The sequence below is a fragment of the Natrix helvetica genome, assembly GCF_964273705.1.
Source record: "Natrix helvetica genome assembly, chromosome: 4".
Taxonomy (NCBI): Eukaryota; Metazoa; Chordata; class Lepidosauria; order Squamata; family Natricidae; genus Natrix; species Natrix helvetica.
In genome coordinates, this window is record NC_138550.1 from 146,248,728 (window position 1) to 146,392,906 (window position 144,179).

At 39.3% G+C, this 144,179-nt stretch overlaps 3 protein-coding genes across 10 annotated transcripts; 1 reads left to right on the plus strand and 2 right to left on the minus strand.

Moving 5' to 3' along the window:
• Positions 1 to 3,900: 3,900 nt before the first annotated feature.
• RRM2B (ribonucleotide reductase regulatory TP53 inducible subunit M2B) lies at positions 3,901 to 20,768 on the minus strand. 2 transcript variants are annotated; one of them, XR_014175288.1, is made up of 10 exons: positions 20,016 to 20,768; positions 17,603 to 17,758; positions 15,579 to 15,695; positions 15,093 to 15,226; positions 13,433 to 13,527; positions 10,411 to 10,544; positions 8,958 to 9,062; positions 7,682 to 7,795; positions 4,662 to 4,892; positions 3,901 to 4,357 (listed from the first exon to the last, which is right to left on the minus strand). XR_014175288.1 is itself a non-coding variant. In XM_081951938.1 (9 exons), exons 1-9 carry the CDS (start codon positions 20,475 to 20,477, stop codon positions 4,740 to 4,742), a joined length of 1,470 nt encoding a protein of 489 aa, XP_081808064.1. In that variant the 5' UTR covers positions 20,478 to 20,767; the 3' UTR covers positions 3,901 to 4,739. The 2 variants fall into 2 exon arrangements, 1 of the variants encoding a protein (XP_081808064.1); XM_081951938.1 differs by having other exon boundaries at positions 3,901 to 4,892; positions 20,016 to 20,767.
• Positions 20,769 to 25,830: 5,062 nt separating this feature from the next.
• Positions 25,831 to 117,074, minus strand: UBR5 (ubiquitin protein ligase E3 component n-recognin 5). 7 transcript variants are annotated; one of them, XM_081950163.1, is made up of 60 exons: positions 116,706 to 117,074; positions 101,174 to 101,218; positions 100,350 to 100,431; positions 100,126 to 100,202; positions 99,151 to 99,270; positions 97,407 to 97,596; positions 96,945 to 97,104; positions 88,956 to 89,105; positions 86,525 to 86,718; positions 84,686 to 84,802; positions 82,639 to 82,749; positions 81,886 to 82,040; positions 80,044 to 80,161; positions 79,490 to 79,674; positions 78,796 to 78,905; positions 77,654 to 77,766; positions 76,143 to 76,286; positions 75,260 to 75,371; positions 74,646 to 74,800; positions 69,819 to 70,016; positions 68,936 to 69,146; positions 63,309 to 63,435; positions 62,468 to 62,619; positions 61,433 to 61,528; positions 60,990 to 61,113; positions 60,602 to 60,699; positions 59,728 to 59,876; positions 58,408 to 58,499; positions 56,838 to 56,984; positions 56,628 to 56,746; positions 55,343 to 55,469; positions 55,107 to 55,236; positions 54,821 to 54,981; positions 53,230 to 53,469; positions 51,243 to 51,366; positions 50,498 to 50,609; positions 49,183 to 49,314; positions 48,157 to 48,414; positions 47,623 to 47,891; positions 46,278 to 46,489; positions 45,825 to 46,055; positions 45,307 to 45,380; positions 43,979 to 44,151; positions 42,750 to 42,863; positions 41,668 to 41,885; positions 40,622 to 40,742; positions 40,439 to 40,537; positions 37,695 to 37,938; positions 37,427 to 37,486; positions 36,369 to 36,483; positions 35,944 to 36,088; positions 34,770 to 34,900; positions 34,127 to 34,187; positions 32,900 to 33,075; positions 32,621 to 32,705; positions 31,897 to 32,052; positions 31,599 to 31,712; positions 30,778 to 30,922; positions 30,213 to 30,298; positions 25,831 to 28,327 (listed from the first exon to the last, which is right to left on the minus strand). In XM_081950163.1, exons 1-60 carry the CDS (start codon positions 116,765 to 116,767, stop codon positions 28,115 to 28,117), a joined length of 8,439 nt encoding a protein of 2,812 aa, XP_081806289.1. In that variant the 5' UTR covers positions 116,768 to 117,074; the 3' UTR covers positions 25,831 to 28,114. The 7 variants fall into 7 exon arrangements, with proteins under 7 accessions (XP_081806289.1, XP_081806286.1, XP_081806287.1 ...); XM_081950160.1 differs by having other exon boundaries at positions 63,309 to 63,432; positions 86,525 to 86,736; XM_081950161.1 differs by having other exon boundaries at positions 59,728 to 59,873; positions 86,525 to 86,736.
• Positions 117,075 to 128,834: 11,760 nt separating this feature from the next.
• ODF1 (outer dense fiber of sperm tails 1) lies at positions 128,835 to 132,384 on the plus strand (the record flags this gene model as incomplete). The annotated part of the gene is made up of 2 exons (XM_081953227.1): positions 128,835 to 129,130; positions 131,982 to 132,384. The coding sequence occupies 2 exons, from the start codon at positions 128,835 to 128,837 to the stop codon at positions 132,382 to 132,384; spliced, it is 699 nt and encodes a 232-aa protein (XP_081809353.1).
• Between the last annotated feature and the right edge of the window lie 11,795 nt (positions 132,385 to 144,179).

The following is a 144,179-nucleotide window of genomic DNA, read 5'->3' on the forward strand; positions in this document are numbered from 1 at the left end:
GGCACGGTAGATTTGTGGAACCTCTTCTATAGAAGAGGTTAGAACTGGCAGGAACCCACCCCTGCTCTGGATGGACATTTGTTTGTTTTAGTCAAATTCGGGATCAAGGTTTGGAGAGAGTTATCTGTGTGCTGTTGCAGATTGTGTAGAAATTAGGTGTTCCTTCGGCTGTCTAAAGCAGTGTTTCTCAACTTCCGCAATTTTAAGATGTCTGAACTTCAACTCCCAGAATTCCTCAGTCAGCCTGCTGGGTAAGGATTCTTGGAATTGAAATACACACACATCTTAAAAAGTTGCCAAGATTGGGGAAGCCTGCTGAAGCCCCTACAGTATTTAATCTATTTTACTTGCAATTGTTTCTCTTTTTTACTTCTAGCACTAAGGTAAAGGTAAAGGTTTCTCCCCCCCCCACGCACACACACACACGTATGCTAGTCGTTTCTGGCTCTAGGGGGAGGTGCTCATCTCAGTTTCTAAGCCGAAGAGCCAGTGCTGTACAAAGACGTCTCTGTGGTCATGTGGCCGGCATAACTAAACAACGAAGGTGCACGGAACGCTGTTACTTTCCCACCAAAGGTGGTTCCTATTTTTCTATTTGTACTTTTACATGCTTTCAAACTGCTAGGTTGGCAGAAGCTGGGACAAGTAACAGGAGATCACTCCATTACACGGCACTAGGGATTCGAACCACTGAATGCTGACCTTCTGATCAACAAGCTCAGCGTCTTAGCCACTGAGCCACCGCGTCCCTCCCTAGCATTACTGCCTCCTAACCTAGTAGGAAAAGGAATCACATCTTTTTACACATTATTAGGGTCTCTAGAATTAGATGTCTGAGACAAATTGTCTTCATTGTAATATGAAGCAAAGGTGATGCAGTGGTTAGAGTGCAGTAGTGTAGGCTACATCAGCTGATTGCAAGCTACAATTCGGCAGTTCAAATCTCACCAGGCTCAAGGTTGATTCAGCCTTCCATCTTTCCGAGGTCAGTAAAATGAGGGGGCAATAGGCTAACTCTGTAAAACCGCTTAGTGTGTGCTGTAAATGCACTATGAATAGAATAGAATAGAACGTATTATGAAGCGGTATATAAGTCTAAGTGCTATTGCTATGTCTAGTCAATTGTTAAAATAAGTCCTTTGATACATCCCACTAAATACTGTCAACTTCCAGCCCCCCTACAAATTAACTTCCTACATAGCTGTGCTGGATCTGAAATCTGAATCTCTGTCCTGACCTTAGAAAGGTAACTAATAACTTTAAAGCATATGTTGACGATCATTCTAGCCCAGTGATGGCTAACCTTTTTGTCATCGCATGCCGAAAGTACACACGATAGTGAGCGCATGACCACCTGCGCCCATAATGCAATGCATGCGTGACCCCCCATGTACCCTTGCAACCCCCATGCATGCACATGCAAACCCCCCCCCCGCACTCCCCTGTGCATGTACCCCACCCCCTAAGAATTGATAGGACAGGTGTGCTCTGGGTCCTGTCCACAACCCACCATCTTGTGGGACTTCACTACCACTGCTTCTGCTTTCTGCAAAGTTCAACCTGATAGTTTCTTTGTTGTTGTTGTTGTTGGTTGTTAAGTTGTGTCCGACCCATCGCAACCCCATGGTCAATGTTCCTCTAGGCCCTCCTGTCCTCTACCATCCTCTGGAGTCCATTTAAGCTCACACCTACTGCTTCGATGACTCCATCCAGCCACCTCATTCTCTGCCGTCCCCTTCTTCTTTTGCCCTCAGTCTTTCCCAGCATTAGGCTCTTCTCCAGGGAGTCCTTCAAGGTGTTAGTTTTTAGGAAATCACTAATAGTTAGTTTTCCTATCAGACCCTGGATCAGACAATTTGTGACCTCACTTGAAAGATTGTTACGGTAATTGACGTTTGAGTGAATTTACCAATGTGCTATCCCCATATTTGATGCTGCCCTGTTTTTGAGACATATGCTGCAGGAACTAACCAATTATATTTTAGGCTTCAGGCTACTTAAACTCAGGCAGCATAGTTAGACTGTGTTTAGAACATTGTGTGTTAGTTAGCATGCTTACTAAACTAACCTGGTTGCTTGGCAAAATAAATAAATAAATGATTGGCTAATTTCTACCCCAGGGTTAATAGGGTGTGCAAATAATTCCAAATGCATGTTCAAATTGCCCATTTTGAGTGCAAAACAGCTATTCTGGGCACCACTTGGACTCTCCCAATCACTTTGGAAATATCTTGTACATCAACAGCTGTTCCATATTCAAAATCCTGGAATACTTCCAAAATGATTAAACCAGCCCCCTCTGACGCAAAACAGCTGTTTCCTTTTCGCAAACGTGAAAAAGAACATTGCAAGGTCAACATGAATTTGAAACATTTTGCGTATCCCTAACTTCTACTGTCTCTGGCATCTTAGGGGTTGAATTTGGGTTCAGAGCATATGTTTCCACACCCAGCTTTTCCGTCTGGTTAAGAGCTTTGTGTAAATTGTGACGTGTTACCCTCAATGGGTCCAAACGGAACACTCATAAAAGGAAAACAATAATTTGTTCTCACAATTTTTATTGAAATCATTTTGTATTTTTTTCCCCCAAAACGTATGAATGACAAAATAAGGAGCATTCTTTACATTGTCCATTCTAATGTCATGTATGTCATCCATTTATGACATTTTACTGGTGAAAAAAATAAACTCAATTTGAAAGATTTTACAAGACTTAATGCACGTTTTATGTCATTAATAAAATGACTTAATTGGAGTCTTATACATGAAACAGGAATATTAGAAAAAGCTTTAAAATACATCCAACAAAATATCTCATTTACTTCTGTAAAGTGGATCAGAAGGTCTGTTTCCTTAACTAAGGCTGAATCCAAAACCAAACAAATTTTCACGCACCGAAACAGAGAAAGCTTTATAAACTTCAAATCTTTCAGGATTTACACTGATAATACAAGTATAGACATATTTACTCATTATTTATTCATCAGCCAGACCTTTTTCTTTTTCATATTACAGTTCCTGAAAAAGCCATTTTTGCAAGTACTTCAGCCTCAAAGCTATGGTGGGCTCAAATAAGACACCAGGTTTGTAATCTGTAACCCACAATCTGATTACACATCACAAACCTTACAATGGCTTAGCATAATGTGTCAAACCCTTGTCAATTCCTGACAAGATTAGGGAGTGATTTATTTCATCCCTATGATATATTTCATCCTTAAACTGTACTTCTATTTGGACTGGACCAGTTATGAATAAAACTGTTTCATAACCCAGAGATTATGAGGGTTGAAATCCAAGATATCTGGAAATTACTAGTGCAAACTTCCAGAAGGAAAAACAATGCTATCCGGAAAATTGTTGAATTATCTCTGCCTCTGCCTTGCTCAGCCTTCCTTACTGGATGCTCATAGAGAAAGCTTGACAAAACTGCTTCTCCCACATAAACGTTAGCTCTGATGTTTCACAAAAGCAGCTTCAGTTTTGTCAATTACCTCTATATTGTTTTTCTCTTTTTAAAATATACTTTGGTAGCCAAGTTATCTGTTCTTCACCGTTCACATTTTAAATAAGGTCCCACAACATACATCAAAGCTAAGTTCATATGATATCATTATGCATAAATTATTAAATTACCCCAATTTTCTAAGTTTGCATGACAAAACCTAATAATACAGTCTGGATTCAGGCAATACACTAACTTAAAATGCCTTGAATAATTTTTGGATCAGTATGTCACATAAACACATTACTTTAAACCAGTGTTTCTCAAACTTGGCGACTTTAAGTCCTGTGGACTTCAACTCCCAGAATTCCCCAGCCAGCTATGCTGGCTGGGGGATTCTGGGAGTTGAAATCCACAGGACTTAAAGTCGCCAAGTTTGAGAAACACTGCTTTAAACACTGATTTGTTGAGAAACAGCTATGTTTGGCATAACAAGGACAAGCTATCTTGGTTCATCATGCTGAATCAGCCAAAGCTTTATGCAAGGTGATCAATGTTATGTTATGTGGGTTCCTCCAATCAGGTTTACAGCCAAAATGAAGTTTTGGGGCCAAATGAAAAATCCTTCCCAAACACGACTTCAGATATTGTGCTGATTTGGCTAACCAAAATGAACGATAAAAGATTATAAAGTGCTTGTGTCGTTCTCTTCATTTTCCCAAGTACAGTTTTCTCTTACATAAAAGCAAAGTCTCCACCGAGTCCATTTTGATACCTGGCTATGTCCATATTGTGGTCCTTGAAACAATGCAGAGGTGGTTTTCCATTGCCCTAGAATGTTTTTCGAATCTAGTTTGCCGTCTTAAGTTTCTCTGATAATCTCCTATCCAAGACTTTTATGCTAGAACATCCCTTTAAGACAAAAGAGTAAGTCTTTCATCTCAGCTCAAGAACAGAGGTAGGAAGGAATGTTTTATAGTGTAATCATTCTCATCATCATAAAAGCTTTCCACTCTAATGATAGGATTGGATTGGATCAAAAGGATCAGCAGCTAAACTTCGACCTGACTGTCACAATATAGTTTTAGAAAAGTTGCATGATGTTACAGAATGAATTGTTGTTAAGAGTGTATATATTCACACCACTTGTAACCTGTTTGTAGAAACTTTTCTATCAACTATTAATAGTTAATAAAATATTCCAAGAATACCCTACTTGGATTGTAAGAGGTTTCTTGTTGTCATTGAGGGTGAATACATACTTTGGCTTTGTCGATCTTCCAAGTAGGCAGCATCAAAAATCAGCATCTAACGTAAATACTTTATTATTTGCTTGGGACATAACTGCAAAATGTTGATATTCTGAAACCCTCCTCTCAAAGAAATTGGTTTTCCCTTCCAGGGAAATGTTCTCCATGAAGTCAAAAGGGTTTTCTGCTTGAAAGACCTGAGAAAACCAAAGGTATTATTAAAACATAGGAACTGAATGAGGCACTGCAAGAACAAATCTATATTTCGTGATTGCTAGGGAGCATTTCCATTTAGCCCCCACCCCCACCCCCACATTTGGTTTCTTCCTCTTTGACTGATAAGAATGACCAGGAGAAGGCCAAGATATTTCAATTTTCTAAAAGCCTTCACTTCTGTAAAGATCGACAGATCGTTCCACTTTGCTGTCTACATTCATCTTTTTCCAAACATCACCTGTTCTATCACATTTCCTTACCACTTTGCATGTTTAAACAACACACGAAAATTCACAATCTCTTCAAATACACTAATATGTGTGTCCTGTTTATCTCTAAGCATTGGGGGCTACAGCTTGTTTATCTGCCCATCGGCAGAATATTTCTCCAAAAACTGAACAGAATAGATTTAAATCTGCTGATAAAGAGATGCAACATGTTTCTTCATTACGGAACAAAGGATAAACCAGATGCCTCTTATAGCCGTAAATGGAGATGTTGCAGAAAATCAGGAGATTCGGACTGCAAGATCAAGAAAAGCTTTATTTTGGCCAAAAGGCTCAGACCGTGTAAACCCATATCTGACGTCTGAGCGAGGTTCTTAGGGAGAAGTGTGTTCTTATAACTTCCTCAAAATAGCTAACACGGAAATGTGCTAAATCATTTCTATTGGCTAGGCTCCTTATTGCTAGGCAGAGAAGCATGCAGGAAACACTAGTTTCATTCTGACATACGTGGTTAAGCCCAATGACTCGCAAGCGAGACCTCCAACTGACTTTACCTACGTACAGCAGCTGTTTGCTTTTGCGGCTTGACATTCAAGTTTCCTGAGCTCAAGCTTCCTGTCTCAAAGATGCTTTTTGTACCTTACAAAGCACAAAGATAAAAATGACTAAAGATCATCTAACCTGACCCCGACCCATCTCACTCCAAATCTCACTTTATGTCCTGCCTTAGGGCTGAACTACAAAAGCTGTGCTTTGCACTATTTCCCAACCTTGATAAAAACTGTTTTTAATTACTTAGGCCAGTCTTCACAATAAAAGATACCTTTCACGTGCCTTTCAGAATTCCCATGAAATTCCCATGAAAAGTCATGGTGGCTGGGATTCCAAGCTGGTATCTCAGATACCTTGAGATGCCAAGTTTGCCAATAAGCTATTGTGAAGTCTGGCTTTTCCATGTGTAGGAAATTGGGGTGTAAGTAGCTATTGACATTAAGCTTAAAAGTATGCAGTGAATTGCAAGAAAACATGACTGATAAAAGAATAACTAGCAGCTTCACTTATAGATACATACCGTATTTTTCGGAGTATAAGATGCACCCAGCTTTTGGGGAGGAAAAAAAGAGAGAGAAAATCTGCCTCTGCCTCCCAGCAATTTGCCTCCTTGCCCCAAACAGCAAACAGTACAGGTGATATACACTGTTTGTGGTGTTACATTTCAGATTATACTTGTACAGATGCTGTTAAAAGTGTGGTTTTCTGGAAGTATACATTATTCTCTGCTGTTTAAAAGAAGATACAATAGCACTGGGCCTCTTCAGATCAAGCATTTATTTTAAAAAGCTTCTTCATTTTGTTAAATTGTCCAGAACAATAATAAAGCAGTCTCTATAAAAATAAGTCTAACAATTTGAACATTCTATAGGCATTTATAGTTATTGACTTACCTCCTTGCTGCAAACAGCCTGTTTCAGTTTAGCCTGCTTAGAAGGAAAAAAAAATGTGCCTCTGCCTCCCAGCAATTTTCCTCCTGGCAGCAAACAGCAAGTTTCACTTTCAATTTCAGTTTAAGCGATGATCAACTCTTTCAGGGATTGCCATAGCCCAGTGATGGCGAACCTTTTTTGGCTCGTGTGCCATAAGGGAGGGAGCGCAGGGGGATCGTACGTGGGTGTGCCGCACCCATAATGCAACGCGTGACCCCCCCAGTGCACATGCGTGCATGAGACGCACAACCCCCCCATTTTTTGCATGTTTTTTTCACCCTCCCCAGGCTCCAGAGGCTTTATAGGAGCCTGGGGAGGGCGAAAACAGCCACCCCCGCCCCCAGAAGCGCTCTAGAGGCTTCAGGGACCTTCAGGAGGCTTCCCTGAAGCCTCCGGAGGACTAAAAATGACTCTACGAGCAAATCAAAAGTCCACTCCTGAACTTCCGGTTTGCCCATAGGGCCGTTTTTTTTGTGCTCCGGAGGCTTCAGGGAAGCTCCTGAAGCCTCCAGAGAACCTCCGGGGGGAGCGGGGGGGGGCTCTTTTCACCCTCCTATAAAGCCTCTGGAGCCTGGGGAGGGCAAAAAATGGCTTTAAAAAAGGCTGAACTCAGCTGGCCAGAGCGTGCATACGTGCTGGCCAGCTGACGGGCCAACGCCTCGCGTGCCCTGACAAATGGCTCTACGTGCCACCTGTGGCACGCATGCCATAGGTTCACCATCCCGGCCATAGCCTATTGCCTTTGCAAGTCCAATTTTCTCCGTTTGCTGAAAGGAGGTAAATTGCTGGGAGGCAGAGGTCAAAGGGTGGGTGCCGGTCGGTGGGTGGGGCTACATCCAGTGTATAAGACGCACCCAATTTTTCACCCTCTTTGGGGGGGGAGGGGAAAGGTGCGTCTTATACTCCAAAAATACGGTATGCCACTCATACACAAATACAGAACAAACCCCATTCTCCTTGCAAAATAAGAGTTGAGACACTATTTTGAAATAGATTTAGGAAAAGTTCTCCTCACAGGGCCAAAGTTCCCTGCAAATACTTTAAGGTAAATTACTTTACCTTAGGAAAGCCCAGTTCCAGGAGTAGCCTATCAGCCACAAATTCAATATACTGTTTCATCAGAATACAATTCATTCCAATCAATCCCACAGGTAAGGCCTCTGTCAAAAACTCCTGCAATAGTAAAAAAGATATATGAAATTATTTCAGAGTATTTTCCAGGAGTATTTCCCCAGTTTGATTCACATGTGTAGCAATAGAAGCTCTTACACCATAATAATTCTGGAAGTGTGAGTCACTGCGATATAGTGGTTCATATTGAATAAGGATCAGTGAGATCTGGGTTCCCAATTCACAAAGCCCCAAAGGTTTTTGGCCATTTTGAAGTTTTTCTGCAGGGACTATCCCCTGAAATCTATATATATATTAGAAATTTCAATTTGTGGCAGCTTTTGAAGTTTCACAGCTGCTCCTAAAACTTTGGTAGGATATTGGGGGGGGGGGAGAGAGAAATCTCCCCCACCTTAGTAGCAGCTATATATAGTAATAATTACTTACTTCAAACATTAACCAATTTATTTGCGGTTTGTGAACCATGCTTATGGTTTAGAACTGGGGTGTCAAGCTCGATTTCATTGAGGGCCACATCAGGGCTGTATTTGACCTTGGAGGTGTGGGTGTGGCCAGGGAGGGGGTGGCCAGCTAGACATCACTTGTCAAGGCTTCGTTTATGGCTGCGATGGCCTCCTGCAGCCCTGTGCCAGAAAAAAACAGAGGTCAGTGAGGCCGTCGTGGCCTCCCCGGACTCCATTTTCACTGACAGAGGGCTGTAGGAGGCTGTCATGGCTGAAAACAGAGCCCGGGAGGGCTGTGCCCAAGCTCCATTTTCGCTGGCAGAGACACCACAGGCCAGTCCCTCACTGTTTTGAGGGTGGCTTCATGGGCCAGATCTAAGCGCCCCATGAACCGGATTCAGCCCACGGGCCTTGAGTTTGACATTCCTGGTTTAGAATATTGTGTGAGCTCAGCCAATTGTGCTTCATTCAGCAAGTAAGTGACCTGACCTTCATGCAATGCGTTGAGCAATCCCAGGAGCAAATCACAAGGGTATAAACCTTGGGCAGCGTGGTTGTTTGCATAAACACACTAAATCACATCTACTCCGCCACATTTTAACCTAGAGGATTTATTAAACCAATCCAGATGCAAATTCAGAAAATTACAACTGAATCCCTCATATTAAAGTTCGTAGGCCAAAATGGTCTTATAAACACAGCCTATATTATTTTGAGGTTGATCACAACTATGTCCAAGCAAAGGGGTTTCATCTCCTCACCTTTTCAATTTCAACCGCATTGACAATGATCTCTTTCACCCTTCCCTCCAAAGGTTTATTCACTAAATGCTGAAAAATCAGGCAAGCAAAGTCACAGTGGAGCCCCTTAAAGAAATAAAATAGGACAGAAACATTAGACATTCAACTTTTTTTAAAAAAAAAAGCTGAAGACATTTTTTAAATGTAAGAACTACTTTAAGCCTTTGCAGCTTATTTTTAAAAGTTAAAATAATCAACTAGCAATGCACGTTAATGGCAACGATTTAAAATGTGCTTTAAAACTTAACATAAAATAAGATGTGCATTAATGATTTTTGGCTACATCGAAGATGTCTCCCAACATCTCTTGACTAATTTACAAACGTGCTTTGCATACCCCTATTCCTTGCAAGTACTGTTTATGACATTTCTAATTCAGAAATCGTATTTGTTCCCCACTCAATATCTTAAATACAAGAGTAGTATGTTGTGGACTGGGAAAACACACAACTCCTAAAAATATTGGTAGAATGGGGAAATGTGTTTTCTCAAACTATAACATATTGCTGTACTAAAAAAAATGGTCGCATTAACAATATTCTTGTTAAACAGCATTCTGTGGATTTTATTTCACATTTTAATGATGTATGAATCATCATCATTTTCAAAATAGTAATAATCCCCATCAGTCAATTGCAAAAGGCAGCTTTACTTGGAACAGCTTACATCCTGCAAACACCATTGAAAACATCTCCTTGTTCTACAGATGGCATCTCCCTCCAGCACGGCTTTCCAAAATGTTCAAAAATCTGGCCCCATATTGTTGGAAGTGTAAAAAAAACACCAGGCACTTTCTATCATATGTGGTGGACGTGCAATGAGGCAAAAAAAAATTGGAAAATGATTCAATCATGGTTAGAACAAATGGTGGGAGAACAAATTATGTTTAAACCAGAAACTTTTCTCCTAGGCATAATACCGGAGGCGTTTAAGAAAGATACACTTTATTTAATTATACATATACTAACTGCAGCGCGCATAACCTATGCACAGTATTGGGAAAAAGAAAATACACCATCAGAACTAGATACAATCAGAAAAGTGTTGGCCTGTGCAGAAGCAGATAGGCACACTCTTGAACTTAAAAATAAAGGGGAATCAGAATATTTTGAAGTATGGAACAGATTTTATGATTGGTATAAGACAAGATGACAAGACTGGAACAAATGTATATATTGTGATTGGACAGAAGGATAGACAATGTATTAAGTAGATTAATTGTTAATGGTTGAAACTAGCTGTACATAATGTGAACGTATGACCACTCGGTATTGCATTGTTTTAAGTGCAAATATATATATATTTGTAGACTGTGCAACTCTCCCCAAATAAGAGAGTCTACAAGTAATGCTGCTTCTCTGAAAGCATCATACAGTATTTAACCTTATTTAAATATTTTTGCCCCACTCCTTACTTCATCTCTGCTAATAAGTTCGTTGGAGAAAGTAAGGCCTGGCATTAACCCTCTCTTCTTGAGCCAAAATATGGCTGCAAAAGCACCAGAAAAGAAGATTCCTTCGACAGCAGCAAACGCAATCACTCTTTCACCTGTTTCAACAAAATTAAAATTTGTTATCAGACAATTAATGACACTTCTTCAAATTGTAAAAAAAGAGAATAAAACAATTTTCTCCTATTTTACTCAGCCAGTGTGTGAAGTAAATGCATTTGGAGTGTAGAAGATGGAAAGCACTGAAAAAAACCCACGACCCTTCCAAATCTTAATTAAGGTGAAACCTCACTAACTACTGCATCTTGTATAAATACCCTGGACATTGTCTCATTTGGCTTGCTCTATTAATTCCAAAGAAATATTTCAGAAAACCTGTTAATTGCTTCATTTCCCCAGAGGAATAGCTTTAACGCAGAGACTTCAGAATCTGCATGTTCTTAAAAGGCTGATGTCAACTTCTGGGATGTAGAGTAGATCAAAGAAATGTATGTAAATATAGAATTTATTGGAATGGCAAAGGTTTATTTCACTGTCATTCGCGTGGGAAAATTATTTATCTGCAAAGTGGGACAGGTTCAGAAGGTGAGAAGCCATCTGCTGGACTTAATTGTTTGACTGACTGACTGACTGACTGACTGTCTATCTATCTATCTATCCATCACTATATATAGTTTGACAAGACAGACAGACAGACAGACAGACCTGTCTGTCTGTCTATCTGTCTATCTATCTATCTCTACCTATCTACCTACCTACCTACCTACCTACTAGTGGTGGGTTTCAAATTTTTTTAGAACCTCTTCTGTTGGTGTGGCCTGCTTTGTGGGAGTGGCTTGCCGGCCATGTGACCGGGTGGGAGTGGCTTGCCAGCCATGTGACCAGGTGGGAGAGGCTTGCCAACCATGAGACTGGGTGGGCGTGGCCAACTTGTAAAATGTGGTGAAACTCACTTAACAACGCTCTTAAATGTTGACTCAGAAATTCTGGCATTTGAAGCACACAAGTCTTAAAGCTGTCAAGTTACAAGACCCTTGCACCGCTAACCCTTTAGAAAAAAAACCCCAGGGGTGCTCAAACTTAACAGCTTTAAGACTTGTGGACTTCAACTCCCAGAATTCCTTCTCTTGCTCTTCATCTTGATGATGTGCGGACTGGCGGGTGGAGGGAGCTGGAACCGGTTCTAAGCGGCATTGTAGATTTGTGGAACCTCTTCTATAGAAGATTAGAATTGGCAGGAACCCACCCCTGCTATTTATCTATCTATCTATCTATCTATCTATCTATCTATCTATCTATCTATCTATCTATCATCTACCTACCTATCTACCTACCTACCTACCTACATCCATCCATCCATCCATCCATCCATCTACGTTCCCTCTAAGGTGCGCGGCTGCGCGGCCGCGCAGGTGGCAAGAAAACACCACACAGCAGTTTTCAACTGCCGCGCAGTGATTTCTATTGCCACAGGCTCCAGAAGCTGGGGAGGTCCTTTGCAGGCAGCTAGAACGGCCCCCCCACAAAGGACTTCCCCAGACTTGCTTTGAGGAGCACGGGGCGACTGAGGCTAGTTGTGAAGCCCCAAAGCCCCCACCGCCACCGGAAGAACTGCTGCCACCTCCTCCTCCTCCTCTAACAGGCAGCCCTGTCGGATTTGCCGCCCGGCGCTGCGGCTGAGATGAAGCCGCCAAAGCTCCAGCCGGCATCTCCACACGTGGCAGTGGCGCCTCCCCTCCGCTCGGAGCACCTGAGCTCAGCGCTGGGTTACCCCTGCCCCCTCCTCCTCCGCCGCCGTGCTTTTGAGGAGCCATGAGGCTGCAGGAGACAGTAGGAAGGCAGGGGGGAGCAGGGGGGAAAAAAGCCTCATGGCTCCTCAAAAGCACGAAGGAGGAGGAGCGGGCAGGGGTAACCCAGCGCTGAGCTCAGGAGCAAATCTGGTGGTGCTGTTGGAAGAGGAGGAGGTAGCAGCAGTTATTCTGGTGGCAACTTGTCGGCATCTTCAGCAGCAGCCCTGCCCACAATGAAGAAAGCAAAGATGGAGCAGATCCACGCAGATGACGTCGCTGCAACATGACTGGAGGAGGAATTCTGGGAGTTGAAGTCCACAAGTCTTAAAGCTGTCAGGTTTGAAGACCCCTGGGTTTTTTTTCCTAAAGGGTTAGGGGTGCAAGAGTCTTGTAACTTGACAGCTTTAAGAGTTGCATGCTTCAAATGCCAGAGTTTCTGAGCCAACATTTTGGTTGCTAAGCAGGAGCGTTGTTAAGTGATACTGATATTATATAACACTTTGAATTAAGCATGTACCTTGAAGAAACATAACTTTGAGTTTCAAATAATACTGATTTCGTTGTTGTCTTAGGTGACATCTGTGAAAAAAATTCGGGTGCTCAGGCATGAAAATGTGCTGCTCAAACACTATACTTTTCTGCTCACATCGAAAAAAAATTAGAGGGAACATTGCCATCCATCCATGCATCCATGCATCCATCCATCTATCTATAGTTTGGATAGATAGATAGATAGATAGATAGATAGATAGATAGATAGATAGATAGATAGATAGATGATAGATAGATAGATAGATAGATAGATAGATAGATAGATAGATAGATAGATAGATGATAGATAGATGATAGATGATAGATAGATAGATAGATAGATAGATAGATAGATAGATAGATGATAGATAGATGATAGATAGATAGATAGATAGATAGATAGATAGATAGATAGATAGATAGATAGATATCAGGGAGTCAAACAATTAAGTCCAGCAGCTGGCTTCTCACCTTCTGAACCTGGCCCACTTTACAGATTAAAAGAGTAAGATCCTTCCAGTTATTTGGGCATCTTAAGACTTTTCAACGACGACAGCAAAGGGAGAAATTAAACGTCTGTTCACACAACACACTTACCCATGAATAATTGAACTACTATTTATTCAATTAACCCAATGAATAACACATACAATGGAGGCACCTACCAAAAGTGGCTTCTCTGTCTGTTATCCACCTCATTGCCCAATCTGCTTTCTTCCTGACACATGGCATTGTTTCAATAGCATTAAATAAAAAGTTCCTGAGAGGATGGGGAAGGAGGGAAGAGGAATGGAGGAAAAGCAAGACTGTAAATCTGAGTAGCAAGACTGACACAAAAGGATAGATTAATTGCTGTGACAAATTAGCTTCCTTCCAAAGATGCTTTTAACATTGCACCTTCATTTCTCACTGATCTAGGATCTTCTGAAACTACACTAGCATAAGCTAGAAATCTCTTCTGCAGTTTGAAAAAATGGTTTCATTTGTTAAGTGAATCACCGCAACTGTTATATTAGTAACACGGTTGTTAAGTGAATCTGGTTGCCTCATTGACTTTGCTTGTCAGAAAGTCACAAAAAGGGAGCACATGACTCCAGGACACTGCAACCATCATGAGTCAGTTGTCAAGCATCCCAATGTAAATCATATGACCACGGGGATGCCACAACTGAGAAAAGTGTGAAAAATAGTCATAAGTCTTTTTTCACTGCTGTTGTAACTTTGAATGGTCACTAAGTCAAATGTTGTAAGTCGAGGACTAGCCATGTAAACATAATCGAACTTAGACTTAGCAATAGCACTTAGACTTATATACCGCTCACAAGTGCTTTACAGCCCTCTCTAAGCGGTTTACAAAGTCAGCATATTTTCCCCAACAATTTGGGTCCTCATTTTACCCACCTCGGAAGGATGGAAGGCTGAGTCAACCTTGAGCCAATGAGACTCGAACTGCCAAACTGAAGGCAGCCAGCAGCCAGCAGAAGTAACCTGCAGGACTGCATTCTAACCACTGAGCCATCTCGCCTCTTTTAAAGGTAGGACAGAAATAAAACAAAAAAGTTACAGCAAATACTGATTTTCCCAAGATCAAGCAAAAACTCTTCCTCTCCCCCCTTATAAGCATAAAAAAATACAAACATCCATGGATATGTTAAATCACCGTGTTGTGGCCCGTCAGCAGGGCTGGCAGCAGATTCGGATAGTGAGGAGGTTGGGGAGGAAGATGGGCCAGTCTTGGAGTCTGGGGAAGGCTCTGACGAGGGCTCTGTGTCGGAGGCAGAGAGGGGGCCAGAGCCGTATGCCAGCTATCAGCTGCCTTCAGAGTCAGACATCAGTGAGGCAGACAAACAGCTGGAGCCTATTCCCAGTGTGCACATGCGCAACGTTGTCAGACGAAGGGAACAGCTAAAGAACAGCGGTCGACTTGGGAGTAAGGCCAGACGATGAATGGCCCCTCTCAGAGGAAATAAAAGAGGAGCAAAAGGGGAGTGGAGTTTACAGGAGACACTTCATTCGCTAACTGGTTGTGACTCTCAAAGACTCCTTGCCAAGTTCTGCAGATATCAGCCTGTCAGCTCTCCAAGCCAGATAAGGTCTGTGACTGTAAATCCTCCCCTGAAAGACTTTGCCACTTGTGAATGAGCAGAATTCACAGGTAATCAATAAAAGGGTTTTCCGTTGAGACAAGGACTTTGTTTCATGCTCTTGGGAAGCCTCGGTCAGAACACACGGTCTCCCATTACACCTGGACTAGACTATACATGAAAATTACAAACAAAGAAATCTGTAAGTCCTCTACATAGTGGTCATACTTACACTAATTACCTTTTCTCGGGATCTTTGATGTAAGTGTCTATTAACAAACTGTACATCTCAGAATGAACGTTTTCTATTGATATCTGGAAGCCATAGAAACAGCGAGCTTCTGGGATCTGCACTTCTTGGCTAAAACGTTCTACCTGTCAACGAAAGAAGTCAGATATCTAAATGTTCATGTAAAACCAGGTTCACAGACTGCACTAGGCCACAATGTCTTATGTAAACGACTATTTTCTTCCAAAAGAGCATCTCTGGGGATAGCGAATATGATATACACATATAGGATTTCCCAAGAAAAAGCAGTTGAAAGTCAGCGTGATTAGTACAAACTTCATTAAAAGTAGGTACTTAATAGGGAAATATCCACAATGCTCCTTACGATGGACAACAAATACATGCAAAGTACAATGACAAATAGATGTTTGATTGCATGCAATGAAAAAGAAACACAGCATCAAAGTATTACAGGCTACATCACAGGAAGCATCTTACCAAGTTTTCATTGACAATTCCATCACTGGCAGCAAAAAAAGCTAGGATATGCGAAATAAAATATTTCTCTTCTGGTTTTAGGTTGTTCCAATGAGTAAAATCCTTTGACAAGTCAACCTATACAAAAAGAAATATAGATTTACACACTTGAAATCCTCATTGTTTACTGAAAATTCTGAAAAGCAAAGAAAAGTCTGAGAATATACCCTATAACTTCAAAGAGGAGCATTCAGGGGAGGGGGGCATTTTTGATAAAGTTGGTAGCTGCAACCTCACCAAAGTCCCATTCTTTTTCCATATTTTGTAATATACATTAAAAAGGGTGGGGCTTCTATCATACAGCTCTTCTCAATCTTGACTTTCTTTTAATTGCCTTTGCAGATTCTCCTAATAGCCCTCTAACCATATTCTCCCTGGTGGTGTCTTGCAATGAAATGTGTTATTAAATGTAAAGGATTATTATTACCCTCACCATCTTCTGCCAGGATGAGTCTGTGAATAATTAGGAGTTGTATTGTAATCATCTGGTTACCTAGTGAGTAGACACTAGTTTACTAGAAATTATCTGCCTAAGTTTACACATAACTTGCCACTAATGGACAGGGAAAGACAATGAAAACACATACAGCTCATTGTATGATTTATTACAGAAATCCTTCTATCCCTGAACGATGCCAGAAAACAAAAACAAATAAGCCCCTCATTGCCTACTTGCATTGCTAATGCAAGTAGGCACTGCATTTGTTGTTTTGTTTGCAATGGTGACTGCCTTTTTATAAGAGGAACTGACTCTTTCTTAAAAGCAACTTAAGCTAAATGTAAGGAAAGTATGTAAATTAGAATACCAGATTAGTGAACAGAATTTCTTCTGCACCTTTGCTTCTCTCTCTTGGCTGTCTTATGGTCTAAATATATCAAGGACTTTTCAGTTGTTAGATCTTGAAGGATCTACTGCAGGGTTTGAGTTTCACAGTATGGCCCAAGGTACAAAGTCACTTTTTTGCCAAGATGGAAATAAAAGGATTACCTATGCTCTGGGTAGAAATCTGTGATCACTACTAGAAGCTGATCATATTGTTTCCACAAAAAACCTCTTTCACTCTGGTATTCACGCATTTTTGTGTTGCTAACACTGTTGTTAGTGTTAGGCTAGGGGTGAATAATCCATATGTAGCTTCCCAAATCCCGTCTGCAATGCCCAGAAAAGTAAGAGTTGAGCACTTCAAGCCTTTATTTTGAAGGCTAAAGTTTAAGAGGCAGAATGTATGTTTAAGTCCTGCAGAAATCATGGTGTTATTTGTCATACCCTTATGGTCCCAAAATAGGACAGAAAAATAAAATACAGGCAGTCCTTGACTTACAACACAACAGCTTGTTTAGTGGCTGTTCAAAGTTACAATATCAGTGAAAAAAGTTACTTATGACCATTTTTTAGAGTTATGACAACTGAAGTAAATCCCTTGGTCATGGGATTTAAATTCAGATGCTGATAACTGGTTCATATTTATGAGGGTTGCAATGTCCCAAGGTCATGTGATCACCTGTTCTGACCTTCTGACAAGCAAATGTCAATGGGAAAGCCAGCTTCACTTAACAATGTTACTAATTTATCAACTGCAGTGATTCACTTAACATATGTGGCAAGAAAAGTCGTAAAATGGGGCAAAACCAGTGGTGCAATTTAGCCAGTTCTATCGGTTCGGGCGAACTGGTAGCGGTGGAGATGGGAGGCTCCGCCCACCTACCCGGATGTCATCACATCCCATTTTTGACGCTCTGTGCATGCTCGGAAAGGTCCTGCGTATGCATGGAGGTGGCACTCACACATTTGCGAACCGGTAGCGAAAGTAAGTTGATTTCACCCTTGGGCAAAACTCACTAAATTTCTCATTTAGCAACATAAATTTTAGACTCAATTGTGGTTGTAAGTCGAGGACTACCTGTATAGTCCCTAGGCTGAAATTGCAGCCCACCCTTGGGTTAGGGCCGGTCACCTGTTGCAACCTGCTTTCTGCGCATCTCACCTCTTCTACTGTCCAGAAAGAAGCCTGAGCCTGCTTGTACATTTTCCATATATCAGGGTATTGGATTGGAAAGATGACAAATCGATGGGGATTTTTCCTTAAGAGAGGTTCCTCCTTTGATTTTAAGTCATTTTCAAGTCCATCTGTGGGCAACTCCTAAAGAAAAAAGCAATAAATCATGCAGGTGCTATTTTCAACAATACTCCTGATTTTCCTGAGCTTTCTTCTAAGAAAAACAAGGCGGATCCTATTAATCTAAACATCAATTACATTAATCTAGTCTTTCTCAATCCAGAATCTATCCTTGATTCACTGAAAGACTGTCTTGATGGGGACAATTTACACAGCGAGTCCAAGAACGCAACTTTCAGTTCACCGAAATGTATGCAATGCGGAGAAGGATAGCAATAACAACACCACAACTCTGATGTTCACTTTTAGCCCGAGCTTTCTTGTAGCACATTTGAGGAGACTTGCTTTATGCTGCAATGATAAGCCAAGCTTTTCAATCACAACTCCCAGATCTTAAAGCATTTGGGAAAACCAAGTCAAACCCAGGCATTTTCGATGTCTACTGTCCCATCTAAAAACTGGAAGCCAGTACTGTAGAAACACAGCAGCAGCTAGCTCTTCTCAATCATCAACCTTAGACCCATGTTAACAATTTAAAGCCTAAATAAGCCTCATCGAGGGAAACTCCTAGAGATCATTTCCTTACTAAGGTTTTTCTACATTCCCCCAATTATTGTTGGGCCAAAATAACATAACATGGAGCTTTTTATTACTTCAGTGAAGACAGGGTGATGCCCTGAACACATGGAAAGTTACTACTGCGTATTGACCTTAGACAGCTTACACTGTACACAGTACTTAAACTGAATTGTGCTTTACTTGCAGGCTTACAGATTGCAACCAGAATCAGAATCTAAGATCCAGATACCTAGCTTTGAAGGCTGGTTGGAGCCCTTTTGGGGTATATGATGTTTGTTGCAGGATGGATTTGCCATCTTTCTTATTGTAAGATATTCTGTTTTTTTATTGTGTTGTTTTGCTTTCATGAAGTGAGTCAGGCAGCATCTAAATAAATCTCTCTGCTGCCCATTGTAAGTAAAATATGGGACAAAGGGATAATCAATCTCTGAAAACACGGGTATCAGACAGAATACTAAAAGACATTTAAAAAAAAAACCAACTTGGGAAGAATTTAACTGCCTTGAATTGGTTAATATTTTCATAATTTTTATACCACCTTTGTAACTATGAAAGTATACAGGTAGTGCTCGACTTACGACCACAACTGAGCCCAAATGTTCTGTTGTTAAGTGAGACATTTGTTAAATGAGTTTTGCCCCATTTTATGACATTTTTTGCTACAGTTGTTCAGTGAGTCCCTGCAGTTGATAAAATAGTAACCTGGTTGTTAAGTGAATCTGCTTCCCCCATTGAGTTTCCTTGTCAGAAGGTGGCAAAAGGTGGACCATGTGACCCCGGGACACTGGAATGGTCAGAAGTATGAACCAGTTACCAAGCATCTGATCACATGTTCCAGGAGATGCTGCAAAGGCTGAAACTCTGAAAAACGGTTGTAAGTTCTTTCAGTGCCGTTGTAACCTTTGAATGGTCACTAAATGAACTGTTGTAAGTCGAGGACTACCTGTACCGAACTTGAGCAAGCACCTGTGCAATTATGATGCCCATCAAAACAAGATCAACAGCCACTAAGTGCTTTAAAAGCTATAAAATGACAACTTTTCCAAAACCCAGCCCAAGAAAGCCTATTGGACCGTGCACAGGGATCTCTAAGAAGGAGCGGAAACCCCAGAAACGCAGATCCAAACTCCTGGCAACAGGGGTCTCCAACCGTGGCAACTTTAAGACTTGTGGATTTCAACTCCCAGAATTCCTCAGCCAGCTTTGCTCTGGCAAAAGAGGCGCCCTCCAAAACAGGGGTTTCCAAGCTTGGCAACTTTAAGACTTGTGGATTTCAACTCCCAGAATTCCTCAGCCAGCTTTGCTCTGGCAAAAGAGGCGCCCTCCAAAACAGGGGTTTCCAAGCTTGGCAACTTTAAGACTTGTGGACTTCAACTCCCAGAATTCCTCAGCCAGCTTTGCTCTGGCAAAAGAGGCGCCCTCCAAAACAGGGGTTTCCAAGCTTGGCAACTTTAAGACTTGTGGACTTCAACTCCCAGAATTCCTCAGCCAGCTTTGCTCTGGCAAAAGAGGCGTCCTCCAAAACAGGGGTTTCCAAGCTTGGCAACTTTAAGACTTTGTGGACTTCAACTCCCAAAATTCCTCAAGCTGAGGAATTCTGGGAGTTGAAGTCCACAAAGTCGTTGCCAAGCTTGGAGACCCCTGCTCCAAAAGACCTCCGCCGCCTTCTGTTAGGCCCGACGCCGTCTCTCCGCCCGCTTACCTCGCTGCTTTCCGGCCTAGCCGGCCCGTACGATCCAGGGCAACAGCCGCGAGGCTCGCTCATGGCGGCCGGCACAGCTCCTCCCGGCGCCCTGCAAGCCACCAAGGGAGAAGAGAGCCCGCGGAAGGCCCGCCTGACCTTGGTCTCCTTCTCCGCCTCTACCCGGGGCGGGACTGCGGGCGGCTGCGAAGGGCAAGGCGGGAACAGCGCCGAAGATCCGATTCCGAAGTCGTAGAGTCGAACGAGGCTTATTCGCCAGTCACTTTCCTCGCTTCGGTCTGCGGATATCGTCGCCGCGCGGGGCACCTTCAAGTGTTTTGGCGCGCAGCGCCTCGGGCTGATGTCCTGCGGCCGGGAGGAAGCACGCGGGTGTCTGCTGTGCTGGGGATTGTTGTTAATGTAGTAGTGGGGGCGTCCTTGCAAAATGGCTGGAGGTTGGGGGGGGGGGGGCTGCCTCTTCATAAAATGGCTGCCAGAAGCCCGTAAGCAGATTCAAAATAATGCCTTATCAGCATCCTGCTTGATTCTCCTTGCGCCTTGCAAAGACACCATTCCAAAAACCACCTTTTTAAAGAAGGGGTATTGGGACCACTGGTGGCCCAGACCTGTTCTTGCAAATCAAGATGATGCTGGAAACTTTGCTTGCACTTGGCCACCGTTGCATTTGTTTGATTTGGAACGTTTTCAATGTAAAAAGGTGGGGCAGGGACCTAGAAGGAAGCAGCAATACTCGCGTGGGTGTCCAGAAGCATTGCACTGGAGGAGGGCTTCACTCGCAGCAACAAAAGAGACATGGAGTCACCAGTCCCATTGCAAAGTCTTAAAATCTTCATGTCAAACAGCAGACAGTCTTGGCTTGACATGAGCTGGTTTACGATTTTGAAAAAGGATATAAAATGTTTCTATACTATTGTGTTTTTCTTGCCAGAGAGTATCTCCGCTTCAACTATACAATAAGTAAGATACAAATGTGCCTCCAAATCCTATTTGCTAGGAAACATCAGGCTTACTTATATAGGCTTTCTAGTGGGTTATTCAGTTTATCAACTACTGGAAAAGGCAGATGATGTCTGTTAGGAAATTTCCCATTGGATCTAGAATGCTCTGAATTCTTGGGTCATGAATCATAAACTCAGTATACAAGATGTAAGCGGTATTTGCAAACATTTAAGAATCAGCCAAAAATTTCACTAAAATTCAAATTATTTATTTAAACAGATTACTTTTGCTATGCACTCTGTATACAATACAATACAATAGCAGAGTTAGAAGGGACCTTGGAGGTCTTCTAGTCCAACCCCCTGCCTAGGCAGGAAACCCTATACCATTCCAGACAGATGGCTATCCAACATCTTCTTAAAGACTTCCAGTGTTGGGGCATTCACAACTTCCGGAGGCAAGCTGTTCCACTGATTAATTGTTCAAACTGTCAGGAGATTTCTCCTCAGTTTTAAGTTGCTTCTCTCCTTGATTAGTTTCCACCCATTGCTTCTTGTTCTATCCTCAGGTGCCTTGGAGAATAGTTTGAGTCCCTCTTCTTTGTGGCAACCCCCGAGATATTGGAACACTGCTATCATGTCTTCCCTAGTCCTTCTTTTCATTAAAATAGACATACCCAGTTCCTGCAACCATTCTTCATGTTTTAGCCTCTAGTCCCCTAATCATCTTTGTTGCTCTTCTCTGCACTCTTTCTAGAGTCTCCACATCTTTTCTACATCGTGGTGACCAAAACTGAATGCAGTATTCCAAGTGTGGCCTTACCAAAGCAATATAAAGTGGTATTAACACTTCACGTGATCTTGATTCTATCCCTCTGTTTATGCATGTCTGTCTTGTATGCCTTGAAATGTATGTCTTGAAATGTCTAGTGGTATACTTTTGCAGTGACAATTTGTAGTCTGTTCCTTCTCTGGAGTTCAATATGTACAGCTGGGACTAATCCAACACAACTATATTATTGTGCATGGAAAGTAGGGTCTGCCACTGCATTAATTTCCTTCCCTATCATTTACCTAATAATGTCTTATTTTTTACAGAAAGTAGACAAAGGTGAAGGACTGGAGAAAGAGCCACTGCTGAGGCAAAAATGAGATAATTGTGGCATAATACAATTCCAATAAATAAATAAATAAAATTATAAATGTATTTGAACAAACGTCTCAAATGGAACTCTAAATGATGGGAAGATAAAAGTGAGGGATGAGGGAAGCACATTTGGACTTGAAAGATTATGATACTTATTATAAGGGTTACAATAAAGATAATTGGCTGTATGGCATTGGTTTCTTTGTCTGATCTACCTTATAAGTAGCTCATCATAAAATCATCAGATCATAAAACAAATGCAAATTATATAAAATTTTAATATACCCTTAAAACAGCAATTAAAAATAAATTGCAACAAATAAAATCAGTTTTATAAAGCATGTTGTTGTTTCTTTAAAATGTAGATAGTAAGAGGGTAGCTTCGAAAGAGAGAGGTAAGTTATTTCTTACCAAAGCAGAAGTAAAAAGGCTTAAGCCTAAACAAAGTAGAAAATGTGAAAATGTCTTGGGGCAGGTTTCATGCTCTAATATCTTGGTCTGTGATAAGCAAAGAATATGCACCTGAATCTATTTCAAATGAAGGTCTGGGAAGGAAAGAATTTTCAAAGGAAGTTTACCAAGATGTGCAGATCTTTTTTTCTCCTTTTTATGTATGGCAGTTTGTCTGATGGGGGTTGAGAATGAGCCATTTGATATGGGAAATGCACCAGGCTAGAAACCTGGAGTTGGTAGTTCTTGTTTCACATTAAGCCTAAAGCAGGATAGCCTTGGGTCAGTCCTAAGAAGCAGGCAATGACAAGCCACTTCTGAAATTTTGCCAAAAATACTGCAGGGACTAGGCTAGAAAGCCATCAGGAGTCAAGAGAAGGCACCAAAAATGTTTAGATGTTACTTCTCAAATAGAGGTTTTAGTGCAATTCTATGAGTATTTACTCTGGTCATTTTCTGCTGTATTTGCTAAGTCTTGCGTCCTAAAAGTATATCTGGAATTTGCTCCTGAGAGTGATACTCAGATGGTGTTAAAAGGGAATTGGAAAAGTTAAGGAACAACTAGACTATCAGCTGCCATTAATCTTGATATTTTAACTGCCTGGTCTCAAAAGGCCTTTAAATACATCTATCAGAGAGAAATAATAGGAAAAATAGATCTTATTTGCTTCTGAGTTTCCTGAATACATTTGTTGACTATTGGATATGACAGTAGTCCCCAACCCCTTATCCACGGCCCACCAGGAATCCTGCTGCACAAAGGAGTGAAGCCCCATCTGTGCACATGCAGAATTTAGGAAGCATGAAACTATGCTCTCTCTCTCCCCCTCTCCCTCTCTCTCACACACACACACACACACACACACACACACACACACACGGTTTGTGGGGAAACCACCAGAAGTATCAAACAATCTGGGGCCCATTCTGCAAACTTTGCAATGGTTACTTCTGGATTTCATTGGCAATCTCTTTTATGTAAGTCTGCCTCAATATTGGTCTCCCACACTTTTCTCTATGGAAAGGATATCCTTTTAATTTTTTAAGAGGTGTATTGACATTTGAACATATTCTATGGTGCTCAGTCATCACGACATGGGGCAGGGCTGAATTGATAAGGCTTTTTTAGAGTTGGAATTCTTCTCATGCAAATCGGTATTTATCCCAATTTACCTTAAAAGGCAACTGGATTTTAAATTAAATTTTTAAAAATCCTGTGCAATTGTCCTGTACCTTCCATAATTTTGTGGCTCAACTAACCTTGGAGATTTCTCTTCCTCCCAACATGTATGCATGTGAAACAGTATATGTGTGCCAGAAGTCCCAAAACATTAAAAAGATTAAAAAGTAGTATCGAGTAATTGCAGATTGAATTGTAAAGTAATGTTCACCTATAAAATGTATTGATCCCTGGCTCAAAGTCAATTGGGGCCTCCATGATTTTTTTTTGGGGGGGGGGGAGTAGAAGCTCAATCTTTCTGCTCAAGTCCAACATCTTCCACATTGTACCACAGGGGCTCACATAGTCTTATAATAAATACATAATATTGTCAAAAGCTTTTACGGTGCTAAATAGTTAGGTTATTAGTTCACCAGCACTCAGCTACTGATAACTTGCCTGAAAGACACCCTGTGAATTGGAGACCTACTGAAGATTAGATAGGGAGGTTTTAAAAAATTGAAAAGGTACTGCCAAACCATTTCTGAATTGTTAAGTAAACAACAATTTTGTTGGGTGTGTCCATAAAGTTAACCAGAAGTCAAATTTGATTTGAAAGAAACTTAATTCAACATTTGTGTCAGATGTTGTATGAAAAACTTCTCCAAGGATACAATACTGACCCTAATGTTTTTTCAGCTTTTTTTTCCCAAATATCTAAACAGAGTAAATAGATTTTGTCAGAAATTTAAGTATTGTAAGAAATTTTTAATTGAAGGTAGCTACATTTTAGGATATGCAGTGTCTTACAATATTAAAATATTTCTCAGCTACCAACAGGTACAAAAAAGGTTAAAACATTAAGCCTTCAATGTACAACTTGCATCTCCCAAATCCATTTCATCATCTTTATCTCCTCTTCCTCTGAGTAGATGTTCTGTATGATTTTTGTTAATCTTGCCTTTCAAGGCAGCTTGCATAATTATCTCCATTTTAACCCAATTAAAATCATCCTGTAAGAGTGGTTGAGCTGAGCAAGAGTAACTCTCCCAGTTATTCAGTAAATTTCCATAAAGGATTTATGCCTAGATGTCTCCAATCTTAGTCTGAAGAGCTTCAATCTCTACACCACACTGAATGAGAGCCCAGACATAGGCAAGTCTTCAAACAACATCCTGGCATACTTAGAGAAGAGAAAAAAGAGCTTTCCCTATTATCCAGAAGAGAAGACAGCTCTGTAAAGCAGTTGTAGCCTTACAGACAAAAATACTTTTCTTATTGTAATGAAACATAGCATGCAAAAACCTATAACTGTAAAACGTATGTCTTTATTGCTACAATTAAGTCCTTTCAGGGGCTTAAATACCTCATTTTGCTTGTCAGTTTACTTATAAAGCATACCAAAATTTAGGATATAGTGTCTAAAGGATTACCCACAATACTAGCTTGACAGCTAGATTTTCAGCCGCTTCCACCTTCTGAAATTTTAACTAGAACAAGTGGCAACACTCATGCTATCTCTGACAAATAGTAGTATTGACATGTATGCCATGTTAAACGTATAGTGCTAACAACCAGATTAAATAAGATTTTTAATTGTTTATAAATCTTCATAGGTTTCACCATTTCATGTTTTATCTGTTTCTTGCAAAACTAAAAAGCTGGCCTGATCAATAGACAATGGTGCTAACAGATGTACAGAATAACCTTGCTTTGCCTCAAATTAACATTAATCCAAAAGGCTAAATTGTGGGCAACATGAAATAAGAAATTCTGAAGGTACCATAATTTGTTGGGGCACATATCATTTCTTATTTGGGTTGATTTCATAGTTGGTGACTGGATATTCAATTACCAAAATACCATACATCGTTACAGAACTGAGGTTCCATGGATCACGAAAGTCCCAAAAGACTTTAGAGGGCTACCATAGCAACTCAATTGTCACGATTTCAAGCCCATTCAGCTCAGTAGCTTCTGAGGGAAAAAAGTAACCAAAATCCAGCTTTTAAAAGAATATGATTATCAAAAGTTAGATAAAATTCAAGACACTATTGGAAAACTTTCCTATGATTTTTCTTGCTATATATTTAAAAGAAACTAATTTAAGCCACACAGTAATGCGGTGTACAATTTTAATAAGCATTTCTTATTAAAAGCTTGATAATGTTCAAATATACAGAGAAAAGCTATTTATATAGCTACATACACATTTTGAGTCAATGACTACAACATTAATCATTCTAGCTTTCCCCTTGGCATTAGAGTAACAACGAAGTATTGTTTGTGTACATGTGTGTGTGTACACACACACACGCTACTGTATAGGCTTATGAATTTTTGTAATGTATTTTGCTGTGACTGTTGTAAAACAATTGTGTTATATACAGAGCTATACATATAACATAGGGATATGCTAGATATACACAGGTTATATATAACAATATTTTACAATATACACAGCCTTTCCTAAAAGGGCTTCGGAGAATATTAACTTTATGCCTCAACACTTCTGTGAGGTAGGTAGCATTTTTTTAAATTACAGAATGCAAGAGGCTCAGACATTATGAAACTTGCTATAAGCCAAGTAGCAAATTCAAAAACAGAACCTGAATTCTATACCAAACATAAAAAACTCCATCCTTATCCTTAAAAGGGCTGTCATTCAGAAAGAATGATTTCATCAAAATGTGCAAGGGGAATAAATGAAGCACCTGCTATTTAATTTTAAAAAAAACTGAGTAAGCCTGGCACAGTCAGCTTTTAAGAGAACAGTCTTCAGTCTTTATTTAAAAGAGGTTACAGTTAGGATTTACACTGCTAGAGTGCCTGCCAAAACAATAGATACTCTACAGAAGCAGGATGCTATTTTCAAGCTAAGGCAGAAAGAGGCGTGAAAGTTGTTGGCATAGAGAAAGAGAAGAGGTGGTCCATTTTGGCAGAAATTCAGGCAAGTTCTTAATGATGTGCAATTCCCCCCACCCCCTGCCAAATCCACACAGAAAAAAAGAGTTAACAAATATTAAGGAATTCCTGACTATGAGATGGTAAGGATAAAATTAAAAAAGAATCTTCCTCTTTCCTACAATATGTTAGTGTTCAACTAAGTAGGATCTTAATATACTGAAATGTTATGCACTAAAATGCTTTAATAAAAATAGCATTTTGTATGGGCACCACATTGCATTTGGCAAACATTTTTGTGCTGAGTAAGCTATGTATGATGAAACGATTATATACTTTGTTGGATCAGGCCATCTTTAACTTTTCTGCTAACTGTAAAATGCAAACTGAACTGATTCTATTTTAACTGAAGAGGAAGAGTAGTTTTATTCACTTACAAATAACTTAATAGATAACTGTGGTGTGCAGTAGCAACTAAAATATACAGTTCACATAAATAAAAACTATTTTTTTCAGTATGACTGTAATTTATTAAAAACTGTAACAAGATACTTAAAAAAGGCTAGATACAAAAGTAGTTAAGCTGCTCACGAACATTAAATTTTTTTTCCAAAATGTACCTTCAAATAATCATGATCTTATAAACATTTTACAGTTACCAGGTAGTGCCCAGGCTGAAAATTTAACCAGCTTGAGACACAGCAGAACTAGTGTCTGGATTTGAGCTGGAGGTATAAGCCTCCTAACTGACTGCTCAAAGAAAAGAGGGATACAAAATGTTGATTGTAAACGATTAAATACTGTGCATTGGCTTCCTTCTTACGTACAAAAAGAATCTCACTAAGGTTATACAGACTACATGCAAAACATTAATGGTGGTATTTATTGTGCCAGAGTCCAGTGCAAGCAGACAAAATTGCAATGGCAGTGGTTTTTGTAAGCAAACGTGAATGATTTCAACTCTTAGCTCTAACTGGCAAGAACTTTTTACAAGTTCAATATACATGATGCACAACTGCAGCCAACCACAAACTTAAACACCATTTTTCTTTTTTTTTAAAAAAAAGTTAAAATAAACCACAGGACATACTTCATCTTTTATTTTGAAATTTCCTATTCCCTCTATACAAGCACCTTTGCTGAAACACTTTCCAGAAAGGCAGCAGTGAATTTTTTTTTTTGAAGAACATTTGACATATTTCCACCCCTTTTGCAAAAAGTTAAATCACAGTGTAATTTATATTGTTCTGCTGTCATCTTTGGCTGGATTTGGCCAAGAAGTTAATGACTAGCAAATGATCACAATCTAACATCGCCAGTGCTTCTTCAGCCCTTAGGTTGCCAACTTTGTTTGGGAATGTTGCATTTTATCTTTGCGGTACCAGCAGCAGGAGGGGGCATGACAGCATTAACTTTCATAAACTTTTATGGACAAATGGAAACTCTACAAAAAATCTAGCTAGTAATAATTATACAGCAATACACACTTTTTTTTAATAGTCTACACAAAACCAAAATTTTTGGTCTTAATGGCGAGTAGTAACTTCTGTTTAAGAATCTGTTTAGAAGAATAAAGTGGAACATAAAGGCGTGATATACATGTGTTTGCTGTAGGAAGGTGTTGATCATCTGGTGGTCTTATTGTGATGGATGGCATAGGCTGAAATCCTTCTTCACTAGCAGGTAATGAGGGGCTAGATGTCCAAAAGTAGACCTAAGGGCCGTTAAAAAAAACATGTTAATCCTTCACTAAATAAATTCATACCCAATTTTGATATTAATCATTCCATATCCAGTAACAAATATATATGGATAGTATCTTGCAAACAACACATATTTTTATATTAACATTTTTCATCTATCTCACTTTTTGTTAATATTTCTGTCCTAACCGCAAGAGCTGTATAAAGTGACATTAAAATGAACACCTACCAATTTCTTAACATATTTAATTTTAAGAAAGATTTATGTAAAATCTCTCGTCTTAAAAACTTTTACTGGTAAATATTCAAGTAATGCGGGTAATATTCAGGTGAAAACGCCACAGATGGACTGAATGTCCTTTTCCACCTGTTGTACTTTTTAATGTTGATTAGAGGTTTGCATTTAAGTTAAATATATTTACCTGGAACTATAGGAACTATACAGTCTTAGGCAGTGACGTGTGGTGAGGTTTATGACTGGTGAGGCACTGACACAGTGCTGGGTTTCAAATATTTTTAGACTTGTGGACTCCAACTCCCAGAATTCCACAGCCAGGCATGCTCAGTTCCAATTTAAAGCGACAACATTTGTTTTTCTCCTTTGCTCCTTCTTTCTTTTTCTTTTTCTTCTCCTTCCCCTCCTTCCTCCCTCTCTCCCTTCCTCCCCCTCTCTCAAACACACACACGCACACACACACACAAGTTGGATTGGACTATCTCTCCTACCCCTTCCCTCTCTTACTCACTCTCAAACAAACCCCCACACACACAAAAGTTGGATTGGATATCTTTTCCAGTGGCTTGAAAGCAGCTCCTCTGCCGCCCCCCCCCCCCAATTCCCCTGCTGCCTTTCCCAAACACCTCCACCATTGCAAATGCAGCCTGCTGTCTGGGTGGGAAATGCCTGGAACACAATAAAGCCCACCCACCACCTCCTGCTGGCAGGCTGGGGTGAGAGGAGAGGCAGAGAAGCCGGAGGGGAGCCGAGCCTTCCAAAAGAAAGAGGCTGGGGGGGAAGTATGTGTACTACAGCATGGCTCTTTGCCTGGCTTCCTGCCTCCTCCTGTGGTCTCCTCAGTGCTCGCTTGTGCTCTCCCTCCCCAAGTGTAGTTTGATTGCAGGTGGAGCCACGTTGCCTTTTCAAACTTGTAATCAGTGAAGCTGGGCTAGATTTTTATATAGTTTTATCCAGCTGTGTGTGTGTGAGAGAGAAATGAATGGGGGCCTGGGGAGGAAGTCACTACACTTGGGGAGGGAGAGCACCAGTGACGTTAAGCAGAGTCATCCACGGTGAGGCAGCAACTAGCTCAGCTTTTTCCTTTTACTTTTTTTTTTCATGATGAGAGTGGTGAGGCTGTGCCTCACTTGCCTCACCTGACTGCACGTCACTGGTCTTAGGAATGAGACACATCATTTCATTAATGTTCCTTAGAATCTGATTCTTTTGACTTCCACAAATAAGGGAATTTGTAGAATGCATAACATTCTAGCAAATTTATTGCTACACTGTACTATTATTTTTTGTGAGCAACTAATCCCAACTCTAGAGACCTGCACTGGACAAAAGACAAAAATGGAAAGAAAAACATCTATCTTCTAAGTATTTCTAAAGACTAGATATTTGTCATTTACATTTTTTCACTTTCCATGGAAAATTCCATGTCATATCTCAAATAGCTATTCAAAATCCCTCACTTTCAAAAGTTTGCAATGTTATCTCAGGATTTCATATTAAAGAAATTCTAAACCCGAAGTATATGGGATATAAGCCAACATGAGAAAAAAACTGGTTAATAATATGTAAGTGAGAATAATATTTTTTAAACTTTTCGAAGCATTAAAGGAATTTAACAATTACTCAAAAGGTATGGTCCAAGGAAAAGAAATAATACTTACTAAATCTTGCCTTTCAGTCATACTCATCTTCTCTACTATGGACCAAAACCATCGTTTAAACTGCAGAAGTTTCTCAGCATTTTCTCCTATTCAAAATGAAATGAAAGAATATCAAAATCATGTATTAAATGCTACTGAAATAGTATGATTAACAGCACTACTCTTTAGTTGGTCAGTAATACAATGTTCGATATAAATTACATTTTGCATTAAGCAAGTGATCTCAAATTTTCAAAAATTCCAAAAATTGTATCTGAAAGACATAATTATCATTTTTAATTTGTGAAGAGGTTCCCCAGTGGGCACAGGATAACTACAATCCAGAAGCACTAGTATGTATGGATTACACACAACTGTTTCCATCCACCAGAAGAATGGATACAAGTGACTGAACATATTCCCACTAGATCCCTTTCACATCTTCTCTAGAGGAATGGAATAGGCCAGCTTATACAACATTGGATAACCCTATATCACTTGTAAAACATTTTATTTTTTAATCAATATGCAAAGAAGCTGATCAGAATTTTATTGTGGTGCAACTTATAATCAAAATATATTATACCTGACTCATCATTGAAAGAAGTAAAGCTGATTAGCATCTGCACATTAACTTCACCACATCCATTGACTAGAAGCCTGAAATCTTCTGCTGTCAAGTCTTCTAATGAATTCTTTGGGAGTACATCCAACAGACCCTTCCTCATTGCCTGAAAAAGCCACCAGAAACAGAATCTTAGCACTCAACTGTACACTGCTGGGTTACAATGCAATTCAAGATTCCTTGCTGTGATACACAAGTTCTTGTCACAAACTGCAGCAACACTTTCCCAGAATAATCCTTTGCTTCACGTCATCCAGACCCAGAGGTAAAGTACAGAGGGATGTGTGTGATGTCCTCTGCGTATTTACCTGAAGTTAACTATTTTATGTTCTGGAATCAAGAGATCAGCTGGAATTGTTCTCAGCCTCAAGAGAGCTACTCTGGGAAACTGGGCTCACAGAGAAGCAGAATATTATTTACAACAAGTTTTGGTTCAGCTACCAAGGCCAATCCAAATTTAGCTGAGAATAAGTACATTTTTTTTCCAGAAACAGAATAGCAGAAAAATTAAGAATCAAATGGGAAATTGGCAGATTTGTTCACCTTTATTCATAATGGATCAGGAGGAAGAACAGTATTTACTATGCTAATTCTAAATTTCACACAGATATACTGCTGATACTAAGAGAAGTATTTCTGCGACAGATTTTCTGAATGTTTTATGAAATGTGATATTTCATGGATGGCTTAAAAGTTTGTATCTATCCGTTCAACAATATTTCTTTACAGAACAATACTAAGAAAAAGTGCATCAAATTCCAAGAAGATTTCACATCACTTACATGTAGAGGTTGTTCTGCAACTACTAACATTCTATGTTCTGCATATTTACGGACATATTCATATACATTTTGAGGAGTGACTGGTATATTTACACCGTTGGAAATAAGTTCAACCTAGAAAAATAATGCAACACAGAATTATTTTTAAAATATTATTAAAGGCTTCGTAACCATCACTTATTCACAACTCATCTTAGTCTTGCTTACATTTGTCACTAAAATTACTGAAGTATCTACTGACGTTAACATTAAAAGAGATTCTGAGGAAGTAACATTAACCACAGTAGTTCGGGCCTACCTGTCCTCCACCTTCCTCTTTGCACAGGTCTATCGCAAAAGCTAAGTCCATTGCTGCAAAAACTGCATCAGCATCTGTGCTTTGGGAAGCGAGGATGAGTTGCCGTAAACTCTCATACATAACCGGATCAAAAAAGGCAAAATCATGCCAGTTAACCTGCAAATAAAAAGTAATCATCAAACATTTAATCATGTTCCATTGTACAGGTAAGCTTATCGCTGGGACTTTTGCAAGGTTTTACAACTAATATTCTCATACCTGATCAAAAAGTTAAATAAATCACAATATAAGCATAAAAGGTGAACAGTATATGGGCATAGATTAGTTCTCAAACTGATTGTTACATCTAATTTGGGCTTATGACCAACTGACCTTGTGACCTCCATCAGGCTAAAATTGGAATTCTACTTTGTTTTAAAAATAATGGCTTATTTTAGTTGTTTGATGAAATTTCTGCTTAGAAGATTATGAATGAAAGAATTAGGAGACAAACTATAACGATCTACCAAAAAAAATCACCTGATATCTTATGTGTAGTTCTGCATTATACCCAGAATGGAGGTTTTTGAAATGTTATTACCTTTATCCAGAAAAGTATCTGATAGTAAGGAAGGGAACAAACATTTTAAACAGAAGGATGGATGTCATGGGAGCAATGCCCTACATTTTTAGCTGAAGACAAATTTCATCACATAATGCAGCAGCTCTATGCTGAGGTGCTTACCTTTCTGCCAAGAAGAACTTTTATTACATGTCGATTTAATGTAATCGGACATAGTTCATTTTGCAGCAAGCACAACCCTAGAATTCTGAAAATCAGTAGAAAGCAATTAATATTTTAACAGAAACTGCTAATAATATCAACATAGAAGTATTAAGAAACAAGAGTCATTATTTTCAAATTTGGGTTGAAAATCCCAATCTTATTACACTTACTGTCATATATACATTTCGTATTGTTTTTCTGTCTGAAAGCAATTCACTCATCTAGAGGATATTTTACCTGCCAATATTTCTGAAGCAATTCAGTCTGGCTTCTGTATTTTTGCCTGGCCTCGGTGTATAAAAACCTCGTTTTCCAGGTTGATAAAACAGTGGTGCATTATCATCACCATCATCTGTATCATCTAATTCCATGTCCACAACGCTACGACTAGAACCATGTCGTTTTCTATTTTCCTTTTTAAAAGAAACACACAATAGAAATAAAAACTGACTTCTTTAGTACTGAACTGTATATTCAAAATATGCCATTCAAAAAGGTGATTTAAACAAATGCTAATGCTAATTTAATAATATACCAGTAAATCTATGTAGTTATTTAGCAGTTTCTAAAATATGGACTCTGCTTTAGTTTTGTACATATCATCTCTTCAAGCAAATAAAAACTAAAAGGAATAGTCGAATTTCTTTCTAATAACTAGTTTTCCGATATGCAAAAAAAAAAAAAAAAAAGGTTTAGGCTTGTATGCTCTCATCAATTCAACATAAGGAAAGAACAAATGAACAATAATTTGTAAAGAAGTAGCATGCAAAGTATTGTGAAATGAAACTAAAAAAAGTGTTGTCTGAATGAGTTTACTATGCATTCAATCCAGATACAATTTTTCATCTTAAAAGGAAAACAGCTAATCTTATGCCATCTGTTTCCCTGGTATAAGACTAAGATGAGTAAATGAAACCATTGCTGGGCATAGAAACTTGTTACAGATACTCCTCATTTAATACCATGAATGGGACAAGAAACTTGATCATTAAGTGGCGACTACGTGAAATGTCAATTGTGCTTATAATTTTATTTCAGTTTTCCTGTTTTATAGATCTACAAGGTTGTAAATGTCACGACTGATCATAAAGTTACTTTTTCATCACTGCCCAAAATGTGAATGGTCCCTATTCAATGGTACAGCAATCACTAAATGAGGACAAGCTGTATGATCAATTTCCATGACAAAATTGAGGCTGTAAGTATTGCAAGAGCAAGTTGTGATAATATGCGGCATGTAGTCTCTCTTGTTCAGAACTTCAACTGCCGTGGCTTCATGGAATTTGAGAGATTCTTTTATAGTTGTTATTTAATTTGATGACTCTGGGAATTCATATGATTTCTGGTCTCATGAATGTGAATTTTAAAAAAAATCATCTGGGTAAATGAATTTCTCTATTTTAGATATTTCAGACATCTTTAAACAGTAAATTAATAAAGGCATTGTCTACAGATGTTTCTTACTTGTACTTTATCAGAAGAATCCAACAAGCCAAGGTCTAGAATGCTGTCAGCTCCATTTTCCCTTTGAAAAGAATAAAAATCAATTACATCGAGCCACTATAATGTTTACAGATAGAGGACAGCCAAGCAGCAATTAGCAGAAACGGCACTATTCATATACTTATCACACCTACATGCATTCTCCATTTCTTGCAGAAATTTCAAAGACCCACTTGGAATCTCTAAACATAGCCACAACACAAACTAGTAGACACAGATGCTAGGGGGGAAGGCAAGAGGACGATAAAACAGATCGTGAACAAATGTTGCCCTTTCTGCACTTGTGTTACACACTGCACATAACAAGTTCTTGTACATAACAAGAAGAGTTGTGTCACAGTGTCACAATACATATTTCATCATTTTTGCATGCTGTGGATGCGCCTTATGATAGGATAAAAGAGACCCTTCCACTATCAAAAAGATCCAAAATTTTGTGTAATAGTAAATAATGTGTCCAAAATTTGGGATGAATTTTCAGCCATTTGTTTATAAATATGGAGGAGGTAAACTAGATACCTTGGCTTCTTAAGGAACTTTTAGCTAATCATTACCATAGTTGAAATTCACGTGCGTATTTTAATTCTCATGAATAATAAATTACCTCCCATGTGCAATGATGAGCTCCATAGCCTCATCCACTCTTGCTCGAAGGGAATCTTCACTTGCTAATAACAAGAGCAGCTGTGCAGGTGACAATTCCAATAGCATGCCTGTAATCTTGCTTGCAAATGCCTGAAAAGATGTAATTTATATTTATTTTCCAATGCTTACACTTTTCCCCTCCACCTAATTATTATTCTAGTTATGCAGAAAAAAAATCTGCTATCTGTCTGCTTCCCAATATGTTAAAATTATTGGTAGAGAACCACAGGATAAATGGGATGGGATTTGGCCCCAGGAAATTTCTATTCCAGACATAGGAAGAGCAAATCCAGATAGTAAAATATAATTTATTCTGAATTCAAATAATATGGAAAATGTGGAAGAATTATTTTTCTGGGGTTTATCCCAATCACAAAAAAGAGCCCAATAAGCAAATTATTATCTAACACATTCAGACTCAGAACAAATTCTGTTCCAGCCTTGGATTTTTTCTAGTTATCTACCAATGCTTCTATATTTAGGTTTGCTTGTTTCCAGTTCTATCTTACAGCCATCCTTCTCAATCCTTCTGATTTTTTGTGCAGCAATAATGATACATGTCACAAACAGCCACAATGCTAATTAAAATCTACCAGTCTATTCTGTTCTTAGATATAGCAATATTCACAAGATCCATGCTAACCCAGAAATTTATTTTAATGTGAAGATTTTTCAAATAGCCATTAACCTGGCATTCAGAAAAAAGGATGGCAGGTAGGTTGGTATGGGAATGATCTTGGGTCTTGCCCAGAGGAGGCATGTTATCTACATGTTACTCATAAGATAACACAAATCCTTGCATTGAATGCTGACCTAATTATTAAAAGATGAGGCTCGTCCAAATGTGGATCTTTTTTTTTATACACGCACAATTGTTTTATTTATATTGTCCAAGGTCTAGGATTATTTATATTGTAGCTATATACATTCATTAAATAAATATATTCTACTACAGATTGTGGCATATTAAGCTAAGTCTTATTATAATAGCATGTTCAACACCAATTATGAAACGTCCAAGGACAAATTAAGGCAAAGACTATAAAACCCTCAAATAAAACAGGTTAGAATATTTTCTAAAAAAAAAGAAAAAAAATAATGCCCTCCCCAAGTAGAGAGAGACACAAGCTCACAGGTTGCATTGCTTGTACACGGGGATAAAGTCTTTCACCCAGGGCCTGTCGATGTGCTGGAAGAGGATCAGGGTCATCACTAGGATTTCCTTCAGATGCAGGTCGAAAAGGTCTGGTGTCAATGGACAGCTGCCTCCTGAAATCCCTTTAAAACACACACACAAACGTTCTTTATCCGAAATTATTGTTGTTCCCCATATGACCAAGATACTGAATTGTGGGACTGTGTTAAGAAAATAAAAATGGGGTTTCTGTTCTGTTAAAGGGACAGGACATCAGTCTCTTATTTATGTTTGAATCCTTGATTCTGTAAGACGTTTTAGAGAGTTATACCCTGCTCTTAAGTCCTATCCTGCTCCCTATTACTAGAAATTAACATCAGAAAATTCTCTGAGCCAAATTTATATGTTAGGGGGACACCTTACCTGTCTCTGTCTCTTCGAGAACCAGTTCGCAACCCACTACTGTTTCTCCTCATTTCTCTCTCCCGCTCCCTTTCTCGATCTCTCTCCCCTCTGTTCCGTAATCTCTGCATTAGACCTGAGGAGACAGTCAAGTTTGTACAGAGTTTTTCTTATAAGAACCATAACTAATACAAAGAATCATGAACTGTGAGAGGAAGAAGAATACAAAATTTAAGTTTGGAAGCTTTCTACAAAAGGTTTAAAAACTGATGCAATAACACTTTTTCATCTAATTTTACCTCCCCATTCTAAGCAACATTTTAGAAGACTTTTATCCTAGTTCAAAAAATACAATATACTGCAGGAGAATTTGTGAATCCTTCCTTGCTTCAAAGTATTATTAATTCTCAAGGCCTTTACAATATAATTAGTCCTCAACTTATGACCACAACTGGGACCGGAATTTCTGTTGCTAAGCAAAGCAGTTGTTAAGTTAATCGTGCCCAATTTTACAATCTTTTTTGCCATGGTTGTTAACCAATCATTGCAATTGTTAAGTAAATCGTGTTTTTGTTATAGAAAGCTGACTTTTCCCGTTAACTTTGTGTTTTGGAAGCTAGCTGGGAAATTCACAAATGGCAATCACACGGCACTGGGATGCTGCAATTGTTGCAACTACATGCCAGTTGCCAAGCACCCAAAATTTTATTATGTGGTTGTGATGATGCTGTGACAGTTAATATGTGAGGACTGGACATATGTCAGTCCTCATATTTTTTCCAATGCCACTCTAACTTCAAACAATTTCTAAATGGATGATAGGCCCAAATACATGTAACTGAAATAGGATACGTATATTTCTCTACATAACATTGTTTCTTTTTCCTTATTCTTCCTTTGGTATTTCTTCTATGCTGAATGTTATTAATAAATCTCTTAGTAGCAGAGGGTGTGATGATCCGGGGCATGGCACAAAGGCAACACAACCAGAGAACCAGTATGAGTCACTTTATTAACACCAACTGTGCCCCCAACGTCCCTTTCAATTCTCGGACCTGGAAAAAAGGTCTTCCACAAACCTGTAACTGCCTTTGGCTCAAAATACTCCAGTCCAAACGTTGTAAGCAGAAAACTTCCAACTATAAATCCAACAAGGCAAGATAAGGTAATTAATCCCATAGGGCAAGCAAGATAAGGAGTTCCAAAAGTGAAGTAGCTACACAATTTAGACCCTTAATTTTGATCATTAAAACATCTTACTAGACTACAGCATAACCTTTTGCCCTTCTCTTTGGCAAATGCATACATGTTAAATAACATATAAAACATATTCTTTGAGATACCTACTTGTATGTGTCCCCTTGTTGGCATTTTGAATACAATCCAGATTTGGCAGTTTCTCATTTGACAAAAAGGCTTGTGCAATAGCAGTATAAAAGCTTCGTGCCACACCGCTGCCTTCTCCTGGTTCATCCTTAAATGTAACCTTTACCCTATGGACAGCCATTGGAGTGGTAGCACATCTTCGACCAAAGTGATTGTTGAGCTGCCTCATTGTTTGTTGAATCAGAAGGTCTCTATCCCGATCAACCTAGCAGACATATCAGAATAAGAGTTTAAACCTCTGAAGAAAAAGGAAGAACAAACACTAGTGTTATATGACTACACACTCTCTCAAAGTCTGCCCAATAACATCTCTTAGGAGCAGCATTTCACCAATTATTCAGAAAGTTGTTATGACTGTAGTAAGAATGATCAGCTGTCCATGAGCTGTTTCAGTAAAAGAATCAGAGGAATATGAGTTAGAAGATCACTACGGTGATATCAGATTCAAATGATATTAAAACTACCATTAGTACTGTTTCAGTATTTTTCTTTAACATAAAAAGTCATGTAGTGTAATAATATATATCATGTCAGGAAATTATATTTTAAAATATTAGAAATCAGTGCTATTAAGGATGAACAACAAATTTCCTTAGCTTAGGATCTCCCGAGATACCATTTAGCAAATTCAATGAAGGAAATATAAAAAAACCTCCATTTTGAAATACCCCAAATCCATCTAACTTTTTCTCAACTGAGACTGTCACATATTGATTCAATTATTCTGAGTTACTATGTACATGTAGTTTGAACTTTTTGGTTTGCTTGATCCTTCCAAAATCTATAACTGAGAATCAAATCCAACACACTTTCCTCCTATTTTTCCCACAACAACAATCCTTTGAGGTGAATTGGGCTGAGAGAGAGTGACTAATCCAAGGCCATCCATCAGGCTTTCACGGCTAAGGGAAGGAATAGAGTTCGTACTCTCCCACTTTCCAGCCTGCTGCCTTAACTGGCTCTCTATTCTCAGCAGATCTGAAATCTGGAAGTAGCACAAAAGTGGCTCAGCTACTATAGAGAATACTATACATGAACCACGTTACATCAATTTTATCTAAACTATTCTGGTTTCCAATTGGATACGGGTCCATTACAAGGTATTAGCAATGATATTTAAAGCTCTAAATAAGTTGGGGTTTTGATATTCAAGACAGCAATTCTCTCTATATATACCATATTTTTCAGAGTATAAGACACACCGGAGTATAAGACGCATCTAGGTTTTGAAGAAGCAATTTTTTTAAAAAAAAAGTTTTTGCACTCTTTGCAGACCTCCCCAAAACGGCCCGTTTTTTGCAAAAACAGGCCCGTTTTCCCCCCAAAAAAGAACATGAATAGCCTTTAGGAGATTTGTAGAGTGTTCCTGGGGGGTGCCCCCCCAAAACAAGCAAAAATGGGTCGTTTTTGGTCAAAAAAAAGAGTATGCATAGCCTTTAGGCGGCTTATAGGTTTAGGAGCGTTGCAGAGTGCTCCTGGGGGCTGGAGGAGGGGCAAAATTGAGCCAAAAACGGCCCATTTTTCGCTCATTTCTGCCTTCCCCAGCCCCCAGGAGCACTCTGCAAGGCTCCTAAAGTCTATGCACTGCCATTTTGGTGAAGGGGGCATGGTTTCAGGAGGCAAAAATGCTGTATTCATTGTATAAGACGCAGCCAGATTTTCAGCCTTTTTTTTTTAAGGGAAAAAGGTGCGTCTTATATTCCGAAAAATATGATACATGACTCAATAGCTCGCCAAATAAGCTCTTCTTTGCTTCTCATTATTGAGAGCAATATGTATTATATGGAAATGGGAGAAATGGACTTCTTGACTGTAGCATTCTTGTTCAAGAAGGTTCAGCCAAGTCCTAATATTGGCTGTTATATACCACCTGGCAACTTAGCTAATCTTTGGGTTTTCTGATAGTAACTAAATGGTCTTTTGATATTGTAAACTGGTACTTCTTGATGAACTGAAAAATATGGCTTGAGAGGTTTATGCTGATTTGTTTTATTCATTGTCCACCTTCCTCAGAGTTTCTAATTTAATTAGCATCCTAACCAATTTTTAGTACTGTGAAAAATACACACACACAACCCTACAAAACCAGATTTCGTGTAGTTGATCGTAGCATTACGATCAACCGTCTATCATCTCACTGACTTAAACTGGCTTTCAGCTATGTTCTGGATGACTAGATAACTGTTTTACTGTCCTTTAATATAGAACATCATTTTAGTGTATCAAGTTTTTATTTAAAAAAATTAATAATTTTACAACTTTTATTGGTATTTTTTTTCTGACATACAGAACTTTTGTATACATGTGTAGTTTGTGATATAAATCCCCCCAAATTCTTTTTCTAACACATCTTTTCTTTCGCTAAATTGTTTTAATGCTATGTATGTGCATACGCAGATTACTTACTTCAAAAAACCAAAAAAAAAAAAAAACCACAGAAGTTTGTGACTCCATTCAATACCACTTTCCACAATATGGCGGAATCCATTATGGCAGGTGTTGCTAATTAACTCACGCAGAAATCTGGCAGATTTCTTGGACCTTCCTAGCGCCTGCCTATTCTGAAATCTATTCTATCACTTTCTCTGAAACAATTTTGGATGTTAGATCAATTTTATACCCTAAATGCTGAAATGAAAAACAGGATATTCCACTACATGCCATCTTTTAAATCAAACTAAAATAAGAAAGATCAATTTCATTACCTCTAATGTTAAATCCCTAGACTGCTGATTTCTCAGCTTTTCCATTTCTCTGCGGAATTTTGATTCTTTCACTTCAAAACCACCTAATTCAGTCAAGATCTACAAAGATAATGTATGCATTAATAGGAGAAAAATCCCACAATACCACCAAGCGGCCCTTTGATTGACAAAACAAAAACCTACCGATCCAGGTTCTGCTCCTACATCTTCCATGAATACTCTTCCAAATAACTCTAGAGAAAGACGCCAACGTCCAAGCAGCATATCATGAGAAATTACCATTCCCATGAAGCTACATTGTGGCCTGTGAAACAAATATACAAACAACTAATCAAGAAGGCAGTCACTTTTATATATCTTGCTTTTCTATCTAGCAAGATTAAGGAAACATTCATCCTACAAGTGAGATCAAGGAGTGTTTTAACGCAGGCAAGAAAATGAATAATATTTAAAATAAAATTACTATTCCTGCCACCCAATTCAATGGCAAGCTAAGCCACAATTCAAAATTGCTTGCCTTATCAAATCTGAACTGTGGAGAGTCTCTTGTTGAAAATTCAATAAGTTCTTTTAACTTTTGCTTCCAAAGCCCATTCTAAAAATTGTGTCCTTAGCATTATTATTTTAAAAAAGCAAGAAAACCAATTAATCATGTAGACAGGAAGGAGAACAAACTGGGCAGGGAGCTGTTTTATATTGATGATTATCTGTTGGCACCTAATAATAAAGCATGTTTCTTCTCCTCCTCAGACATAATCTTTCCCTTTCTTTTCATACTCCCCACAGATTCACAAGATTCATCCGGTGATTTTCAGAATCTCAGGATTCCTCTATCCACATACCTGCTTTTTCTCTGCCCTAAGTCTTGAATTATCTGATACTGGGATAAGTCTATTTTGCTTTTAGAAATGCCTCACTTCAGCTTACCTATTTCAATTCCTCCCAAGCCCAAACTGTGTGTTGCTGCAGGAAGATGCAGACCTTTTCTCTACACTGGAAAGATAGTAGGATCTATAACGCCTTAACAGGCAGAGAGAGAAGTCTCTATTATCATCCTGAAACTACCCACTAGGCTGCATAGGGACACCCAGGAGGAGTAGATACCACTTGTTCTTTCTCTCTCTTTTTGCCATCTAACTCAGACTTCAACTCCCAGAATTCCCCCAGCCAGACAACTTCCGTAACCCCACTGAAAGTTACATCTTTACTTCTTCTTTAAACAATGCTACCTGAAGGATGTTAGAGGAGGTCCTTCACTTTCAGTTAGCCCAATCTCTGCCAGTAAACTGCTTTTCAGTTGTGCTGCAAGATCGTGTGCTGATGGCCCCGGCTTTGAACCTTCTGATTCTTCTGATGGCACATTTTGTTCTTCTTCTTTCTTCTGTCTATACTGCATGCTCATCACATTTTTTAAATTGGCTGCATAGGACATCTTGGTTGGAAGAACCTAATTGAAAAGGATATTAAAATGCTTTTGAAATAATGTCATACACTTTCAAGACATATTCCTCAATATGGTTCTGAAAAATCCAACTTAAGTGTGCTGAGTTTCCAAAGAAATCTGTGGGATCAGAAATTTCAGTTGCCTAAAGTCCTCATGGGGCCAACAATTTTATCATTAAGTGACATAATCATTAAATAAAGTGTCAGGTGACCGTGCCCAGTTTGGTTAAGTCACTTCAGCACTACTGGCAGTGTTTGTTAAGTGCAATGTTCTGCAATAACTTTGGATTTACTAATGGTTGCTAGCAAGAAGCCTGCTTGTAAAGATCACAAATGGCAACTGTGTGACTTCAGGACACCTCAATGTAAATATATGTCAGAAATTGCTTATTTACTAATTTAAAGTTATTAGAATCCTTTGGATAAGCAGGGAATAGTTCTTTGATCCAGATTAAAAATTATATATTATTATTTCTGACAAATCTTAACAGACTTTTTATGACACCAGGACTCAAATGTTGATGCTTTTGGTTTTTTTTTTAATAGATAAAAGAGTTGGAACATGGTATGACAAAGGTTGCAATTATAATCTTAAATAAAATTATTTTAAAAAAAGAATCAAAACCAACAAGGTAAAAACGTGGCAGCACCTTCTTAAGAGTAGCAATTATAAAGAAGAAAGAAAACTGTCTTCTAATTTTCTAAGCCAAGGCAGGGGTCTCACAAGGGCAGGAAGTTCACTGAAAGTGGAGGAGGATAACATCCACATGCTACACTGATTTTTTCGACAGAATAGCAATGGCAAGAAGAAACAGAAGAAAGGGGAAAAGGCTGTACGAATTATTTAATACTCATAACAAATTCATACCTCAAGACAGTTTCTATCCATGGTCACTTCTAATAAACACTTCCCACTATTGGCAGACGATGAATAGAGACCTTGACTTGGCCGACCAAACAAATCTTCTTTTCTAGCATTTGGCTGAAAAACAATTTGTCCATGAATAACAATATTAGTACGAACACTGAGATAAATATAACACCCTGATCATTTAACCAGAAGGTGGTGTAGTGGTACTGATATATCTATCTTATTTCTATTAAAATTTTCTCCTATGCTATTTGTTCTGTGTCACTCCACGATTGAGTCATACATCAGAATCAACATTAAGGATAAATTCAAGCAGATTTACAGTTTAAAGCCAACTTCACAAGCCCTAGTTAATGATAGATGACATTAATTAGCCACAAATGAAATATACAATTGTAATCTGGATTCACCTATATCTGCATGCCTCCGAGAAAGTAGGGCAATAAATTAGATGGAAGATGGAACACCCAACTCAATAAAATTCATTCTGGAAGATACTCCACATTGGTTTGGCCAATCCAGTATCATTTGAATTGCAATGGGATTCTCTTATGACATTCCTCACCACCACTCTCCCTCAATCATACCACCACAGCTTAATTATCTTCAAATAGAACCAGTAACAAGATTGCTGAGTCCCCCTAGGTCTTAACCAATCTGGATTAAACAGGATGCGTTAGCTCTGAACTGCGGGCACACACTGCACGTAAACATTTTGTGTTGAATTTATCCTCAGGCAAGACACAGATCACAAAGCCCAGAAACAAGGAAAAAGGATCAATCTTCTCCATTCAGGTCCTATTGCCTAACTGCCTGGAAGATACTGTAAGCTGCTAACATTTCTTTTAAAGACATTTGCCTTTGTGCAGATGGATTAATAAGTATGGTCTGCAAAAAGAAAGCAGATAGAATGTTGGAGATAGCATCAAAAATGCTATAACTAGCATGCATACAAAAGTGATGTAAATGTAAAAAAAAACAACCCACTAATATATGTTGGTTTGTCTGACCTGCTGCTGAGGTATCTTGTGTATGCTTGATTTCTACTGCTGTTAAGAATATCAGAATGGTGTTCCACATTTCAACAAAAGTACTAGTGAAATGACAGATCTCTACTTGGAGGGGGGTGGGTCATTTTACGTCATCCAATATGTTCCTGAGCTCTCAACCTGAAAAGGCCAGAACAGCAGTATACACACCAAATAAATGTTCTTGTTGAAGGCTACCTGTAACAGATGAGGCTGGTCTGCCAGAGGGATGGCCTCCGCTAGAGGAACTTCAAAAGGATTAGGTGGAATACAGCCCAAGAATGTCATAGAATCTGATCGCCGGAAGAATGGATGATTTTGGCCTGTTTCAGCTGGAAGGGAGTCCTCATCCTTATCATTAAGTGTAGTACCTGGCAAGCAGAAATGTGAAGGAGGGAAACAACTCAATTTTGGAGCACTTGGAAATAGATAATTTTGTAATCATCAGTCACTGATACTACATGACTATTTTGATACAAAGTTCTCTTTCTTCTTGCATTTCTTTACCACTTCCATGCAAAAAAGTTCTGTTAGGCATAAATTTCTTCAAGATAATTTCCTTCCCTTTTTCAAACACGAAGGGTGGTTTGAACAGACAGCAGCATCACCTACAGGCACAGCTATCAAGACCTTATTTCTTTTCTTACTGAACACGTATCTCTCAAGTGACAAATTGATATTATTATTTCTAGCATATTACTTCTAACTGATACTCAACTGAACTCTTCAAATTCTAAAAGGTGAGAGGCTCAATTAAGAATATGGATGCTGATCCCATAGGAAAACCTTGGAATACAGAAAAAACTATGAACATTGGAGTCTAGGAAATTGAATTTCCAAAGTTCTGGCTTAATCCCCCAGAAATTCCAATTTCCTGTATTTTAAGTGAACACTCTGCATGAACAAACAGAACTTAAGCCTAAAGTTATTCCCACCATGTTCTGCAAAATTAATTTTGTTTTTGAAAGAGAGATTAGTCAAGGAGCATATTAAGATGCTCATCCATGCATATTAATATTATTCTTTCCAAAAGGAAAAAAATCCAAACCAGTAAATGAGGATGTAGGAGACAACAATCTTCCATTACTACTTGAAAGCCAGATACCTGGAAATTACCTTTGGTTGCTGAATGATAATGTGTCAATCTGTATTTGCGCAAAACATCCCATATAGAAATACTTCATATATTTTTTCTACTAAAAAGTGTTTTTTTTTCCTTTAGTGAAACAACAAAATTTGCTTCACTACGTTAATATGTCTCAACACTTATGCAAAAATGACAATACATTATGAGATGACTGTTTTGGTTTTTGAAATGTAATTCTACTATGCTAAATGGAATAATTAAAGTATTTTCAAAAACAATTTATTTCTAATTTATTTATTTATTTTATTTGCTTCTAAAAAAATAATGCATTAATTTTAATAATAAGATTCTTCAGCCTCAAAACAAATCCTTAAGGCATGTGAGGCATAATTAAGCCTCCATTCATTTTCTCTTCTCCCCAAGCCATATTAATACTAACTTTGATTCGTATCATCATCATTTTCATGTTCGGAATCTTCATTGTCCAGGCCAAGTTCCAAAAGCTCTCGAGTCCTAAAAAAAAAAGATTCCATTTTAGCTAGCCAAGAGTAAAATTAAGCAAGCTCTACCAGATCTCTCTCTTGTAGCAACTTAGAACAATAAAACCAAAAATCAGTATTCAAAGCAGATTGGCCATAGTTATTAGAAAGTGGATTACAACTGTAACCTAAGAATTCCAGGAAATGTTCTACTTTCAAATGAAAAACCTATGTATAAGCAATTTAAAGGTGGTACAATTATGATAGTTTCTCAAAAATCTTTCAATATAATGGGAAAGATTCTTGCCTTATTTGTGAATTAACTGCACCTGTTAATCTTATAAAATTATAATTATGTACATCTGCCACAAATGCATAATATATCCTAAAATATATATTTAATCTCAAGGAAAGATAGAGGAAGAAATACAACTTGCTGCTCAGCTAGCTAGTTGTCTATTATTGATCTGGTTTCTACCTCTTCCGTTCCAGCTGAGGTGTATCCAAAGTGGTTTGTTGGTTCATTGCTTTAATCCAATAAATGAGAGCTTGAAAGACATAGGCTACATGTTTCAGTGAGCAGACATCTAAGACTGGAAGAACATCAGAATGCTCATCATTGTGGGAACGCATCAAGGAGAGGGCGTAATTCAAGAAATCTCCCCTTGCAGACATCATCCCCTGTCGAGCACTGAGCAATGTTGCACGCCTGCAATTATAAGAAGTATTACAATTCTACAGTTCTACAATTGCTGGTTTTTTAAAAAAAAAATCATGGTTAAATCCAAAATATTATCACTTAATTTACACAAATATGACCACACTATAAATAAAAGTTATACGTCCGAATATAAATTGCTGCTCTGAATTTTTTGGCACAAGCATATTACTTAGAAATTTTTTTAAAAAAAACATACAATTGTTAACATACCGTCTACCCTCCAAAGTCCTTAGGCTAGCTTCTTCACGTGCTGTCATTCTCTCTCTCCGGGTTGAGTTCTGTGATGCATGAAGAGGATGGTTTGGATGGCCGGGATCTCCAGCAGAGGAAAGTGCAGATCCGTAACGCAGCTGAGCTTCAGTGGAATCCATAATGCTCACCATCCAATTCCAAGTGGGAATCAGTTTGTCTTCAACGTAATTCTAAAAACATTATTATTGCCCATTTGTTACATACAAATAATACAGGTAGATAATTTTCCTAATAGTATTTATTTTTACGTTTCTGAATCGCTTCTCAAATTTTCCTTTTATTAACTTCCTGATTTACAAGCAGACATTTATCATGTTTTTGGCCAACCAAGAAACCAGAGATTGGAAAGAAGTATAAGGAATCTCTAACTGTAGTTTAAATCTGGACCAGAAAACCAGTCTGAAATCCATGCCAGGTTTTCAGTTCCCCTCTTGCACCCCAGGCACACACAAGTGTAAGCCTCCTGCTAGGATTTTACTTTTGAAATGCATCAGTGAGTGCAAAGTAGCAAAAGAACAACAATGGCTGGAAATGTTTATCCAGTGGTCTTTGTTATTCAATCATTCTGACTGAAAGATCTTAAGGCTTAAGCTTCCAGAAGTTTTCAAAATAGGTTTGCAAAACTGGCTGGAGAATTGGGGAAGACTGAAATAAACTAAGTAAATTGCAGGCACTAGAGAGCAGAGCCTAGTGCAAGGAATGTCCCTTGTTAATAATGAGTAGCATCTTTAGCAGACTGCCTAATTGTCTCGCTATCAGCATGTGTATTTTCCTTTACACAAATGCAGACCATGGAGTCCTGTAATCATCAGCCTGCCTTTGATTTCCTTCCTTCTGTGCCATTCTGCAGAGCTGAAAAGTAGGAGAGAGAGAGGGAGGGAAGGAGGGAGGGAGAACTTCTAGTTATTTGAATGGGCCAAATGAATAGGCATGTGGGAAGGCTTAGGTTCATGCATTGTGTGCATGCTTGTATTTGGGCGTATCCATTGCTGGTATGTACAGATCCAACCTATTTTGGCAGAGCTTGAGAGCATCTGGAAGAACTATAGGAATTTCTCTGCTATGATGCAAGGAGAAAATTCTGCCCAGCATTCAAAACAAGGCAAGATGCATATAGAGCAAATTTTTAAAAAAGTAATAATAGGCAAGTAAATAGATTCTGGCTAAATGAGTAACTATTTATTGAGAGAAAAGGAGTTATGAGTTGGAATGAGAAAAGGACAGATTTTTATGTTCCTTTAAGTGCGTGTGTGCGCGCGCGCGCACATGTGTGTGTATAGCAAGAAAGCACACTGCATTGTACCTGTAAATTCACAGCATCTTGGTATGTCAGCTTCACTGCAGCTGGGATCTGGGAGTATACCAAATGATTGTATTTGGGAATTAGTCCCATAAGATCTGATATTTGTCGTATCACAATACTGTACGCCCTTGCCAAACTGCTTGCAGATGTTAGGTAGCTGCTAGCATTGCTCGCCTCAAGAGCCGCGGCTGCGGCTGCTGCACTGGTACTGATGGTTCCGCTCCGACGCAGGTTGGATGGATCAATATAAATTAAGCCTGCTGAACTAGCTAAAGGGAGGGAAAACAAAGAGCATTGTGGGAGGAAGGAATAGACAAAAGCAAAACCCAAGTATTTATACCAAAGCAGAACCTCCATCTTATCCTGCTTGTAAGTGGCTCTTAAACAACAGAAGCACCACATGACAGGTAAAAAGACAATTCTGCAGGATCACACCATGTAAAAAATTGCATCTACATTAATAACAATAACACAAATTAGTGAATCAGGAAATGTCAGACTAGGAATTTAAAAAAACAACCACTTCTGAAATACCTGCTGGAGTAGAGGTACTAGATGGTGCGGTGCTAGTGGTCCTCTGATTCTGGGTGTTGCGTACGGCCCACTGCATGGAGCGGGGGGCCTGGGCGGCACCATTGGCATGAGAGCTGCTGGTTGTTCGCTCCAGTGGCTCATCCAGCATAAAGGTTTCTTGCTCTATATCATCGCTCTGACTGCTGCTGCTGTCTGAATCACTAGTATCATTTGATTGAGAGTCATCCTCAGAAAAAAAAGCTGGCACGCTACTAGCGCCTATGAAAAAAGCATATACTCAAAAGTTGATCGTTTCACATTTTTATGAAGGAGCAAATCTTCTAAGGGCAATTTAATGGCTCTTTAAAGCAAATGCAAGCAATTCAATTGAACAATTGAACCTCAATCTCACTAGCCTTGGTATTTTCAGTGATATGAGATGGCCGGAGTTATAGTCCAACATCAGGAGAATGCACACTGCCCAACCTGATTTCAACTGACCTAGCCTCATTTGCTTCAATTAGACCGGCCTTGTTTGGAAAACTGGAAATCCCTGTTTCCAGCATGTATAATAATAGTCTTTATTTTAAAAATTGTAACAAATAGACACAACTCTGTTTTTGCATACCGTACCATGTACATCACTCACAAGATTTATTTTTGCATTTATATTCCATTTTCTAGCATAAGGAATATACTAGAGGCATCACAGTATCTTTACACCCAAGATAATATGCAGACAAAATATCTCTCCACTTTTCAAAACATATAACCTTTTTAAAGCAACTCTTATTCAGAGTCTTCAGGGCATCTTTTTATCCTAGATAATATGCAGACAAAACATCATTCCACTTTTCAAAGCAATCTAATTTAAAGCAACTCTCTTATTTGGAGTCTTTGGGGCATATATTTACCCTTGATCATATGCAGACAAAATATCTCTCCACTTTTCAAACAATCAAACTTAAAGCAACTCTTATCTCATTTTTTTCCAATGTGCTGTATTGGGGCATCCCAGGAAAATGAAGCTGACCCAAAGCACATTACCTGCTTCTGATCCTGCCGTGGCTGCGGTGACAACACTTCTGCGCCCACTAGCATTATCCTGGTTGCTATGATTACTCTCGCTGTCACTCTCCGTTTCTGCTGCTGCCAGTAAATCCAACTCCATATCGCTTCCTAATGGTAAGTATAATGAAATGTAGACAACAATTACAAAATGATTACAAGATAATTCAGATTCTTTAAAAAAAAACTAGTTTAAATCACACCCACTATTTACCATCATATTGTAAATTTGCATATTTCTTCCACCATGTTCCTGCTTGTAACAGAAAGTAGTTCTCTTAACCCTAGCTGAACAGGCTGGGGATGTGCTATTTAGTAAATATGATCCAGTGGTGGGTTTCAAATTTTTTTAGAACCTATTCTGTGAGAACCTTGGGAGATCGGAGAAGGCAGGACAGCGAAGAATCCAGTAGAAAGCTATCACACGCTGGGGAAAGAACCTTGGGAGATCGGAGGAGGCAAGACTGAGGGGAATCCAGTAGAAAGCTATCGCACGCTGGGGAAAGAACCTTGGGAGATCGGAGGAGGCAAGACTGAGGGGAATCCAGTAGAAAGCTATCACACGTTGGGAAAAGAACCTTGGAAGATCGGAGGAGGCAAGACTGAGGGGAATCCAGTAGAAAGCTATCACACGTTGGGGAAAGTACTTTGGGAGATCGGAGGACAGAGGGGAATCCAGGAGAAAACTCCTGAGCTTGCCGCTGCTGTCTGGGTGGATTGTTCCGCTGGACCTCTCCATGCTTCTCAGTTCACCACCTCCACTCCCAGGTATTGGAGTTGATACTGAATTGGGCTAGGATAGTGCGGACAGGCGAGTGGGCGGGGGGGGAGCGAGCGAGCGAGCGACAGGGCCAGGGCAGGCTTCTGGAAGTTACTTCCGGTCCACCAGTCGAACCTCCTCTCACCGGATCGGTAACTTTCACCATCCGGTTCTCCCGAGCCGGTGCAAATCGGCAGAAAGCCACCACTGATATGATCCTTTTCAATGCTTTTGATAGATATACAAGTTACATTATTATTTGTACCACTTTTGTGGCAAAGTAAAATGAATTGTGGACTTTGTGTTAGAATAAAAGATATACACTCTGCCATATTTTATTGAAGAGCTGAAATCAATATGAAAGGTCAGTTCTTATTAACTTATAATAGTACTAAAGCAAGGATAATTTATGCTGCACTTTAACAGACTTGCTAGAAAGTAAACCTCAATGAAAATGTTATGGCATTCTTTGAGCAACCATGAACAAGGCCATAGCTATGCCTAGTCTCAACCAAAGGCAGAGATAAAGCATACCATCTTCATCGTGTTCATCATGCTGGCCTTCTGCTTCTGCATTTTCCTCACCATGTTCTTCTTGTTCATCATGGTGATCTTCTTCTCCTGCAACTCCTTCAACTACTTCAACCTGGCATGAAAGGGCATTATATCAAGTCACACATATAATGACCTACAACTTATTGTACATACCGTTTCCCTGAAAATAAGACCTCCCTGGTTAATAAGCCCAATCAGGCTTTTGAGCGCATGTGCTGAAATAAGCCCTCCCCCGAAAATAAGCCCTCCCTGAAACTATTGCAGCACAGCAGCAGCCATGTGGTGACCACACTCGCCGCCTCATGCACCTCAAAAAATAAGACTTCCCCGAAAATAAAGTCAAGTGCTTATTTCAGGGGTCAAAAGAAAATAGGATCCTGTCTTATTTTCGGGGAAACACGGTATAAATATGACCTTTATGGATATTTTATGCATGTGCTTTTTATTATGTTCAAGAACTGCCACACAGAATCCCCCAAAGCAAAGAGAAATGAAAAACACACAATAGGTTATACTGCTCTTTTCAGAGTCCAGGATACTTAGAAGTCAACAGGGCAGTGTTTCTAGTATTTTATATTGCTGTCTACAAAGTTAGATAATTGTTCATGAAGTTTTAACTTTACAGGCAAAAGTGCACATACTTACAAAATTCACATTATTCTAAACCAGTATTTATTTTGAAGTACATACAACATTGTGTATTGAAAACAATTACAATAATGACCTCTTCCACATCTGCTGACACAATATCATCTTGTTCTTCATCTCTGCCACGAACTGGCTGAGACTGACTGATCCGCCTTTGCTGTGGATTCCTAATGATATACGAGGATTGTGACTGACTGGAACTGAAAAGAGAAGGGAGAAGAAAGCCTTTTAAAAAAAATACAAACATAAAGCAATACTCATAAAAATACTTTTGTTATCAAAAAATAGCTCAATGGAGAGAATGTTTTCTATGACTGTTTTTGTTACCTAACTGATTTTATACGCCTGTCCAAACTCTGGGGAGTTAACAAACTGGAAAACGCATTTTAGAAAATTAAAATCAACCAAGCACTGTTGGGAGTCACTTAGCAAACTTCTGATCAAAAACAAGATGGGCTTGCTCCCCAACTTCACTCTATGCCCAGGGGAAGCACCAGGTCTTGAGTGCCTTAGTAAAGGCCAGAGAGTTTGGAGGCTAGAAAGTCAGAGTCATCCAAATCAAAGAGGGGTATAATCATTTAATCTCCAAAGAATATGCTTCAGATTACAAAAATTCACGGTTTCTCAAACTAGATTGGGAACCGTGAGCAACTTTGATGGTGACAGAGCTGCAAATCATTTTTGATAATCTGACAGGTTCCAGTTATACAATACAATAGTAGAGTTGGAAGGGACCTTGGAGGTCTTCTAGTCCAACCCTCTGCCTAGGCAGGAAACCCTATACCGTTTCAGACAAATAGCTATCCAACATCTTCTTAAAGACTTCCAGTGTTGGGGCATTCACAACTTCTGGAGGCAAGCTGTTCCACTGATTAATTGTTCTCACTGTCAGGAAATTTCTCCTCAATTCTAAGTTGCTTCTCTCCTTGATTAGTTTCCACCCATTGCTTCTTGTTCTACCCTCAGGTGCTTTGGAGAATAGTTTGACTCCCTCTTCTTTGTGGCAACCTCTGAGATATTGGAATAATGCTATCATGTCTCCCCTAGTCCTTCTTTCTCTTAAGCTAAATGTTCAATCTGATTACGCCACCCTGTTTCCCAAAATTAGTGCCTGCTGAATCCTCCCTCCAGTGCTCTCATTGTGAACCAACAATAAGAGAACCAGAGCTGGAGGACCATCTCCCAGTCTTGGGATGGAAGTTGCGCATCCTAGCTTATGTTAAACATGTCACCCAAACTGCATGTTTCTGTTTGGTCCTCCTTTCCAAATAAGAACAAGGAAGCAGAAACAAAAGAATGCTGCTCTTTGGTTTTCTCTCCTTTGCACACTTGGAGTGTGGGAAAACAAAGCCATGTTCTTCTTTCTCAAAAGACAATAAAAAAGAACACATAGAGAAGAAAACTTGTGGCACTTTTCCAAGCACTGGGTCTCTGGATGAGTATCTTGATTAAATGAACCCCAAAGTAGCTAGGAAGAGTGTCAAGGGTCAATTAGGTTGGCAGGATGTCCTACCAAGTTCTGAAAAGCCTTTTAGGATCCAGTTTTGGAGCTAAGGAAGCAGCACAAGCAGAACGCAAAAACCACAGCCTGGGTTTCTTTTCTGCAGCAGTCATTAAGCAAACCAATGGTTCACTATGCGTTCACTACATGACTGCAGGAGGCTGCGAATAAATGTGTGCCAGCTGCCGAGTGCCCCACATGCATTCATGTGACCGGGGGGAGCATTGGACTTAAGCACCCCAGGGAAGCCCATCGTAATTTCAAGCAGTCACTAAGTGACAGGTCAAAAGTTGAGGATTATTTGTGGGATCCTCAACTATATCTAAAATATATAAAGAAATATATAGAGAAAGAATCATTTTGGATTCTTTTTATTTATATCACACTGGTGAACCAACTCTTTTCCTGTTTGCTCGTATGTGTTTATGCATGGGGGTGGGGTGGGGGTTTGCCATTTGTTACTTTAAAGTAAACTCACCTGCACCAAAGACAACCTGACAAAGAGCATATGGTATTGCATTTAGAAGAATGTAATCATAATAAGCTACGTGCTGGACATTACCTGCTGGACTGGTCAGAAGATGGCCGTGGAGGAAGAGGTTCTACTGAGAACAGCTCTTCACTGCCTTGCATGGCATCTATACTTGTGCTTGCCAATGTAAAAGGTGCTGTAGGACGTGCAATACCCATCCTAACTGGGATAATGAGGGACTCTGCTACATTGCATAATTCCTCTACAGCATAAGGTAATAAAGCTTGGAATACACGCTTACATTTTCCAATCGGCTGCGGAATAAAGTTGCTGGAAAAGAGTTGGGAAAGGGAAAAATGAAGGAATCTATTAATTCCAAAGGGACCAAAATATAAAAGACATATAACTCAGGACTATTCTTATTTAATGCCTTTGCTACCCATGTAATTATAGCAATTTCTCCTTACATTCAGTCCATGGTCAAACTGTAACTCCTCCCACAATGCTGCAAAAAAAAAATCCTTTCTTAGAAAAAAATGTGTCAAAGCCCTGATCAGGTCTCAGAACTACTGAACTGTTCTCACATTATCCAGAATTAATTACTATCAAGCCTTCTGTTTCCCAAATTAGTTACTTCTCTCCTTCTAATTAAATAAACCTCCTTTCTTAAAATTCTGGCTTCCTGCTTTGTCCAGTGTGATTCCCCATCCCTATTTAAATCCCTTTATGACTTTGTTCCATCTCCTTTTCTGCACTGCTGTATCTTGAAAGATCACTCAATTATGTCTTTTACGCCTCCAAAGCAACGATTCTTCCTCACAACAACCCTCAATTACTCCCTTGCTGCACCCAATATGCCAGCATGATTATCTTGCTGTCATCTTTCAAACTCTTGCAAAATCCACTTCTGACATATTTTGCAAAATTATTGTTGTTATTTTGTTCGTAGATAAATCTAGGAATATAGAACTAAACTAATTCCTTAATTTTTTACCCAATTACCCTTGTCTGCTTTTCTTCAATAGTAAACTTGTTCCCAGGAATCCAACTATGTAAACGCCATGCAGAATGAAAAGCAGCAAAAACAGCAAAATATTTAAATAAAATATGTCTTCCTGTCTTAATTCAACCCTGTGGAGGCGTTTGTTCAGTTCTTGTTAAGAAGATGCATAGTTTCTCCAATGCACCTACCCACAGATCTGACAGGTGTAAAAGCACCACTAGATTGTTTAAACAATAAACAAACAAATAAATAAAAGTAGAAACCATGTGGCAACATACGTCATTAGACATGATGCCAAATTATTTCTGCCAATAAACACTTCAATACACGGTCTTTAAAATAGTAATGATCAGAGGCATAATATGCTACATTTCCATCTAATTTATACAACCAAAACAGCTGCCAATCAGATAGCTTAAAGCTAATGGAAATGATTATTATATTTTCTTAATTGCTCTTATTTTGACAAACGCTAGTGACTCACAAGTTTTCCATATGAAAGGCACATTTATTTATAAAGCGCAGGTGGCCGTTCTCTGTTTTTCTTTTATACTGAACTGAAGCTTGAGGTTCATATTTTAAAAAAAACTACATGTATGTATACATAATTTAAAAATACAGTGGCAGTTTTCACCCCAATGTTAATTTAAGTAAAGATTTTTTAAAAAAACAACTTACTTTTTCTTTTTTGAGGAAGCCATTTCCACACTAAGAATTACAAAAACTCTAGCTACAGAACGCAGAAACCGCATTGTAACAGAAATTGCTTCTTCTCTGCGACCTGGAGTGTACTTGTTTTGCAATTCTTTGACAAGTGTCCCCAGCAAAGTATCTAAAAGCTAAAGAAAACAACTGTCACATCACAGCTTAGATTTGCAAATTATTATATGAGCTTTTAATTGAAAAAGAAAACTGGCACCATGTATGCCAAAAACGAAAAAAGAAAAAGAAACACACGCCTTACCAAAATATCTGCTGTACATTTCACAATGAGACAATGTGTAAAACAATCCAGCCGAATAGTACCACTCTGCTGATTAAGGTAAACTTGTTCTTCGGGCAAAAGGTGACCAATCCTACTGCTTGCACTAAGACTTGGAAAAAAGCAAAAAAAGAGAGAAAAAGAGAATAAAATGTAGTTGCACGTCTACAACACAAAGCAAAATTTCAAAGTAACCGAAACATGCTGTCTATACACACGGGTCTTTGTTCTCTTGTGAGCCAAACATGATCATAGACTTCAAGGCATTCCAGTCTTGTAAAACACGTTCCAAGGCAAGCTGAGCAAATCGTGGCGGTTCTAAATCATGATCAGGCATATCTGAATCTAAGATACAAATAAAAGAAGACTTCAATCGTTTTTTCCACAATGGAATATTCTTTTCCATAATTAGATATGGCTATGCCAACAGGTTTTGGGATATTAGGGAAATGGAAACTTATTGAGATGGCCACATTGTTAAATATTGCTACTTTTATTATAGTTTTTTTAACTCTTTGTTTTTATTGTAAGCCATTCAGAGTCACATTTGTGAGATAGTCAGCTAGATAAATGGGAGTCCTTCCAGTTTGGTAACCTTGCAAATATGAATTGAACTGCTCAGAAAATCAAGAAAGTTACATAGTTAAATCTGCTGCTACGTTTTGTCACAAACTTCCCTTCCATTTTTATCTACTGTTTGGTTGGAAGAGAGTCTGGAGAAGCCACTATAATATAATTGGAGAAACAATACCAAATATAATCCACTATTTTCTATAAGAGGGTGGCAAAAACATTAAATTAGTAGAAATAATACTTATTTTGATGGCTCTCTGCCTCAAAGCAGAAAGAGCTTTCCAAATAAGTGACCGGCATTCTGTTATGTTTGTGACTTAGAGACATCTACAAATAGGATACATATTTTCTTATTCATGTAGAATTTCTTTTGCATTTTGAGGCTTGGTGAATTACATAACAAAATGGATGCCTTAAGTATTGCAGATGGTGAAGGCTTTCCATTTCACATCTTAAAATGCCTTTGACCTCTCCAAATTAGAGGATGATTTTATCACTTTAGAGTGGACCCTCAAAAAATGAGGTTCATTTGTATACCTCTAAACTGGAAAGATGATGGGAAAAGTAAATATTAAGATCAGAAAGTCAGAAGACAACTGTGGAAATATAACATAAAAATAGCTGCTAATTTCATCTTAAATCAGGTAGGAAAATAATAAATATAAATAATAAATAAATATTTATTTCTTAGCCGCACCCTCTCCCGAAGGACTCGGGGCGGCGTACAATGAAACATATGAAATAAATATGGACAAAACAAACATATAACAGAGACATATACCGAGATATACACACATAATGGAAAGAGAAGCCTGGGATAGCTAATATATTAGTATTTATATTATATATTATTCCTCCTTTTATGTGTGCTGGGAGATCTTAATAGGTACGACTGTAGCAGAAAGTTTTGTAAGTCATTGAATGGCCTACCTTCAGGGTTTGCAGTTTTACGATTACGATCTTCTCTAATTCTTGGCGGACGGTATTGGCAGTGCTCTACAGTTTGCCGCGCAACTGTCTGTACTAAGAACAGTAGAAGATGTTCCCCCCTAGAACACAGAGGGAAGTGTTTTTTTAAAAAAAAGACGGCTCTGAATTTCCCAGACCACATTCTCCCATTTGGAATAAACAGGCACTTGCCTACTATTTGGCATGGTGACAAGATTTGTAGTAGTAAGCAGCCGGAAAAGCAGATCAAGACGGGCAGACTTTTGTCCTGCAATTAATGTTTTGCACTTGCACTTCTCCCAACAATCACAGTATGCTGTAGGTGATGTGCGTTTAAGCCTGAAAGAGAGGAAATTTTAATTATGTTACGATAGAATCATGTTATGATAGAATCAAGATCACGTGAAGTGTTAATACCACTTTATAATGCCTTGGTAAGGCCACACTTGGAATACTGCATTCAGTTTTGGTCAACACAATGTAGAAAATCAAGTCATACCATGCTATATATTTGATTGGGAAGTAGGAAAACATTTCAGAAAGTGGCCATGGCAAGCTACCAAATGTTGCAAAGAAAAGAAAACGGCATAGGTCATATGGTGATTTAGAGTTACCGTATTTTTCGGAGTATAAGACGCACCGGAGTATAAGACGCACCAAGATTTTGAAGAGGATTTTTTTTTTTAAAAAAAGTTTTTTCACTCCCCAAAAACAGGCTTGGTTTCCCCCCCCCCCCCCCAAAAAAGGGGATAAATAGCCCTTAGGAGGTTTGTATAGTGCTCCTGAGGGGGAGAGGGGGCAAAAACGAGCAAAATTGGGCCATTTTTCACAAAAACAAGTCCCTTTTTTGTCAAATAAAGGGCATGGATAGCCTTTAGGAAGCTTATAGAGTGCTGCTGGGGGGGAGCATTTTTCGCTCATTTCTGCCCTCCCCAGCCCCCCCCCCCCAGCTCTCTGAAAGCCTTCTAAAAGCTATGCATGGCCATTTTGGCGAAGGGCGCGGAGTTTCGGGAGGCAAAAAATGCTGTATTCAATGTATAAGACGCACCCAGATTTTCAGCCTCTTTTCTGAAGGGAAAAAGGTGCATCTTATACTCCGAAAAATATGGTAATCTTGACTTGAGGGAATCTTCACCTTCTCACCCCAACAGAAATGGGCTCATGTTGAATTTCAACTTAGGTGTCCTATGTTTCCATACATTAACAACAGAAAAACATAACAACAATTTTAAATCTCATTGTGAGAGAGCAGGCTGCCCAGAAAAGGGCCACTCCTTGTGTTACTATTGTCCCGTCTCTTTCAGCCGTCTCCCCAGCCAGCACAACATCACTGGATAGGAAACCTTATTGAGAGACAGCTGGGTGTGGAGGGTTTGTGTTCATGTGTGGAAGTAAAGCAGCGTGAAGTAGCCTAGGCCAGTGTTTGTCAACCTTGGCAACTTGAAGATGTCCGGACTTCAACTCCCAAAATTCCCCAGCCAGCATTCACTGGCTGGGGAATTCTGGGAGTTGAAGTCCGGACATCTTCAAGTTGCCAAGGTTGACAAACACTGGCCTAGAACACCTAGAAAGAGGCAATTTTCTCTAGCAAAACTCACCAGTAGTAGTGGTTGGAATAGCAGGAGTAGGAGTAGAAATGGAATGGTCGTGAGTAGTAGCTTGTGAATACCTGCGTTGTGATGGCTCTTTTGTGTTTAGAGCCCACTAAAATGGGTGTAGTTAAAAGAATTTATGATATTCATTATAATAAACATAAACATACTTGCAATCATGGCCTTTATGGCACACTCGGGCACATTCTGTGCAACAGCACAGAGATTCCAATAAACCACATGTTCGGCATTCAAATATATCCTGAAATGGGAGGAAAACAACATTTTAGAAAAAGTCAAATTAACACCCTTCTCCTCCCTCTCCCTCTACATATGGATATTGGAAGTACACTGGATGTTTGGCATAAACTATGACTTCCTTTCTCATTCTGGAGAATAGACAAACACTGGAAAAAGTGCATTTGCAGCAGTAACTATTTTAAGAATATTAGGACATTTTTTTAAAAAAAATGGGCTAATTTTCAGCTCTGCTCACTTTTTTTTTTGCAATAATTTTATTAAGCATTAGAATTAAAAAGGTATAAGTTAATACAAACTAGAAAAGCAAAAAAAAACTGTAGAAAAGAATAGAAAAACCCAGGAAAAAAAGGAAAAAAAAGAAAAATAGAAAATAAGGAAAGAATAAGAATACAATAAAGAAAAAGAAATATATAAAGTAACTTCCCCTTCGTCATAGCAAGTATAAAACAATTTTATTAACATATCACTTAAATTTCACCTAAAATACAACAAAAGAATCCTTCTTCTCATGTCTCATTTCTTATTTATAAACAAAACTATGAGGTCTTGTCATTCTGGTCAGCAAAATTCCATTAAGGGTTACCAGAGATAGCAACCTATCTATTTTAACCTTGATGAAGTAACCAACTTTACGTTACTTCCCTTTACTTTTTAACAATCTGGATTTTTAATCTGTTTAAATATATCCTAGAATTAGATTTCTTCTTCTTCTTTGTCTCTTTCAAAACTTTAATAGAATTCTCTTTTGTAAATGCATTTAGAAATGTTTTCCAAGTCACTCTTCTGGCTTATTATTTATATGTCCCTTTTCATTATTAAACATCAGCTGAGCACTGTTTCCTTTCCCAATGTTACTCAAGATTAGATTTTTCATTTAGCATACAAGTATTAAGGCAAGGTAACATCTAAGTAAACACTTCTCGCTTATCAATGGCTGAATACCAAATTAGTCATAGTTTTAACATTAAGGAAATAAATTAAACATAAGTTAATGAGTTTATTGCAAGAATAATTACAACTGGATTTAAATACTGAGATTTCAAAACTGTTTTAGTCTGGAAGGAAGGAAGGAAGGAAGGAAGGAAGGAAGGAAGGAAGGAAGGAAGGAAGGAAGGAAGGAAGGAAGAAAGATTTTTTAAAATAAATTGTAAACTTGGGGAAATAAAGATGTTTAACCTAGCAACAAAAAACAAAGGACAAAAATGCCAACCAAGACTCCCTAAATTTACCTGATTTATATGTTCTGCACCAGTCCATGTAAAACTACAAGTATCATTGCAACACAAAACATACAAAGGAGAATCATCTGGATTTGTGCCAGTTGGGCAAACCATTCCCATAAAGACATCTTCTTCTTTTTCACTTGACATTGCCTCTGCTTTAAAAAGGAGAAGAAAGAGGAGGGGAGGTTCCAAATTAAACATCAGAACTAGGGGTTTAAAAACCATAATTCTCAGAAGCTTCACAACAGTGAAAAGGAAACACTGCTTTACTTCAGTTACATATTATGCGATACATACGCTAAATTCTTCCTAGAAGTAGGTTGTCCTGTGACTATTTGACTTTATTGAGAGGAACTGCTATACACTCTCTTTTAATAAACTGAAACTGTTTTAAGTCAACAAGATAAAATGGCAATAAATAATGAACATAGTTTTTTTCTTCATTCAATCATGTCCGATTCTCAGAGGTTGTCTGGACGAATCCTTGAAGTTTTCTTGACAAGTTTTTTGGAAGTGGTTTGCCATTGCCTCCTTCTTAGGGCTGAGAGAGACTGACTGACTCAAGGTCACCTTCCTGACTTCATGCCCAAGGCAGGGCTAGAACTCAGTCTCCCAGTTGCTAGCCCGGTGCCTTAACCACTCCACAACCTAGGTCAAATATTAAAATATAATCCACTACATAAAGAGTAAAGAAATACATTTTCTAAGAAAATTCCTTCAACTGAATTAATCCAACCACAGAGAAGGGAATAATCCACGTAATATAGACAAGTAGCAAGGAAACTGCAATTTTCTATTCATTCTATATTATAAAATGTGTCAAACTCCCAAAAGAAAAAATCCTAAATCATTAGCAATTTTTTAAAAAAAATGTCCATACCTTTTGCAACTTTCTGTGCAGTTTCTAAAATAGTAATTGCAGCAGGATATGCTCTGCCACTGACTGCAGACATAAATGGTGTCATGCCCCTTGCATCCCTAGAAGTAAAAATATATCCATGTCATTTTCCAATTAAAATATCTTCAGGGAAGTGGTTTTTTTTAAATAATCATCATAAAGACATTTTAAAAAACAGCATACATTTTACTTCAGTCCTTCTTTTCAAATATACATAGGGGAATAGGAGGACAGTTAATTTCAACTTAAGATGCTTGACTGAAAAAGCAGGAATAAAGCCAAATACTGACTGTTTTGAAGAGGCAATTTGTTCTACCTGCTTCTCAAGAGTATGAAGCCAATGCATGAAATTTAACCAGAGGACCCTTACTTGGCTGACAGGAGTTCCCGGAGATATGGCTGTAAAACAACACTGTCACACAACAATTTCAGTATGAAATGTGCATTGGCCTTCCTGTCTTTTGATTCCACTACAGAAGGTTCTGTGGAAGGACCTACAAATGAGAGAGCATGGATGAAAAACAAAATTTAAAAGCTGCTTTGTTGCTGTGACAATTATGACTGATATTGCAACTATATTTGAAGTGTGATATGACAACATTATTAATCTTAGTGGAAATAGAAGGACTGGACATTTTATATTCTAAAGAAACATTTTAACTAACAACATATTTTAATGCATGCAAATTATTATGGAATATACTTGTAAGACTTACAGAAATACTTGCAAACAGTAGTTAGTACACCGGTAGAGTGTTTTTTAGGTAAATGCACCTACATAATATTTAAGCATATCAAATAATGTTCTCTCACCTGGTATGGTAGAAGTGCTTGGTCCTTGGCCAGTACCAGTTGTTGCTGTGGTAAGAGATCCCACAGCAGGAGCCAGGATAAAATCAATGTCACCATCTTTAGCAAACAGAATAGCAGGATGTACATCAATAAATAAAACACATCCCAACATGAAATGCCCCCTTAACTAAAAAAAAATATAACTGCTTGAAGTTTTCCTCTAGCGAAAGGTTATTCAAAAAAATCAGAAGTAACTAGCAAACAGCAAGCAACAAGCTTAATATGAGCAACAATTGCTACAAACATCCATTTGTTTGATAATTTAATTTCATTAAATACTGCATGCAGTCAAATAGGTTATATTATATACCGTATTTTTTGGAGTATAAGACGCACGGAGTATAAGACGTACCAAGGTTTTGAAGAAGCAAATAAAAAAAGACGTTTTTGCACTCTGCAAACCTCCCAAAAACGGTCCATTTTTCACGAAAATGGGCCTGCTTTTTCCCCCCAAAAAAGGCATGAATAGCCTTTAGGGGGCTTGCAGAGTGCTCCTGTGGGGGTAGGGGGCCCAAAAATGAGCAAAAAACAGCCAGCTTTTTGCAAAAACATGCCCTTTTTTGTAAAAAGGGGGGGGGGCATGGATATCATCTATGAAGCTTATAGAGTGCTCCTGGGGGCTGGGAGTAAAATTGAGCAAAAAACAGGCCATTTTTTGCTTATTTCTGCCCTTCCCAGTCCCAGGAGCTCTCTAAAAGCTTCCTAGAGGCTCTGCTTGGCCATTTTGGTGAAGGGGGTGGGGTTTTTGGAGGCAAAAAAATGTTGTATTCAGTCTATAAGATGCACCACGATTTTCAGCCTCTTTTTTGAGGGAAAAGGTGCATCTTATATTCTAAAAATACAGTACCTATTATAGGTATTTAATGCTAGGTATATATGTCTTTCATTTATATTTATATTTACATTTACATGACTCTTGCTACGGGGTTCCTCTGACATAGCATTAACATTTGTTTGGAATCTGCAATTATGCAGAGGAACATCTCAGGATCTTACCGGGATCCATTGCTGGAGGATCAGGGACCCAGCTTGGAGGAGCTATGGGAGGAGAAACAGGATCCTGATGATCACTTGATGAAGCTCCAGCTTCATGTCTGCCCAAACCCGCTGCTCTCAAAGATCGTCTCATCATTTCTCTCAGTCGCAAACTAACAATAACAAGGAAATCATAATTAATGGTGCATTTTTAGAAATATAGATATATAATGTTACCAAAATTGCCTGCCAAGCTGGTCAATCCTTCTAAGTTTATACTTCTGTAATCAAGTAAAAGTATCCAGCCATCTTGCCTTTCATTAGCCTCTCCTTCCAATTGCTTTTGATATTTCTAAGTGTCAGCTCTCTCCACTGAATCCTACCTTTGTATTACATGTCCAAAATATATGTGTTATTTTCATTATGGCTTCCATTAAGCAACCAAGCCTAATTTCACCTCATCTGAAATGATGCAGTTTTCTTGTGATCCACATTACATTACTCGATAATAATATTAATTATTAAAAACAATTTTCTCCAGCATCACAATTCAAAGGCCCCAAATGTGCTTTTTTTCCAATAGGCAACTGAACTTTCTTGGTGTCTTCTTTGAAAACATTCACTTCTCGTCCAAGAAGCTTATTCAATGGAGAAAGCAATTGTGTTTGGAAGAGTCGGCGGTAAGAGTCAGGAAAACGAGGCCATCAAAGAACATGGTGGCTGGAGAGCATCAAAGCTGACACCAGCCAGAACATTACAAAATTCAAAGAAGTAGTGGAAGATAAGGAGTGACCTGGCCCATAGAATCACTAAAAGTCAGACTCGACTGAAAGGATAACATCATCATTCACCACTAACTTACCTTCTACTGCTGGAGGAACCTGCCCGATTTCCTGGTCCATTACTTGACACCACTGAAATAGCATTTGCAATAGCTTCAACAGCAGATAATCTTTCAGCAAACGTATTCCTTTCTGAGCGCTCTGCTTCTGAAACATAAATAAGAACCTTGAAAAAAACTGTTGCTATCATGGCTGAAACAATTTATCTTTCACATGCATTTGTCATTTTTGTATAAATGTCCTAATTCGAAATCAATAGCATATTAATATCAAATATTTACTCAAATTCAAAATAATGAGAGGGATAAAAGTTTATTTAATAAAGTTTCAAGGGATCAGAAGGTTAGGGTAATTTAACTCACAGAAGGTACCATATTTTTTGGACTTATAAGACGCACCAAGGTTTTGAAGAGGAGATTTTTTTTTAAAAAAAAAAGTTTTTGCACTCTGCAAACCTCCCCAAAACAGCCTGTTTTTCGTGAAAACGGGCGTTTTTTCCCCCCCCAAAAAAGGGCATGAATAGCCCTGAGGAGGCTTGTAGAGTGTTCCAGGTGGGGAAGGGGAACAAAAACAAGCATAAAACGGCCCGTTTTTTGTCAAAAAAAGGGCATTAGGAAGCTTATAGAATGCTCCTGGGGACTGGGGGGGGGAAGGGCGGAATTGAGCAAAAAATGGCCCAATTCTTGCTCATTTCTGCCCTCCCCAGCCTCCAGGAGCTCTCTGAAAGCCTCCTACAAGCTATGCATGGCCATTTTGGTGAAGGGGGCGGAGTTTCAGGCGGCAAAAAAAAAATGCTGTATTCAGTGTATAAGACGCACCCAGATTTTCAGCCTCTTTTTTTTTGAGGGAAAAAGGTGCGTCTTATACTCTGAAAAATATGGTATCTGCATGTTGATCAACTGATAGTCAACTAATGGTCAGCAAGGCAACTTAAGCTCTTTACTATAACATTCAGTAAATGTGGATGTCAATCTCTTAGCAATGTAATGATGCTTTTGGAGAACACAATGTTCACAGGCTCAAAAATAGCTTATAGGGCATTTAAAGCAGCGCTGGGTAACACAGAAAGTAGCTGACATTGACTATGATAGCTTGGGGGAAAACCTTTGGGCATGGGATAAATTTAGAGAAATGGCAGAAATTGTGGTCTCAAAATTATAAAATGACAATGTCAACTGCATATAGAGAAAATGTGTATAAGATGTTTTACAGGTGGCATCTACCCCCAACGAGAATTGCAAGAATGTCCAAGAATAAATCGGAAAAGTGCTGGAAATGTCATCAGATACAGGGTTCATACTACCACATGTGGTGGACTTGTATTGAAGCTAAAAGATACTGGACTAAAATCCACGTGTGGTTGGAGAAAATGATACACAAACACATAGACCTTAAACCAGAGATTTTTCTACTGGGAATCATACCAGAAATCTATAACAAAGACTTAAAATATTTGATTATAAACGTTTTAACAGCAGCTAGAATTGTATTTGCAAAAAACTGGAAAAATGAAATGATACCAAAACAGAAGAAGTTATTCGAAAGATAATGGAGTGTGCGGAAATGAGCAAATTGACATTTGAAATTAGAGAACAAGAAGACGAGCAATTTTATAAGATATGGATTTGTTTTATCAGTGGCTGGAAAAAAAACACCTGGAAATGAAAAATGTTTTACTTAGGTTTTAATTGAAGGAGAAAAGTGAGAATACAATAATGTTGTTAAATAGAATAATAACGATACAATGAAAGACTGACATAAATATGAATTGAATAATTTAGAATTATTTTTTTGGTTATAAAATGAAGGACAAGGATAATAATGAATTTATATACATTTGATAGAGGAATGGTGATATAATGTATAACTCTAAGTGCATACTATAAAGATATCCTGTTGAAAATAGTGATAGATATACAAATATAAACACTTGGTAAATTATTTATACTGTAAAAATACTTAGAATGAGATAATGACTACATAAAGGTATGTTGTTATTAAGCAGACAATCAAGAATGTAAGAAAATTAGGTTTATTGAAAAGAAAGAAATATTAATCATAACTGAATATATGTTGTACAATGAAAGTGTGGTATTTAGTTATATTAGATGGAAAATCTGTGATTGTATATGTAATTGAAAATATAGATGCAAAAACGCTTGTAACCAAATGACATGCTGTATGTAATTGATGAAAAAAATTTAATGTTCTTTTTTATGTTTAAAAATAAAAGGGGGGGGAGAAAGTAACTGACATTGTTGTTGTTATATTTTGCCTCCAAGTAATGTTACCAGAAAGTATGTAAATAAATATATTTGAGTCTGTTTTTACATGAAAGTTTAAGGAATAAAAGTGCAAATAATCTCCCAGCAGCCTAAGGCAGCTGTTCCCCAAAAAAAAAAAAAACAACCCCCAACCCACAGATGATACCGTGTTTCCCCGAAAATACGTCAGGGGCTTATTTTATTTTGACCCACGAAATATGGCCTTGGGTTTATTATCGGGGTGGGGGGGGTGGGGGTCTTATTTGCGCCAGCCGAGCGAGTGGCCGGCACTGCTCTGATGTGTCCTGTTACCGCCCTGCGTCGGGCTGGGCTTTCTTTGCGAGGGGGACAATCTGGGGAGTGAGAGAGTTAGGAAGCCGGGGCTGGTGTGGGGCCGTTTCTCCAGTCAAGCGTCTGATTCATCCCCAGGGGTGAGCGTTTTGCCTCCTCTCTGCCCCGGCTTGGAAGCTGCAGAGGAAGCCTGCCATGCCCGGCGAGGGGGGGAGAAGAGACGACAAGAGAAGGCAGGTCTCGCTCCACACCTCTCACTTCTCCTCCACCCCACCTGCCACCCCTCTCGCTAAAGAGACGGTGGGGAAGGGAAGCAGCCTGGATTCTGTTAGCATTGGGGCGGGGTGGGAGGAGTTGGGCTGCGACATACGCGTCCTACCCAAGACTTGCAGCTCCGTCGTGTTTCTCGCTGTTTTGTCCAGGGAAGCACCCTGTAAAAAAAAATCTCGCGAGTTCAACTTCCCTGGACAAAACAGCAAGGAACACGACGGAGTTGCAAGTCTCGGGCAGGACACATGTCTCGCAGCCCAACTCCTCCCACCCCGCCCCAATGCTAACAGAATCTAGGCTGCTTCCTTTCCCCACCATCTTTTTAGCGAGACGGGTGGCAGGTGGGGTGGGGGAGAAGCGAGAGGTGTGGAGCGAGATGTGCTCCTCTTGCTGTCACTTCTCCCTCCCCTCCCCGGGCATAGCAGGCTTCCTCTGCAGCTTCCAAGCCAGGGCAGAGAGATGACGAAGGGTGAAACGTTCACCCCTGGGGATGAATCATATGCTTCACTGGAGAAACGGACACACGCCAGCCCAGGCTTCCTAAATCTCTTGCTCCCCAGATTGTCCGCCTTGCAAAGAAAGCCCAACCCGATGCAAACGCCGCCTCCAGCCACCTCTTCATCCTGGGGAAACTACGTTTTTAAAGGATGATCTGCGGGGGGGGGGGGATTTCCTGCACATTGGCAGTGGCGTCTCCTCACAGGGCTTCTCCCGATGTCCCAGGGGCGAAGCAACATCCCATAAAGGAAGGCATGGAAATCCATACAACTGGGGATGTCAGAAGAAGCCTTGTGAGAAGACGCTGCTGCCAACGTGCAGGAAATCTCCTCCCCCTTCCCCTTCAGATAGTGTTGTGGGCTGGCCGGAGAAGTCTTCAATGAAATTCGCTCTGTCTGTGCCTCTGCAGGCAGCAGAATCTCCTTGCAGGTCTCATTCTTCCTTCTCTTTGGCCGATTCTCATATATTTTCAAGCAAAACACTGCCAAGAGAGGGAAATATCTCTTCTCCCTTCCTTGCCAAACTTTGAGTGTAGACGTAACGTTTCACAAAGCTCCTTAATCCGCGGCTGTTGGCTCCCTCGCTTTGTGTTTTTTATACACATACCGACATACCCACCCTTCCTGGGAATGCCGTTTCCCACTCCCAAGATTCCGTTTCCAAGGAAAGAAGAGCGCTGGGGCCGCACTGGACTTTCCCCCCTGCCCTGACTCCTGTCAGCCTCAACTTTGCTCCTGAAACCCTGCGGGCCACTTCTCTGCTTGAGCTCAGCCGAAGGGGGGGTTGAGGGCAAGGGCGAGATGAAGCTGATTGCTTCCCCTTTGCCTCCTCTCCCAAAAGCAGTCTCGGGCGGAGCCACTTTTGCAGCAGGAGACTCAAGCCGGCCTTCTGAAGGGTACTGTAGCAGCAGCTATCCACAATTTTTTTACCCTTATTTTGTCCCGATCCACGTGGCTCACTGGGCCACGTGGGTCGGGATGAAATAATGATTTAAAAATTGTGGATAGCTGCTGCTACAGTACCCTTCGGAAGGCCGGGGCGAGGAGCGTCGGGTGCATTATTGGCCTCCTGCTGCTTTTGTGGCCGTAATCGATGGCAAAGGCAGCCGCACCTGCCGGAGGCCACGGCCTGAGCAGCACCCGCAAATCAGCTGTTTTTTGAATGGAAGCCGGATCAGCTCAACTGATCCGATTAAGGAGCCGAGAAGCGCTGAGGTGACTAGGGAAGGGAAGGGCTTCCTTCTGTACTTGCCATGGCACCCTTTCACTTGGGCTTATTTTCGGGGAAGGGCGTATATTTACACCCACCTCAAAAACCAGGCAAAAACCAGGCGTGGGCTTATTAGCAGGACATGTCGTATTTTCGGGGAAACACGGTAATATCATTGGAAATCGGAAGTTTCGCTACTAAATTTTGGTGATGCAGTTAGAGGTCACAAACAACTTATAATTTGCCTATGTCGGGGGGCGGCGCCTAGGAGCAGAGCCTTCTCTGTGGCGGGCCCAACCCTGTGGAATGACCTCCCCCCTGATATCAGGATTACCTCTGATCTCCGCTCCTTCCGTGTAAAGCTCAAGACCCACCTCTTCCAATTAGCTGGCCTGGCTCAACCATAGTTTTATCCTATTGCTCCTGACGGGTTTTTTAAATTTTGTAATTTTAACTGAGGGTGTTTTAAATAGTTATTTTAATTTTATTTTTATATATATTTATGAGTGTTACCTCCTCCAGGTACATGTATGTGTATATGTTTATTTGTATTTGTATATGTATTGTATATATATGTATATTGTATGTGTTTTATTGTACGCCGCCCCGAGTCCTTTTGGAGAGGGTGCGGCTAACAAATTAAATTTCATTCATTCATTTCATATCAGTGATTTAGAGAATGGAGACCAAAATTAACTTCCTTTCCCCTTTACTCTACAGCTGTCAAGTGCCAGGAATATCAGGCGGTCCAGACAGTTCAAATGGGTATAAAGATTTATCCTCTATTTCCAGGAAATTATATGCTTGTGTTAAGGAGGTGTTGACAGCATTCCCATGACTGCTCTAAAGGACTCTGTTGGTCCAGGAATGCAGGTCCATCCTACTCTGAAAAGTATTTTTGGATTTGAAAATGAAATGCTTCATATCATTGTGCTCACTTTTACGTCTCCAGGTAGCTATGCTGGCCATGGGTATAATGTTTGAATCTCAAAGACTCTCAAAGTGACTAATTTGTCTATATATGTACAAAGCTATTTCAAAATTGATTTCTGAATAACAGTGGACCCTTCTTTCAACAATGTGCAGAAGAATTTGCATCAGATGGTTCAGCTTACCTTCTTCCTCTTTCGTTTCTTTATTACTGGTTGGAAAGCACACAGACACACAAGCATGCAGAATATTTCTATTTCCGTCACATCGATGCCCAAGGAACGTCTGTAGCATTTGTGGATTCTGATCCAAGACAACAGCTTGTTCGAGGTTCATAAGATACTGTCTGCAGGACTCATAGTCACATCGCAGAATATGTTGCATTAAAGTTTGCTTCTGCACCCAGAAAATAAAACAGGCACCGTTACCCAGTATATGCTACTGTATGCAGTTTATTTTTTAAAACTATGTTGCTGCTCTGATTTTCATGAAAAGGGGTGAGACAGAAATACAATCAATAAAAATGTGATAATAAAAGATCAATGTTGCATTTTATACATTAATTAATTTTACCAGTAGGTTTCAGTCAAAAGTGCATGATCTATGAAGCTAGTAAATTTTGGCCCTTTGAAATCGACCTGCCTGAAGTGGCAAGCAATATAATTTAAAATACATTTAAAATCTCTGACTGTAGCCAAATGCTTGCTGATAAGAAAGGAGATAAAATGTCTGTTTTAATTTTCAGTATATTTAACACCAAAGCAGAACAATCTGCAATTACCGGACTATATTTTTAAAGATTCTAGCTTTAACTTTATACGGCAATGGGTGCTTAAATTGCACAACTCTTCAGAAATCAACTATGTACCTTTGAAAAAGATCTTTGATTTAGTCAAAGTATTTGTAATAAAGCAGAAATCTATATAAAATCACTCTTTAGGAATATCTACAAACACTGAATGCAAACCAGGAGAGAAAATTACTAAAAGATACAATGCCTCTAACTTTGCTTAATATATTTATTTAATTATTTATTTAGCATATGGCATGTTCAATACATTTAATTACCTCAACAGCCATTATGATGATAGCAGCTTTCTTTTTAATGGTTGAATTAGCAGGAATATTTGTTAAGGAATGTACTCCCATTCCCAGACTGCTGATAGGAGGGAGATCAAGCCAATCAGGATCTCTAATTCCACCCATACAATCTTTTGCCATTGGATATATAGTGCCATTTCCATCTCTAAGAATGATTGGTGATTCCTATTTAAAAAGCAAAATGTCATGAAATACAAAATTCTAGTTATTTTTCCCTCATTGTTTCAGTTAATACTTCACAAAGAAGTTTACATTCCTCATCTACCAGCTATTTTTCTTGGTTGAATATTTTTGCCTTCTTGCCTATTTTAACAACAAGATAAATATGGCCTCCAGCAGTGCATCATCTCCTGAAGTAAACCCAGCTCAACTCATCTTAATCACAACCTCTTTGTCTTCAAAGCAATCACAAACTAAGAGCAATTATTATAAATATGCAAAAAATTTCAAATGAAAAATTGTTTTGAACTTGCAATACTCTTAAATTTGAAATATATCATTCAAGTAAGTGAATAATCCAATTTGTATAAAAGATTATATGCACACTGGTGGTGGGGTTCCGGCCCAGTGTCCTCCACATGAACGTGCGCGGCATGCACGCACGTGCACCGCGTGCGTCTTATCATCCAATGATGCCTCAGCGATGCTCAAGCTGCTCAGTGGAGTGTCGCACAGGTGCTGTATGCACCATGCACGTAAGCGCCGCACTTTTTAAAGACAGGTAAGAAGGGCGGGCGGGCAGGTGAGCCCTCCAGAGAACCGTACCGGAACGGTATCCAGTGTTCCAGGCAGGCTCCAGTACGCCCATACTGGAGCGCACCGCCTGCAACCCACCACTGATGCACACATTTTATCATTTCATCCAGTAACACAGATATCACAATATCACAAATTTTAGGGATGATGGGAATTGACCATTCCTATTTTGTGTAGGGATTGTATATTCACCAATGAAATAGTTCCAAATATTACAGAAAATGACCGTTGGCTTACCTGAATGGTCGATCTCTGGGCGCTGCAGGAGGGTCCAAGCATGGGTTAACACAGCCTATCTGCCCTAGGACTGAATAGATTTTTCTTTGGTCATGCCTCCTTTGCCCCCTTGAGATCAGTTAAAAACCAAGTCTTGTCCGCTGTAGGACGCTCTTCAGGAATCTTAATCATAATGCCGAACCCTGGACCTTTCAAGAAACCCTGGGTGGGTTTGGACGCTTCTGAAGCATGTTCAGGTAAGCCAACGGTCATTCTCCTGTGCACTGCTTGGAGAGTCCAAGCATGGGACATACCCAAGCTATTTTGTCCCAGGGAGGGCCGAAGTCATGTCCAGATTGTCCGGAGCCGAAGCAACTTGCTGCAAAACACGTCTTCCAAAGGAGGCTTCAGCTGAGGCAAAGGTGTCAATTTTATAATTTCTGATGAAAGCTCTGGGGGACGCCCACATAGCAGCTCTGCAAATGTCAATGATGGACGCTTGGTCGTTCAGACCGCTGCAGTGGCGGCACTCCTTGTGGAGTGTGCAGTCTCACGACCTGGCACGGTCCTGCCCTGATGTTCATAAACCATTTTGATGCAGGCCCACAGCCAACGTCCAATGGTTGAAGATGAGACCTTACGACCCAGGTTGAAACGACATAAAGAATGACTCTGAATGTCTGAAGTCCTTAGTCCTTTTCATATATATGCGGACCGCTCGTCGAACGTCCAGCTTGTGCCAGGCACGTTCCTTGGGGTGCTGAGGCCTGGGACAAAAGTTCGGGAGGATCACCTCCTGAGATCTGTGAAAGTGAGAGTTCACCTTTGGTAGGAAGGAGGGATCGAGATGCAAGATGACCCGATCATGATGGACGATACACAGTTCCTCCCTGACAGAGAACGCTGCAATCTCTGACACTCTCCTAGCAGAAGTAATTGCTACTAAGAAGGCAGTTAAGAGTCAAGTGGCGAAGACTGGCAGTTCTCAACGGTTCGAATGGTGCGGTGGTTAAGGCTCGCAGAACATACGGTAAGTTCCAGGATGGGTACCTGTGTATCGCCTGAGGTCGAAGATTGGTCGCTCCCTTCAAGAAACTTTTGATCTGAGGGTGTTGGCTCAAGGACTGATGAGAGTCTCTAGCCAGAATAGTTGACAAGGCCACAACCTGGCGATGGAGGGTGTTGGGCAGCAAGCCTTTGTCCAACCCCTCCTGAAGGAAGTCCAGAAGTTGAGATATGGAAGCTGCAACATCTACAATGTCACGCCGCTTGAACCAAGTGGAGAACGGGGTCCAGGTCGCATCGTAGATGCGTGTTGTAGATGCTCTTCTGTACACTTGAATGGTCTGGATGACCTTGTCAGATAGGTTTTGTTTCCTCAAGAGGTCCCCCTCAAGTGCCATACAGCTAGTTGGAGCCACTGGGGCTCTGGATGACTGATGGCTCCCTGGCTGAGGGAGATCTGCTCCTGAGGAATTCTCCACGGCTTCCTTACGGACAGATCGATCAAATCCGCGTACCAGGACCTCCGGGGCCAATGTGGAGCTATCAGTATGAGGGAAGGCATACAGGAGACGTGGGGGCCACCTGGACCTCAGCGCATCCGTCCCCTCCGCCTGTGGCGAGTGGTAGTGTGAGAAGAATCTCGGGAGCTGCATGTTGATGGCAGTTGCGAACAGATTGACTTGTGGCTGCCCAAACCATCGCACTATCTGTCGGAGTTGTCGATTGTCTGTCGGCTCAGCCAGTCTGCCCTGACATTGCTGGTGCCGGATATGTGATCCGCTCTTATTGATGCTCAATGTCGTTCCGCCCAACGGCCCAGGGCCTCCACCTCTGCCATGAGTCTCCTGGAGTGGGTGCCGCCCTGCCGATTTACATGGGCCTTCTTTGCAATGTTGTCTGTGAGTAACAGAACATGACGACCCACCAGTTGGGCTGAGAACCGTCTTAGGGCGAGCCTGACTGCTCTCAGCTCCAGCCAATTGATGCTTTGAGCTGCCTCTGTCCATGACCATCTGCTTTGCACCAGTTGACCTTGGCAATGTGCCCCCCAGCCGTAGAGACTGGCATCTGAGGTGACCACGACCCTGTCGGGTTCCTTGAATAGACAACCCTTCTCTACTGCTGTCAACTGCCACCACCTCAGGGAGCAAATCACCTTCAACATGAGCCGAACCTTCCTGGGAGAGTTGCTGCCCTTCGATCTCTGCATCAGAGTAAGAACCACTGTAGTTCCCTGGCATGCAGCCGAGCCCAGGGAACTACATTTAGACAAGATATCATGATGCTGAGAAGCTGCGAGAGTTGGACAATCGGCAAGGAGGTGACCCAGCGGCACTGACAAATTCTGTTCCTGAGGCTGCATAGCCGGTCTGGTGACAGAAACAGCTGGCATGAAACAGAGTCTATTATGGTGCCCAGGTGCTGGATGCGAGTCCCCGGGTTGAGGTGGCTTTATTTCCAATTCACCGAAAACCCATGGTTCTGTAGGGTGCGTATGATGATTTGCACGTCTCTTAGAGCCTGGCGACGACTCGTTGAATGAATGGTGATGTCGTCTAGGTAACATTCCTTCCTCCCCTTCCTCCCTTGGTATGGGGGATCTGCCCTGCTGCGCTTCGCAGAGGGCCCCGCCAGCTCCTCTCGCGACAAACCTTCATCTGCTATTCTGACTATGGAGATCGGTTGATTGTCGGCGTGGAGGGTGAAGCTGCAGCAAGGAAGGGCACCAGACTCTGACCAGCCGGCTCCGAAGCGTCTACCTATCTGCTTAATAGCTGGAGGCTGGTTGGATTACCAGAGCACTCCAATACCACCTTCCTGAGACAGGAATTCTTCTGGAGGGGGAGGGAGGCCCTGCCAGCGCCCCAGACAGGACCAAGCAATCCCCGGCGGCGATCTGCGCTGAAGTGGTGAAGCATATAGTGTAGATATCCTCAATGGCTCTGGCGACTTTCGATCTGGACGCTGAAAATGGCCGCCGCGGCTTCGCATTATCTATAAAGAGTTCTCCGATGCCTGCCAGCGCCTGAATTAGCGGCCGTCAGAAAGCGCGTGAAAAGTCACTTCCAAAATGGCCACCGCACTAGCCGAGCTTTCAGAAACGCCGCCGTGGAAACCAGGACTCTCTAAAGCCCCTAACTCTGACAAGCGGCCAGTGACGCGCAGAAACGCCGCTGCCATCCCCGCACTCACCAGCAGCCGCCGGACAAGTGGTCTCTGCGACCCCAACCACTGCGTGCGGCCAACAGCAGGTCAGAACCCGACAGTCACCTCAGCAATCCGAAAAGGAAGAATTCTTTGTAACAGTACATATCTCTACACCAAAACTCTACACTAGAAAAAAAATTAAAAGAAAAATCCGAATTCTAAAATCTACTATTATTTGCCTGGAGAGTCCAGTCTATCTGTCAAAGGACTGAAGAGCTCCCCAAAACTAGTCCTATCGGGCGGACTGAGTTTTTAAACTGACCTCAAGGGGGCAAAGGAGGCATGACCAAAGAAAAATCTACTCAGTCCTAGGGCAGATAGGCTGGGTTAACCCATGCTTGGACTCTCCAAGCAGCGCACAGGAGAAGACTTCCCAACATTTTCTTCCCCTCAACTGAACTGTGCCATAGGCTTGGACAAACCCTCTTAATAGTATTAAATATTTGTAACTTTCTTTCCTTTCCTATTCCTTGCATTTCAAATATAGAGAAAAAAATATGCACCCTGTATATGGATCAAGAATATTGATAGGTTTCCTATAAAGACATAGTTCAAAATAATTCAAGTTTGCATTAAAGCGCATTTCTAAATATTCAGAATAAAACAAACCTGTCCAGCAGTGAAAATAGCAACACTTCTTTCATTCTGCCCAAGGAAAGCAAGGCTGCTAGTGGGGAAATTATTTTCCTGTTCTGCTTTTCCAGTTGCTAGATCAAAAATGCAATATCTAACCCAATTTCCAGTCTTGAGAACAGCATGGACTCCTAAAAAGTGGCGAGAAAAATGCTAATGTAACATATTTATATACTAAAAGTTTTGTTCCTGTAACCTTTAGCTGGGCAAAACAGTTCATCATAGCAACAGTTTTTGAACCAAAGTACCTCAAATGGCCTAATTTACAGACTGAATTCAAAATCCAAGACCTATAACTCCTATGGAATTGAAACTTGGCAAAATTTATAAAACATGTTATGACATAAAATTATCATAAAGCAGTTTATGGAATAATATAAAACATCATAAAGAATTTCCTCTGCTGATGGCAGATACATCTCTGAATGCATCATAACTTATCTAGTGAAGGTATTAGAAATTCTGTCTTTTTTTTTTAATGGTATTGAGGGTAAGGAAATGTCTCTGAAAGGATGATCCAAAGGGTCACAGGTTGTCTATTAAACTATAGATAAGCCAAGAAAGTGGGGAAGAAAAAAGTTCACACCTACCTTTCGAATCTACATTAACTGCCAGAATTTCTGTTTTTTCTGGAATACATAGTTTTTTAGGAGTTCTCTGAAAACAATCTGGAACTTTTGGTGTCCCACCAGTTTTTACCACCTGTAACAAATAAGACTCTAATTCAATTAACTTGTGTATCTAATCATTTCTCTCATTAAGAATGTAATGAGATACTTTTGGAGTCTCAGCCAAGCTATTTTTACTTGCATGGTGACAAATAGGTCATCATGATGCTAGAAATCAATTCCTTCCCTCCATTCATTGTCCCTGACATTTACTCAACATACTGATGGATTGTTTGAAGTTGTTCTGGCTAAAAATATTGATTAATTTGTCATTCATCATTAGACACATTCTTTTTAATGTAATCTAACAAAATATCCATCATTGTATCCTATATATCACAGGTGTCGAACTTGCGACATCACGTTGCCATCATGTGTTGTTTCTTGACGGTTTTCCCCTTTGCGGAACTGGGGTGGTCGTGGCCTGCGTGTGATGCATCCAGTCTGCAGGCTGCCAGTTTGACACCCCTGAGATGGATGGATAGATAGCTAGACATATAAACTAAAAGCAAGTTATACTTTTTTACTTATTCTGAATTTACTGTTTTAGAAATGTCTGAGGTTTTTGTTAGAATTTGGGTAATTCTAAAATCTCATTTAAAATCTCATTTAAGAAAAAAAATCAAGGTTCATGAAATTTAAGATTTCACATTATCAGTTCTCTAGTCCCTTCTATTAGCTGCTCATTGCTGCATCTTCTATAGCTGACGTCTTTTTAAAGATGATTAGCAAATGGTAACTTGTAGTCCTTAGCAGCAAACTGCTAACCATTTACACTGTCATGTTTTCTCATTACTACACATACTTGTAGTTCATCTATTCGGAGCAATCGGCAATCTTGAAGAAGCGAAGAGGGATCAGGATCTAAACCAGTGCTGCTTGCACAATTTGCAGTAGTAGATGTCCCTGGAAATTTTACAGCAACATAAGCACCATCCACTTTTAACACCTAGAACAAAAGTATGTAAATAGAATAAAATGAAAGACGTAATTAAGTTGAAAACTTAAGTTTTAAAATATACTAAAATTTTTGAAGTTTTAAGAAATACCTTTAGAGTCAGATATGCTGCCTACCTACCTTATTTTTAAAGTGGAAGGTCCCAGACATAGTTCTTCTACCACATGCATACCACAATATTAAAATAAAATAATTTTGTTGTGCTAAAGAACATGTACTCGAGATAGCAACACAGCACAGTAGTATCATAAACTATTTTTGCGGAAGATGCCTATACTCAATTTCAACAAATCTTCCAGCCTCACTAAAAGCTTCTGTGCTCCCAGGATTGCTCTGGGCCACCATTTTGGTATTTTATCAGAAGGAAAAAAAATCTAGTATCTTACTTCACACAAAGAATCTTTTTTTCTTAATTTGTAACATAGCAGGTTATCCAGTATATCACTTAAAGGTAAAGGTTCCCCTTGCACATACGTGCTAGTTGTTCCCAACTCTAGGGGGCAGTGCTCATCTCTGTTTCTAAGTTGAAGAACCAGCGCTGTCTGATAACAATTCCGTGGTCATGTGGCCGGCATGACTAAATGCCGAAGGCACACGTAACGCTGTTACCTTCCCACCAAGGTGGTCCTTATTTTTCTACTTGCCTTTGTACATGCTTTTGGACTGCTAGGTTGGCAGAAGCTGGGGAAAGTAACGGGAGCTCACTCCGTTACACGGCACTAGGGATTCGAAGCGCCAAACTGCCGACCTTTCTGCTCAACAAGTTCAGCGTCTTAGCCACTGAGCCACCATGTCCCCATTAATATATCACTTACAGAATACTAACGAGCTTTGAAAGTTGTCAAATAATTGCCTAGAAGCTGTAGTTTAAATGTATTTTATTTTTATGCTGCCTTTAAAGAAGTACAAAACTAAAAAGTATTCCCCACTCCCAACACATTAAAACTGTAATTACCTAACTAAAACTGTTATGTTGGAATATTATATACTCAAAATGCATCTGCTATTTTGAAGTGATATATTCTAATTAAGTGACTTATGATAGCTACATCACTTATAATCTCAGACTGCATATGAGAATATCTATTTAACACTAATCAACAGCTCCAGTTTAGCAGAGTAAGTACAGAGAAAAAATATTCATCTATTTGAGATAATATCCTGCAGCAGAGAAGCAGCTTGTAATGTATCTTGTTTTGATTACGGCCATTCAAAATAGGCAGCATCTAGTTCAAAAATATTTGTACACATCTCTGTTTCAGAGTAAAATATTTACTGTGACAAGTTTTGATGTAATTAAAAAAAGGAGAAAATCAATACCCAAAAGTAAACAAAAATGGAATTTGGTTTATACAAACCTTCCCAACAGGAACATTTTTAACATCTTCCACAAATACAACTTCTCTAAGAGACCACTGTTCCTCATTCACCTTCTCTTCTTCTTTGGGAGCTGGGGTAGATCTTCGCCGTTCTTAGATAAGTACAAAGAATTGGGGGGAGGGGAGTGTTTTAAAATGCGTTTGATCATAGAAAATCTGCATATGGCTGCAATGCAACTTATTTATATACAATATAATTATATTATAACTGAGTGAGATAGATGATTTAAGAAATATGAAGGATAAATAAAAATAAACTTTCTCATTAAAACACTTTCATCTATTAAATATTTTATTGATCTCTGAATCTATTCTTAAAAGGTTGGCTGCATTTGGACATAATGATAAAGCAGGACTGCTGAGAATTCTAGCTTGTTGTTTACAAGCTGCATAAACCTGGATCTTAATATTTACAGGAGTTCCATTTCAGGTTAACAACCACATATAAAGAAATCACAGATGAAAAAAAGTACTTTATACATGTGTAAAAGCCCACACAACATTCTGCCATGTGTGAAATACTTCCCCCTCCACAATGTCTTCTAAGTCGAACAGTATGGCAGCAACTTTTATTGCAGATAAGGAGGTCTTCTCTATATTTAACCCACCACAGCCATTAATATTGGAAGAACAAGTAAGTAGGCCATTTGTAGATGTGTTACTCAACTGCCACTGTTCAAAATTTCCCACCAGCGGCAACAATTAAAGTAACCAGAAACAGCTGAGGAACAAAAATTTCCTGCAGAGCTAAATCGATCGGACAATATCCTAATAATGTATTCTATATGTCTGATGTGGAATTCACACTGCTAGGATGAATTAGTGACTCCCACTGGCTGGAGAATGCAACAGGAGCAATTGGGCCTTGTACTACCTACAAGCAACAGGCAGAATTCAGAGCAACTGCGTCTTGATACAATATTCAAACATAGTCAATGTGATGAAGAAAATATGAAAACATCAGTGATTAAAAGGAATAAAATATATATATAAATTGATCAAAAAATTGGCATTTTCCAAATAACTGTATTAAGATTTTAAATATTTAGACATTAATTATGGATAAATCACTACAATTAGTGACAATGCAATTACGAACTATTTCCTTCCATGTAACTTACTATATGGCATTGATGCACTGCTTGCTATTGAAGACGCATCACTGCAGGTAGAGGCTGGAGAAGGGGGTGGGCCCATTTCAGTTTTCACTGGTTCCTGCTTACTTTCAGGCCTAAGATTTCAAAGAAAGAAGTAATTCATGTACTTTGAGTCAGTCAGGCTTAGAATTCGTATTTTTATTCTGGAATTGCCATTTCATTGTTTCTTATCCCATTTACACGTTTTCTAATTTTGTTAATTTATATCTAAACTGGTTTCAAGTTAATTTATTGTAAGAAATCTCTCATATTTGGGACAGCACGCAAAAGTCATAAATAAGTAAGTCTGCTTTCTCACAAATTCATTATAAAGACTGGTCAAAGCTCTATTCATTTTTCTGATATCTTTAGGTAAGCAAGCCTTGTTAATATAACTTTTAAAAGACTGTTTAAAATGTACAAATTAAAGAATTGTCCTTAGTGAAAACTGGAACTGAAATAAAAACTCAAAAATCCTGAAAATTATGCTTTTTTCAAGGCTACCTACCTAATTGCTTCTCTCCATTACTTGCTATAGTCCTTAGAGAAATAATCAGCAGAATTCCATTTAGGTGAAAAATGTTAGCAGGCAGAGATCCATAATTCAATGCTTCTCAAAGATTTCCATCTATGAGCAGGTGTATTAAAGAAGTTCCTCACAATATTTTAGAGCACTTACTTTGTTTCTGTAGTTTTATTAGCTTTCTCCATGTTCTTTAAACTTTCTGGTGACCGAAGCTGAAATCTACAGCTATCATTCATATTCCAAACAGACTCCATTAACACACCAACTTTAGGAATTCCAGCACTAATTGAAAAGGCCACTGCACCAGCATGATAGAGAGGATTATTCCTCAAGCACACCTGAAATAAAGAAATAATGAACTAATTATAGTAAATTAAACATCAAAAAATCAGAAGGAAAAACTGTATTTTATAGATTAAAATGTGATGCTGAAATACACATGAATGTTTGAATGTAAAATACCCAGGACACAGTTTCCTAACAGTAAGACCCTCAGTGTGATTAAAACTATAGCTCAGTGATAAAAGAGAAAACAAAGAGGAGAATATATTTATGAGGCACGGTACATACTATGAACATCTGAAATTTCATCAGTTCAGAAAACAAGGTGCTTCGACTTCAGAATTCCATTTACAGATACTGTGACATTCTATAACTCATTTGTAGTTCAATTTGTTCATTTTTTAAAAAAATAAGCATGTACATACCTGAGTACCAACAGTGATATTTGGCATTGAAGATATACCAGCACTAGACTTGGGCTTTTTATTTTTGGCTCTAGCCTTTTCCAGCATCTTCTTTCTTTGGCTAAAAGGAACTACACCCCTAGGGAAAAAAATACTAGCGTTAAATATGAAATGGGTATAATAAAGTAGAGTAAGAAATTAAAACAAGAGACAATAAAACACAAATACATCTAGCCAATAAAAGAGTTTTAAGACTTGAGAAGGTAAGATTATATATCAGGCAGTTCCTAAAATTGTGGTTCTAATAGTTAACTGTTCACACTGAGTTAAGAATATGTACTTTGAAGTCTATGGAAAATATGTCAGTGGAGGCCAAGATTAGAAAACTAGACATTTCATATATAAAAAGAATATAGAATGTTTTCCCCAGCATGTTTCATCCACCACTCTGTAGTACGCACTCATGATTGTGTTGCTTAAATAGACACGTATTTTTCCCAGTCTTCTTCTATCTGACTATACTCCAAGTTAGTACATATTTCTTCTTGCCTACCACTGAAAGCTTCCATTAAGATCTTTAATTTTTTAAGATCCTCTCTGGCTTTTATGGTTTTCTTTCCTTAACTATTTCTATGGCTTGATTTAATAGCCAGTCTGCCCTTTGATTTTTGCTGCCTTTCTCTTTTGCAATTATTTTTTATTTATTATTACCTTTCTCGGGCTCTCTCTGTACAAAGTTAATGTCTTTGAATCTGTTTGTGACCTTATACTCTTCAGGAATGTTTTTGATGTTTATCTTATTGGAATCTGATCCTTTCTAGTCTTTTTTAGATTGATGTGAACCTCAGTGAGCATCTGACAGCATTTTGCAGTTCAGCAGACAACTGTTCCATCTGTGGCTATGTAAGATGCAATTATGTTTGATTACGATGCTGTTTATTTAGACATTTTGGATACCACCATCTTCAGTAGCCACCAGCTACTGCAATAAGTTAGCAACATACAGCCCAAATTTACTTCCAGAAATCTATTAGCCATTGTTGAGCATACTGGGGTTCCTTGTCTTGGGTTTCCAAAAAATTTTAATACAAGTGTCCAACTTTTGCATTAAAATCTCAATAATTATTAAAGCATATTTGGTGTTTGATCTATTACCTGCTATAATCTTTAATGGAATTAAGCAAGCACTTCTCTCTCTCACACACACTTTCTCTCTCGCACACAATAAATCTGCTATCTTTTAGAGAAGTTTATATGACTATAAACTTCTAACATTCCATCTTCTTGACCAATAAAAATTAGCAACTTGCTGTAGGGGAAAGATTTTGGTTCCCAAACTGAAGGCAGCATTGATCTTTTCTTATTGTTTGTTACAATCGTGTTTTATTTGATTAATAGATACAAACTTTTTATTTTTAAATTCAAGGACTGAAAGGCAGAGTAATATAATCTCAATCAAGCAAATATAGGTTGTAGTATCACATACCATTTTAAGCATTCAGCCAGAAATCCAGTATTTCAAATTAATATTTCTTAATGACAAAAGCATCATTTCTCTCTCTTTCTCAAGATAGCCTGACTCTCAAGCAGTACGGTCCATATGAATACAGCAAATAAAATTATGTTTTCTTCTATTTGATTAAATAAATGGAGAGGTAGGTTGCTTTGAATTGGGCAGCCTTACAATTGTAATAAATCAGATTAAACCCAAACAAGGTTGGCATATTTTTTTATCACGTATTCACCTATTACTTTTCCAACAAAAAAAACCCTCTTTAAAAATAAATAAGCTGATCAGCAGAATTTTTTTGTTCTCTGCAAACATGAGTATATTTAAAACTTTGAATAGAAATATACACTTACCACCAATATAAATTATTCTCCAACTGAGCACATGTATACAGGGCACAACAATGCAGTGAAACTATCCGCTCTCCTTGAAGTTCTGAGTAGATCTGTGCAGTATGTTCTAATTTAGAAGCTACAGAACTCAAAGTTTCATCTACCCAAGTAGCCACCTGAAAGGGGAAAAATAGTGATCATACAGTTTCAGTTCAGAATATTATTTTAACCAATAATTACTGGCAGGTCTTTATACACAACATAAACAATCTGTTACCACCACGTTTGAGATGAAAATTTAACACACACACGGAAAAAAAAAAAACCTAAAGATTTTGTTTTGAATAATTTTAAGAAGCAAGAGTTTTGGGGGCCATATTCAAGGCAGAAAAAGCCGACTGTGCTTTTTATTAACTTTCCAGAGCTGCTTTTTCTCCATCTTTTTTTGTTAAAGACGTTTCCCTTTTACTTTAACTTTTGTGATGTGTGTTTTTAATGTTGTACGCCGCCCTGAGTCCTTTTGGAGAAGGGCGGCATATAAATCCAAATAAACCTAAACCTAAACCTTAATTATTTCTATACCAATTATACAGCTTTGCTTAGTTGACAACAATTAAAACAATTAAAATACTTATGTTGCAATAAAGTGAAAAAATGAATATAATTGAAATTTAACAGCAATTTTATAAAAATTACTACTAGAATGATAAAAAAAGCTAATACAAACTAGAAAAAGAAAATGTTTTCCCAAATGTTTACTCAAATGTTTAATACCTTATTGTTTTCAGTAGCAACAGTTGCTCTAATGCTATTTGCAGAAAGAAGAATTATCTTCTCATTTGTCAATCCCAATGATCCTGCACGTGGATGATGTATTGATGGATTCTTTGGAAACAAAACCATCAGATAGTATGTTATGAACTCATCAATGAACTCTTGGCATTACTTTCCTGCCAAGGGTCAATTAAAAGGCAGGTTTTGTCCCATTTCAATTTTATCTTCAAGAACAGCAACACACTTTTTGCCATGAAAGTGATTTTTTTTCTATTCAAGTAAGACAGAGCATTACAAGTCAGAAAAGGCCAAGCAGCACAACTCCTGTTAAAAATTCATTGCTATCACTGCTACTTCTAACTATGCTGGATGCCAAATCATTCCACTTATTGCACAGCACTAGTTAGATTTTGGTCACACTCTGATGTAATCATAGAACATTAGTTTTTATTAAATATATATTTGATAGCATTAAACAGAGTTGTTTGCCAAGAAAATAAATGAATGGATCACTGAACAAATTACTCTAGGCACAAATGACCAGACTAAAATCATTATACTGGGGACACCTTATATAAGGATCTAACTTTCTGGAGACTATAAAGCTGAAAAGAGGAGGGAAAGAAAAGAAGAGCTCAATCAACAGCAAGATGGATGGATTTAATTACAGTGGCAATCGGTACACCACCGGAGCATCTGAAAAACCAAGTTGAGACAGAACATCATGGAGAAAATCTATGTCAGGGGTGTCAACAGTTGGTGGTGGCGCAGCAGTTTCCACGACACCTGGACGAATCCGACTATCTAGACCCACGCCAGTCCGGCTTCCGACCCGGGCACAGCACTGAGACAGCCTTGGTCGCGTTGGTTGATGATCTCTGGAGGGCCAGAGATAGGGGTTGTTCCTCTATCCTGGTCCTATTAGACCTCTCGGCGGCTTTTGATACCATCGACCATGGTATCCTATTGCGCCGGTTGGAGGGGATGGGAGTCGGAGGCACCGTTCTGCGGTGGTTCGGCTCCTACCTCTCCGACCAGAAGCAATGTGTGTTGACAGGGGGGCAGAGGTCGTCCCTGAGGCCACTCACTTGTGGGGTGCCGCAGGGGTCGGTCCTCTCGCCTCTCCTGTTCAACGCATATGTGAAGCCACTGGGTGAGATCATCCGTGGCTTTGGGGTTGAGTACCACCTGTACGCTGATGACACTCAGCTGTACATTTCAACCCCAAACCACCCCAACGAGGCTGTCGAAGTGATGTCCCGGTGTTTGGAAGCCGTCGGGGTCTGGATGGGGGACAACAGACTCAAACTCAACCCCTCCAAGACCGAGTGGCTATGGGTACCGGCACCTCGGTTCAGCCAGCTGACACCATCGCTGGCCATAGGGGGCGAACAACTGTCCCCTGTGGAGCGGGCGCGCAATTTGGGCGTCCTCCTTGATGCCCAGCTGTCACTGGAGGACCATGTGGCAGCCGTGGCAAGGGGGGCGTTCCACCAGGTTCGCCTGGTGCGCCAATTGCGCCCCCTACTGGACCGGAGTGCCCTGCGCACGGTCACTCATGCGCTGGTGACGTCTCGCCTGGACTACTGCAATGCCCTCTACATGGGGCTTCCCTTGGGACGCATCCGGAGACTGCAGCTAGTTCAGAACGCAGCCGCGCCGGTTATCATGGGGAGTACACGTTACTCCCACGTAACACCGCTCCTACGCGAGCTGCACTGGCTCCTCCATCCAAATGCATTTAATTGTTTTATGATTGTATTTTTATCTGCATTGACTGTACACCGCCCCGAGTCCCTTTTTGGGAGAGGGGGCGGTCTAGAAATCCAAGAAATAAAAATAAATAATAAATCATCATGGAGGCATCACGTGACATATCTGGACTTTTCCCCCTTCGCTAAACCGGGTGGGGGCAGGGCCATTACCTGACTCATCCGGCCCATGGGCCACGAGTTTGACACCCTTGATCTATGTGATCCCCAAGAGCCAATACTAACTTGATGGCAAATAATGAATCAATCAAACAAACAAATATAATTGTATGTACCTGTGTGTTTCTATATGGTTCAGATTCACTCCACTTCCACTGATAGAGCTCCCCTTTACTGCTCACTGCGACCAGTTCAGAATACAGAGCACCAATAGAAATAAATTTCATTCCATCCTACAAAATCAGATAAGTTTAAATGTTCAACATTGTAATAATTATATATTTAATGCACACCTTGATGTTATCGCACAGGAATACCAAGAAATGTGTGCCTGAATAAATAAAATATTGTTTATCTGCAAAGATTGAAGGTGACTGATAAAAATGATATTTTGTAAAATCAGGAAAGATTTTTTTTTCTGCACAGCTTTTTATTTAGTCAGTTGATTGCTCATATGCACCATCCATATCAGAGTGGACTGAGGAAGTTTATAAATCTCATTAATTACTATTTAATACAATTTTACCAAATTGCCACCTTCCTGATAAGGTTAAATTACATTAGGTAAATAAAAATGATGAAATGTAAAACGAAGGCAAAGGATTTTTGTCTTCGCTCTCAGTCTCAGGGAAAAACAATCCCATGCTGCCAAGGAAAAAAGACATATAGAAAAACTGAAAAATTGTTAAGAGAGATAATTAGTTAAGTTTCTCAGAAGACATAGTATACCAGATGCCAAAATTAATGGTCTAGCCCAGGGGCTGGCAACCCAGGGCTCTGGTCGCATGTGGCTTTTTCATTCCTCTGCTGTGGGGCTCCCTGTCGCCGGTCGGCTCCACCATTGATAGGGCTTTTGGTTAGGACAGATAGAGGAAAAAAGACACGCCGCTAGAAGGAGACTCTATGGTGGGGGAACCAGAATTCTGGTCGGCTCCAGAATTGAATGGGGGGGGAGGGGGGGCTTCCAGATAGGATTTTTGTGGTTCTTTGAGTGTTTAAGGTTGCCGACCCATGGTCTAGCAAAAACCAGTAGCATGTTACATTTAACCTGTTTAAGGCAGTAGAGGCAGTCCTCAACTTCAACCACAACTGAAATATGAGACCTCAATTAAGTGGATGGAGCAAAAGAGCTGCCTGTAGAATTCAGCTCCCCAGTGTGCTGAAAGTAAATGCTTTGGTAGGCTACAGGAATGGAGCTGTGATCTTCAGGGTCTAAGCTCTGTTTTTGGATCCTACTAGAGGAATTAATCTGTTCTCCGTGCATAGAAGAAAATTGCTTTGCTGGGCTGCAGAAATGGAGCTCAGATCTTTCAAATCTGACCTCCATTTCTGCAGCCCTTTGGAGGAATTCTCCCCACCTTGGCAGGCAGCTCTTTCTCTCTAGAATGGCTGCCTGTGGATCTCAGCTCCACAGAATTGAGATCTTTTCCCTACTAGCAGCCCTTTCACTCTCAAAAAGTGGAGAGGGAATCTCAACTCCATAGTAGCTTGCAACCTTCCCTGCTGGTTTCCCCACCGATTTTCTGGGGCCAGTGACAGAGAAGATTACACATGGTGTTTACATACATGATCACTGGTGCTTGATATCTAGTTGTAAGCGCAAACAGGTTGCAAAGCAGCCGACTGTGATCACCTGACCCTCGGGGGGGGGGTGTCTTACAATTGTTGGAAGTACTTTATAGGCTATAATGCACCCTTTCTGTTGAAGTTGGAACTTTAAATGGCTGTTAAACCATGGTTTTAAATTGAGGACTATCTGTATGTGAATTGTCCTGTCATTGAAGTCAATATTTAAAGTATGTATGTATGTATAGACCATTAACTAAAGATTAAGCAAAGCCAACCACATAGAGGTAACACAAACAAACAACGTATTTTCAGACTGTTGGAAAGAGAAGAAATGTAAATATATAGATTATACATCTTATATATTAATGTAAAAAAAAAATCAGTACCTTATCTGGCCACCACTGCAAATCTTCTCCTAATGAGACTGGGCTTTGGACAGGTGTATTCTTCTTGTCAAGGTTTGGCTCTCCTTCTTTGCTTGTAGAGCCTCTTTCATTATCAAATGAGGCTCCATCAAGCCACCTTCGTTCACGCAAACGTAAAACGGACTCACGTTCACGCAACAGCTCAGAGTCTCTCTCTAAGGGAAGAAGGAGAACTGGTATGCAATTGGGTCACACCAGTGGGATAAAAGTAAGCCACTCTCTAGTAAAGACCCTTCAGGATGCAACTAACAGCAATTACAATCTATTATAAAATATAAACATCAAAAAGGCATGCAACACTCAAAATATTAACCCTTTCAAGCATATGTACTGTTATTGCCAAAATCATTCAAAATGTTAGAATGATACTCAAAATCTATTTCAGGCCGAGGAAGCTTCAAGCTACTCAAAATGAATTTTTTAAAAAATTATATCATTGGATATATAGAACAAGAAAAGTGTTTTTCAAAATTTGTAGTACCATATGCAAAGAGTATATTATGGGTGATGTATCAAACGGTACAAACAAAACAAAACCTAGTTTCATCTAACAAGGATTTGAAGAGACTTTTAATCTAGCAAAAAAGGAGTGTTTATTAGAGAGTCTCAGCAGTTCCCCCACCACCACTTGAAAAAGTTAACACACAATCCTACAGTGCTGTAAATTTGATAATCCAACCCTTTAAACAAAATATATAGCACTTGATGTGATTTTTTTTTTAAATTCAAGAGTAAAGTTGATTAAAGGAAAATTTTGAAATCAGAAAAGTTCTAGAAAGATTTTTTTAAGGAAAATGTTCCTTACCAAAATGCTTTCCCTTCAATTGGCCTACAAATTGTCTAAAGCCAGTACGCCAGTTCTCTCATACAATTAAAATGTTAAGTCAGGTAATCAAACTAAATATCCAAGAGAATATATACATGGAAAATAAGGATTTTTCATCTTAACATAGAAATAACCTTAGAAAGGAAAAGGGAAGGGATTTAAGAAAAATCAGAGGATGAATATTTATACATGCACATAATGCATTTAAACTATATTACTCCTTATTTAATACCATTCTTAATCAAAACATGCCTCTTTTCTTTTGCCTTTCTTCTTTGCTGTCTTCTATCACTGTCATCTTATTCTCCACTTCCTTCAACAATTGGTTTAAAAATGAATGTCCATCTAGCTTTCTCATAACTTCTCTATTACTAATGTTTTGACAATTTTCCCCCCTCTCAATCTGACCTCATAGTTTAGTTGACTTCTAATGAGACTATAATGAGGAGGGTTAGGAGTATGTGCATTAAAAAGAGGTAGTGGCATGTATATAATTCTAAGATTGTCCCCAAGACCTATACATATATAGATAAGGCCTTTGGTTTTAATCTTCACTGGCATGAGTAAGCAACCCATTTCCCTTCAACTGTGATCTTCATAATTTCTGACATTTTGCCCTATTGGCTAGATTTTATGGGAATTAAAGCAAAGTAAACAGATTTTAAGATGTCTACCATTTTAGAAGCTTCATAAATAGCACAATGAAGCCATATATGATAATTTGGAAAATCACCTTATATTCACAATGTACAGCAACCATAATAAATGTTTAACTAACTGAACATAATGCACTAAATATTTATGCATGTGAATACTAAGAAAAATATTAAATGGGTAGAATGAAATTCAAGAATGATTTGTAGAAGAGGTTGGATTAACAACTGATAAAATGCTCTGGACAAAGTACTAGTTCTTTTGAAGGAAGCACCAGATCCAGTATTGGATTTCATTATTTTCAAATCTTACTTATAATTTGATTTTACGCAAAATATTTTGTAGCTGCTATTTCTAAATCTATATGCAAAAATAATAATTACTAGGCTTAATATATTTTAGTGTCACTGATACTATATTTTGCAAAGAAATTATTAACTATCTGAGTGATACATAACTTTCACTGCTACCCATCTGAGCACAGGTAGGTTTTCTAGATTTGCTATAAAATTATGCCTCCATATCAGAGAAGGCAGAAAATTCCCTATGTACCAACTAATTTTAACTTATTCTAAAGTAAACAAGTGATCTTCTGGGATGTTTCAGAAGAGAATAGGTTTTTAGGCCAATCCTCCATAAGTCTTTGTTTTTAAAAAAAACTGGCTTCGGGCAGACAATTTTAAAAGCCTCATGCACATTTCATCTTTCAAGACATTTCAAACATAGTACTAGTAATTATTTTGTAACTTACTAGAATATTTTTGAAATGTTACAACTTAAAAGTTTTTAATTGTCTATATTTAGAATAGAAATTGCACACACAAATCTAAGACAGAAATCACCAGCATGTGCTATAACTAGTACTGCACAGCAATACTACTTATTTACAAAGAAAAAAAGGTGCAAAATTACCTCGGGACGAGCTTAGCCTGGAAAGTGATGAGCGCCGAAAGGATGGATAACCAAAGTAACTAATATCTTCTGAAAACATAGCATCAGCATCAATAATGACACTTGGGTGAGCAGAATGTATGTCAGCATCCAGAAGAGACATAAGATCCTCTATAAGAGGAGACAAGGATCTGAGGTAAATTATCAGCTACTTGAAAATAATCTAGAAAGACCATCACCAAACAAGACAAATCCACCAACAAAACTAATCTTTGCTTCCAATTCCCTAACATATAAATATTTTCCTACTGCTCACATTTCAATCAAACAAAATATCCTAGAATGCTAATCCAATGTTATCTAATGTATATCAACTGCTTGCTTGCTGCTTCAAGCCATTAAGTCTAACCTCATCCTAAGAACTCAAATGTTAGACAAAGCTATGAACAGTTAAGCAATATAAAGAGACTAAATCGTTCCAGAAAACAGCATGTGAAATGCTTCCTTCAAAAGAAAAGAAAAAAGGAAGAACGAACCTCTAATTTTATCTGAAACTAAAACAATTGTTACCTAAACTGAAAAATGTCATTTTAATGGAGTCTACAGATGACTATGCAAAAATACATACACATATCTCCTGAAGAAAATATTTTATGAGACTATGTTTATGGTATCAAGTTAACTGAAGCGTTGATAGGGTAGGAGTGTCCCACTTTTGAATCACAATCTTGGCATAAAATCTCAGCTGTTGATAGAACAAACAAATGCTCTCCCAGGGATAGCTTTTTTTTCTGCCACTTTTCTATTAAATTTAATTTCCAACAGGGTAAGAAATGATGCCTAAACTCTCAGCAGGTGCAGTTAAGTTTATCCAGAAAAATCTCAAGCTTTATAAATTCAACACCTTGCATTTTAATAGACTCCTAACCAACAACTTGCCACACATAATCCAGCCACAACAGACACTATATTATCCTTACTCACCTGTCACTTTAATTCCATAACCTCACTATGATGTCATGTGCAATTCTTTTATTTCCCATTTCTTTTCTACCATAAGATAACTGAATTCTTAGCTGTCAAGTAGTATCTGTCTGATTCCTGATACAAATAATCCCAGTGTGATCATAATTCAATTCAAATAACCTGACCTTGATTTTTACAGATCAATATTCAATATAAATATTTATGTTTTCTATTTTCCCATGTCCATCATTACTGTATTTCTTCCCAGAAACCATATCCTATTGCCCTATTTTAAGAAAACACTGGTTTATGCAATCCTTTCAGCGTCCATCCAAGAATTACACCACAATGGAGCAGTACCTCAATAACTTTCCACTTCTCCACCTATGGTATCCTATAGGAAATGTATTGTGTTTCTGAATTACAAACTACAATTAGCAACCAAGAGCAGGAAGATTTGATTTTAAATGCATCTTAGCTACTTTTCCACATCTTATTAATGAAAAAAAATCATTACTTTTTTTAAAAACAGGTTAGAAGTATGTGAAGTTTCACAAAAGAAGCTCTAACCATTAGCATTTAATTCAAAAAATTCCCACATATCAACTAAATGAAAAAAATTGGATAATTTCCAGCACCTTAGTTCCTTTCTTCCTAATTTAAGCTTCTCATTGGAATACTGAATAATATATAATTCAATCCCCCTTCATACTAACCCTCCAAAGTATTGGTTCTTGCTTTCCAGTAACTATTTAAAATGCTCAGTGAATCATCTTAGAACATCGTATTTCTTATACATTCATGCTCAGAGTGATATATCCATTATGAAACTGCAAAGCAAAATACTACAGCAATACAGTAACTCTATCAACTGCTAAGCAGGATCAGATTTAGTTAGCTAATGAGTGGGTACCTCGAAATATCAGAGTTGTAAGCTAGACTAAGAAGCTGGGGCAGAAAAATGGTAGAAGGCAGCAATAACAAATCACTCTGTGATGTTGCCAAGACAATTATATGATCATTTCCACGCAGTCACAAGTAATCAAATGTGAGTTGGAGCTTTTGCTTTTACATGCATACGGAAAGGCAACTCACCAAATGTTTGCCCTCAATACTGTTAATAATGTGGATAAATTATAATTATAATGTATATAATCATAATGTTCCTTTTTTATGAACTCAGTGCTAAACATCTTCACAACTGTTGTGGATCTCCAGGCTGTAAAGCACTGGATATAGTGTAGCAGAATAAGGTGGTAACTCTGACAAGATGGTGTTACATTGATTCTGTAGGCTGGATTCAGGATCAAGATTGTGTTCTTTCACAGGCCTATATATTCCTCCTTAAGTAACACATTTTCAGACCAGGGGTGCTTTTAAATCCAACTCAGATGATAGACAGCCATGTAACAACAATGGCAATTAGGTTTCTCATTAACTTCAGCTGATAAATCCTGAAGAAGAAAACCTAGATTTGGTTATTTGTGGGATGATAAGCTTAAGGCAAGATTATAGTACACTCATATAGAATTCTTGGGGTGATGCAGAAATTTCAGCTAGACTGGAATATAGAACCAAATATGCTAAAGGCTATCTGTTTATGTTTCCACCTTACTCTTAAGACTGAAACTGCTTTACTCTTTGCTAATTGCTTTGGGGTACACAACCTAGAATAACATTGTTTAGTTTTCAAATTTTCTTTTTATGTTAGTCTACTAGCATTACAATTTGTTCAAAATTCCACATGGTACTTTTTTCCTGACCTTGTCAGTCTTGTGGAGTGTGACATGACCAAAGAATGCATACATGGCCCTGTGGAAATAGGCATTCTCTCATACAATTTATACATAGTATAATTAAGGCAAAGTTACTCCTAGTCTCTTTTTCATACTTCCCCATTCCTTTTCCCTAATGGCCTTGTTTCTTCCCTTAACTGTCTTGCTCTTCTATCTGTTAGATATTCCATTAAAGATATCAACCCCGCCACACACAGTTGAAAATTCAAATCAATTTGTTTTGCCCACTGCAGACCTATATTATAGAACTGACAAACAGTACAACACCCCCCCCCCCCATTATTACATTTTTTGGTGGTGTTTAAAATGTAGTTAGACATTTCTATATTTTATTTTTAATATAGTGCAATGTATATATTTACAATACAATACAATAGTAGAGTTGGAAGGGACCTTGGAGGTCTTCTAGTCCAACCCCCTGCCTAGGCAGGAAACCCTATACCGTTTCAGACAAATAGCTATCCAACATCTTCTTAAAGACTTCCAGTGTTGGGGCATTCACAACTTCTGGAGGCAAGCTGTTCCACTGATTAATTGTTCTAACTGTCAGGAAGTTTCTCCTCAGTTCTAAGTTGCTTCTCTCCTTGATTAGTTTCCACCCATTGCTTCTTGTTCTGTCCTCAGGTGCCTTGGAGAATAGCTTGACTCCATCGTCTTTGTGGCAACCCCTGAGATATTGGAACACTGCTATCGTGTCTCCCCTAGTCCTTCTTTCTCTTAAGCTAGACATACCTAGTTCCTGCAACCATTCTTCATATTTACCGTGTCTTTGTGCCCAGAGCTATTAAGGAGGTAATTACCATATAAGTTTTTTAAATATGTAAATGGAATTCATATTATTCACTCTAATAAAAACTAGACTATCGTTCATATAATATATAAATTCATATAATCTAAAAATGTTTATTACAATTTAACAAATAAACCCAACCTTTTACTGCTTTCCTTTGAAATCTTACATATCTGGGCAAGACATTTCACTCTATAAAAAGGTTGTTCAAATTCATGTTGAGAACTAATTAGTGATCCTATATTCTTATAAAATTTTAAGAAGTATGTATTCTTATACAATTTCCTTAAACGGTTGGCAACTTGGACTCTTACCAAGAACCTGAATAATACATATACTGTATTTTTTCTTTACATTCATCCAAAATTTAAAGTTTTTCTTTCAATAGGTATATATCTACCTTTCAAATACAGTATTGTTAAGAATCCAGATCATTTTCCCATTTCAATAGAAGAGAAATATGTAGCTGTGGAGTTCTTGGTATTCTCTGAGCTTCATTACCTGATTAGGCAACATCATCAATGCTAGTGAGTATGGGGATTGCCCCCTACAGTTTATACAGTAGTTGTCCTAGTAACATTGGTGGCGGTATAATTTTCTCCTTGGCAATTCCTTGATCGAGATATTGCTTTCTGCTTGACTGTTTGTCTGATGTGAACCTCTGGTTTATCTGGGTCGCTGGCTGAAGGAGATGGTGTGTTCTGATCTCTTTGTTTATTTATTTATACCTTTATATTTGGCGTTACTATTTAAAAAAAAAATTGCAGAAATGTATGATAGCATAGCTTCTCAGCTACCCTTGTGTTTTTAGGATTTCAGAAATAGTTTTTATTACATTTAGGCTGAAGGGGAGTCATTAGCAAAGGGACTCAGACAAGTAATGTTCTTTTCCAAATCTGTAACTAGGAGCAATTCTAAATCTAATAAAACATATTGAAAACAAAACTTTCTTCATGATCTATCTGAGAGGTATGTCTTCCGAATTTTACTTAGTGAAAACTAAATAAGAAAGTACTTTAGGATAATATTAACTCTGCTTATGCATTATTTAACTTTCTATTTAAGTGAAAATCATATTAATATCTCTCTAGTAAAATTGTTACAGTGGTATGATTTTGAAAGCCATTTGGTAACAAATAGAGCTATACTGTAGTATTGATTGTAAGTATAAAATGTTCTGGAAAAGAAAATTGGTCAATTCAGCAGGAACAGAATTATAATACTGTATAAGATTAATGATAGATTAGACCAGTGTTTCTCAAACTTGGCGACTTTAAGTCCTGTGGACTTCAACTCCCAGAATCCCCCAGCCAGCATAGCTGGCTGGGGAATTCTGGGAGTTGAAGTCCACAGGACTTAAAGTCGCCAAGTTTGAGAAACACTGGATTAGACTATAAATTGCCCATAAATTTGATCCTCAAGAGGGAGTCAAACACAAGTATCCAACAATCAAATAACTACTGCCTTAGAATTTAAATGGGCTTTTAAATGATAATAAAATAGCTACTACCAAGTTTTTTCTTAAATTACTACTTTGCCCCAGACGTCATACACATTTGCTACTAAATACTGCACTCAGAATTCAAAAGTTTTGTATAAGCAAAACAAAATTACAGCTTGCCATAACCACGAAGCAGAACTGTAGAAATGTTTATGGGAATCAGGAGAACCTTAGCAATCAACCAGCAAGGCTTTTAACATCTGCTTTTAAATGAGCAATTTATCTCATACAGCTTTATAGATTTTTTTTCATACGAATATTCTCTGACATTGACACAGCTTTGGCAATGCTCTTATAGCTGGAAAGCTTTTAAACTGCAAAAATACTCGTTCTCACTGTACTTATCGTAATACTCCATTGTAAATGTCGTATTTTGCTTTACTACTATAAAGTGTCATATATTAAGCAGAAAAGAAGGGTATAAATGTAATCATCATCATTTTCACTGACAACATCTTGTCAGTTAGGCTGACTTAGCTGCCGATTCCTCTGTGAGTGAATATCTCTAGGAAACTGCCTGTCACTAGCTTAGCCAAGTTTAGTGTGATATGTAAATGTATATGTTTTCATCTACAAAGAAAAATTACAGAAAGAAGATATGGGCTGATTTTAGTTTGCTAATAGCTTCATTCTCTGGCTTCTCCCAAAACCAGAATCCAATGCTGCCATGTCATGCTATCCCTGACTAACGAGGCACAGATACTTCTTTCCCCACATAGTTTCCAGACGGTATCATCAGGTACTCAAGGATGTGTTTATCACTACACCAGCTATATTTATTTGTATAAAGATTTTATTCCAATCTTCTAATTTTACACACTTATAGCTTAGAACCAGAAGTGGGCAACTATGGCCTTTTTACAACCTGTGGACTTCAACTCCCATGATTCCTGAGCCAGCATGACTGGTTCAGAAATTATGGGATTTGAAGTCAACAAGTCACAAAGGGCCCTACCCTGGCTTAGAAGAATATGTGAGGTGACACTGTAAAAATCACTTTGATTTTATTTTATTAAGATGAACAAAAACAGACTGAAAAACACCACTGCCAATGTGAGCATGTTAAACTATGAAATGCTTTTTAATACTTCCTTTTTAAAACCAGCAGTATATAAAATTCCATAAATAAATTATGTGCAACCAAGGCATTAAATTATTTATCTCTAGCATGAAAAATAATAAATTGTCTTAAATTAAGATCTGTTCCTACTATTCAACTTGTTGAACTACAGGACACCATACAAATCAAACTAACTAGCTTATTAGCAGCACTGATAATCATCTATGGGATGCATTGATGATTGTGTTTGTCACCACTATGAGAAGGGGGGGGGGTGTTCCTGGGGTTTTATATTGTTGGTTTTTTAATCCTGTATGATACCTGAAGTTATAAATAAATAAATTTGGAAGCTAAATTTCTTATTATGATGTTAATAAACTAAGAAATGGGGCATTTCAACAAACATAAGGATGAAAACGTAAGAAATGGATGATAAGGTAGTCCTTGACTTACACAATTGACCCCAACATTTCTGTTGCTAAGCAAGACAGTTCTTAAGTTAATTTTACCCCATTTTACAACTTTTCTTATCACAGTTGTTAAGTAGATCACTGAAGTTCTTAAATTAGTAACACATTAAGTGAATCTGGCTTTGTTTGTCAGAAGGATACAAAAGATGATCACGACACTGGGACGCTGCAACCTTCACAAATATGAGTTAGTTGCCAAGCATCTGAATTTTGATCATGTGACTATGGGGATGCTGCAACAGTTGTAAGTGTGAAAAAGGTTTTTCACTGCTATTGTAACTTCAAATGGTCACTAAGTGAATTATTGTAAGTTAAGGACTACCTATATAATAATTGATCAAGAATAATATATTAATCAACTAGAAAACCACTAGTTAGTAGAATCAGTAGTAGAATAAAAACATTCTAAACCTCACAGTGGCAATTCATACATTTAGGTATGTTTTATTTATTTATTTATTTAATCAATGGGAATCTCATATGGTTATTTAGCCTTATATGGCTAAATATTATGCCACAGAAAAGAAACCTTTGTCTAATCATAACCACATTAATTTCTTCCCCAGGCATTTCTTATCCTTCAGAACTACTACTCCATCATTTCCAAAAACACAATATTTAAACCGCAATAGATTTATTCTAAAAATATTAACATTAAGCTAATTCTCTGGTTATTAAAGGTAATATAAAAGTGCCTTCCTGCTTTTTGTTTTAGTATAATCTTTTTCTTCAACAATTTCTATTTTAACAAGAGGTCTGCTTTAGAAAGTAATTGTGAAGAAATAAACAGGATATAAAGAATTATTTTTGCGTGCAGTGTGCTTTATTAAAGTATTTATTTCTAAGTAATCTGTGGCACAAAAACAAACACTAATTGTGGGTTCATTTATTACATCTCAATGCTGCCTTACTCCCAAAGAGTAATCTATGCAATAGTTACATGTTTTTGAACCAAGTTACTCTTTCTTGACTTTTTTATTTGTAAACATTAGAAACTTGTTTCAGTATGAATTGTTTAATAGAAACCTCTCAACGTATACTGTAACTGTATCAATTAAGATGCTCAAAATATGTACATTCTTATAACACAGAATTTCAAATTGAACAATAATACAGATAACCTCCAGAGTCCCTTACATTTCATGATTCTGTGTGGCGCCTTCCTGCACTAGGCAGTATTTTGGATTATATGATTCCTAAGGTTCCTTTTAACCCTCATATTTGACATATTCATTCCAATAGTAAAAGTAATAAAATCAACCTGGCCTGATTTTGCCTTACCTATTCTTTTTGTTCTTTCTTCCAAAACACCAATATTTTTGAGAAGAGAATGTTAATTATTTATAAATACCTACACAACTCTTATAAGAGCTTAAAATGTTTTTTTTTTTTTAAAGAAGGAATAAGAAAACATTTCCCACACAAACCTCCTGGAAGGTAGGATTCACTTGCTGTATCATCACCATCATCACCATCCTCATCATCACGACTCAACAAGTTGTTCACCGCAAGATTAACATCAAGGTTTGTCCGTTGAAGCTCTCTGATAATTACACTTCTAGATTTTCCTTGTAAAACAACTTGTGCCTATGCAAAACAGAATGCATGCACACATTAAGCTGAATAAATGATTCTCAAGACAATCCCAATTTACAAAAATAAAATATGAGCGAGAAATTAAACTGAATGCTACAAATAGGTTAAAAGTAAATACAAGTCCTTAATGCAATTAAAATTGTACAATAGAAAATGCAAGTGAACTGTGCACTTTGATCTCTCCCTCCCCCCCCCCCCTCCATAATGGAAGAAGTATAAAAACTATTCACTGACACAACCAAATTCTTTTGTCATAGAAAATTTAAATCATTCATCCTAAGCGACATTCATACCTGTGAAATGAGTTCTTCTGGGATAACAGATGCTGGAATCACCGGTTGTGGTTGACTACCGAGTAGACCAGACCCTCTGTCACGTCCAGTTCGAATAACTCGTGTTTGCCTTCGTGAATCTCTAGCTCCAGCTGATGATCTACCAGATGATCCTCCCCCACTTCCTCCCACACCAGAGCTCCATCGACTTCTGAAAAAAAAAATTAAAAGTAAAGAATCAATGTTTCTGAATTATTTTTTAAAGTTATCATGTATCTGAATTCAACTGTTCCCTCTCCATGAGACAGTCTGTTAATTCATGTTAATTCTGCAATTTGGAAAAGATTAGAAATACTGCAACGCATTCGTTTTCCTTAGCTATCTACTATATCGACTCTGAGCACCGAGGGCTTCCTTTAGGTGGGAATATCCTTTGTTTCAACCAGTTCTGTAATTTGTTCAAAGTATCATTATACAACATCTATCCATCCATCCATTAGACACGCAGATGTGACATTGATTTTCACAATCCAAATATCAATCTACAAATAATTTAAAAACAATTACCTTAAATATAACATACGCTTAAACTTTTACCACCTTAAGTATTTTTCTAGGAATAGTTATTAAGAAATCTCACGTTATCTCAGGAATATTCTTTTTTTTTTCTTCTAAAAAATCAGTGATTGATTTAAAACGTTTATGAGTGGGGGAATGAATGGGGGGAAAAACCATTGAAGTTAGCCAGGATTCATTTTAAATTGTTTTACTAGCAGAAAACATGCAACATCAATCTATACTAGCAGCTGTTCATAATCACTATCTTTAAAACGGAGTGATCTATTCTAGAACAACACAACAGAAGTTAAACATAAGTGTTTCAAATGATTCTAGTTACAATTCTAACTAGAAATGTTATCATGAATCATTTATAAATCATGCTACCTTTATTCAACAAAAAAGCAACAATAAATTAAAACACAAATATTGAAATATTTGAAATATCCAAATATTTCTCCTAAAAAGCTTTCCAAGTGTATTTTTAATACTGTATTGCATGGAAAAATATGCAGGACATATATTTATCTAAAATACTTATCGCTATTGAAGAAAAAATATCTAAACTACCTATAATAGCAGTACTCTAATCTGAAAATTAAAGTACAGGTAGCCCGCAAATTATGTCTATAATTGGGACCAGAATTTCTGTTGTTAAGGCAGGCTATGGTTATGCTCGATTGTATAAGCTTTTTTTGCCACGGTTGTTGAGTGAATTACTGCAGCAAATAATACAGATGTTAAATGAATCCATTTTCCCCCATTGACTTTGCTTGTCAAAACTGAAAAGGTTGCAAATGGTGCATCACATGACCATAGGACTCTGCAATCATCATAAATACATGCTGGTTGCCAAGCGCCTGAATTTTGATCACGTGACCGTGGGGATGCTGCAACGGTCATAAGTTTGAGGATCAATTGTAAGTCACTGTTTTCAGTGCCGTTATAACTTTGAAAGGTGTTTAAACGAATGGTTGTAAATTGAGGACTACCTGTAGATTAAATATTTCTTCAAAATATAAGTTTAATGGATGAAATATAAAATCTTTCTTAATAGCATTCAAAGAAAACTACCTAAACCACCGCTGCATTGGAATGATCTTCATACATATGGAGATGATGTTATGCATAGTCACACATAACCAAGGTAACCTTTTATAACCATGGTATACAAACAGGTTGCAACCTCAACCCTATCAAAACTTACCCAAGGGTGTTGCCTGCCAGTCTGCCCAGAGTTTCAGAACCAGACAGAAACCATGGGGAATCACTAGTCCTGCCTGGCCTGGATGTCCTTCCTGCCCCTGAGCCACTGCTCAACTTTGAACTGAAAGTAAAAGATGGTAGATCAGTCACAATACAATCCCAAATGGGTTAAAAACAAGCCCTGGAATCCCAGGTTTAAATTCTCAGGGACTTAGTCTGGTAACACACCAGCTTAAGCAACACCCTTGGGGAACCTTCCAAACTTAGCTAAAGGATATGACAATCTAACAGGGACCAAGGAAAAGCATGCCAAGCATGCCAATACAGTTCTTTTATTAGAAAATGTTTTATTGCAAAAATAGTATTAACTCCCACGGTGAAACTATTGTGTATGTCTTCAAATGAATTACTATGTGTTAGACCAGTGTTTCTCAACCTTGGTGACTTTAAGTCCTGTGGGCTTCAAGTCCCAGAATTCCGCTGGCTAGGGGATTCTGGGAGTTGAAGCCCACAGGACTTAAAGACACCAAGGTTGAGAAACACTGTGTTAGACTATGAATTAACATAATAAAATTTCAAACTTCTGCTTTTAATCCCAGCCTTGAATTAATGTAATACTCCTATATCCTTTTAAAAACTCAGATCCAGAAAACATATCCTGGGAAGTGGTAACATCACAAATGAAAATATAATAATTCAGTTCTATTAAGACTATTCAATTCAGCAGTCAATGTTGGTTAGGGCATCTAAATTGTTTTTAATGTTTATGATTCATCTCTTATTATTTATATGCAAATACGTTCGAATTAATTTTGGCATCTGTAAAATCATCAGAAAGGTACATCAAAATATACATTTTTAAATTATCCCATTTTTTTTTTCAATTCTGTTAACAATCCAAATGAGTAAAGTTTTAAAACAAAGTGGGTTAAAATATTTGATACTTGTTACAAATCATAACAAAAGTAGCTCTTACCCATCATTGTTATCAGGTTTACCCAATTCTAATCTGTCTGGCTGAACTAAAAAGCCAATTCTGCAGACTCTGCCATCCTAAAATTGAAGGGGAAAAGTGTCTATTAAACATTATACTTAAACTGCATTATTAACATTAGCAATTATTAAGTTGGTCTAACCTTGGACAACTAAATTTAACTACAACCAGAATATTTTAATTGCAGCCTATTGTGTGCAATTTACCTCAAGAAGAAATGCAGCATGATTTGGTCCCACTACACACTGTTTAATTGTTGCCTGTTCCAAAACATTCAAAGGAGGATGGCTGAAAAACAAAAAAAGGAAAAGAAAAATCCCATGACTGAAACACTCTTGCTTTAAGAAATGAAAGAAAAGTGGCTTGTGTCTCCCTATAAAAATTTCTTTACTGAAAATACATAAAAGCGAACTGCTGATTTTGGGATTTATTGATTAGAAGGTTTGTTTATTGGAAGACAGGGACTGATATGCAATATAGGACAGAGTAGTTGGTAATTGCTATGATTGTAACAACCGCAAGGAAGATTGCTTCTTTAGATATCTTTCTTTCTCTTGCTTTTTTATTATTCATTTTTTCTTTTCTAGTAGAACTTCCAATAAATATTTTTAGCTGAAGAACTTGATGAAGAAAATACCTATTTTTAAATAAAGAGATGTCAACTATCGTCTTGTGTTTAGTCATATTTATTTTTTTACAAACATCTGTCTTCATTTATTACAGAGGAATTCAATGTATCACAAATATCTATATATCCACTTACAGAACAAAAAATGTTTTGATACAGTGGCTACAGGTCATGTCACATTTTTAGATCTATTGAAACCAGTCAAGCCAAATCTTTGCTTTCCAAGTTGTAATTAGCCTGGAATCCGATGCAGAGTTTAACACAAACATACAGCCACATGGGTACACACAACTGCTTCTCCTTCATCCCCCAGTGCCCACCCAATTAGGTAGCTGAGTAGAAAAATAAGCTTAAAGATACCAAATTTACAAATTCAGAATTGAAACAGTAAAGATTCCTCACCTATTTAGGTTGTACTTGTTAAGCTTTTCTGAAACTTCTCTTAATCTGTAAGAGGAAACAATGCATATTTTAGCAAATAGGAGCATGTATTAATCAAACACATTTTATATGCTTTCTTAAACCTTACAAGCAGTTCTCGACTTATGATCACAACTGAGCTCAGGATTTCAGTCTCTAAGTGATATAATTATAAAGCAAGACCCCTTCACTTAGCAACCACAATTCCATCACTCTCTATTCATTAACCAAATACTATAGATAAGCATTACAATTTTTCAAACCTGTCCAAAGCTAGCTATCCAAAGCAAGTGTTGGCATTCTTTCAAAGATTTTATGAAGTTAGCACAACTTTTATGAATACAGCACTGCTTAACAAGAGGCTCAGGGACCACATAGAATATTTGCAGCACAGCTGAGTCTGGAAAGGAAATCAGCAAAGAGATGTCAGAGATTTGGGCATGAAGAAGAAAGGTTGGTGTAGTGAACTAGAAGAGATTGCAAGTAGGGGAATGAACCAATGCTGGCACTTTCTGGGGAGCATACGAATGCTGGTGCTTGCTGGGACAGATGGACCTTCCCAAGGCATTGAAAGTATTCCCAGAACCACATGTTTGTGGGGCTGCTTGCTATCCTGCAAGACAGGGGGCAGGCAGCCAAAAGTGTATAGATGTGGGGTGGGGAGAGATAATTGGGTGAGAGGAATTACAGTGTGGCTGCCAAGCACCTGAATTGTAATCGCATGAGTACAGGAGCACTGCAACAGTCATAACTTAAGAGCATGATTTCTAAGTCTGTTTTTAATATTGAATGTTCGCTGAATGAAAGGTCATAAATTGAGGTCTATCTGTATAAGGCAGAACTGCAGTTTAACAGGTATCCTGGTAACAAAATCAGAACAAATCACAAGTACTAACTAATGTTTATATAGTGTACATAAATACATACACATCAACCATTCCCTTTCAGAGCAAGGAACTTTCTGTGAAGCACAAAAAAGGATTACAGGGTAGCCAACCAAATAAATTAAGGCATAAGAAAAAAAATAATTAAAATCAAGTTACACAAGCAACTTTTACTGTACCTCTCTATACCAGTTTATCCAGGCAAACCTCATTGCTTCTATCATGTCCATGCATTGCTTCATACACTGCTTGCATTCTTCTTTGGATATTAATTCATTGCCCACTACAGATCACATACTATCTACTACACTTCTGACAGCATTTATACATCCTAAATTTATTTATTTATTTGTATGTATGTATGTATGTATGTATGGATGTATGGATGTATTTGTGTTACAACCCTTGGTATGACTAAATATGGGAGGAAGGTCACTACTCCCTCTTTCTGTCCTTCGGCTTATCACAGAAGACCATGCAGGCAGAAAACCATATTTTTATTTTTACTGTTGCTTTTTTACAAATACAACACACACACACACACACACACACACACACACACACATATATGTTGTATTATTTAGGCATACCAGGGGTTGTAACACAAATAAATACATACATACATACATACATACATACATACATACATATATATGTTGTATTATTTAGGCATACCAGGGGTTGTAACACAAATAAATAAATAAATAAATAAATAAATAAATAAATACATACATACATACATACATACATACATACATACATACATACATACATACATACATACATATATTTGTGTTGTATTTGTGCTGATAAATAAATAAAGGGAGACTAGTATGGATCCATTTCAAGCTATTTAGCTCTCATCAGCTAGCCATACCCTTACTGGGATTTGAACCTGGGATGTGTTACATATTAGGCAGATTTGTTAGCCACTACACCACAGGCTCTCCTACTTTATCAGCTAAGCCAGGGAAATAGGTATGTATTTGTGTATATATAAAATATAAAAAGGCAACATTAAAAATAAAAATATGGGTTTCTGCCTGGATGGTTTTCTGTGATGAGCCAAAGGACAGAAAGAGGGAGGAGTGAGCTCCCTCCCATATTTGGGCATACCAGGGGTTGTAACACAAATACATATATATATATATATATATATGTAAATACAACACACACACACACACACACACACATATATATATATATATATATGCATATGTGTGTGTGTGTGTGTGTGTGTGTGTGTGTGTGTATGTATGTATTTGTGTTACAACCCCTGGTATTTATTTATCAGCACAAATACAACACACAAACACACACACACACACACACACACATATATATAAATAAATCCTATGCTGTATTCTAATACATCATTTTGTGAAAAATTATAATTAGATATTCTATTTTCATCATCATCAAACACAATTACTTTGGTCTTCAATAAATTATTTTCTAGGCATACAATTGAATATTACTACAAATCATTCAGATTCCCCGCCAGCAGTACAGCTTCAGCCACCATCAAAACTTTATATATTCGTGTCCCTGATTAAAACATCTCAAAAGTCACAAACATTTTATGTATTTATTTCTACCTATATTAAACAGTCAAGATGATACTGCACAACCAAATCTTATTTCCTGCTCAATGTTGAAATCATCTGCTAAGCAGTCCATTTATTAGCAGACATTCTCTAGTTCAGCAGCCTCCAACCTTTTGGGCCAGGGACCGGTTCTGTGGCGAGAGGCTTTTCCAGGGACCAGAAGGGGCGTGGTTTCAGGTTCTATGGCAAGAGGCTTTTCCGGGAACCAGAGGGGGTGTGGTTTCAGGTTCTGTGGAGAGAGGCTTTTCCGGGGGCCAGAGGGGGTGTGGTTTTGTGTGCTGCCTGCATCCCATGGATAGGCCTTCGCTTCTTTGCATGGCCCAGTTTCTGGCATGCTGTGGACTGGGGGGTGGTCCATGGACCGGGAGGTTGGGGACTCCTCCTCTAGTTCCATCATATCATTCTTATTGCATTCACCAACCAATCTTCAACACGACACATGGACAAACCATGGGAACAATTGTGTTTATTTGTTGATTTAGTGAAAGTGAAGACTCGAGATTCCATAAGCAAACCAGTTTTCTATTTTTCTTTTTTCAGTTACATCATTTAAATCTGGAAGCTTTCCAATGTTCAACATTCAACTAGTGTATTTAAAGGACTTCCTATTTACGGAATTTTCCTTGGACACTATCATACAGGTAATCCTTGGGTTACGGCAGCAATTGGAACCGAGATTGCTGTCGCTGTGGCTGAAAATGAGATATCATGTCATCACATCATTTAGCAATCCCAGCAGTCCTAGTTGTTGTCATAACCCAAGGACTACATGGCTTAAGTGGGAAGAGGCGGGAGTTCCAGATAAGGAGCCCAGAGGATGTCATGGGAGAGTGGAAGAATGCCACAAGTCAGCTGGCAGAGGCACAGATGGGCTCTGGAGAGCACAGGTAGGCCAGCAATGCCATAAGTGAGCACTGCGGTACACAGGTCACAAGGTGGGGGGTCAGGTTCCGCAGGCACACCATTGAGTGTAGGAAGACAGGGTTGCTACAGAGTATGAGATCCCTGGGATTTTTCAACATTCACTTAGCATTTTAAAATACTTTTCCATCCATTGAATTTCCATTTATAGATAGTCCTCGGGTTACAATGGCAACCGTGACAAAGATTGCCACCGCCAAGTAATGCAAATGGTGCAGTTGCAAATGCAGTTGCAAAGCACAACATTATGTGAAAGCATCACTTCGCCTGGTACGTCAGTTGCGCCCCTTCCTGGATCGGGATGCTCTGTGCACAGTCACTCATGCCATCATCCTTTCTCGCCTGGACTACTGCAATGCTCTCTACATGGGGCTGCCCTTGAAGAGCACCCGGAGGCTTCAGCTGGTCCAGAATGCGGCTTCGTGGGTTGTGATGGGGGTACCTAGGTGCTCCCATGTTACACCCCTTTTAGGCGGCCTGCACTGGTTGCCGGTTGTTTTCCGGGTGCGATTCAAGGTATTAATTATGACCTTTAAAGTGCTCCATGGCTTAGGCCCAGGTACCTGCGAGACCACCTACTGCCACCAGTAGCCTCCCACCATCCAGTATGATCCCACAGAGTTGGCCTCCTCAGGGTGCCGTCGGCCAGACAGTGTCGGCTGGTGACCCCCAGGGGGAGAGCCTTCTCTGTGGGAGCGCCTTCCCTCTGGAATGAGCTGCCCCCAGAGCTTCGCATAATCCCCGACCTCCGGTCCTTCCGACGTGCCCTAAAAAGTTGGCTTTTCCATCAAGCCGGCCTGGCCTGTTAATTTTAACTCATTTTTTAAATGTATTGTCCTAAAAATTCGGTTTGGTTTTTTTGGGATATGTATTTAATTTCTTTTTAACTTTTGGGATGTGTGTTTTTTAATGTTGTACGCCGCTCTGAGTCCTTTGGGAGAAGGGCAGCATATAAATCCAATAAAAACAAACAAAACAAAACAAACAAACTTCAAGAGGGCAATTCTGGCTGCTATCCTGGGATCTTGTACTCTGTAGAGGGGCTTAAAAGAAAAAGTGTAATCTTCTCTGTCAGCTTCCCTATTGATTTTTCTTGGCATTTCAACACCCAGAATGCAATCACGTGGCTCTAGGGATGCTGTAACAGTTGCAACTTCATGGATCAATCATAAGTCTTTCTTTCATCTCTATTGTAATTTTGAATGATTGCTGAACAAATGGTTGCAACCTGTATTTGTTTCACGTCTGCTTCCAAGATTTCATTAATGTTCATCCCAAATCATTTCCTATTTTTAAAAAATTCCATTCCACCTATTTGAAGTTCTTTGTTTAGCCCTCTTCATTCACTTCCAAAATAATTTTTATTTCAATCAAACTGCTCTGCATTTTTCTATCCTTATTTTAATACCAATATTTGTTCTGCAGGATCCAATCTGGGTCAGTCCTGGGACATGCTTTCTTTCATAAATGTTTGTTCCCTTTGCCGACATTCTCAGCAATAGTTATGCATTATTTTTTTCTAGTTCTCATTTTTTGCATCATTCTTTTACATGTATTTTTTTTCTCCCACATTTCCCCCAAGCATCATTTACATACTAATAAAGAAACCCATCAGTGTTTCTCCATATGCTTATGTGGCATTCTATAACATTTCTTTATTCTAGTCCAGGCATGTCCAAAATGTGGCCCTTTTTCAAATTTCAAGCGGCCCGCAGCCTCTTCTCCCCACTGGAATTATTTGTTTAATCTTTCATAAAATACCGTATTTTTCGAAGTATAAAGATGCATCTTTTTCCCCTCAAAAAAGAGGCTAAAAATCTGGGTGCATCTTATACACTGAATACAGCATTTTTTGCCTCCCAAAACTCTGCCCCCTTCACCAAAATGGCTGTGCATAGCCTTTAGGAGGTTTTCAGAGTGCTCCTGGGGGCTGTGGAGGGCATAAACGAGCAAAAAATGGGCCATTTTTTTGCTCAACTTTGCCCCCCCCCAGCCCCCAGGAGCACTCTAGAAGCCTCTTAAAGGCTATTCATGCCCTTTTTAAAAAATGCCCATTTTCGTGAAAAATGGGCCATTTTTGGGAGAGTGCAAAAACTTTTTTTTTAATTTGCCTCTTCAAAATCTTGGTGCGTCTTATATTCTGAAAAATACGGTAGTCAATTCGCATTTAATGTTAAGGGTTCAAAGAATGTCAGGCTGAATGATCGGCCCCACACATTTTTACCTCACCAAATCTGGCCCTCCTTGCAAAAAGTTTGGACACCCCTGTTCTAGTCCAACCAGCTTATATATTCTTTTTCTTTCCATTTGTTTTCCATTCCATTTCCATTTATTCTGATGGAAAATGAACTCTTTTCATTCGGTATTTGTACTTTTTCTTTCTTCCATAATTCTACTTCCAGTCTTTTTTCTATCTTTCTTCCCTGTTCAGTCCCCTCTCCCCCCCCCCCCCGATCCAACTTTGATGCTATCAAGAAATGGTCCATCTCACATTTAAAATACAGAATCTAGAATAACAAAGGGGGAAGGGACTTTGGAGGTCTTTTAATCAAAACCCCGGCTCAAGCAGGAAACCATAGACTATTCCAGACAAAATCTATCATTCCTCTTGCATCCTTACCAATTCTCTCATTATTTCATCATTAACATCAGATTAATCATGCTGTTAGATGTTGTGCTAATTCTTTTGCCTTAAGTATATGTAAATTGACTTATTCTTCAACCATGTACCTAGTAGAAACAGACGTTTTGCTAAATACTTTCCAAGCTACAATTCCCAATCCTTGTGAATGATCTATCCACCTTTTCATACATTCTGACCTTCTTGCCACCCAACTAGTTATGTCACTTATTATTACAATTTTTTCTCTAGATTGCATTGATTCTGAGCTTTGACCAAGTTTTCCCAAATTTATCTTTAAGATATCAATTACCGCCATCTCCTGGAATATAACATACAACTATGACCAATGTATAGCTATTCCAATCATAATTGATATCATAAACTGAGAGCTGCCTATATAAACATCTAGAGTTTTTAAAAGAAAAAGGAGTAAAGAATCTAAATTAATAATATGAATGTTAGAGCAAATGTGCTCAGAACTAAATAAATATGTTTTGTGAGAATGTTCTACATGTAAATAAGCACCCACTGTGAGAGAGGCTACTAAAGCTAAGACCAGCTTCTAGCTGTCTCTGCAGGACCAGGTTGTTGAACATCTCTGCCCAAAGATGTCAACATCCTGCTCCCCGGGCTACAAGATCTACTACCCTGAAGCAGCAGAGGTGCTATCAAAGGGGACTCCCTTAGGATGGGAAAATTTAGTACTACGTATGCTAGCTGAGGATTTGTTTTCCACCTAGTAAAGCACTTGGGTCTTCTCTAAGGAACTGGATTTGATATTTTCAATTCCAGTTTATCTCTTCCTTCCAAAAAGCCTTTTTTTAAAAACCACAGATCTAAGTTATTTTTTGTTTTCACTAACTTTCTATCCTAAGGTTTACTATGTAGAATTTGCAACACAAACCATTTTCTTCCCACCTCCCTTTTCATTTACTTTTATATCATCTGACTTGAATAAAGAGCATTTGAATTCTTAAAAGCTTACACATTTTTATGACCTCTGAATCAATCGAATCAATTTCAACTGAGGAAAAAAATAAAGTTACAAGATATTGGAATTTAACTACATTTATAGTGGAGTTATTTACTATTTATGCGACTTATGACTGTTACTTGACCTGTGACTCTGTAGAGCTAACAATGAATGTCAAACAATCATAAATAACCAAAAACAATTAAAGCAACATATATCATGCTTGGATGCCTTACCCAGCATCCTAGTGCACTGGCCAGGGGAATAATTAAGTCTTAAAAGTAAAGATTCCCCTTACAATACATGCTAGTCATTTCCAGCTCTAGGAGGCGGTGCTCATCTCCGTCTCAAAGCCGAAGAGCCAGTGTTGTCCGAAGACGTCTCCGTGGTCATGTGGCTGGCATGACTAAATGCCGAAGGAACACAGAACGCTGTTACCTGCCCACCAAAGGTGGTTCCTATTTCTCTACTTTCATTTTTACATGCTTTCAAAGTGCTAGGTTGGCAGAAGCTGGGACAAGTAATGGGAGCTCACTCTGTTACGCGGCGCTAGGGATTCGAACCACTGAACTGTCGACCTTTCTGATCGACAAGCATCTCACGTCCCAGTCTTAGCACCTTACAAAAGACTAGCAATGTTCCTGTAATCTGAATCTCAGAAAAGATGCTCTTCCATCAGTTGGGGAACAGTGTCCCCAACAGTGTTCCCCAACCCTTCCAGTTCAGCGGACCAGCGCAGATGACAGCAAGGGGGGGAAGGGATTGGTTTTGCTTGTGCACACACCGCTTTCACAAATGCAGCTTCTCATACACTCGTCCACCACTTCTGAGGCCCAGTTCTAAACGGGCTGCAGCCTGGCACAGAGTAAGAGAATAACAGACAGGTCTTCTAATCCAAACCCTAGCTCAAGCAGGTGGAGGTCTTCTAATCCAAACCCTAGCTCAAGCAGGTGGAGGTCTTCTAATCCAAACCCTAGCTCAAGCAGGTGACCCTATTACATTTCAGTGGTTGTCCAAACTCTTCTTAAAAACCTCCAATGATGGACCATCCACAACTTCTGAACGCAAGCCTTTCTACTGATTAATTGTTCTCACTATCCGGAAATTTCTCTTTATTTCTAGGCTGGATTTCTCCTTGATTAGTTTCCATCTATTGCTTCTTGTCCTGCCTCCAGGTGCTTTGGAGAATAGGCTTCCCCCATCCCCCCCTTTTTTGTAGCAGTCCCTTAGATACTGGAACACTATGCTATAATGTCATCTCTAGTCCTAGTGCATAGAGTAAATGCAGTGATAGAGATATCTGATGAAACCCAGAAAGCTTCCTGGGCTTCACCGATAGTGTTATTTAATATAAGGGATACATAGACTACCCACCCTGTCAAATCTCATAAGACAGGCAGAAATAACTGGAGACAGATTATCCTGCAAATAACTTGGCACTGGTGCATGACAACCAGCATTTTGAATTGCACCCAGAAGTCCAAGAAACACTGTATCTTGCAAAATAGAGATATTAAGACCTATCAAGGCATACCAGTAAGTACTGAAATTATGGATCAGCGGTAGCTTCAAGGACAGCCATAGACTGCACTGCAATAATTCAGATGGAGGACAACAAAAAAATCAGTACAGATAGTCCTCAACTCACAACCACAATTTGGATCTGAAATTTCTTGTGGTCATAAGTCAAAGAGGCCATGTGACTAGACCTGATTTTTCAACTGTTTTTATGGCAGTTGCTAAGTGAGTCCATTGTCCCAAAACAATGTTTTTTTGCTGTCACAAAGTCTCAAAAAGTCCTGTTACCATAGGATGCTGCAACTAATCGTAAATACAAGCCAGCTGCCAAATATACCCAAAATGTAAGTCATGTGACAGGGTTTTTTTTGACATTTGATGACAGCTGGAAGTGCTTCATGGACATAAACTACCCTTTCTGAAACCATCATAACTTTGAATGGCTGTTAAGTGACCAGTCGTAAGTTGAGAACATAAGAGTTCCTGATCTAAGAATGGGTGCAATGGGCACACAAGATGGATATGCACAACAGCTCTCCTAGCCAACGTTGCTGCCTGCTCTTTGAGCAGGAACCCAGGGTGTGGTGGATCCCATCTGGGAAAATGCTACTCAAAAAGAGCCTCAGGTCTGGACGTCCCAAGACTAACAGTTATTCATGCCTTCTAGTTTCAATCTGTTCCTCCCATCCAGACTCATAGAGCCCCTTGAATAAGGCAGCAAGTTTTTAGGCACAACTTAGTCTTAGAATAATTTTATTGTCACTTTAAATCGGTATACATTAAAATGAAATTTCATTGCATACAGCTCTCAAAAGGTCACCATCTCCAATATAACCTACATAAACATGACACTCCCTCCCTCCCTCCCTCCCCTCTCTCTCACTGCAATTTTAAGCGCTGGCTTTAAACTATAAAGCCTTATATGACTTGGCAAACAGAATTGACCAATGAACTACATGGGAAAAACTGTTGACACTTATAGCCACCTACAAAACATAGGGGGAAGAGGGCTCCCATTTTATGGAACAGTCCTCCAGAGAAAGTGTGTATTGCCACAAACTTGCGGACCTTCCAGAAGCTGGTTTTAAAGTAGAGTTCTTCTGAAGAATTATTTAATAAATGCAGAGCTGGCAAAAGGGAAATTAGAGTACCATTTTAAATTAAATTAATAATGTTTTATAATTTCACTCTTTTACTTTATATTGTTGCATTTGGGATGTTTTTATCTTGCAGCAGTTCAAATATCTAATAAATAAACATACAAGCATTAATATAATGGAGACCACATTTAGGCTTTCCCTGGACTGTCATTTCACAAAATTTAAAGAGACTATTATGAAAGAACCATTAATGCCAAATTTAAGCAAGATTTCTGAGATTCTCTTGAATTTCTGCCAGGTTACTGTCAAGGCTACTCCGTCAAGGCATGCAACTTCCAACTTACATTTTCTGATTCAGCCAATGAGAAGCTAAATGAGAATATAAAATAAATAGAAACATTTCTAAATACCTCACAATATCCTGGTATATTACCATAAATGAAAATGTTAGAAAACAGGAAAATCAGAGCCACTGAGCTGCAGTAGACTGGATCAAATCTTTTTGGTCTTTTACTAATGAGAAAATCTAACATATAGTAGCCCAAATCAATATTTGTTGCTTGAAAATAATTGACAGGACAATTGAGTATTAACTGCTCAAATTTTAGCCTTATGGGCTTATTAATTTTAGAATAAAAGTGGCCAAAAGCAAGTAAGTACCATAATAAGCAACAGAGAAGCATTTAACAACCACATGAAAAATGCAATTTTTCTAACCAAATTAGAAGAACTTAGCAAAGATTCTTAAAGAACAGTAGTTATTAATATATGAGGGCTCTGCTTTATATATATAAAATATTTTAGGATTTCCGTTAAGTGCCTCTATTAGTTAACCACTCAGACTTATAACATAAAAGGATATAACTTTTGAAAATGCCTATTTTAAGATATTTTAATTCCTTGACCTTTTTTTTAAACCAACTCAAAAGAATATGACTGATAAAACAGAAAGTGTGCTGTCTATTGCTATATTGAAGATTTAAAAAGAAATGCTCTTTTTATTATTCACTTCCAGTACACTCTGACATGAGAAACACCATTACCAAAACAGTCTCCTATTTTTAATATTCAAATATCCTCCCCATAGCTACTTAACAGGATGGGGGGATGGGGGGAGAGAAGAGAACCAGTAGTGAGTTTCAGAAACGATTTAGAATTTGCCTAGTTTCTAGAAACATATTGTATGAAAGCTAGGTTAATAAATATGTCCTGAAGAATTGAGGCTTTGCTGATGAATAACCTGATAATGTGAGCAATTCCAAAGACCTGTTCCAAAGTTTAGCAAGTTACCCATTGAGGGACAGACTGCTCTATGGTAGTTCCAATTGGAAACACCTTTAAGAAAGTCCACTTGGTTTTTATCTGGTTATTTTCAGCAGTGTGCAAGAACCAGTTTTATTCTTACACCTTTTAATTACCCACTTTTGCTGTTTGTTTTTGAGCAGTTTTATCACTAAGCCAGATTTGAGCTACATCTTTTTTTAATCCTTGTCTTTAACAGCTACATTTTACTTTACTTTAATGGGAATTATGTTTTTATTTAGAGAAACTTTTAGGGCAATGTAAGCAATTACGTCCCTCATAACCCGCACCAATTGTTATCCATGCTGTGGCTTCAGATCTGGAAAGTGCAAAAACCCTGCTTTCCGTTATCATAGGATTAGTACAATTTAGGGGAAAATATTACAACTTCATTTACTCGTATTAGTCACCCCTAAGGGCCTAAGAAGACAAGTAGAAGAAACTAAGATTTCTCGCATCATAATATTTTTAAGGAATTCACTATTTTCAAGAAATAATGCATAATAAACTCCTTATAAAAGCTAATTATTTTATTTTATGCAGCTTCAATCAAAATATCTTACCTACAAGTTTACAATTTGTCATGCTACATTAAATGTTTTGCTCTAGTTTCCTTCCCATTCAGAAGAGATATTCATAACACTTAATCTATGGGGGAAATTCTCAACTACCCCACACATGGGTGGGAATTCAAAGATTCTTTTTTCACTGCATTTCTGAAATAGTCCATGGTTTTACAGAATACATCAAAAGAATAATAAATACGGTGTTTATTACCAAATAGAGAATTGGATTTCAGATTGATGCCTGTAATACAGAGAGCAGAAATAAATCCTGGTTCTCTGATTCTTGAGTTGGGGGAAAGAAAATGTACATTTTAATGACTACAAGGCCACTGAAAATTAATGGATCATATTCATATCTAAAGCCTTGAAAACAATAATACAGTACTAAAAGACCTATTTTAATATACTGACCAGGATCACACAACACACTAAGTTGTAAAATAAACCAACCACATCATCACTTAGCATTATGTGTTAACTCAGCCACATGTGTGGTGGTGTGTTTTTTTTAGTTTTGGATGTCACAATGAAACAAAAATATTGGCAAAATATAAACGTTTGGAAGATAACTACATGAAGTTTGAAGATTAATCATATAGCAAACAAGAGTAGACATTTTCCAAGTCAATGTGGTTCCCATTTACTTATCTACTCATTATGCCAAGTCAAATGCACTCTCTCAAGCCATATCCATACACTGCTTAAAAAGCATGAATATCAACTAGAGTACAGACACAGAAGAAAATTTATACAAAAGATTTTCATTATATCTTCAGCACTTTTATTGCATTTTAAAAACAATGGAAATTCTGATGTAATAAATTGAGCCATACCAGTCAAACTGGATAATTTCAAAGTTATAATTTTTGTTAGATGACTATTCTTAAAAGTGTGATATGTCTATGTATTGAATCCATAATTTCTTGAGGTAGAAAGGCAAATGGGGTAATTATATTTAAATTTGAACCAATGTATATTTTTTGAAGAGAGAGGAAAAGACATAATATATTCTCCACATATTTCAAGGGTATTACCGCAGCAATCCTGCACAGACTACAAACAGTAACATAACTATTCAATGGGGACTACATCATTTATTTTATTTATTTTAAATATTTAAATATTTGTATTGTATTGTATTGTATTGTATTGTATATTTCTATAGCTGCATATCTTGAAACTAAATACTGGAGAGCTTAGAAAGATGAATGGATGAAAAAAACTGGTGCTGCAAACCACATTCCACAGATGCAACCTATCATTTTCTCATTCTGCTCAGATCTCAACCAATCCCTGTGCCTGGGAGATGATTCAAATCTTGAATGGTCTCCAAAAGGTTAAAAGAGTAGGGGTCCTTGGGAAGGGTGTTCCACAGAGGCTGCAATGGAAAAGTCACACTTCTGAGGACCCATAAGGAGATAATCTTTAAGGTAAGACACCTAGAACCTACCTACCCTATCTGCTTTGGTGGGACAAGTAGAGACCCTAGGGAGGAAGGGTTAGGGAGCAGGAGTCCTGCAGATAACCTGTTCCCATATAGGTAGGGTTTTAGATTGTTACACACATTTTAATGTTCAGAATATACATTTTTCATAAACCTTAAAAAAACTTTTTATGATTCTATAATCCCATTCTTCTTAAAACCCCTGGCAGTGGGTTTTTTTCATTTAATATGTTGTATCTTTAAAACAAAGTCTAACATGGCATTCACATTTATATATTTCAAGTTTTGCAAAAGCAACACATCGAGATTAGTTTTTCATCAACACTAAATGCAACACTAAATATGACTTCTATTTCCACCAATTTCAGTGGAAATTAAATTCAATTAATTTGGATTTAATCCATTGTTTAAATATCAATGAAATATTGTGAGCAAGCTAAGCACAAAACTTTTCAGGTTCACATATTATAGTGTCTATAATTTATCCGGTTCACATGATTCTCTGATCTATAAACTAAATCACCCAGATCAAGTTCACATGAGACTTTAGAATGAAATGCAGTCCACTAATTTGGGGCTCTATGTATCATCAAACTAAGGCAGTACCAATAGTTATTAAGAGTATGGACAGAATTAAAAATTAGAGAAAACTCAGGGATGTTGCTGCAAAGGAATCCATACTCTCCACCCATAAAGTGTTGTATCACTTGTCATTTCTTATGACATCATGACAATGTATTTTACTACATCTACTGTATGTCATTATCAATTATCTCTAGGGGAAAAACAGAAAATCTTACGTTACTACAATAACAAGTAGCTTTTATTCCATATTCTTCACATTTATACAATCTAGGCAGTTATACCAATGTGAATCACAGGTAAGTTACTTACCCAGTGACAATACATAAAAGCTGCCTTGGTTTTAACGTGAAGACTATCTGCTTAAGAAATAAATGATTTGTAGATGTGAAGAGAGAAATGAAAAGAAAAAAATAATGACATTATGTCTAAAATATTAGCATTTGAATGGGTTCTCTCTACCTTCCTGTCACTACTAGATGCTGTAATACAGGTATGCTAGTATATGTATGTATAATATGTATGTATAATAACACATAATGTATGTACTGTATAATAATACATAATATAATGTATAATAAAAGCATAACACACTGAGGAAAAATCCTTTATATTTAACTTCTGTACTTTATTAAAAAGCTTCTTAGAAAACACAATGAACACTAGAAAGGCAGTAAAAAAACTATGAAGAAATTCTCACAGAACCCAATGGGTCCTTTTTAAGTATGAAGAGTTTTAGAATCAAGTAGCTTCATAAAGGTCTCTCACACTATCAAATTCTTATCTCCACTACTCGGTAAGTCTATGTTAGAAACAATATGCCAGCTCAAGTAATATTGAAGCTGTAGCCAATCCCTGAAGCATCATCCTTTTTCTCAGTAAATGGCACTGCAGTACAAAATGTGTCAGTAGGTCATTCAAAAAAACCACACCCAACCAAGACATTTTAAACTATAGATCCCCTCTCTGGTTTATGGTCAGTCATACTGTGATTTGGATGCGATGCAATTCCCACGCTGATCTATGCTTGTCCTTCAGCATTAGGAATTTTCATTTTGTTTCAGTCATTTGGGAGTGGGAGGCAAATTCATTCTGAAATAATCTCAGGTTACTCATAGCAGGTATACTTTTGTATGCTATCCTAAATCAGTGGCATAGAAATGTATTGCATGATTATCAACATGGACGTGAATTACATTCAGTACTGTACAAAAGGCTAGAGAGCTTAACAGTAAATTATGATACAAAATATAAACCCATTGCAAGATGCAAGATGGAAAAGTAAAAATTAAACCAAAAAGACAAAAAAGCATCCCAGAACATTCTAAAAGGTGGTCAGAAAAATCCTGAAGCTACAGATTTTTTGATCCTATCTGCAACGCCGCAAGATCCATTATGGTCCTAAAGCTCGACGGGATCACACTGCAAATGCATATTTTCATGTCATCCAAGGCAACAGGAGGGTAACTCACAATCATAACTATACAAAATATGAAATTGCCCGAGCCCCGGACTCCCCTCCCCCTCCGTCCCCTATTTAGCAATGGCGAGAGGATCTGGAAGGACCCTGTCCCAGCCCATCTTTCCCAGATCCCCTCAAAACCAAAACTAGTCGACCCGTTTTCCTGCTGGATCCCAACCACAACCGGCTGGACGTGCTGAATTCACCCCCAAATAAGCAAGCCCAGGCACTGCAACTTTTCGCTCAGCACCCGCCGTAAAAGAAGCTGATGATGTGCCCTGGAAGGGTGGCTCGGACAGCTACATCCACGCGGCCTTCGCTTTCAACGCTCCCGGAGGGCGAGAGGAAACGAGACCGGGTTTAAAATCCGCGTCCGCGGGGAAAAGGGCTCCCGCTCCGAGCCCCCCTCCGGGCGTTTCACCGTCCAGCCCGGCGCGCTTGCTACCCACATTACCGGGGCTCCTCCCCTCGCGCACGGGGGGCTCCTCCTCCTCCCCCGGGGGGCACTGGCCGGGCTCCCCTCCCGCCTCACCTGTCATTGAGCTGGTCCTCGGTGCCCGGCAGCGGGTGCACCACGAAGTGGATCGATGTCATGTTTTGCTCCCCCTCCCTGGAGGGAGGCGGGCAGGGGCCAGGCGCACAAGGAGGAAGCGAAGGGGGGGCGGGAGGAAGGACGGGCGAGGGGGAACTTGGCGTCTCCTTCAGGGTGTTCGCGGTCACACTCGGGAGCCTTCGCTCCGCGCGAGGGGAGGGAGAAAAACCGGGCAACGCAGGGCGCAGGAACGGCAGGGAAGGGTTCGGTCAGCACCCCGCTCTCACACGAGCCGCCATCTTAACTTCCAAGCTGCCCCTCGCTTCCCTCCCTCCCTCCCTCCGCTGCGCCGGGAACAGAGCGGAAGGTGGGACGTCACCTGAGCAACAGCCAATAGAAAGCCCTCACTAACTGGCGAACCGGCAGGATCCTTGTAAAGTCAGCGGCGATTGGCTGGTGGGACTGCGATCGGCGTGCTTACGTCAGACGCGAGCGTTTTAAGGGGAGGAAGGGCCAGAGCTGCTTTCTTTCCAGAGGGGGAGGCGTTGGGGGGGGGGAGGATAGGAGGGTACGCGCTGCCTCCCGCGATGGGCGGAGCTTTGATTGCTCGGAGTCCGCGTGGGGGGAAGGAGAGGCGGTTGGCTTCCTTTTGCTATCTTGGCGCCGAGGCCATGGTGTCTGTTCTTCTGTTGTGTGAAATCCAGAGGAAGGGTCTATTTGGGCAGTTCCATGATGGGACGGAGGGAGGGGGTGTGGGGAGAAGACTGCACTTGGTAGCTGCGTGCAGGAAACTTGAAAGGGGCTTCGCTTAGTTAATTGCTTTGTCTCTGGACGTTGAGGTGCATTTAAGGATTGCGTAGCATCCAGATCCGGAGACTTCCAGGGCTCCCCATAGACATTGAAGCCCAGCGGGGTGACTTTAAGGCAATCCCTTTTTCAGCCCAACCCATCTCTCAGGGTTGTTGCTATTGTGGGGAAAATAGGAGGAGTCAGTATTACATACCCTTGCTGCCGTAAGTTATTTATAAAAAAAATTTAAAAGCTGGATAAAAATAAAAACAAATTGCTGCTGAGTTGTCTTTCTTCATATTGGTGTTATGTGTATAAATCGAACAGCAAGTCCCGTCCTCCCAAGTATTAATAGCTGTGCTACTAATTTCTATCTGGTTAGAGGCCTAGACTGAAATGATGGGGGGGGGGGGGCACCCAAGTAAATGTGAAATTTTTGTTTTTGAATGTGATGGACAGAATTCTGATAAGAGGTTTATTGAGTTCATTTGCAGCAAAATGTATTTTGCTGAAGAAAATCACTTAAATATTAATGTGCATTAGATTACGGTAATTACACTGCATGCATGTTAATTAGGATGAATAAAAATGGCAAGTGCTGGGAGGCCATATTGGTAAAATGGGATCTGTTTCAGCGATATACTACCCCAGTTGTTATTCTGGGGACTTGTGATGGGGTGAACTTGAGTTAAAAATCCTGCTCCCAGTTCTTTTGCAACCTTCACAGCCGCTCACCAGGGTTGGATGAGGTGAGAGGAGAAGTGGGAGGGGTGCAGCCTCTTCAGCTGCTAAATCTAATTGTACAAAGCTGATCCATGAGATTGGAAAACTTGCAGTTAAAGAGGCTTGCCACTATCTCTCCTCCTACCCTGCCTAGCCCTGGCAGCTACCATTTCAGCTGCTCAGGCAGAGGGGAGTTTCCCAATCCCATGGATCAAATCTATACAATTGGAGATGTGGAAAACAACTAGATCACCTATGGAATTTGAATACATTGAAATGCTGGGGGTGGAGGGAGATCCATTTTGGGGGGAAAAAGCTGCTTTTTCTGCCAAAGCAGAATAGCAGCAGAAAACCGCCAGGAATTAAAGGATGTCCTCTGGCTTTTTTGGTATCTTAATCCATTCTACAAGATTTGTATCAGGAGAAGAGATGAAATACTAACTTTAAAGCAGTAATGTTGAATTAAAGCTGCCTCTGTAGCAGGCTGGAGATGAGATGAAGGCTATGTGATGATACAATTTTTAACATGTAGTATGTTTTATGCTGTGGCTAGATCATGAGAAGGAGCCTTAAGTTTGAAAAACGTATTTGAAAATTTAAAATAGCCTATTTACGTTTCTGTTGAAAAGAATACCAAATACAGGCTCCTTGGTTTATATTTGGCAAAAAGGATTTGGTGAATAATTTGGAAGAACATCTATGAAGCAGTAATTATTTTGTATCACAAATGGATTAATGATATTACATACTTCATCTTTCCGGTTTAGAAGTTTCATAATGGAATAGAATGAGATCTATTGCCAGATATGCTGAGAGGGTCAATTCACCTGAAATCTTGTCTGCTTTTATAAGAATGTTTTCTTCCTGTGGAGCAGCTTTTAAATGAGCCATCAGTGCTTCTCTTAAGCAGCAATTCATTTCCTTTTCGTATGTTAAAATTGATTGACTATACACCATCAAGTTGGTTTTGACTCTTAATGACCACATAGATTTAATCCAGGAAGTTCCTGGATTAAAGGTTGTTCCCAACCTGGTTCTTCATATGTTGTCAAATCATCCTAAAATTCAGTTGGGATTCCTTCAGCCATTATGTAATTTTTTAAAAAATGTAGTTCATAACTCTGTAGCATTCCTTCAGTTAAATTAGTTACTTTATAATAGCTCCCCTAGTTACATCTATAGTCTCTTCCACGTTAAATATAATAAAATACATATAGGACAATACAATGCAATACAACACCCATGACAATCGTCAAGCAGCTATGCAGGTCCAGATTGGTGCTTATGAATTGTGCTCCTAGAATTGACATAGTACCCTAGTTAGCTCTGAACTCCGGTAAAGCTATAAAAAAACAGGCCCAACTAACATTGGAACAGAAGCAGCCCTTATCAGCAAGAAAGGCATGTAGAAGAGTAATAATTCCTTTCTAAAAAAAAAAAGGCAGTTCATCCAACAGAAAAAAACGTGTGCTATAAAAGGCCTTTGAGGTGGCATCTGTTTTTCTGACAGGAAGCTCAAAGTGATCCTCAAAACTAACTTAAAAATACTCAAACTACAGTTATAAATATATATATATCTTTAAAAGTATTGTAGTTCCATATAAAGGATCAGCCAAACAGGCGAAAAACCTGGGACACACTTTCCAAGTCACTGGAATTTTCATTAGACAATATATTAATTAAAACAAAAAAGGGGGGCAGAAAGGATTTTAAAGAATAGAGTGATTGTTCATGGACTTATTCACTGTCCAAATGAAGAAAAGGTTAAATAGAAAAGGGAGCAGAAACATGAATAGATTGAGGTGCCACGTTGTTTTCAAGTGGCAACTAAACCTGTGAGAAGAAACATGGCAGATTCCTCCATTTTTACAAAAGGCACACTGCAATTGTTAACTTGGATCTTAGGCAAAGTGCACACAGTAATTCAAACTGTGTCTCTGCTGCCATCTCTTGGTCAGTCAATAAATATTCCAATGTCAAGTTGCCAAAACCTGGGTGAGGGCTGCCATGTCTCCCTACCAGTTTGGAATAATCAGACTTGAAAGATTCTGTTCTTATTGCCAATTTCAATCATGGTGGTCTTAGTCTTTAGGCGGACTTGATTTACCTAGGCCAAGTCTGCAACCCTATTCAATAGGTTATATATGTGTCGGGTAGATGGATGGATAGATTCAGATAGATTAGATAGATAATTAGATTATATTATTTTAGGATTCAGATGATAGATAGATAGATAGATAGATAGATAGATAGATAGATAGATAGATAGATAGATAGATAGATAGATAGATAGATGATAGATAGATAGATAGATAGATGATAGATAGATAGATGATAGATAGATAGATAGATAGATAGATAGATAGATAGATAGATAGATAGATAGATAGATAGATGATAGATAGATGATAGATAGATAGATAGATGATAGATGGATGGATAGATAGATAGATAGATAGATAGATAGATAGATGATAGATAGATAGATAGATAGATAGATAGATGATAGATAGATAGATGATAGATGATAGATAGATAGATGATAGATAGATAGATGATAGATAGATAGATAGATAGATGATAGATAGATAGATGATAGATAGATAGATAGATAGATAGATGATAGACAGACAGACAGATAGATAACATGTTTCCCCGAAAATAAGACAGGGTCTTATTTTCTTTTGCCCCACGAAATATGACCTTGGGCTTATTATAGGGGGAGGGCTTATTATTTTATGGGGAGGTGAGAAGCGAGGTGCGCCTCTTACCTTTCCAGCTCCGTCGCGTTCTTCGCCATTGTGTTCAGGGAAGCCGCTGGTAAAATAAAACCCTTCTCGTAAGTTCAATCAAACTTCTTGAAGTCTCAAGAAGGATTTTTTTACCAGGGGCTTCCCTGGACACAATAGCGAGGAACACGACGGACCTGGAAAGGTAAGTGGCGCGCCTCGCGCCCCAGCACCGCCCACCTCACCCCAATGGTAAAGGCAGGCTGCCTGGTTCCCTTCACGACCATCCCTTTAGCGAGGGCTAGCAGGTGGGTGGAGAAGCGAGGCGCGCCTCTTATCTTTGCAGGTCTGTTGCGTTCCTCGCCCTTTCATCCAATGAATCCCCTTGTAAAAAAAAACTCATGAGTTCAACTAGAGGTCTTTTTTACAAGGGACTTCAATGGACAAAAGGGCAAGTAATGCAACGGAGCTGTCAGTCTCTGGTAGTGCTAGGACGCACGTCTCACTTCTCCCCCCCACCTGCCACCCCTCCCTAAAAGGACGGCGGGGAAGGGAATCATGCAGGCTGCCTTTACCATTGGGGCAAGGTGGGTGGTGTTGGGCCGTGAGGTACGCCTCTTACCTTTCCAGGTGCGCTGTGTTCCTCGCCCTTTCATCCAGTGAAGCCCCTTGTAAAAAAAAACTTGCAAGTTGAACTCATGAGGGTTTTTTTACAAGGGGATTCACTGGACAAAAGGGCAAGGAACGCAATGGACCTGGAAAGCCAAGAGGCACGCCTCGCTTCTCCCCCCCACCTGCCACCCCTCACTAAAGGGGCGGCGGGGAAGGGAACCAGGCAGGCTGCCTTTACCTTTGGGGTGGAGTAGGCGGTGTTTTTTGTGTGAGAAGTAACAGGCGGGAGTGAGTGATCTCATTGCTGGCCTGCTGCTCTTTTTGTGGCGGGCTCTTTTTGCACGGGAGGGAAGGGCAGGGAGTGGAAGCACTTTGCTTCACCTGCCGCTGTTTTTGCGGCAGGCTCTTTTTGAGTGGGAGGGAAGGGCGGGGGGTGGAAGCACTTTGTTCGCCTGCCGCTCTTTTTGCGGCGGGCTCTTTTTGCGCGGGAGGCAAGGGCGGGGGGTGGTAGCACTTTGCTTCATCTGCTGCTGTTTTTGTGGCGGGCCCTCTTTTTGCCCCGCAAGCTGTACTGGTAGGTGGTACAGTGGTAATGGCAGGGACCGGTTGAGCATGTGCTTAAATAGTTGCAGGCGGGCTTATTTTGGGGGGAGGGCTTATTATGTTGCATGCTCTGAAAAGCCCGATTGGGCTTATTAGCAGGGCATGTCTTATTTTTGGGGAAACACGGTAGATTCAGATATGTACACATACAGTACAACCAATTGGTCTAAGTGGCATGTTTGGGGATAAGCTAAGTTTAGTGATTGAGATATTGCAAAGCAGTAGCTGATTGAAATAAATGAAGGCTACTTTCTATGAGGAGAAGATACTGTCCAAAAGCTATTTTCTTTATGTGTTGTTGAGCAGTTTTGCTTCCCAAAGTTATTGCCAACTTATAGTGTCCTCATTTGTATTCTTGTGTCTAGATGAGCTGGCATTAGGGGAAGGAACAAATCAATACAATTTTCAATAAAACAATATGCCCACAGTATTACAATAATACAATACAATACAATAGTAGAGTTGGAAGGGACCTTGGAGGTCTTCTAGTCCAACCCCCTGCCTAGGCAGGAAACCCTATACCGTTTCAGACAGATGGCTATCCAACATCTTCTTAAAGACTTCCAGTGTTGGGGCATTCACAACTTTCGGAGGCAAGCTATTCCACTGATTAATTGTTCTAACTGTCAGGAAGTTTCTCCTCAGTTCTAAGTTGCTTCTCTCCTTGATTAGTTTCCACCCATTGCTTCTTGTTCTGTCCTCAGGTGCCTTGGAGAATAGCTTGACTCCCTCTTCTTTGTGGCAACCCCTGAGATATTGGAACACTGCTATCATGTCTCCCTCAGTCCTTCTTTCTCTTAAGCTAGACATACCCAGTTCCTGCAACCGTTCTTCATATGTTTTAGTCTCCAGTCCCCTAATTATCTTTGTTGCTCTTCTCTGCACTCTTTCTAGAGTCTCCACATCTTTTTTACATTGTGGCGACCAGAACTGAATGCAGTATTCCAAGTGTGGCCTTACCAAGACATTATAAAGTGGTATTAACACTACAGTATTGTTTTTGCTTCCTGGACCGGGGGTGAAATTCAATTTTTTTTTACTATCGGTTCTGTGGGCATGGCTTGGTAGGCACGCTGTGGCTTGGTGGGTGTGGCTTGATGGGCATGGCAGGGGAATGATACTGCAAAATCTCCATTCCCACCCCACTCTGGGGCCAGCCAGAGATGGCATTTGCTGATTCTCCAAACTACTCAAAATGTCCGCTACCAGTTCTGCAAACTACTCAAAATTTCTGCTACCGGTTCTCCAGAACCTGTCAGAACCTTCTGGATTTTATCCCTGTCCTGGACACATGCTTACTTCCTTAGATATTAAACAATGGTAAAATATAATTCTTCATTTTATCATCATAGTTCCCAATCAAGAAAATATAGAGGATTTTTTAAAAAAATCAATGAAGAGGGATTCTGAGCAGCCACTTGTGAAAAATGACTGGAAAGAGATTTCTGCATTCTGTCAATTGATATATCTACAGCCAAAAAAAAAAAGGTAGCATGCATATAAGATTTTCCAGTTATTATAGTCCTAAAATATCTCCAAGCATATTCAGGATGTATCATTTAATTTAATTTCCTGTATCTGGAAGAACTGGTTCTTTTCATTAATTTTCCAATTTTATGCATTTCTTCCTGCACAACAATATTATTTGGTGTTTTGGCAACAATTCCCAGCACTGATTTTCGCTCTCCTTTTCAGTGGGGTCCTTATCCACACAAGTTTCTTTTTAACTTTCGGGATGTGTGTTTTTTAATGTTGTACGCCGCCCTGAGTCCTTTGGGAGAAGGGCGGCATATAAATCCAATAAAAACAAACAAAACAAAACAAGTTGTCCTTGACTTACAACCATTCATTTTAGTGATCATTCAAATTTACAATGGCACTGAAAAAAGTGACTTATCACTGGTTTTTACACCATAAGCAGCCATCCCGGGGTCATGTGATTAAAATTCTGGTCCTTGGCAAATGGACTGTACTTAGGACAGTTGGTCTGTTCCAGGATCATGTGGTCATCCTTTGTAACCTTCCCAGCCAGCTTTCAACAACAAAGTCAATTCACTTAACAACTGTGGCACAAAAGGTTGCAAAATGTGGTACAATTCATTTAACAACTCCCTTGCTTAACAGTGGAAATTTTGGGCTCAGTTGTGGTCATAAATAGAGGACTACCTGTATTTAACAATACAACCTTATGAATGTCTATGTAGAAAATAATTATGTTGACAATAATTCGCATATAGTCAGGGCTATGGTTTTTCCCAATTGCAATGTATGGCTGTGAAAATTGGACCATAAGAAAGGCTGAGCGCCGAGGCCTTTGAACTATGGTGCTGGAAAAGACTCCTGCGAGTCCCTTGGACTGCAAGGCGATCAACCCTGATGAGAAGAAAATACTCACAGGAGAAGAGCCTAATGCTGGGAAAGACTGAGGGCAAAGGAAGAGGGGGATGACAGAGAATGGGGTGGCTGGATGGAGTCACTGAAGCAGTAGGCGTGAGCTTAAATGGACTCCAGAGGATAGTAGAGGACAGGAAGGCCTGGAGGAACGTTGTCCATGGGGTCGCAATCAGTCAGACACAACTTCGCAACTAACAACAAAAGTGTCTTGCTATTAGTTTTGCTATTAAATAACTTGGCTTATTTGAGTAGCATACACCAGGATGCAGTGAAACACAATCTATGACTGTGTCTCAAATTTAAAAATAGAGGAAATAATATAGTTAGTGGCTGGATTCATACACAGAAATCAGCCACTACTGTAAAAAGTCATGTGGGAGCCAGTTTTGTATCAGATGCAGACTGTAAAGCTTTGTTATTTATTACATGTAAATCAGGAATCCTGGCTCGGTCCTCTTTTTGAAAACCCATTTCAACAACCTTTTTTTTTCTTGAGAATTTTTCTAGATACGTTGGAAAACACTAAGCAGGTGTTGATAAATGCCTCCTAGCAAAAGGAGCCAAATCAACATAATCAGTCAATTGCATTGACAGGATGCTTATTCACAGATAATACACACTTTGTTAGTTGTCAGTAAATAATTAGTACTGTATTACTGACTTTAATAATTTTGCAGGGTACACTATAAGACATTCTAGAACTGTCCATGGTAGATTGCTTTCCCTTTGGGAGATAGGATGATGTTAAAGTAGTGCAAGGTAGGCTCTATTTGCACATCCCAAAGTATTAGTTACCGTATTTTTCGGACTAGAGGATGCACTGGTGTATAGGACGCACCAAGATTTCGAAGAGGTAAGTAAGAAAAAAAGTTGTGGTCCTCCCCGGCCCCCAGGAACACCCTGCAGGCTACAGCAGGGCTGGGGGAAGGCAAAAATGCCTCCTTTTTTGCAAAACATGGCCCACTTTTTGCAAAAATGAGATGTCGGGGCAGGGCTTCAGAAGGCCAAAAATAGCTGTATTTGGTGTATAAGACGCACCAACATTTCCACGCTCTTTTAGGAGGGGGAGAAAGGTGTATCTTATACTCTTATACTCTGAAAAATACGGTATATTTATTCTCCAATAAAATAAGCTCCATCTGACATACAAAACACATGCATTTAACAGAATATTTTTTTTATTCCGTTCAATCTTGTCCAATTCTCAGAGACTGTCTAGGACAGCGATGGCGAACCTTTTTTGGCTCGCGTGCCACAAGTGGGGGGAGCGCAGGGGGGTCGTGTGCGGGCGTGCCGCACCCATAATGCAATGGCGACCCCCCCAGTGCGCATGCGTGCACAACGCATGGCCCCCCATTTTTACATGCTTTTTTCGCCCTCCCAAGACTCCAGAGGCTTTATAGGAGCCTGGAGAGGGCGAAAAGAGCCTCCCCCGCCCCCCCGGAGGCCCTCCGGAGGCTTCAGGGACCGTCCGGAGGCTTCCCTGAAGCCTTCGGAACGCTTAAAACCACCCTCCGAGCAAACCGGAAGTGACTTCTGGGTTGCTCAGAGGGTCGTTTTAAATGTTCCGAAGGCTTCAGGGACCGTCCGGAGGCTTCCCCGACGCCTTCAGCACGCTTAAAACCACTCTCCGAGCAAACCGGAAGTCACTTCCGGGTTGCTCGGAGGGTCGTTTTAAGCGCTCCGAAGGCATCAGGGAAGCCTCCGGACGGTCCCTGAAGCCTTCAGAACATTTAAAACCAGCCCCTCGCGTGCCCTGACAAATGGCTACGCGTGCCACTTGTGGCACGCGTGCCATAGGTTCGCCATCACTGGTCTAGGAAGTTTTTTGGCACAGTTTTTCTGAAGTAGTTTGTCATTGCCTCCTTGCTAGGGCTGAGAGGTGGTGACTGATCGAAGGTCACTCACTTGGCTTCATGCCCAAGGCAGGACTAGAACCCACATCCTCTCTGTTTCTAGCCTAATGGCTTAACCAAACCAAACTGTCTCTTTAACAGAAATTAGAGTAATAATTCATTAATAATTGTGGTGGCATGTAAAAAAAATTCTAACAGTTGTTGGATATACTGTATGCCAGTGGTGAAATTCAGGTTTTTTTACTACTAGTTCTGTGGGCGTGGCTTGGTGGGCGTGGCAGGGGAAGGATACTGCAAAATCTCCATTCCTACCCCACTCTGGGGCCAGCCAGAGGTGGCATTTGCTGGTTCTCCGAACTACTCAAAATTTCCGCTACCAGTTCTCCAGAACCTGTCAGAATCTGCTGGATTTCACCCCTCCTGTATGTAGCCATCAAACTAGGAACATCTAGTTTTTTGAATATGCACTTCAGTGTAGAGTTAATGACATTTGTGTTCTAACCATTTATGAATAATAGCTCAGTATTATATTGTTAATAAAGAGATAACTGGGCAATCTTGGCTAATGCTTTAGAACTATTTTATTATGCAATATTATTATTCTTTCAATCACCGAAACCCTCACCTCATCAGAATTTGGTACTTCAGAAACTCTTAGCCACCTGACCACTGCAAAAGAGTGAAAACTCAATCTTTCGTTAACCCTGCAAGGTAGATCAGACTATGAATCCAATGTCATATAAGTCAATACTACTTTTATGTAAAGCTATAGTAAAAGAATCACCCAAGTCTAAATGGAAGATTTTATCTTTTATCTTTCCTTTTATCTTTCATGAAAACTCAGGAGGGTTTTGTCTAAGATGTTTACTCAAGCAACATCCCTGGCCTGGACTCTGTTCTCTTTTATCTGACTCGTTTTGATATTGGCTCTTTGTCCTGTCTCTCATATGTATATACCCTATACACCTTTTTACTTCTCATCTAGGCTTATGATATGGTGTTTCCCCGAAAAGAAGACCTATCCCAAAAATAAGCTCCGCCATGTTTTTTTGCATGTGCACCCAAAATAAGTCCTACCCCCCCCCCAAAAAACACGCTCTACTTAAGCACCTGGGCAGCTGGCCATCCCCCATTCCATCTGGTTGCTTGTGGTGCCATGGCCGTAAAGCTGCCCCACGTGCCCTGCACCGGTTACCCCAGGGCCCCTGCAGCCAGGCCACCCATGTCCTGACACCTGCTTCGTCTCGTGGTGGTGGCTCCACCAGCTCCGTCCAGCAGGACCACTTCTGCTTGCTTGTGCGGCCACAACAGAGCAGGAGGCCAAGCAATTTACTGGTGCCGCCACTGCAAGGTGAGGCAGGTGTCAGGGTGTGGGTGGCCTGGAAGCCGGGGTACGAAGGTAAGCTAGTGAGGGGCGCGTGGGGCAGCTCCACCACCACCCCTGCCCTGTGATGGCACTGGTCTACCACGTGACTTCCTGCCCCGCTGCGAACAAGCAGAAGAAATGCCGCCCATGTACTCTTAAAAATAAGACATCCCCTGAAAATAAGCCTTAGTGCTTATTCTGAAGCACAAAAGAAAATGAGACGTGTCTTATTTTAGGGAAAAAACACACTAACTGAGGTCCATCTGAAAATAGCAAGAAAGTCATTGTAAAAACCACTGAGTTAAAGAGCAATCACAGAAAGATCTTCAGACATTTCTTAATGGCCTTGACAAGAGATGAACACTGCCCCCTAGAGTCAGCAACGACTAGTGGTATAAAACACTCAGGGAGTCCTCCTAAACAGCAACCTTATTAAACCCAAAATGCTTTCAAATAAATGATTCTTCTTTTGAAAAAGATTTCTGTTTCTTATGTGTTTTTCAATCAAAAGGTATGAAGACTCAACTGGAACTGAAGGTTATCAATAACGCAACATTATTTTTAGCCCAAGACTATAACTTTATGACATATATTGTCAACCCATTTCAGTTTACGGGATACACTAGCTTCCTTTTTAAAATATTTTTCCCTGAAGCTAAATGATGCCTTGTGTGACTTACAAATCTTTGAGTTATCATATCCCAACTATTAACACAAGCACAAAATGCACTCCTTGTTAAGAGGAACACGGCATAAAAAAAATGTGTGTAAGGTAGGCTATTAAATAATAGCATTCAGTATTGGCACTTTCTGTTACTGAAGGTTGTATTTGGTACTCTGGGATATACTTTTGCCGTTTCCATGGCAACGGTGAGATTGTGACATATTTGCACAGTAATGATGTCATAAAGAGCATGCTGAAGTACAACTAAAGCATCAGGAGCTGGCTCCTTAATGCAATCTTCTGGCCAGGGCTTGCAAGACCAATTTTTTTTTCCTGACGGGTGCCCTTTCCCAAAGGCTGTACTCGTAAGTGAATATGATTTAATGCTTTCAAATGGCAACGCTGTGTCACGCTCTGGAAACTGTGCGGCGGGATTTAAGGCGCACTGACAGAGAAATAAAAAGGCGTCTAAGGCTTCTAGACATGAGTTGCTGCCCTAAATTTTGCGATGTGCAGACCCACTGCTGCTGTGATATAAATCTCCATCCCCACTGTTGCTGCCTTCTCCATCCGTACCCCCATTGCCTCTGTGATATACTATGTTGCCGTCCCTGTCGGCCGCTCTGCCTTTCGACCTTAGAGCGGAAAGCTATTAGAGCTAAAATAGAAGCTGAGCAAGAACTGGCCAGGTAAGTTTGTTTCCTCTCTCTTCATTTACTAGATCAAGAACCAGTGGGGAATGAAATGAGAATGAATGGCACTTTGTTCCATTGGTCTTTGAAATAGAGGCTGGCCGTAATTGGTCTTACATGCCTCCTATTTTTATTTGGGATGAAGTATAGTCTGTTCTCAAGAAAGAGCCTGCCAGTTTAGTGAAAGTGGCAGTGATTGCTGCTGGGAACAAGGAGGGTCAGAATGGCATAGCAGCATCATGGCATCACAACACAAGCCCTGCCCTCTCTTTATATGTATCATGACATCACACTGAGCCCCAAAGGGTCAGTTTACTTCATCCTAGCACGGTCATTGGATTTTCAAAGTTTCTTTCTCACTATTAAAATTAATGGTATCTGTAGTAGGCTTCTTTATTCTATCCATGCCTTAACCTTGACTTCAATGAAAACTTTTTTTGGGGGGGAAGAGGGCAGGTAGGTATTGTGGTACGCTGGTGAAATCCTGATAGAAAAAGAAAAGTTAAATATGATTGGGAATATTATGCCTAATGAAAAAAACAAATCTACAGCTTGGTCTCTGTCTTCTTCCTAATTAGCCTTCTGCAGAAAACCCCTCATTTTTTTTCAAGAGTAATATGTTGTTGCTTAAGTAATAACATGCTCAAATGGAAAGCTAGCGATAATGAAGTCTAGAGCAAGGTATGTTATTTTTCTCCCTATCAAGCAGCAACAAGATCGAGCCCTTTCAATTAAACATCAGCAAAAGCAAGTTGGTTTGCAAAATGCATTTAAATTAGCAACACATCAGAAGCTACATTTGTCTCACAGGGAGACTCTTATATAGAAGGTTCACCTGTCTCTACACCTCACTTGGCCATGCGGAAGTCAAAAGTGATTTTTCAACCATTGTGAAGAGCATCAGGTTGCAGGAAGTTGAATCAGCCTGGGAAAACAGTGGCAAATATGGCTCCTGGTTAAACGGTGTAATACGATGCAACCATTTGTCTGCAACAAGTATGCCAGCGGCTGCCTCCTGTAGCAGCTGAAATCTGATTTATTTAAAAGGCAGCCTCATCCTGAATACATTTTGGTTGGGCAGTCTGAGTCTAGTTAAGTTTTTCATAGCCAAAGTTCCTTTCTTATATTTAGGGCTATATTTTATTCTATTATAAAGATTTCCTTGCTGTTTGGTTCAAAATAGATTTACATTCTGAGAGTGCGAAAAAGGCAGAATTTACTGGTACGTTTTAAATATAGATCATTCTATTCTGATGCCACCATTCTGTCCAGGTTTACATATTGCATTAAGCCAACTGGTACAGAGAGAGTCTTTTAGTGAGTATGGATTAGTGCAGGGATGGCGAACCTTTTCGGCACCGTGTCGAAAATGTCATGCGGAGACATCAATCAGGGGTGTGCGCGCATGCTTGTCGGAGTCACACTCCGAAAAAGCCAAACTTCTGGGTTCTAGAACACATCCGTGCATGACAATCAGCTGGCCAGCGCGAATGTGCACAACAGTTTTCGGCACTGCCACGCACGCGAAGGACAGCTGATCGGAGCAGAAACCCGGAAGACAAACAAGGCAAGGCCGCCTGAGTTGGTGGGGGAGTGATTTTCTCCTTGGTAGTTCCTGGATTTAGGACCATGATGGTGAACCTATGGCACGCGTATCCAAAGTGGAACACGAAGCCATGTTGCCCGGCACGCGTGGCCTTGCCTGTTTGTCTTCCAGATTTCTAATGCACATGCGCAGATCACCTGTCCTGAAAACCAGTGTGCGCATGTGTGGCGGCCAGCTGATTGTTGGGTGCACATGCGTGACAGAACCTGGAAGCTCTGCTTTTCCGGAGCATGATCCATTTGTGTGCACAGCAGTGCCAAAAACCGGTCTGCGCATGCACACCAGTCAGCTGATTGTCATGCACGCATGGATGCTAGAACCCAGAAGTTCAGCTTTTTTGGAGTGTGGCCTTGATGAGCACACAATGCTCATCACACAGACAATGTTTCCGTGTGACCTTTTTGGCACTTGGTGCCAAAATGGTTCGCTATCACTGATTTAGGGTGTTGTTTTCTGCTTATTTGTATGGGCTTAATCTCTGCTTCTCTGTGTGTGGGCTGCTAGAGAGAATGTGTTCTGGTTTTTTTGTTTCCTTGCTAGGTTTTTGACTCTTTCAAATAGTGTGCAAATGTACCTCCACCAACACTTGTGGTATAAGCTACTGTATATAACCAGGGCCAACCTCAGACTCATTAACATTTATAATGTTACCTAGTTGGGTAAGACAGCATCTGCAAGCAACCAACAAATCTAAGGAATACCAAGAACTCCACTGGCCAAACTGAGCTATATATATTCTCTTTTGTTTGCATTTTACCTGATAATGCTGTTTGTTTAGCATTAACAAACTCCAGTAGATAGGTTCACATCACACAGCATTGTGCCAATAACAGCCTAGCATAAAAGAGAGTATTCTGAAACATGATTTGCATCATACGTTATTCCAATTCTTTTTTAGTATCCTTTGACAATATTTCAGCATTTCCTAGCCGGTGCTTCCCAGTAACAAAATTTGTGTGGATGTGTCTTGTGTATAATCATGTCAGTAATGCCAACACTGATAGGAATTTCACTAATCTAACATTGCAATGACCTTGTCATTGCTAACATCAGTGGAATATGGATGAGTTCAACCCTGAAACATTTCTTTTAATCTCTACAGCTTAGTTTCCATCAACATTTGAGATGTATTAACTTCTACTGCTACGTATTGAACTACGTATAACATCAGATTTGCATGGGATATTCTAATGTTTAAATTGGTATGTTGCACTCTTATTCTCTTCTTTATTATAATTGCAGGATTCGAAGAAGGGTTTGTAAAATGATGGCAGCATGTTGTCGTCCAAAGCTTTTAGCTTTAATGGATGTTAAAGGTTTTGATCCAGAAGACATTACAGTGAAAGTGCAAGATGGGAAGGTTAAAGTTTGTGCTGAACATGAAGAAGAATTTAAGACTTGTAGAGGGAAGGAATACAACTATTCAACTGTCACCAAGGAGATCTGTTTACCACCAGGAATTTGTGATAATGAAGTAACATACTCCATAGGACCGACCAGTCTTGTGAGGATAGAATCACCTTGTTGTGGGCTTCCTTGTTGTGGGCCTCCTTGTTGCGGGCCTCCTTGTGGGCCTCCTTGTTGTGGGCCTCCTTGTGGGCCTCCTTGTTGCGGGCCTCCTTGTGGGCCTCCTTGTTGTCTTTAAATATTAACACTGGGCAACCAGCTCTGGTAGCTGTACAGTGTAAGGATGGGAAACCACTTGGATCTCATGAAAACCTCCCTTTGATCGTGTGTTAGGAAATGTGTAAACTTCTTCCAACAATGACAATGTTGCACATCAATTGGTTTCACTGTACGTTTTTTTTGTGTGTGTGGGAGGGGATGTTATTTGTTCCTTGAAGAATTCCTGCTTAGTTGGCAGTTGAAACAGGGATAGAAAACAGTATATTTTATTTTTCTTAAGAAAGGGAAGTAACCAGAGATGATATTCAACAGATTCTGACTAGTTCTGGAGAACCGGTAGCGGACATTTTGAGTAGTTCGGAGAACCGGTAACTACCACCTCTGACTGGCCCCACCCCCATCTACTCTCTGCCTCCCAAGTCCCAGCTGATCAGGAGAAATGGGGATTTTGCAGTAACCTTCCCCTGGAGTGAGGAGGGAATGGAGATTTTACAGTATCCTTCCCCTGCCATGCCCACCAAGCCACACCACGCCCACCAAGCCATGCCCACAGAACCGGTAGTAAAAAAATTTGAATCCCACCACTGGAAGTAACTCAATAATCAGGCACTTCCATTTAAAAAGTGATTGAATAGCAGAGGTCAGGTAAGGCTGTATCTCTAAGCCACTGGAGAGTTGCTGCTAGTTAAAACAGAAGGTACTGGACTTAATGGCAAATAGTCTGACTGAAGGCAACTTAACTTCTTAAACTTGTAGTTTAAGAAACTACAAGAAGCTTGTGCCAAAGCAGCTTTTAATGAAGTGTGGATACTAGGTGATCCAAGCTAGTATTAGATCCCTACAACCTTTCATGATGATATGCCTTCCGACATTTATTAGAAGGTTTAAAAAATTGTTTTTCTGGCTACCTCCCATCCACGGCCAGCTAGAGTAAAACAGCCACCTCAGAAAGTGCACACTGGTGATTGGCATGATGGTCAGGTAGGAAGCTATGTATGTCCCCTGACTTGCCTTGCACCATCCACAAGGTATCCTGCTGTTTTACAAGTGGTAGGAGGGATAATCTATCACTAGGGTGGAAGTAAAATTTACCTCATGCGTTTCTCTATGGGCTTTTCCCCAGCATCACTTCTTTTGCCTCACGTCACAAAATTCTTGGGCTGACTTTGCCCTTCTGTATTGGATTTGGTCTCAATCTTCCTAGAGTCATTTGCCTCATTCCAAGGGTATCTGGCCTTCTGGTACAGTATCACATGTGACACAGTTGTACATATATCAATGCAGAAGTCAATCCCATTGAGATCAATGGAAGATTTCAGGTAAATACCGTGTTTCCCCGAAATTACGACATGTCCTGATAATAAGGCCATGCCACATTTTTCTGGTGGGCAAAACTATAAGCCCTCCCCCGCAAATAAGCCCGCTAGACAACCCACCACCACCAGACAGGCAGAGCGCCACTCACCAACCTAGCGGTATCCCCAAGGTGCCAAGCCGTGAGAACCGGAGGGGAGGCAAAGGTGATTGCATTGCTTGGGGCCTTTGGGGTACCGCTAAGTTGATGAGCGGCTCTGTGCCCAGCTGAAGAGGGGGTTTGCCGAGTGGCTGCTCTCTTCCGAGTGGGCTCCCAAAGAGCTGGGCACAGCCTCATGGGTGAATGGCTGTGTTGCGCTGTCGCAGCAGCACAACACAGCAGCCATGAAGCAACTACACTCACGAGCAGCCACCCAGCAAACCCACTTTCCAGCCGGGCACAGCGCCATTCACTGACCTAAGGGTATCGCCAAGCCGTGTGAGCACCTGTTCGCCGCGCCTGGCTCCCACAGCTTGGCGCCTTCGAAATGCCACTGAATGGCGCTCTGTACAACTGGAGAGGGGGGTTACACGAGCGGCTGCTCCACTCTCGCTCACGTGCCTGCCAGCCTCACGATGCCCTGGCCCAGCTCTCTCCGCAGAGCCAGGCCACCTCCACTGCTGCTGCCGCCGCCGCGTGGCTTTTTCTGCAGCTTCCAAACCAAGTCTTCCAGCAGTGGCCGCTCTGGGCATACGCTCTATGGTTGTACGCTCTGCCGGCAGCTGACACACAACTTCATCAAGTATTTTGTAACATTTTATGTTTTTTTAAAAAAAAAAACCTCACTTGAAGCATGTTTCAATTTGGTGCTAAAATAATAAAACAAAACCTCCCTCAATCCCCATAAATTAGGGTCGGGCTATCTAGACTAGAATCGCTGCTTATACAATGAGCCTTTCTATGTAAATAATTTATCTTATTGTCAGATAATATTTAATTTATAGGCTATCCACATACAGTATATCACAGTTTGCTAAATATCAAGAATAAAGCAGCCTTGTGCTGCAATTTTATACAAGATAAATTTAGTTTAAAAAAAACAACACCTTCCCAATTTCTACAACTTGTCCACAGTATAGATTTTCTGATAATTCCATCATATCTTTTTAGGGGTGTATTTTTCTCCCCTATACAGCATACCCCCCCCCCTTTTGATTTCTCCAATCTTATCACCTCTTATCATGGAGATCAGAAATGTACATCCTAAAGACTCAGAGCTAAACCAAAGCCTTAAGAGACCCTTTGCCAAATTGTTACTATTGTTTACAACAGAAATTAATACAATTGTGTTTGACAAGCTCAACTGCAAATAATAATACATAAATGGTAACAAACACAGATCAAATAGATGGAAATGGGAACTTGATTGGGCAAATTCAAGCATGTGCAAATGCTGATCAAAAGGTAGTGGTGGGTGGTATATGGTCTGTTCAAGGGATGAATGTTAAAAAGAAGAATGTGAGAATAGGAGCGTGCCAGAGGTTCAGCGGGTTCTGACCAGTTCTGGAGAACCAGTCGTGGAAACAGTAGTTCAGAGAACTGGTAAATACCACTTCTGACTGGCCCCATCCCCATCTATTCTCTGCCTCTCGAGTACCAGCTGATTGGGAGAGAATGGGGAAAGGAATGGTTGCTGAATGAATTGGTAGTGAATAAAGCTGTGTGAAAGAATGTATGTCTAATATTGAGAAAAGGCATGAGGATCAAACTGCAAAAGGAAATTTGTGAAAGAAGAGTGAATGGTGAAGAGAAAGTTGTGATTGGTTTTGTTAGCTATTCAAAAAATTGAGAGCTGTTTAAAGAACAAAAGGCTGTATGAAGCAGTAGGTGGAAGTTAAAGCATGATTAATTTGCAAAGATAAATAAAAGGGGAATAGTAAATTGTGTTGGTGTAAACTAAATTTAGTTATATTTCTTTGCTCACTATTAGTCCCTCAACACTTTGCCCAATGTTCATTAATCAAAAATGGAGAATGATTTTGTATGAAAGTAGGAGAAAATAATTAAATGCTAGACAATAATCTAGCAGTCATTAACTATATTTAATTGTAATTAAATGTAAAGGAAACAAAACCAAAATTATTTTTTGTCTGGGCTTTCAGCGACAAAGTGTGACCCTCATGCCAAAGAGCCTAGTCTACTCCTGATACGAATGCTTTTATTTTAGAATACCAAAGGTCACTTTCTATTAGTCATCTCTTGTGGATGATTTAATGAATCATGCAGGAAGTTGGGCTTGATAATTTCTTCCAATTCAGCCATACTACATGATAAAAAATCGCAGCACTGGTCAAGGATTTCCTGAAGTTTCCAGTAAAGTTTAGATCTGTTTACGCTCAATATGTATTGATGGGACGTTGACTTGGCTCCTTCTTCTCAGATCAGACATTTCCTTTTTGCTGCTCTTTATGTTGATATAATGTGCCCACAATCCCTATTGTACTTACACCATCTTCACATTTTTCCTGTTTATTAATGGATAAAGTTTTTGGAACACAGCATTGGATGCCATTTTGTCATCCCACGTGGCAGGGATTACATATTGACTAAATAGATGCACCCAGATGAATAGCAGAATGTCTACAACTGTCTCAAGAGATAAAATGGGGCAAAGAATTATATTGTGAAAACATTCCCCTTCTGCTATATTAAACGCATTCTACTTGGAGCTGTATAAATATAATGAAATTTAGTAGGGGAAGGACCTGTGGAGACCCGATGGGGGCTAAAATGATTTAACTCTTCAATAGTTATTATTGGGGTATAGGTCAAGACGCTCAGCCCACAGTAGACATCTAATTATTTTAATTGTCCTATCATAATAATAACATCTGGATGATGCTAATGGATATTTGCCTGGACTTAATTTGTGAGTATGGTTGTGTTTTTATTATTTGCAAATGTAGACGCACATCTTCTGTAAGAATATCTGCACTGATAGATGTGAAGTCCACACATGAAGATCCAATTAAACTGATTTATTGTTGCTCATGCCTCTGCATGAGAATCTTCTCAACTAACGGTTAACACCTCTTGAAGTAACATAAGAGTCAACAGAATTCAAGAGAGGTTTCACTTAGTTTGCTTGTGTCTATGTAGGGATTCTAGGCTGATCTCTCATTTAATTCCACCCACAGTTTCTGCCACTCTCTCCTATTTGTACATATTATATGCCTGTGGTGGTAATTACTTTCATAGAAAAACTTATTTGTGCCATATTTATAAGCAAGCACTTTATATGTATTAAATATTGGTTCCTCTAGAAGCAAGAGCATACCATCACTGATTATCTAACCCTGTGTTCAATTTTTTCCCCTCTGAAAAATAAACTACATTGTGCGTCCCTAAATTGTGAGAGATGGATACACTATTTCTATGTGCACAGCTGGTAATTCATTCCTAAATCAGCTTTAGTATCTTTCTCAAAGTTCACAGATGCCCTGTTTACAACCAGCAAATGTTTCTGCACGGAAAATTGTGATCTATAGATACCCTAATCCACGGGTGTCCAGCTCGGTCGTATCATATGATGTCACATGACATGTCGAGACGGTTTTTTTTTCTTTTGCGGAGCTGGGGTGGGTGTGGCCAGCGCTTGACGCATCTTGCACGCAGGCTGCCAGTTTTTAACACCCCTGACCTAATCAAACTTCAGCTGATCTTCCAGTTTTCACGAAAATAAAAGACATTGAGGGAAATTTGATAAGCATTACCACTAGGTGGCATGTATTTGTATATGGATTAAACATCACTCTATTTATATTTTCAGACAAGTGAAATTTTCCCAGGCCAAAATAAGCATGACCTGAAGTGTTCTTTACTCATTCCTGTTTTAGGCTAATTTTCGGGCATGGATATTGATTTTCCTTAGGGTGGGCCAAAGATATTCCTGGAAGAGAAACCTAGTAAGAAACTCTTGTGCAATTTCTGCTTCACATAGCACAGTATCATCATTTTACCTTCCTATACATGAGTCAGTTTGATGTACTGGTTAAAGCATTAAATGAGAAAAAAAGGAAAGCATCAGTTCTGGTCCTTCTTTAGGCAAGAAGTCAGCTGGGTGATCTTGGGCTTTGATCATTCTCTTAGTGTTAGGAAGGCAAATCACTTCTGAAAAATCCTCCCAAGAAAACAGCAGGAACTTGTTGAAATTGATTCATGGATTTCTTGAGACGGCCTGCACAAACAAACCCCAAAATTATATGCAAAGGTTTGCATGTATGTGTAGTTGCAGATGTGTAGATGTTCTCCCATTCCAGCCGAACTATCTGGTTGCCTTAATGAACTTTTTCTCTGGGCAAAATGAGGACAGAAAAAAATGGGGGGCGGGGGGAAATGCCAATATTAGACACACACCCCCTTGAACTCTTGGTGAAAGAGCAAGATAGAGCTGCAAAAAATAAATAAATTATGCACTTAATGGCAATAGAGATTTTCCTTAAGTATGGAACCTTTCGTAGCCAAAACAACATCATCGAAACAAAACAGAAGATATTGCAACAGGCTTCTCCAGTTTGCCGGAGTAAAGACATAATTTAAAAATGAAAGGGGGATTTCCAAACAGCTTAGTGAGTGTTGATTCGTCTCAGACTAGGGCAAAAATAACAAAGTGGAGTCTAAGGAAGATGGCATGAAATATTTTGGGAAAGAATCTCAGGTGGGAGTTAGTGAGGTAGAGACAGGAATTGGGGTAAGAACAGAGGTGGGTTCCTATTGGTTCGAATCGGTTCGGTTGAATAGATAGTAACTCAGCCAGACACGTGACCATACCAGTTCTATCCTGGGTGTCAGCATCTTTATTTTCTGTTCTGCACATGCGCAGAACAATCTTCATTGAAAAAAATGTATTTTCCCCTTTTTTATTGGTGTGCACATGCCAGTCCCAGAGATGGGCCATTTTTCGCAAAAACAGGGGTGTTTTTCCCTTTCCCCCAGCCCTGCTGAAGCCTGCGGAGTGTTCCTGGGGGCCAGGGAGGAGAAAAACTTTTTTTTCTTACTGGGTAGTTTGCAGGCACTCCCTTAGCTGCAGCGAGGCAGGGGCCCTCTCCCCTGTCAAAACCTTTCGTTACCTTTTCGGTGGACATGGCTTGGTGAGGGGATCATGTGACAGAGTGTGCGTGAGTGATGTCAAGTTGGCCACGCCCACTCAGTCACATGCCCCCCCCATCTAGCCACGCCCACCAAACTGGTAGTAAAAAATTTTGAAACCCACCCCTGGGTACGAGTCAAGATGCAACTGTGGACAGTGACCCATCCGAAATTCAACCATTTTGCTGCCATCTTATTTAAACTTGTTTTTGAGGTGGTAGTTCTGGATTGCCTTTTGCGGAAGTAGTTCTGTAGGGCTGGCATAGGTTGGTGTACTCAGAGGCTGGCGGATTCTATTTTGTTCCAACAAGATCTAGAGGATATTTGAGAAAAGGCTGAACACTCTGTCAATGACCTGGTTGATGCATGGAATAAAAAAGAACACGATAGAGTGGCTGGTAGATGACACAGTGTCCCATGATTCCAATCAATACTCTGATGCCCTTTGAGGACTTTGGGTAGTTATTCATAGACAAGAATTGTTTGAGTTTGATTTGAACTTTAATGTCAGGTTCAGCAATAGCACACATTGGGTCATCACTTCATTGGCTATTAACATCTGTCTATATAAATTCTGATGCTTGTAATCTAGGAAACTAGTAAAGGTTCATGGATTGCTTTGTACTACTGCTTTCATCTTAGCTTCTCCCCCAGACTGGTTTATGACTCTATAGATTTCAATCTTGCAAGTGATCTCTCAGATTAACACCTGTTTTGCAGATAGATTTCCTTTCCACCTTCAGGAAACTAGTAATTAGATCCTTTTTATTAAAAAAAAACTTGTTTTTGATCCAAGATACTTTAGCAGCTCTCAGCTGCTGCCCAATATTTCATATTTACCCAGCCTGATGAATAGAATGTTGAGCTCCAGACATGGTCTTCCATCAGCCTTATTAACAGCAATATTGTACTGCAAATCACCAGAAATACAGCTTTTCTCCCTCTATGGATTTGCTGGATATTACTCTACATTCTGTTTGCTTGTAACTACAAGTAGCCTTTAACTTACTGTGTGGTGGCGCAATGGTTAGAATGCAGGCTAACTCACTGTTCACTCCAGGAGTTTGATCCTAGCCGGCTCGAGAATGACTCAGCCTTCCATCCTTCCGAGGTTGGTAAAATGAGGATCCAGATTGTTAGAGGCAATATGCCGACTCTGTAAACTGCTTAGAAAGGGCTGTGAAGCACTATGAAGTGGTATATAAGTCTATGTGCTATTGCTAATCACAAATGGGACCAAAATTTCATTATTAAGCATAGCAATTGTTAAGTGAGTCATGCCTAATTTAATGGCCTTTCCGCCCTCTATGCTTCTTAAATGAATCACTGCAGTTGTTAAGTGAATCAGACATTCTTTAAGTGAACTCCATCGACTTTGCTTTTTGGAAGCCAGGTGGGAAGGACATATTGACCTGCAACCAGCATAAATACATCATATGACTTTGGGAATTCTGCAACAGTTGTAAACACTACTGGTTGTCAGTTACTTTTTTCACGGAATACCTGCACTGAGCAGCAGTTGCTCATGAAAAACTATATCAGATGTGCTGCCTTATTTACAGAAGGAATTCCAACACCAAACTTTTAGCTGTCAAGGTTTCCCAGATGCAACCTTTTCTGCAATCACTCTCATGAATCATTTTGTCAGCCGGATCTCCAGCATGGAATTCTACTTTGATGCATGCTTGCTATCGGCTACCACAGTAACGGGGAGAGGGAGTATAGCATTGGGTTGGGTTGGGGACGTGAGCTGGTGAGGTGAAGTCCCATGTGAACTGGAAGGGAGGTCTGCTCTCAAGAATTATTGTGCTGCTGAGTGGAGTTGTTTACACCCTGACAAGGCCAACCGTCCTAGGACTCCAGATGGGCAAAATATCTGAAGATGAGCTTCACACAACATCATACTGGATGTTGATTGGACACTCAGCAAGGGACTGTGGGTGGGGAGGGGTTTGGGGAAACTTTCAATCTGTAACTTTCACATGTTTTGAATCAGATCTTGCCTTGCTTTCACTGCTATCATTTCAATCTCAGTAAAAGTACTCCATCTCTATCTCAATGGAGTTGGGTTTTTTTTCCTTTGGGTTTTGAACGGAGGCAGACCTGACACATTTCTTCTTTGGCCAGTTGTTTTGCATGCTTGTTTCCTAATTGCTGCAAAGTCCTTTCAAGATGCATGACACACGGATAGGTAAGTATCAAGTTAAAAATTCCTTTCTTTTGACTCACTGCCCCATAATGAGAACTCATAAGCATTTAAAGATGAACTAAATTTCATATTGAAAATGTTTCCAGTTGCAATTCATTACATTGTTTTGAGTATTATTATTGATGTGTAATAATTTAATGAAACAATAACATCATAATAGAGGAGACAAAAACTACAAGTATTAAATTCATCTTTCAGCAAATTTAAATATGAGGAAATCCTTATTCTTTCCTACCTTTTATGCACCACAACTTCCTCATTCTCTGGACCATTAAGCAATGTTTTTATTCTTTGATATTTGTCTAGCATTATAATGAAAACAAACCTGAGAGATAATAGAGAGAAAAATGCATATTTCCCCCGCATCTTTTTAACTTACAGAGTAAATGTATCAAAAACAAATGGTAAGATTGGAAAAAAATTGTAACTTGAATCAAAACTAGAAGTTGGAAAACTAATTGTTTGAGATTGCTAAACGCAGTAAGATTGTTATCTGGAATTAGACAGGATAAATAATTATAAAAATGAAAATGTTAACAGTCAAAAATTGAAGCAAACATAAATCAAACCTATTTGCTTAATGAATTTGCAGTCAATTGTTCTCTTGATTTCTTGTTAAACTCCAAATTTTCCTATACTAGCAAAACTTTCTATGTCAGAATTGTTGGTAATGTTTATAAATTGTTTATAAACATTTAAGGATAATCTTTAGCTAGACTCAAGCTTCATTTTTCCATTTATAATGCATTGTAATGCCATTACTGAGACAATAATACTAGCATGGTGATTATTGGCATTTTTATTAAAATAGTTTGTATAGTTTAGACTTGAATAACTATTAAAATGAATGTAGGTGTGGCATGCTATGTTTTTCTACTTAATGTCACAGTAATTTTCTCTATTGTATTTTAAGCAAATGGGAATCTAGCCAGAAAGTGATAATGAACTGGGCAATATACTAGTCCTCATTAATCTGCAAAACCATTAAAAAAATCACCTAGATAATAAATACAATTTCCTCTCAGTTTTACTGGATTGTATAAACCACAATTTGGGAGGGGTTGTTTGATATAATAATATTTCACTAAGCTTTGCTTACAAACTATGACTGGCACAAGATAGAATTGCACAGATTTGATTTATTGAACATACCATAATTATATGGGTTTACACCCCAATCATAGGTTGGAACAAATTGTGAATCCCTGGAATTTGGTGGAATATATGGAAACTATCATGTCTGCTTTAATTAAACTATAAGTTGTGAAGAACTGAAAACATTTTAAAATCATATATTGCAGGATGAAAAGGACAGATATCGCTCATAAGCTGAATATTTTGACATAGAAAGCCAGGGATTGATTTTGGAAAATATAAAGTTTCAGAAGAATTTGTAACTGACTGGGTCAACTCCGATGCTTGCCAATTCCGTTACTTATAAGCCTCATGGCACACCAAATGCAAGACTGCTCTTGTAAGATATTTATATTTGTCATGTGTCAACATGTCTGAACATTTTAAAAATAACCCTACAAACCTGCTAATGGTGCATTTGATATCTGACTCTCAGATTTCCAAAGTTCAAGTATTTGGAATATTTAAAATATGAGATTTCTGATTCAAAAGCAGCACAATGGTCCCATTCAAGAGCTTATACCCCAAAGACATTTGCATTTCATTTATGGTACTCCTTTCTGAAGAAATGGTTCCAGGAAGTGATGGTGGGAGAGATCTATCCAGAGACTTCTGGTCAGTGGATTGTTTCTCTCTCTCTCTCTCTCTCTCCTTTTTAACATCTACATGAAACCATTGGGGGAAATAATCTGTCAGCACAGTATCATCTATATGCTGATGATCCCAGTTATATCTCTCATTGCCAGGTTGAACAGGCGATAAGATGGTGGTGACTCAGTTCTTGGAGCGATCAGAGTCTGGATGGGGGAGGGAAAGACTGTGACTGAATCACTCCAAGAGAAAGTGGCGTTGGGTTTCTGGGCCCATCAGTTCCAGGGAATTTCCATCTCTGATTCTACTGACAGGTGGTCCAGAGTCTGGGACTTTTTCTAGACTTACAGCTCTTTTTGAAGAGCAGAGGACAGCTGTGGCTAAGAAGGTACTGTTAAGCCTTGTGTGGCAAGTGACCATTCGTGGTCTGGGAAGCCATGCTTACAGCCACTTCTGTCCAAATTACTTCTTGTTTGGACTACCTAAACATGCAGTACGCGGAGCTGCCCTTGAACAATATTTGGAAGCTACAACTAGTATAGAACATGGCAACATGGACATTAATGGGCATGGCCTGATATCCCTAGGTGACCCACACTTCTTTGGAAGATCACAACACAACCTCCTTGCTCCTTTTGGACATATGTCATGACATCATACATATGTACAAAACAGTGGTATATGCACCATACCACCATTTTTGTCATTCTATCATCTTACACCATGTTATTTGATGCTAAATATTTTTATTATTTATAAAAATTATAGGACACCTATTTTACCTCAAGGTAACCATGTTGTTGTTGGTTGTGAAGTCGTGCCCAACCCATTGTGATCCCATGGACAACGCTCCTCTAGGCCTTCCTGTCCTCTACCATCCATTTAAGCTCACGCCGACTACATTCAACCACCTCATTCTCTGTCGTCACCTTCTTTTTTTGCCCTCAATCTTTCCTAGCATTAGGCTCTTCTCCAGTGAGTCCTTCCTTCTCATTAGGTGGCCAAAGTATTTGAGTTTCATCTTCAGGATTTGGCCTTCCAAAGAGCAGTCAGTCAGGGTTGATCTCTAAGATTGACCAGTTTGATCACCTTGCAGTCCAAGGGACTCAAGAGTCTTCTCCACCACCATAGTTCAAAGGGCCTCAATTCTTTGACACTCAGTCTTCCTTATAGTCCAACTTTCACAGCCATACATTGCAACTGGGAAAACTATAGCCTTTACACACACTTTTGTTGGCAGGGTGATGTCTCTGCTTTTAGTATGCTGTCTAGATTTGCCATAGCTTTCCTCCCCAGGAGCAAGTGTCTTTTAATTTCTTAGTTTTGTTAATGTTGACTTTCAAACCATCTTTTGCACTCTCCTTCTTCACCCTCATCAAAAGGTTCTTTGTTCTTCACTGTCTGCCATTAAAGGTAACCATGAGTGGCTTATTATTAC

Excerpts from the sequence above, each read along its gene's own strand:
- RRM2B (XM_081951938.1), bottom strand. The coding sequence starts at position 20,477 with ATGAAGAGGCAGCCCCCCCCCCCCCAACCTCCAGCCATTTTGCAAGGA. Across the intron at positions 15,227-15,578 it reads GAATTGTCAATGAAAACTTG|GTAGAACGTTTTAGCCAAGA; the intron begins GTAAGATGCTTC and ends TTTCGTTGACAG. Across the intron at positions 9,063-10,410 it reads AACTTATTAGCAGAGATGAA|GGGCTCCACTGTGACTTTGC; the intron begins GTAAGGAGTGGG and ends TATTTCTTTAAG.
- UBR5 (XM_081950159.1), bottom strand. The coding sequence starts at position 116,767 with ATGACATCGATCCACTTCGTGGTGCACCCGCTGCCGGGCACCGAGGAC. Across the intron at positions 99,271-100,125 it reads AAACCTGATAACAATGATGG|TTCAAAGTTGAGCAGTGGCT; the intron begins GTAAGAGCTACT and ends TTTTACTTTCAG. Across the intron at positions 79,675-80,043 it reads ATATCACTGTTGGTACTCAG|GTGTGCTTGAGGAATAATCC; the intron begins GTATGTACATGC and ends TCTTTATTTCAG.